This window comes from Xenopus laevis, chromosome 5L (genome assembly GCF_017654675.1).
Source record: "Xenopus laevis strain J_2021 chromosome 5L, Xenopus_laevis_v10.1, whole genome shotgun sequence".
NCBI classification, from domain to species: Eukaryota; Metazoa; Chordata; class Amphibia; order Anura; family Pipidae; genus Xenopus; species Xenopus laevis.
The window spans coordinates 61,945,019-62,089,197 of NC_054379.1; the positions used below are offsets into that span (position 1 = coordinate 61,945,019).

The 144,179-nt window shown below is 41.5% G+C and overlaps 1 protein-coding gene across 1 annotated transcript; it reads left to right on the top strand.

Moving 5' to 3' along the window:
* The first annotated feature begins 1,030 nt into the window (after positions 1 to 1,030).
* Positions 1,031 to 95,787, top strand: slc35f3.L (solute carrier family 35 member F3 L homeolog). The gene is made up of 7 exons (XM_041562820.1): positions 1,031 to 1,371; positions 12,107 to 12,425; positions 41,623 to 41,842; positions 68,731 to 68,856; positions 73,733 to 73,925; positions 83,034 to 83,123; positions 95,422 to 95,787. The coding sequence occupies exons 1-7, from the start codon at positions 1,179 to 1,181 to the stop codon at positions 95,649 to 95,651; spliced, it is 1,371 nt and encodes a 456-aa protein (XP_041418754.1). The 5' UTR covers positions 1,031 to 1,178; the 3' UTR covers positions 95,652 to 95,787.
* Positions 95,788 to 144,179: the final 48,392 nt, after the last annotated feature.

Sequence of the window (144,179 nt, forward strand, 5' to 3'; positions counted from 1 at the left end):
TACTAAGGGTCGAATATCGAGGGTTAATCGACCAGCAATATTTTTTTAAAAAAACTTTTATGGGGCCCTGGCGCCAATACTTATAGGGGGGAGCCTGACCACCAATGATTTTTTTTAACTTGGAGGGAGGCCCTGACCACCAATGTTTTTTTAAAAAACTTTTATGTGGAACCCTGGCCGCTAATTTTTTTTTTTTAATTATAAGGGGGCCCTGACCACAAATGTTTTTTATAACTTATGAGTGAGGGGGATTACCATTTTTAGTGCTGATGTGGACTTTTTACTGTGGTGTGGGAGGGATCTGGGGTAGGACTTGGGGGCGGGATCTGGGGTGGGCGGGGACCAGGGGGCCCAGAAAATTTTGCTGTACAGGGCCCTGTGTTTTCTGATGGCGGCCCTGACTGAATTAGTTCACATGCCCATGAATGTGCAGTCGCAATCTATGAAGGTTTCAGAAAAGCTGGGTTTTTTAGGAACCATAAATGCTCAATATCATAGATTCAGGCAAGTTATTGAAGGATGTTGCATGGATAATACACAGAAGTTGCATGGATACACATTGCTTTTTTGCATGTACTGACCATGTGCCCTCAGCCTAAAAGTTTCAATGGTTTTTTTTGGTTTCTTACCTTAGGAATGTGCATGGCTTTTACATACAATTTTATATTTAACTATTTATTCTTTTGTGAAAAAACATTAATTTAAAAAAAAAGTATTTAACACTAAATAAAAATGTGATAATAAACAATGTCTGTTTTTGCCACAGAAAAGTAAAGAAAAAAATGTCATACAAACTATAATCACTAAATCAGGATTTTGTTCTATATTTCACATTGGAAATCTGTGGGTCGACATGAAATAGCATGTTTGGAAATGAAAGTTATTCTGGCAAATTTTGCAGAGCCCGTGATGTTTACCTTTGCACCAACATCCATGCATGGCAGGCAGACAATTCAGGGAAGCTGCAGACACTGTAGATGGAGAGGCAGGCAATGAGTGAGTTGATGGGAGGAGAAAATATAGTAATTGGCTGCTGCAGAGACAGACAAGATGAAGCAACCAGAAAAAGTGAGCAAGGCACAGCATTAAAAACCATGTAGTGTGAGGGAGGGGGTGGGAAAAACTGCAGCAACCAGCAGTAATTAGCCGTATAGCTCCTGTGAGTCGACAGTCTCACAATGAAGAAACATTCTGCAAGGGTGGCCCCTCTCAGTGCTTGTAACAGTCCGGTTCTTACCCTCACCAGAGTGGAAGGTAATTCTTGTATCCGCAGCGACTGCGAAAATGGGAAGGTGGGGACAAGATTACCCTGTGGGACATCTGCAGTCAGATCAACATCTAATTCTTGGATACTTGGGGGTGCTGAACTTGGTATGTTTGGAACACTTGAACAATAGAACTAAAAATATATATTTCCATATTATTACTAAATAGACTATGGGTCACAAATTCCATGCAGTTTACTCTTTATTTGTAGTAATACTAGTTTACAGTTGTACAAGTGCCATATATTCAGTTTTTATTCTCTGCTTGTTTGATCATGTCTCGCTGAGCATAATATCAGATGGATGCCACTTTCAAGTTTGAGTTAATGCACTGCTGATGTTTTATGGATGTTAATTATCTTATGTCATGGTTACTTCATTAAATTCATTCCTCTAAAAATTCAGTTTCGGTTATCCAAGCTTGTCTGTATCGGCATTTATGTGCTACTGTGGCAGGGATGTCATGCTCCACTAGAAGGTCAATTTCAATTACTAGTAATTCTAAGACATACATATGAGTTTCTGTAAGAAATGTATTATAATATTTTTTTTAAATGTACTTTTTTTTTAAAATGAAGACCCATAATTTCAGGCATTAAAATTACCCCAGTTTCCAACCACACTCCAAAAACATACGGAAACAGGAAGGTTATGGGATCTGTAGGTGCCTCCTAGCCATATTGGGTATCAAACAGTTCAGAAAGACCCATGGCATTTAAGTTTTGGATGTACCTAAGGAGATGTGGGGTGTTAAGGGCAAACACTGAAGCAATGTTCATTAATGTCATAAAAACCAATAACTTTAGCAAAGCTTTTTAGTTTGGTTCGGGAGAGAAAAGGGTTGCCTTAACTATTCTGGATTTCTCTGTAGCTGTACATTTTAATATATTGTAAGAGAAGCACTGGGAAACAAGTTGATGTGTGTGTATGTTTCCCCCAGATTTCTGTCATATGTGTGGTATCTTCAGCAAATGTCAGTTTTGCAATGGGGAAAAATAAAGGGGGTAATGTAATAAAACAAATAAATACATTTGAAAATAAAAATTTGCATGCCGCAATGTAATATTCTTCATTAGGCTTCTACTGCATTGTGAGTCTTAATTGCACATTGCAAAACTTTAACACCTGCTTGAAGGTGGCGTAAACTTTTGAAGCAAATGGAACAACTTTTTCATTAAAGGATATTTATTGCCAATAGATTAGTCACAATAGTGCAAGCTATAACACTATATTTATTCTGCAGAATGCTTTACCATACCTGAGTAAACAGCTCTGGAAGCTCTCTCTGTTTGTTTAGGATAGCAGCTGCCATATTGGCTTGGTCTGATATCACTTCCTGCCTGAGTCTCTCCTTTCTCACTCAAAGCTCTGGGCTCAGATTACAGCAGGGAGGAGGGATAGGGGAGGGGGATAGGGAGAGAGGAGCAAACTGAGCAAGCTCAAGCCCTAGCACTGGAGTTTTAAGATGAAAACAGGAAGTCTGATACAGAAGCCCATGTGTAAACAATAAAAGGGGTGAAATGCTGTGTATCTTTTGACAGAGGACTCAGAGAAGCATTACTTTGAGGGTTTACTGCTTTATTTATATAGACCTTTCTGATAAAGTATTATGTTTTGGGTAGCCGAGGATGAGTAGAGTATAACAGTGCTTTATTAGCAGGCTCTCATACAGCCATTACACAACAGTAACTTTCACTTTCACTTTTAAGCTGTCAGAAAGTATGCACAGTAAAAGTCTTGAGCACAGTGACATCTACAGGCCATTTGTATAAACACCACATAAAGCTTACTTAATTTTAGCCTTTCCTTCTCCTTTAAGAAGTTTTTTTTTACATACACTGCACACTATCGCAAACTATTAAAATTCACATTTGCTATCCTACTGTAGTGTGAGGGGCAAAGTGTTAGCAAAGGTAAAATTGTTTGCTTTGAGAACATTTACTCGCATTGCGAAAAAATTGCAAATGATTTTTGCAACCAAATATTACATTCCCCCCAAAGTGTTTTATTGTATGTCTGTTCAGCTAAAGTAAAAGCTGGTTGCTTTTACTTTGTCTGGAGTCAATGGACAAAAGTAGGTTCGTAGTCCGTAGGCCACTCCAGGTGAATTTAGTCCCCAGGCAGGTACTATAGCTGCATGGTGATAAGGCTGCAGCTTTGCAGTGGTTGGCTCCCTAAGGAAAGGAGCTAGGTTTCAGATGGAGAAAACTGTGGTGAAAGTAGGAGTTACTGGTTTGTGAGATCTTACTGCCTTGTAAGTTTGAAACTCAGTTGTGCATTTACTTTGTAAGGGATTGGGGCACAAGACCCTTGTCCTGGATTAGTAAGGGAAACAATTGTGTATTAGTTACAGCCTGACAGGCTTAGGTTTTTTTTGTTTTCTGTATTTTGCTTTTTCTGTTTGGAAAAAGCCTCCAAATAAACTGGCCAAAGACCGGTTATACTCAATTGAACTGTCTCCAGGCACATACCTCTTCTGCCTTTCTAAATATGAACCTGCATCAGTGAGATTTGAGCAGTGGGGGAGGTGGCTTATGACAGCTTGCCTTGGGAAGTCTCATCTATTGGCCCAGCACTGCTTGAAATATAAATAATATATAGTATTTCATGGTAAACTAAAAGTACTCCTGGAAGTGCCTAAAGAGAGACAAAATGTTCTGAAAGGTGTCTGGCACTAAAAGGGTTAAAGGGGGTGTTCACCTTTGAGTTAATTTTTAGTATGCTGTAGAGCAGTTATCCCAAACCAGTGGATCAGGAGCAACATGTTGCTGTCTGACACCTTGGGTGTTGCTCCCAGTGACCTCAAAGCAGGTGCTTATTTTTGAATTCCAAGCTTGGGGGCAACTCTTAGTTGCATAAAACCAGGTGTGCTGTCAAGTAGAGTAGAGTAGATGCTCATGCTCCTCAGCAATCAAGGAGCATGAGTATCCTTGGCAGCAACCCAACACCTCTCTTCAGGACCAAAAACCCTCCAATGTATGAGATATTGAATGTTACCTCTATATCTGTGGGCATCAACAATCTCCTGGACCTCAAACTCCTGGTACCAATCAACCAGGACCAAGGAAGGGGACTGACAGCAAGAAGAAAAGGCATTGCTGACCTGGTTTAAAGAGGGGGTCGGAATTATTCATGCTGGGAGGAAGCTCGAGCTTGACAAAAACTGGGTTAATAACCTCCTTGATTTTAAATGGGCCTATGAATCGAGGACCCAATTTAGGAGATGGTGTCTCCAGGAACAAAAGGAGGAGAAGGTCTGCAACGCTTGTTAGCTGCCTTCTTTTGATGAGCTGAAACCTTCACCTGGGCCTGGTGAGCAGTGCATAAGAAATTCACTGGCACACAGGAGTTGCAATAGCAGGGCAAGCCCTTGCAGTTAATTAGTGCAGTGGTGCAACGTTTCAGGGACACACCCTTTTGTCAAGCATAGTGCGGACGTAGTGCAGACATCATATAAAAGGTTTTCAATTAACATAATTAACATATAGTTAACAATTGATGCAGTGAAATTTTTTTTTTCAAAGTTCAAAGAAATCCATGGCAAATAGTTCAATTAAGATGGTACTTAGAAAATCCTTGAAGAGAGTTTGTGTAGTGTAATATTTTTGGAACAAAAGTGAAACAAAGTACCTTAAAAACCAATATAGCAACAAATAAGTTTCAAAGTATCAATTACTTAGAAATAAGCTAACCCTGCAGTTTCAGGGAGGTGGGATGGAAACATTTCCTGTCCCTGAAGGGAAATAAAACAGACATGATTATCTGAAAGGAAAGGAAATACCGTAACATTTGCTAAGCATAATATATTATTTCATAGAAAGCAGGACATATTGTACTCATTAAAACCCTGGTCTGGTCTGCAACAGCCCTCTGTAAAAGGTGTATTTTATTATCCTGGCCTTGTTTGCTTATAACCTTTTCCAGGACTTGCCAGCAGAGTTTGCGTGGACTGGCCTGCTGGCTTGCGTTGACCTCTCCTGGTCTTCCGACGCGTTTTGGTTGGCCTTTGCCTATAAAAGGTACGGCAGCTCCTTGTGAAGAGGAAGGTGATTCTTGCCCCCCATCTGAAGAATCCGCCGATCCCCTGTCTGATGAGAGCGCAGAAGGAGCCCAATACTTCAGAGATTGCCGCCTTGCGTCCTTCCATGTATAGACATCTCCTCTGCTGTAATCCAGGGTGTCGCGTGTAAATTTGCACAGCTTCATCTGCAGAAGATCCTCCTGCATACTCTCCATTCTCACCTCCAGATCGCGCATAAGTGCCCCATCCATCTCTGGAATGGCCCTGTATTCCTCCTCCACTGTTTGCAACTGCTGCTTCAGTTCCCGTGTTCCCGACTGCAGTTGTATGGTGAGTGTAATTAAATCGAGGCTGCAGCGGTTCAGTATGCCACGCCATTTTGTGAGGAATCCCTGATTGTCTTTGAACAGGGTCAGTTGGCCCCGAGGTATGCACTGTGCTTATGCATACTCTGCCAACGAGGACATATGCATTGCCCATGACAGTTCTCGTTTCCTTAATTGTTCAATTTTCGTAGAGTCTCTGTTCCGCTTTTATTCACACTGGTAGGTAGGCTGTGAGCCACGTTCAGAATTTTCTTCCTTTCAGTTTCCGTAAAACTAAATGTGTCCGCTCGACGATCTGTGCTGGCAGCAATATTTGCAAACGACATAGCGCAGGTGATGTGGTTGTAAGGTGCTGCGACAGTGTCAGTTCCAATTGAATTTGGAGAAGTCGCACAGCTCACAAAACCCAACAAATTATTTTTCCTGGTGCCCAGTGACAGAGGAATCGGCCACCTCTCGTCCAAGGTCAGAAGGAATTCACTGGCACACAGGAGTTGCAATAGCAGGGCAAGCCCTTGCGGTTTATTAGTGCAGTGGTGCAACGTTTCGGGGACAAGCCCTTTTGTCAAGCATAGTCTGGACGTAGTGCAAACATCATATAAATTGTGTTCAATTAACATAATTAACATATAATTAATAATTGATGCAGTGAAAAACTATTTTTTCAAAGTTCAAAGAAATCCATAACAAATAGTCCAATTAAGATTAGGGATGCACCGAATCCAGGATTTGGTTCGGGATTCGGCCAGGATCCGGCCTTTTTCAGCAGGATTCGGATTCGGCCGAATCCTTCAGCCCGGCCGAACGGAATCCAAATCCTAATTTGCATATGCAAATTAGGGACGGGGAGGGAAATCTCATGACTTTTTGTCACAAAACAAGGAAGTAAAAATGTTTTTTCCGTCACACCCCTAATTTGCATATGCAAATTAGGATTCAGATTCGGTTCAGTATTCGCCCGAATCTTTCACAAAGGATTCGGGGGTTTGGCCGAAGGATTCCGACCATAGATACAAAAAAAAGGAGAACAACCTACCGCCTCATGTCTTAGGTTGTTATGGGCAAATTCAGCCAAGGGAAAAAGCTCAACGAAATTATCATGGTTCTGAGAGATAAAAAAGCGAAGAAACTGTTACAGAATTTGATTAGTTCTCTCTGTTTGACCATTGCTCTGTGGATGATAAGATGATTAAAAATTAAGCCCAATTCCCAATCATTTACAAAAAGCACACCAAAATGGGGAAACAAAATCCACTCCTCAGTCAGATACAATAGAAGAGGAGAAACCATGGAGTAAAAAAAAGTCTTTAATAAAAACCTTTGCCAGAACCTTTGCAGAAGGGTTTCTCTCTAGGGGAATGAAGTGAGCCATTTTGGAAAACCGATCCACCTCCACAAAAAAAGTGGAGCAATCTGCAGACTTGGGTAAATCAACAATGAAGTCCATTGAAATGTCAGTCCAGGGTGCACTTGGAATAGGTAATGTCTGCCAAGAGACCACAGGGAAGAGAGCGCAGAATCATCTGTAGGCACAAATGGAGCATGCAGCAGCAAACTGAGAAATGCCCTTCTTGAGGGATGGCCACCAAAAAGAATCTATAAAATTCCCTGCAATTTTGGAAGAATGCCCCCATGAAAGAACCTGAGGAATGGCTTCCTGAGGAATAAACGTCTTACTGGGAAGGCATGCCGGAAGCACTTCGGGAATAGGGTGGACCAAGGTCACTGGAGCCACCACTAGTTCAGGAGGGATAATAGGGCAGTGAGGGACTGTGGCAACTACCCCTTGAGACACTGATTGGGCTAAAGCATCAGCTTTGACATTCTTAGACACAGGTCTATAGGAAATAATAAAGTCTAATCTTGAAAAAAAAGTGTCCATCTACAGTAGCTTGTTGTGGAGTTAACCTTTTTAGATATACTCCAAGTTCTTATGATTTGTAATAATGGTGATTGGATCAATGGCCCCCTCCAGTAGATGACAACATTCCTCCAAAGCCATCTTTATGGCCAGTAGTTCTCAATTGCCAACATCATAGTTTCTTTCCGCAGGGGAAAATTTCAGAGAAAAGAAAGCACAGGGATGGAGTGGACCTTGGAAATTGATACGTTGAGATAAAATGGCACCCACTCCAGAATCTGAGGCGTCCACTTCAAAGGTTAATGGTCGAGAGGTCTCAGGGTAAATCAACACCGGAGTTGAGGCAAAAGCCACATTCAAAGACTCAAAAGCCTTTTGAACCTCAGGGATCCAAGAAGAATTGGCATCCTTACGAGTGTCTGAAGTGATAGGAGCTACAATTTGAGTGAAACCTTGAATGAACCTCCGATAAAAATTTGCAAACCCAAGGAAACATTAAATGGCTTTTAACCCAACAGGTGGAGGCCATTCTGTGACTGCAGAGACTTTTTCAGGATCCATCTCAAAACAAGAAGATGAAATTATATACCCTAAGAAGGGCATCCTGGACTTATGAAATGCACACTTCTTTAATATTGCATAAAGATTATTTACTCTGAGGCATTGCAAGGCTGTTTTAACTTGAATAATATGTTGAGAAAGAGAGAAGGAGAATACCAAAATATCATCAAGGTATACCACCACAGAAGATTGTAACATATCACGAAAAATGTAATTTATGAAGTATTGAAAAACTGGGCATTGCATAATCCAAAGGACATAACGAGGTATCCATAGTGGCCATCCCAGGTGTTAAAGGCAGTCTTCCACTTTTTGCCACCTGGCGGAGGTGAATCAGGTTATACGAACCTCAAAGGTCAAGTTTGGAAAAAATCTCAATCTGTGAAATAATTCTGGGATTAAAGAAAGAGGATAGCGGTTTTTAATAGTGATTTTATTTAACCCCTGGTAGTTGATGCATGGCCTAAATCGGCCATTTTTCTTCTGAATGAAAAAAACCCCGCTCCAGCAGGAGATGAATACTTTCTAATGAAACCTTTAGAAAGATTTTCCTGAATGTATTCTTGCATATTTGAGTTTCAGGAATGGATAGCATATAGGTTCTCCCTCTAGGTGGCATATTATCAGGAATGAGGTCAATAGTGCAATCAAACGGTCTATGTGGAGGAAGTGTATCAGCATTTTTCTCTTTCTAGACATTGGAAAATTCATTATAATCTTTAGGAAGTAGAGAAGAAACTTGTGTGACTGACAAAACCCTCACTGGTCCATGGGAAACAGGGAGACAACTTTAGCAGCATGAAGAGCCCCAGTCTCCCAATCAATGGAGGGATTATGTTGTTTTAGCCATGAGAGGCCAAGAATAACTGGAGTATAAAAACAGTCAATAATCAGGAAGAGCATTTCTTCTGCATGTAGCCACCCTACTTGTAGGTGTAACGGCACGGTGGAGGAAGTTAACAGTCCTGGAGATACCGGTCTACCATCAAAAACTTTAGCAGAGAGAGGAGCCTCAAGAAGGATGGAGGGAAAGGAACACTTCTTGGCAAAAGAGGCACCAATGAAATTACCAGCAGTCCCAGAGTCCAGAAGCTCTTGACAGGGGACACATCTTTTGCTGTAGGATAGGGAAACAGGAAAGAAAATTCTAGAACATTGTTTATCTGGGAGTGGAGATTATTTGAAATGGGGGGAATCCCCACTCTTACCTAAGCGGAAGCATTTCCCTGGCGCAGCTCTTGAGAAGATGATCACTTTGACCACAATACAGGCAGAGACCGGAATTCCTTTGTCATGTCGAAGGAACTTTTGTTGTAGGCACAGTGGGAAGAACAACCCTCCGGACATGGGATTTCTGTGACACCCTCTCCCTTATCCAAGTGTCCACACATCCTTTAGGTTCTCATTAAGACATTGCCAGAAAGCTGCGACCAAAGTGTCTTTGTTCCAAGAGACCTCAGCAGCCAGAGTACGAAAGTCTATGGAGTATTCTGCAGCAGACATAATACCTTGAGACATCCTCATTAAATGAACAGAGGCATTTACTTTATGGCCAGGAGTGTCGAAAATTTAGAAGGTAGAAATAAATACTGAGGAATTGTAGACCATAGTATCATTACATTCCCATAAATATGAAGCCCATGCCAGAGCTTTCCCTTGTAACAAGGAAATGATATATGCCACCTTGGATTTTTCCAAAGGGAACCTCTGTGGAGCCATCTCAAACTGAATGAGGCACTGATTGAGGAACCCCCAACACACCTCTGGATCCGAAGAAAAATGAACCAGTGCTGACATCTTAGGTTCTGTGGAGGATGTCCCAGTCGAAGGAGGAGCTGCAGTCAGGATTGGAGGAGCAGGTGGATGACCCCCCTGAGCGCCTTGAAGTGCATCAAAGCAGGTCGAAAAGTGTTGAAGGATCTGAGCTAGATGATGCTGTTGTGCTTCTTGAATTTCCAAATGTTTAAGTAGTGATTCTAGAACATTTTCAAGTGATGTGAAAGGTGCGGCAGCCTGAGCAGGCTCCATTTTGGGCCAAAGCTAATCTGTTATGGTTAGTAGTGTAGAGAATCATGTAACTGCCAGGACCTGCACCTTAGGTGTAGCAGGAGACCCCTACTAACTCCGGTGTTCACCAACGCCATTTTGGAGCCCTGGACTTTCTGCTGCGGAGCTTTCTTGCTTGAGCTGAGTCAGTAATACTGAAAACCAGCTTGGGCTCAGCACTTCAGCACATTTGGTGACATCACGATGCACTGTGCGTTAATCTAGGCGTGAAGTGAGTGATATTGCGCATGCATGCCCGTTCAAACGTGCTGATGTGCGTCTCGTTCCGGACGTGCGTCCAAAGGAAGCCCGGGAAATGGTGTAACTAAAAATAAGTACAATAAGTGGTCTCTCAGGCTTCTTACAAGCATGTTTTCAGCATTAGTGACACATATTTTTTTCATTTTAGGGATGCACCAAATCTAGGTTTAGGCAAATGCTTTTTGAAGGATTTGGATGCAGCCAAGCACCCAAATCCTGTGTTGAGGGCCATTATTTACCACCAATTATCTTGGCCTATGTAGTGGAGGACTTTACAGTTTTACAGGCTGAGGTGTAAACAATACTGGGGCCAGTTAATCTCAGGTTAATCTCAGTACTGTTACCTTTTAAATCTTACACAAGTAAACAACAATGTCCAATAAATAACCCACCAGCACACCCTGGCCTCTTTTTTAAGCGATAGTCCGGTGCACAGTAGAAGGGAACAACACCCTCCAATATACTGCAAAGCAAAATTAACGGCACACAGGATACGATGCAAGCAGGGTGACCGTTACACTTTAATAAATACGCGGGGATCTCCCTGCTTGTGCCGGTAATTTTGCTTTGAAGCATTCACAGCAGCCATTTCATTTTCATGTGAGGGGCACACAAGGCAAGCCACCAGTTGGACAGCATTGATTTACAATATAGGCACTCAAGGGCCTATGCCTAGGGCAACAGCTTTAGTGGTCGGCCCTATATAGTAAATAAAAGTTTTCCTAAATTAAAAAAAAAAAAAAAAACCCCACCGCTGTATACTTTCTGACTAAATCCAGCAGCAGAGGGCTAGGAGGTAACTGGTTGACCCGTGGCAGACAGAAGAATTGATGTAATATGCACACACATGCACATTACGTCATTTTCATAATGTGCATGCGCCAATGCGGTGAACTGAGGTTCTGTGCCTAGAGCGCTACTGGACCAAAATACTGTACACAGCAGCGTAACTAGAGGGGGGCGGGCCCTGGCGCGGGACGTGCAGCTGGGCCCCGCCCCTCTCCGTACACCCAGAAACAGCTGCATTTACAGCCACATTTACCTAAAAACACAGTGGTGCGCGAGCTGCCGGTGGGCCCTGAGGGGGTGCGGGCCCTGGCCCAATCGCCCCCCCTGCTCCCCCGGTAGTTACGCCACTGACTGTACACCCTATGTTAAGTATAACAAGATCTGAACAATTCCTGTGACTCTAAAGCTCTTAACAACTGAAAGGGATATGTTTTTGTTCGCAAGTTATACAATTTTTTTAAAATGAAGGCCTTTTTAATTGTTATTTCGCATTGTAGGAGAAAACGCCATTTTATTCAGAGAGATCATGGTGACCCACTGTAAATACCATGGGCCCCATTTTAGGGCTAAGAATCCCTGCAGTAGGTGTTTCATGATATCTTTATTTATCATGTATATAAGAATTTATTTTACAGGTTAGAGCTTTTTTTGTTTTTAATAAAGGAATCTGGATAAAGACTATAATGAAGGAAAAATTGGGCCAGATTAACAAACCTTTAACTAGCACTTGCTGATGTTGATGCTTTAACTTTTCTTTATCAAGCCTAATAAATCAATTTGTGATATACAAATATAAAGTGAAAATGGAACAGGTGTGTTCGATATAAATTGCAGGAGCTGCAGCATCACCAAGCATGTTGGTAAAGGGATACTGTCATCACATAATTAAAAAAAGCCAAATATATTAACATTATGACATATTTCTACCTTTCAAATAAGAACATATGATTTCCTAACAGTTTTTTTTGTATAACAGATGATCATTCTCCATCTCCTGCTCCTACTGAAGCACAAATACAGGCTGCCATAGAAGCAAATGGACCATGTCATCAGTGCTTTGTGAAATATTCAGTTACACAGATAAAAAAGTGCTCTTGGGGAATTGCCATAATCCTGTGTGTTTGCTCGTCTTGGTCAGGGTCAACACAACTTGCAAAATCAACACTGAGCCGATTTGATGCACCATTTACTCTTACATGGTTTTCAACCAACTGGAACTTTTTCTTCTTCCCTATATATTATGTTGGATACATCCTAAAATCTAATGAAAAACAGTCTCCAAAGCAAAAATACCAGTAAGTTTTATACTCTTGTCTTTTTAACAGTACACAGTACTTTTAATTTTTAACAGACTAATGGTTCACCAAAGTTCTGAAAGTAACTGATGTTACTCATTTCAGGTACCTATCTCTGTATAAGTAGTATACAGGCATGGGATCTGTTATAGCAAAGCCAGTTTTTCTTAAATCTCTAAAATAGTGAAATGGTATTTTTCAGGCCTAATTAAGCAGAAATTCAGATTTTTTTCCATTAAGTAAATAGTTGGTGGCAAAATATTGTTATTGTTTTTTTCAGGATTTAAATATTTTTGTTGTTCTGTTCTCTGTTCCATGAAAAACCATTAATACAAAAAATTAGCAGCTGTTAAGAAGCTAAGCTTAGGGGTTGCATAGTTACATAGTTACATAATTAAATTGGGTTGAAAAAAGACAAAGTCCATCAAGTTCAACCCCTCCAAATGAAAACCCAGCAAACATACACACACCCCTCCCTACTTTTAATTAAATTCTATATACCCATAGCTATACTAACTATAGAGCTTAGTATCACAATAGCCTTTGATATTATGTCTGTCCAAAAAATCATCCAAGCCATTCTTAAAGGCATTAACTGCTAATCAGCCATCACAACATCACCCAGCAATCAGCCATCACAACATCACCCAGCAGTGCATTCCACAACCTCACTGTCCTGACTGTGAAGAACCCCCTACGTTGCTTCAAATGAAAGTTCTTTTCCCTTTTCCCTTGTCCTCTCCATGTCAGTACTCACCAGAATGTAGCAAGCTCCCTGAAACCATGGGACGGGAACCAATAAACATCAGACACAGGTTGGCAAATAACGTTTAATGCTTTTCAGAAGCACATCTAAGAACACTGGCGCCAAACTGAGCATTCCTGGCCAAAGAGATGTTAAGCTTATAATGCGAAAGGAAGGTCTTAGATGAGGACCAGGAAGCTCCCCTGCAAATGACCTCCAATGGAGTCCCCGTTTCAGCCTCCCATGAAGCTGCTTGCCCCCTGGCTGAGTGAGCCCGAACACCAACCGAATACTGAGGGGTTTTAGACAAATAAGCCTTCTTAATGATCAACTTTATCCAACTGGAAATGGCATTAGAAGAGGCTGCTTTACCCTTAATTCTTTCCTGCAGGAACAACAAACAGGTGGTCACAAGTTGATATCTGACGTGTGGCCTCACAATAGGATCTCATCATGGTTGCCACATGCAAGGTTTGAAGATCTTGGTTTTCCTCCCTCATCTGGAAAGGCTGGTAGAGAAAACTCATCTCTTAGATTGATAGGAGACACCACCTTGCAAACAATTACAATTAGACCGCACTTACTGATTTGGCCAATCTATCATCGGGTGCATGTCATGTGGCCTGTTCACAGGGGCTCCATTGTTGCATAAGATTCTCTCCCAATAGACAGCACTCCAGCTTTGATAAAACCGTCTTTATTGTATGTAGGACAGCGGCATGATAATACAACATTTCGAGTGGCACTTCCCTCTTTGTCATGCATAAAAAACACACATCATCACCTGACCTTAAACACCATGTGGCACAGTGCTCCCTGGTGTTATTACATGTCTACAAACAATATAATTAAGATTCCTCAAATTTCCATATGTATCCATATAACTTCCTGAGATACTTATCTTTAAATATATCCATCAAGTATCATGTCTAAAAGTCACTGGAGGTTATTGTAGTTACAGCCTGCTCCCAGGAAGGGAATACAATTGTCCATGTAATAACCTATAAACAAATAAGATCAACTTAACATTAAAAACTATTTTAATAAAAATGGGTTCAAATCATATTCAAGATTCAGTCCGTGTGGGGACAAAGTACCTAACCTCCTGATACATTGTCTGCCCTGCGCAATAGTTCCTAATCCCGATTTCCCCCACTTCTCCTTCTAGGGACTGTATCTAGTACTTGAAAGTGTAACTGACTAATAGCGTGACCACTTTCATAAAAATGTTTAGCAACAGGCTGGTTCAATTTGTTCCTAATCGCTGACTTGTGTTCGGTAAGTCTATCCCTCAAGCACTAAATAATTTTCCCCACATCTTTTCCCACACGGGCATTTAATACTGTACACCACATATGTGGATGCACAGGTAAAAAAGCCCTTAATGGGAATACGGGTGCCTTTTAAGGGATGATATACCCATTCTCCTTTCAATACATTACTACAGTGACTGCATCCACAGCATGGGAAAGTCCCATTTTTTGGAGTTTTTAGATGGGTTTGTACATACTTTAAGGATGGGCCCAAATCTGCCTTTACTAGTTTGGTTCCTATTGTTTCTGCCTTTGAATAGGACATCACTGGTGGGGATTTAAATGTAATTTTGTCTGGGAAACTCCTAGTTAGTAAGCTCCACTCCTTCCTTATTATTTTAGAGATCTCTTCACTCAACAAATTATATTGATTTACGAATGGTATCCTTTTTGGATTACAGTCTTTTTTGTTTTTATGTCCAGTGTTTGATTGCTCAATTTTCGTTTCCCTTTTGTTTCCCTCATGGCTGTACCTTTAATCTGTAAGAAAAACAGGGAATAAAAAATAACTCTTACCCAAAACCCATTTGCAGTAATGTTATCAAGAACTTTTTTTGTACCATCCTTATCAAGATGATAATGTGGGATGGAGGTGTAGAGGCTTTCTACATCCCGGGTGACCAAAATAGCATCAGGGGTTAGATCATCAATCATATTGATCTAATTAATAGTATCTCTGATATAAGATTTTGTGTTAAAGACATACTCCTTAAGTACCTTATCAAGGAATTTAGTCAAAGGACAGAACACTGAATTTACCCCAGCCAGAATCGGCCTCCCAGGGGGTTTGTCCAAATTCTTGTGGATCTTAGGGAGTATGTATAAAACAGGTGTAATTGGATTGGTCTGTATTAAATAGACCGCCAGTTTGTTATCAATAATCTCCAATTGCAAAGCATGAGCAACACAATCTTTAATAGCCCTCTTTATAGAAAAGAGGGGATTGGTGGTTAGCCTTTGATAAGTAGTAGTATCATTTAACATTTCAATTATTGTATTCATATAAAACTTCTTATCCATCACCACCACTACTCCCCCCTTATCTGCTGGTTTGATCACCATATCTTTATGGTTTTGTAAGGACAAAAGTGCCCGTCTTTCTTCCAATGAGATATTTTCTTTTGGTAATTTTATTTCACCCATTTTATATTTATTTTCAAGTATTAACATCTCATGTTTAACTCCCTGTATGTATGTTTCCACAACAGAATTAGTTTTAGAAGGCATATATGTGCTAGGATAATACAAACGCCAATCCTGTAGGAAAAAGTTGTTACAATAATCATCTGTTTCATTTTTAATGGACTCCCCATTATCATTCAATTCAGCCGATAGTCTTATTCTCCTAAAAATGGCCTCCACGTCTATATCAATTTGAAAAAAGTCAGGGAATATAGTTATGGCAAAACCCAGCTGTCAGGGGGGCCTATCGGCTCCCAGCGGACCTTGGAGGAAGGCCAGAGTTCAAAGTCCAACTCGAGGTACAATTTGGGGTAACGCAGAATCCAAATCCAGGCAAAAGGTCTTAAGGCAGGCAGAATAGGAGAGAAGTCAAAGTTCAAACAAGATCAAAAGTCCAAAAAGCAATGTAACATGAAATAACAAGCACCCAGGAACTCACCAAGCAATTCCTATACTTGGGCATTGAACCGGCATCCTGGGCATCTTCTTATTTGAATTTGGCGATGGTTCGCGACGTCATCACGCCTGCGTTACGATGCTGGCATCACTATGCTGGCGCCGCTACCCACGTGGAACTGATGGGTGCCGCCATCTTGGATTTTATGTCACCGGGGAAGGACACGCCGCCTGGCGCTCCTGACAGTACCCCCCCCCACGGGGGCCACTGGACCACCAAGTCTTGGCTTCTGGGGAAATTCATTGTAGAAAGCCTTCACCAAGCGTGCAGTGTGGAGCATGTACATCAGAGTGCTTTTCCCAAAACCCTTCAATTGGATTAGGAATTGAAGAGACCCTCTGGAGATTCTAGAGTCAAGGATCTTTTCTACTTCATACTCTTGTTGGCCATCCACGGCTAAAGAAGCGGGAGGAGATTGTTCCAAAGAGAAGCGATTGGGAATTCGCATCTCAGGGGGAAGCTGAAGCCACAGGATTAACAATCTCCACAATGGAGAATAGACCAACACATTAAGCGAATGTAGTGGACAACCACACCTTATCACCAACCTTGTATGGAGGAGAGGGCCTGCATTTCCAATCAGCAAAAGAACTAGTGCACAAGAGCACTCTTTTCCAAACTTGATTTGATCGTCTGCAGCAGGAAGTCTTGTGGGAAGGCCTGAGGGTGCTGTCCATACACAGTCATAAAACGGAGACCTTCCAGTAGAAGTGTGGCATGCATTATTTTGAGCAAATTCCGCCCACAGGAGGAGATCGGACCAGTCATCCTGACAAAGGGAAACATGATTCCTCAAGAATTGCTCCAAAGCTTGATTCACACGCTCCACTGTCCCATTGGTTTGAGGATGATAGGCAGAGGAGAACTGAAGAGTGATACCTAAAACTTTACATAAGGAGTGCCAGAACTTAGCTGTAAATTGAGATCCCCTGTCAGAGCCTATCTCAGCCGGGAAGCCATGCAACTGGAAAATAAATTGGATGAAAAGCTGAGATAGTTCCACCGCTGAGGGAAGTTTTTGCAAAGGGATGAAATGTGCCATCTTGCTGTAGCGGTCAATAACTACGCAGATCACAGTGTTCCCTCTTGAGCATGGAAGCTCTACAATGAAGTCCATTGCTAAGTGAGTCCATGGATGAAAGGGGATGGGCAGAGGTTGTAATAACCCACTAGGGCGAGTATGGCTAGCCTTGGAAGTACAGGCAGCAACAAAGTCCTTGACGTCTTTACGGATAGTCGGCCACCAGACTAGGCGTCGTAACAGCTCAAGAGTCTTTTCAGGACCAGGATGTCCAGCTTGCTCAGAACAATGAGTCTATTGTAGGATGGGCAGGTGAAGCTCAGAGGGTACAAATGTCATCCCAATGGTGGTATCCGAAAGGAGCGGAAGACTGGCCAGCCAAGATCTGTTCAACTAATTGATGGAATAGAGATGCAATAATTTTGGCAGGGGGAATAATTGGTTCTTGTCTTTCAGGAAAATGATCCACCGGAGTGAAACTTCGGGATAGGGAATTAGCTTTCCGATTCTTGGAACCAGGGCGATAGGTCAAAATGAAGTAAAAAGGAAAAAAGAAGGGTGCTCACCTTGCCTGTCGGGGATTCAACCTCTTGAGAGATTGTATGAACTCTAAGTAGATAGTGACCGGGATCGAAGATCCTTAAAGAAGGTGACACCACTCCTTGAAAGCAAGCTTTACTGCCAAGAGTTCAAGATTCCCCAAGTCGTAATTCTGCTCTGCAGGAGAGAATTTTTTGGAGAAGTAAGCACAAGGATGTAATTTCCCATCAGCAGGATGTCTTTGGGACAAGATAGCGCTGGCTCCAACTACAGAAGCATCCACCTCAATGAAAAAGGGTAACACCGGATCTGGATGTCAGAGGACAGAGGCAGAGGTGAAAGCATCCTTCAGGGACTGAAATGCTTCTACAGCTGAAGGGGGCCATGATTTGGGTTTTCCCCCTTTTCGGATGAGAGCAAGGATAGGAGCAATGTGAGAGGAGAACCCCTTGATGAACTGCCGTTAGTAATTTGCCTTGGTGCTCAAAGGAAGGGGCCACTCCTGGATCACTGACACTTTAGCAGGATCCATCTTGAAACCCTCTGGGGAGATGATATAGCCAAGAAAAGGGATGTTGGCCACTTTGAAGACACATTTCTCAATATTGGCAAAGAGGGAGTTCTTCCTCAAATGAGAGAGTACCTCCTTCACCTGGGAGCGTTGACTTTTCAAGTCCTTGGAGAAGATGGTACACGACCTCGAATCTCCCTAAAAGAATCTGGAAGATGTCGTTCACGAACTCCTGGAAGATGACGGGGGCATTGCAGAGGCCAAAGGGCATTACGAGGTATTCATAGTGCCCATCCCGAGTGTTGAATGCTGTCTTCCATTCATCCCCTTCACAAATGCGGATAAGGTTATAAGCCCCACGTAGATCCAACTTAGTGAAGATTTTAGCCCCTTTCAGTTCGTCAAATAGTTCAGTGATCAGAGGCAAAGGGTATCGATTCTTAACTGTAATTTTGTTAAATCCATGATAATCTATGCAAGGGCGCATACCTCCTTCCTTCTTCTCCACGAAGAAGAAGCCAGCCCCTGCCGGAGAGGTAGAAGGACAAATAAATCCCCGCTGGAGATTCTCCTGGATGTATTCTTTCATAGTGGAGGTTTCCGCAGGAGAGAGGGGATAAGTGCGACCCCTAGGGGGCATAGTTCCAGGAAGGAGATCGTCATATTGACGGTGAGGAGGGAGGAATTCTGCAGACCTTTTACAGAAAACATCAGCGTATTCCTTGTAGAAAGAAGACAAGGCTTTCAGATCTGTCAAAGAGATAGTCACCCAGTGAAGAGGCGTAGCAATGTTGTTGACAGAATGGACTCCAACGAGAGATCTGACTGGAAGACCAATCAATGGAGGGGTTATGTAGGCGAAGCCAGGGTAAACCTAAGATGACAGGAACAGAAGGGCAGGAAATAATCAGGAACGACAACTTTTCTTTATGTAATGTCCCAACCTGCACAGGCAATTCCCCTGTCATCATGGAGATAATCTCAGACGTTAGTGGCCTGTCGTCAATTGCTGTCACCCGTAGGGGAGTACAATGGATACAGAGGAACATCCATATACTTGGCAAAAAGAGCATCCATAAAGTTTCCTGCAGCCCCGGAATCAAGGAAGGCAGAGCCAATGATCGTCTTAGTGGCTGAAAGAATCTGTAACAGCAGAAGAAACCTGTGAGAATTTTCATGGGATTTCGGAGTATGTCTTCCCAGGTTTACCTTGAAGAGGACCCTTAGGCTTCACAGGGCAGGAGTTGGCAAAATGTGACTGATTGCCACAATACAGACATAGTTCTGCAAACGCCTCCAAAGCTTCCCCTGCTCAGAGAGACTTGCCCTTCTAACCTGCATGGGTTCCTCTGGAGGAATAACAGAAGGCTGCTGGGGTGATGGAGGTAACAGGGGTCCTTGGAAGCGTGGTGCCAGCGTGGGTTGAAATTTCTTACTGCGCTGTTTGACAGCTTGATGCTCTCTAAGACAAGTGTCCACCTTGATGGCGAGAGCGATCAAATCCTCCAGCAGATCATGAAGTTCCCTGGAGACAAGGTCATCTTTAAGTCGAGTCGACAGGTCTTGATAGAACACAGCCTTGTATGCCTCGTCATTCCAAAAGGTCTCTGCCATTAAAGTTCTAAAGTCAATAACATACTCACTAGCACTGTGGTTTCCCTGACGAATTTACAGGAGCCGAGAAGAGGCATTAGCGACCCGACCCGGGGCATCAAACACAGTTCGGAAAGCCTGGAGGAACGCTTTGACATCAAAGGACAAAGGAGAATTTTTCTCCCAGAGAGATGTTGCCCACTCAAGCGGTTTGCCCTCCAGATAAGACATGAGAACCTTGGCACATTCACTGGAGTACTGCGAGGGTTGAAACTCGAATTGGATCTGGCACTGCGCAGGGAAACCTCTGCAGGTTTTTTTTTAACCTCACCAGGGAGGACTAGACTTCTGGGGGGTGCGGCTTGGAACTGGTCAGGAAGGGGGTCTCTGGAAAAAATATATCAGAGAATAACCATCAAGCACCCAGAGCCCTTTTAGGTAACTACAAAAAAACAGGCACCCTCTTGAGTTCGCTAAACTAAAGATCTACCTGAGGGAGGCAGAGGTGGCAGAGAGTGGGCGTGAAGCAGCCTGCACAGACGTCAAATCAAAACAAAGGTGCACCAAGAAGGAAAAGAACCAAAAGACTCCTGCTGGAGTGTAAGTGACAGCTTTATTTATTTGGTGGGAAGGTTCTTCTGATGGGGCATGAGGGGAGGTGCCAGTCCCGGTGAGTAATGACATGGAGAGGAAAAGGGAAAAAAGCTGATGCTATGAGGCAGAATATTAAATACTAATGCTAGTTACATAGTTAAATCGGGTTGAAAAAAGACAAAGTCCATCAAGTTCAACCCTTCCAAATGAAAACCCAGCATCCATACATACACCCCTCCATACTTTTACATAAATTATATATACCCATATCTATACTAATTATAAAGTTTAGTATCACAATAGCCTTTGATATTATGTCTGTCCAAGAAATCATACAAGCCACTCTTAAAGGCATTAACAGAATCAGCCATCACAACATCACCCGGCAGTGCATTACACAACCTCACTGTTCTCACTGTGAAGAACCACTTACATTGCTTTAAATGAAAGTTCTTTTCTTCTAGTCTGAAGGGGTGGCCTCTGGTGCAGTGATCCTCTTTATGGGTAAAAAGGTCCCCTGCTATTTGTCTATAATGTCCTCTAATGTACTTGTAAAGTGTAATCATGTCCCCTCGCAAGCGCCTTTTTCCAGAGAAAACAACCACAACCTCGACAGTCTACCCTCAGTCTTCCAGTCTTCCATCCTTATAACCAGTTTAGTCTGCACTCTCTCCAGCTCATTTATATCCCTCTGAAGGACTGGAGTCCAAAACTGCATGGCATACTCCAGGTGAGGCCTTACCAGGGACCTATAAAGAGGCATAATTATGTTTTCATCCCTTGAGTTAATGCCCTTTTTTATGCAAGACAGAATTTTATTTGCTTTAGTAGCCACTGAATGACACTGCCCAGAATTATCTACAAAAACCCCTAGATCCTTATTATTTTAGGAAACTCACAACACACTGCAATTTAGTGTATAACTGGCATTTATATAATTTTTGCCAAAGTGCATAACCTTGCATGTATCAATATTGAACATCATTTTCCAGTTTGCTGCCCAGTTTCCCAACAAATCACTCTGCAAAGTGGCAGCATCCTGCATGGAACCTACAGCTCTGCACAATTTAGTATCATCTGCAAAAATAATAGCAGTACTTTCAATGCCCACCTCCAGGTCATTAATAAACAGTGTTGTTACTCCACTAACAACACTGGTCCAATTACAAAATGTTCTATTTACCACACTCTTTGTAGTCTATCTTTTAGCCAGTTCTCTATCCAGGTACCAATACTATGTTCCAGGCCAGGCCGTAATGTAACCAATAACCTTCTGTGTGGCACTGTATCAAATGCTTTAGCAAAGTCTAAGTAAAGCACATCCACTGCCATCACAGAATCGAGGTCCCCGCTTACCTTCTCATAAAAAGAAATTAAGTTAGTCTGGCAAGATCTATTACACATAAAACCATGCTGGCACAAACTCATAGTATTATGAAGTCCATTATCTTATCCCTTATTAAACCTTTGAAAAGTTTTCCTACCACTGAAATCAGACTAACTGGCCTATAGTTTTGAGGCTGAGAACGGGATCCATTTTTGAATAGCGGCACCACATTAGCAATTTGCCAGTCTCTCTGCACCATGCCAGACCTCAATAAATCCTGAAAAATTAAATAAAGAGGCTTGGCAATTACAGAGCTAAGCTCACTAAGTTCCCTGGGATGAATACCATCTGGTTCCGGACCTTTGTTTATCTTAACATGTTCTAGTCTCTTTTGAATTTCCTCATGTGTGAACTATGCTTTATTAGTTGTATTACTAGAATTGGGACTAAGAGGGAAACCTTCATTAACTGGTTCCTAATTTGTGTAGACAGATGAAAAATATTTTCAGAATCTGAGCTTTTGTTTTTTAGCTTTCATCAACCAGCTGACCCCCTCTGATATCAAAGGTCCCACCCCTTCCTGCTTCATTTCTTTACTATTAACATATTTAAAAAAATATTTTGGATTCTTTTTACTGCTTGCTGCAATATCCTTTTCCATATCAATTTTAGCTTGCAATTTTTGCATGATTTATTGGCCTCCTTGTACCTTATAAAAGATTTGGCTGTCCCAGCTAACTTGAAAGCCTTTAAAGCACATCTTTTCTTACCCACCTCAACACCAACACTTCTATTGAACCAAAAAGGTTTTGCTTTGCAACAACATTCTTTGCTTACAAGGGGAATATACTGACATGTATATTTATTAAGCAGCATTTTAAAGACTTCCCATTTTTGTTCTGTGTTTAATCCTGTGAAAATCATTTCCCACTTTATATGTTGCAGAGATGCCCTTATACTGTCAAAGTTTGCACATCTGAAGTATAGTCTTTTAGTTACTCTGTTATAGAATTGCCTCTGCAACAGAATCTCAAAGGAGACCATGTTATGATCACTATGCTCACCCACACAAATGCTAGAGATGAGTTCAGTATTATTAATTATTACAAGATCCAAAAGAGAGTTATTCCTAGTAGGTTCTTGAACGAGCTGGAATAAAAAGTTGTCATTCAGCATATTTACAAACCTGCTAGCTTTTTCTGTCTTGGCAACCCCATTAGCCCAGTCAATGTCTGGATAACTGAAGTCCCCCATAGTAATAACTTGACCTAGTTGTGAAGTCGCTTCTATTTGTAAGAGTAGCTGGGCTTCATACTCATCACTTATACGAGGTGGTTTATAGCATTCAACAATGATAATTTTCTTTGTAACCTTGGCCCAGTCAAAATCTCTACCCAGAGGGATTCCACTCCCTCACCAGTACCAACAATGGTTATTTCTTTAGTGCATGGCTTTAATTCAGGCTTTACATACAAACACACTCCTCCACCTTTTTTAATCCCTCCGTCCCTCATAAAAAGGCTGTAACCATTTAAATTCACAGTCCAGTCACATGTTTCATCCCACCAGGTCTCAGTGATACCAATTATATCATCATTTTTAGAGCATGCAATTAATTTTAGGTCTCCCGCATACAGAAGAGGTTACTAATTTTACTTTTGAAATTTGCATTACTTAGTGGAGAATTATATGTTAAGTTAGTATTTGTCCTTAAGTTTTCCTTGTAACAGAGGGACCTCCTTAGCTGGTAAACTGTATGCTCCCTCACTCCTCCCCCATGACCCCTTACTAATCCCACTGCCCCGTCTACCCTAGCTTCCCCATAATTCTTTATTTCCCCCCCACTGCCTAGTTTAAACACTCCTTCAACCTCTTAGCTATTATTTCCCCTAGCACAGTGGACTTCCTTCCATTGAGGTACAATCAGTCATGACTGTATAGGTTGTACCACAAGGAAAAATCAGCCCAGTGCTCTAGGAACCCAAACCCTTCCTTCCTACACCAAGACTTGAGCCACACATTTAGCTCCCTAAGCTCCCACTGTCTTCCTAAACTTGCAAGTGGCACGGGCAAAATTTTAGAAAAAAACAATTAGTTGCATTGATTTCTGTGCTACCATGTAGTAACTATTTGTATTAATTACTATCAGCCTTATGCTGTGACATTTATATTCTAAGTGTACTGTATATTTTGAGTCGGTCCCTAAGCTCAGTAACTGACATCAGCACAGATCATGTGCAGCAAATCAGCAAAAGAGGAGACAGGAAGCTACTGGGGCATATTTTTGGGAACATATCTGCTAAAGGGCTGTGGTTGCCTTGGGCTGGTACAAAAACCTAAAGTATAATTTACAACATTTCTAGCCTACTTCTTTAGTTAAGCTTTAGTTTTTCTTTAAAGCTATCTAATGTATCAGCCAGTATGACTGATTCAGGGAGAGAATTTCACATCTTCACAGCTCTCACTATAAAAAACCCCTTCCGAACATTTAGCTGGAACCTTCTTTCTTCTAATCAGAATGGGTGCAGAGCTGGAAGAACCTACTGGTAAATAAAGTATTAGTGAGGTTATTGTACAATCCCCTTATATATGTATACATAGTTATCATATCAACCCTTAAGCGCCTCTTCTCCAGCGTGAACAACTCCAACTTGGCCAGTCTTTCCTCTTAGCTAAGATTTTCCATATCTTTAACCAGCTCAGTTGCCATTCTCTGGACCCTCTCTAATTCAATAATGTCTTGTTTGAGCGCTCTGAGAGATCAAAGCTGTATGGCATATTCTAGATAGGACCTTACCAGTGCTCTGTACAGTGGAAGAATAACCCCTTCCTCCTGTGAATCTATGCCCCTTTTAATACAGCTGAAGACCTTGTTTGCCCTTGAAGCTGCTGATTGCTTGCTATAGCCAAGTTTATTATCTACAAGAACTCCAAGGTCCTTTTCCATTATGGATTTGCCTAGTGCAGTCCCATTTAGGGTATACTTGCATATTTTTACACCCCAGGTGCATGACTTTATGTTTATCAACATTGAATCATATCTGCCATTTAGCCACCCATATTGCCAGTTTGTCAAGATCCTGCTGCAAGGATGCCGCATACTGGATGAAATTAATTCGGCTGCATAGTTTTGTATCATCTGCAAACACTGATATATTACTTAAAATACCTTCCTCTAAGTCATTAATGAATAAGTTAAATAAAGGTGGACGCAATACAGAGCCCTGAGGGACCCCACTAAGAATCTTATTCCAAGTAGATAATGGACCATTAACAACCACCCTCTGTACCCAATCCTGTAGCCAGTTTCCTATCCATATGCAAACAACTTCATTCAGCCCAACAAACCTTAAGGAGGCCATACACGGGCCGATAAAAGCTGCCGACAGACCGAGTCAGCAACTTATTGGCCCGTGTATGGGGCCCTCCGACTGGCTTCCCCGATCGATATCTGTCCGAAAGTCAGGCAGATGTCGATCGGACGGGACTATAAATCCCGTTGGATCGCACCCGCATCTGTTCGTTGATGCGATTCCGAGATCCGACCGCCCGTTAGCCATCATTAGGATCCGATCGTTGGGCCCTAAGGCCCACGATCGGATGAGCCCGATATTGCCCACCTCAAGGTGGGCATATTGGGGAGAGATCCACTCGTTTGGTGACATTGCCAAACGAGCGGATCTCTCCATATATGGCCACCTTTAGTTAGTGGGGCGCTGTATCAAACGCTTTGGCAAAATCCAATGTACTGCTCCCCCGCTGACCAGTATTTTACTTACCTTACAAATTTGTCTGACATGACCTATTCTTCATAAAGTCCAACCAATGTAGTGTGGATTTGCACACCCTCCTTTACGATAGAAAAAGATCTGCCTGGTGCACGTCAGTGGAGGCTCGGCAACCTCCCAATATAGCAATGTAGAAAAACCTCACACCACTCAGGTCCGCATGAAAATTTCAGTGATTTATTGAAGCGGAGTGCCATGCATTGCACTCCACTTCAATAAATCACTGAAATTTTCATGCAGACCTGAGTGCCGTGAGGTTTTTCTACATTGCTATTCTTCATAAAGCCAATGCTGATTGCTGCTCAAAATGCCATTCAGTAGGACAAAATTTTGAATGTGATCCCTTAACAAGCCTTCAAATAATGTGCCAACCACGGATGTCAAATTTACTGGCCTATAATTGCTAGTCTTAGATTGTAATCCCTTTTTAAATATAGGAATGACAAAAGCTTTCCTCCAATCCATAGGTATCATACCAGATGAAAGTGAGTCTGAGAAAACCAGAAATAGAGGCCGGTCTAAAACTGCACTACGCTCTCTTAGAACCAGTGGGTGTATTCCATCTGGCCCTGGTGACTTGTTTACATTAATTTTTAGTAAAGCTTTATGAACCATATCCTGAGTCAGCCACTGACTTGATTGAGCTGAGCCATCAGTGCAACTATGAGGTGGTTCTGGGAACTCTGACTGCTCTATTGTATACACTGAAGAAAATAACTGATTTAGCACATTTGTATTTTCTGTATCTGTTACAACCATACTAGTATCATTATTTAAAGGAACAACACTCTCATCCCACATCTTTTTTACAATTAATATACTTAAAAACCTTTTGGGGGTTAGTCTTTGCCTCACAGATTGCTGTTTTACAACATTTACTATAGTGTTTATATACATTGAATGCAGCTTCTGTCCCCACAGACTTGTAGTTTTCTTATCTTTATTTCTATATTAAGCCACTTAATATAGAAATAAAGAAATAAAGGGCGGTTCTTTGTGCTTCTACATTTACTACTTAAGTAAATACATTCATAACAGTAATGATTGAATATACTTTTAAATGCCAACCATTGCTGTTCTGTGTTTTTAGCAGAAAACATAACACCCCAATCTATGCTCTAAATGGCAGCCCTTAAGGCGCTAAAATTAGCTTTTCTGAATTTCAAGGTTTTTGTTGCTCCAGTGTATATGTGTTTTTTTTGCACCAGACATTAAATGAGATCACATTATGGTCACTATTACTCAGGGGTTCAATTACTTGCACATTTACTATATGTTCTGGGCCATCAGAGATCTGGTTGGCTTCTGTGCCATTAAATTGTCATGCAACAAGTTTATAAACTTGTTACCATTAACTGTCCTGACAGAACTGTTTCTCCAGTCAATATCTGAGTAATTAAAATCCCCCATAATCATTACTTTCCCCAAGCTAGCATCCTTCTTCTATTTGCATCAGGAGCTTAGCATCCTCCTCTTCACTTACATTAGGGGGTATATAGCATACTCCTACAATTAATTTGCTGGACTCTTTACAATCAGTGAAGAGCTCTACCAGTAAGGTGACAGCTCCCTCATTTTCTAACATCACCTTCTCCTTTATATTAGCTTTTAAATCCTGCCTAACAAACAGACATGCCCCTCTTCTTTTCTTTTGCCTCTGTTCCTCCGAAACAAAGTATAGTTGCTGATATTAACTGCCCATTCATTGTTTCAGCAACATCAATCACATCATACTTCCACTCCAGCGCCAGCACCTCCAACTCTCCCATTTTACCAGTAAGAATCCTTGCATTTGAAAACATACATTCTATACTGGAACCAGTGTGAGCATTTTGTAAATACATGTGGTACTCCCTGTCCTTAACCAACCCTGTCTTTCCTTCTTTGCACTCCCCACTCTGCCATGTTTCTGATGCGGCGCAGCGCCTAGCGAGGCACGCCGTGACTGAAGAGGGAGAGAGAGGCAGCTCCTTACCTGGCCCCCCGTGCGTCGCCGCATAAACGTCATCGCTTTGCGCCATCCCTTATTAGTTGTGCGCGCGAGTGTGCAACCTCTTGCCTGCCTGCCTCCCTCCCCTATGCAACGAGCGTTACGTGAGTAAGATTGGGGGACAGCAGCATCAAGCTGTTTTCTCCTTATAAATCTTCTCCATTTCTTCACTTACAGTAACTACTGCCAATTTTGAACGGCTGTCCACCCTGATTGTGGCCAATACCCACTATAATGGCTGATGCATTTTTACAGCAACTAAAGGCCAAAGTGGCAGCTGAAGGGGTTGATTGGCTAGAGGAGTTTATTACCCCTAGGCAGCAGCCACCTATAAGATCAGGGAGAAAGGGGACTAAAGTGGTTAACACTCGACCAGCCCGCCGCTCCCGTCCACCTACTAGATTAAGTCCCAGCCCACCCAGGGCTAGGCAAGGGCCCCTTTCTACCTCTGCTCTCGAGGCTGCACTCCCTCCCCTTCCCACAGTTATCAGTGATACCACAGCTCAAGCCGCCTCAGCGGTATCGGCTGGGAGCCACACAGTGACCGATATCATACATCAGGTCAGTGGTACGGCTGCTTCTACTAGTCGTACCGATAAAAGGGGTACTCATTCACCAATGCCAAGGACTCTCATCTGGTCCTGTTTATCGGGAATCTGAGTTGGATATTGCAGTTTTTTCATCCAGCTCAGAAAAGGGTGAACTTCCCCTTTTTGATGCGCCTCAAGCCAATTCCGGGATACACAGTTCTGTTCAACCCTCTACTGCTGTGCCTACAGAGAGCGCAATGGCAGCATTTCCCGTTTTATAGGGGCAAATTTGTCCTTTCCCCCCAGTTCCTGCTCCGCCTTCTCTGTCTAGCAGGGGTCACAGGTGGCCGCATAGGGATTCACAGAGATTCACAGGGATTCTGATACCCGGAGCTCTGGTCGGCGCAGCTGCCACCAGACTGCCGGGAAAAAGTCCCGCAAGGCTGTATGGCATAGAGGTGCTACCAGCCGCAGACACAGCAGTTCTGAGTCTTCATGGTCAGAGTCTGCAGTTACAGGCTCAAACTCATCACAGACTGCTTCCTCTTCTGGCAGTTCTACACATCACCATCGTCCCTCCAGTCGTTCCAAGAAGAGAACTTCACGGGACAGGACTACAGACGCCCAACTTGGGGCCTCTTCAGCCATCGCTGCCGCAACATTGCCAGATTCCTCTATGGCTACACAAGTTTATGGTGAGTCATCCTGTTTAGGTGCATGGGGTAAACCCCCAGCCAATTCCGAAATACTGCTGACCTTATGTTCCATTATGGGTAAGCTTGAAGGTACACAAGGTCAAACTACACCTAATAACAAGGTGGTGTTACCTTCCCCTTTCTTTATCCCTTTCATATATAACGCACCCCAACCTTTGCTAACAATCTAAAATCAGCAGTTGACAACCCAGATATAGTGGCATCAAAATTTAAAAAGGAGGTTGAATTAGGTAGAATAGCCGGCCCCTTAGATTCCCTGCCCATCCCTAACTTGAGAATTTCACCACTGGGTGTTGTACCCAAGAACTGGGTAAATACCGTCTTATTCATCACCTCTCTTACCCCAAAGGTGACTCTGTCAATGATGGTATCAGTAAGGAGGCAGCAGCAGTGACTTATGTCTCCTTTGACAGGGCTGTCACAATGGTTAGAAAAGCAGGTCCAGGTTCCCTATTAGAAAAGTCTTATATTGAGTCCGCTTTCAGGCTCTTTCCGGTGCTCTTTCCGGTTTTCACTTGTTGGGTTGTCAATTTGAGGGTTACATGTATTACGATATGTGCCTCCCAATGGGATGCTCGATATCATGCAAATCAAGTATTTGGTTCTTTCCTTGAGTGGGTTATAATTCCATAATACATTACTTGGATGATTTTCTTTTTGTAGGGCCACCCTCCTCCCGCACGTGCAAATTGCTTATAGATACATTCAAATTCTTTATGCGCAAATTTGGGGTACCCATTGCGAATGAAAAAACTGAAGTTCCCACAACCACGCTGTCCTTTTTGGGAATCGAGATATACACAAAAAGGATGGTTTTTAGGCTGCCGCAATCCAAACTCACTGACTTGTTGGAAAATATTTATGGGGCAATGCAGGCCAAGAAAGTTACATTACAACAAATGCAGTCCCTCATAGGCCTTTTGAATTTTGCTTGTCGTGTGATGCCGATGGGTCGGGCTTTTAACAGACAGCTGTCACTGGCCACAAAAGGTATAAAGAAGTCACACCATTTTGACAAGGCAGATGAGAGAGGACTTACTGGTATGGCACTCTTTCCTTCAGGAGTATAATGGACACACTTGCATGTGAGAGGAGAAAGTGTCTAACAATGAGTTAGCCCTTTACACGGATGCATCTGGAGCCATAGGTTTTGGTGCCATACTGTATATGGAAACAAATGGTGCGCAGGCGGCTGGCCCGAAGGGTGGGCACAACTTGGACTTTGCAAAAACCTTACACTGCTGGAACTCTTCCCCATTGTAGTGGCCATTGAACTCTGGGGGCAGTACATGACCAACCATACAATTTGTTTCTGGACAGACAATCTTAGCGTGGTTTTTTGTAAAATAAACTAACCTCTGCTTCCCTTCCAGTTCTTGCCCTGCTCCGGCACTTTGTGTTAAGGTGCCTTGAACATAATATTTGGTTTCAGGCTCAACATGTACAGTACCAGGTAAATGCAATACAGCTGCAGATTCTCTTTCTAGTTCGCAGTGGCAAAAGTTCCGGCAGCTAGTTCCTAGAGCGGACAAGAAGGTTTGCCGTGACTGAAGAGGGAGAGAGAGGCAGCACCTTACCTGGCCCCCCGTGCATCGGCGCAATGACGTCATCGCATGGCGCCGTCCCTTAGTAGTTGTGCGCGCGAGTGCGCAACCTCTTTGGCTGCCTGCCTCCTTCCCCTATGCAACGAGCGTTACGTGGGTAAGATTGGGGGACAGCAGCATACCACCCACCCACCCCTTTTTTTGTTTTTGTTTCATTTAGAAATGCTAAGCAGTTCTGTTACTTTGTTAATGTATGTTTTGGTTTTACTATTCTGCAAAGAAATTGTCACAGCAAAAAATTTTGATCCTTGCCTTAGCACTTTATGGAAAAAGAATTGTTCTCACATGCCCATTGCTCTTGCAATGGCCGGCATTGGTGTTCTTTGAGTTGAATAAAGGGTTAAGTCGGTTTAAGAAATATGTGTTTATAAAGGTACAAGGATCTTTATATAAAACATGATTAATAAAAGCTGTGTCCGACCTTCATCCACAAGTTAGCCTCCGAATTTTTATTTGGGCAATTCATTTTTAAAGAGGGGGGATTGTTGTTCTTCCCTGCAGTCACCCTGACTCCCATGGTGCTCTGAGAATTCAAAGCTGTCCTCCCCAGCATCTGCACTCCCTACCCTTCAATCCACTACTTCCCCTCTTGACTGTAACAAACTTGTCTCCCTCATTATCCTCCACTGCCCCTTCTCCAATTCCCCCTTCACTGACCCATGCCAGTGTTAACTCTGTGAGCCTTCTTTCCTCCCCTTCGTTTGCCCCTGCCCTCAGTGCTGACAAGACACTCACTGAGTGATACCAGCAAACCTACTTGAACTCATATTTACACTGGTACTTACTGTCTACAAAGTGCAATTCCTCAAAAAACAGCCTTTTCAGGTTTAAAAGCCTTTAGGTTTTTAACACCTACTAAACACTTAATTCACATGCAACACTCACTGTGCAGTCACAAACTTATTGAGGTATCAAACCCAGTTAAGAGATCGGATACAAGAAAAATATTTCACTATGTAAGTAGCATTAAAAAGTTGTGGCAATCACCTTTATAAGAAATCATGATGAATTAAATGTAATGCAAATACAAAAATATGTAATACGTCTCCAACCATATAACATTTAGATGAATATTAAGGAGTACAAGATTTGAGAATAAAAAATATGGAGGGTCATTTACCTTACAGAACATAGTATGTAAATTGCAGAAAAAAGGCCACAATAGGCAGTTTTTTTTGCACTTCTGCCCTTCTTGCACTGCTGTAGGTCCCTGCACTACGTGTTGCTTGCTCCACGAATACATTTCTGACTATGTTAGTCATAGCTGTATTGGTAAGGGGAAGCGAGTAGGCTTTCCTCCTCCAACCCCTACATGCAGTTTATTCTGACGCTGCTGACCTGCACCCCCTGACACTGCTCTCTGTAGCAGCTCCTGTAGATCCTGTTTTCTTTTATGTGCAGATATCAAGAAAGTACTTAGAAATCATGGGGCCTCATATTATTAATTGAACAAGGGGCCCCAAATAATAGCTCACAAGTCACCTGGGCAGACTGAGAGGAGGGCCCTGCCACCAATTAAAATGGGGACCCATTGAAAAAATGCCCCTTTCGTACATGCTTTAATGCTGCCCATTATCAACAGAAATCCCCTGCCCACTCCCCACAAGGCCCGTCTCTGTCTTGACCCAACAATCACCCCATTCTATCTCAATGGCCCCTCCCTTTGCATAGGAGCCTTTGACTGCAATTCCCCCTATACTGCCTTAATGGTGGCCCTGATAAGTGGCATACAAAGTATATTAAAATTAACACACCTTTGATCCTATATAAAAATTCTAGACAGGCCTACTGTAGTTAACCACTCAGTAGAGTATATATAGTGAATAATGTACCCCCTCTTGTAAAATATAAGGATATTATAAGTTACCGAGGAGTTTCATGACCATATAAAAACACGAGGCCGAAGGCCGAGTGTTTTTATACAGGTCATGGAACTCCGAGGTAACTTATAATATCCTCATATTTTACAACTGGGGGTACTTTATTTATTATAATACACAAATTTTAGTGAGTCATGTGACAGAAATTACATCACTACTCACCGTTTATAACTGATGACATCACTACTCACCGTTTATAAGGATATAATTTACAAGATATTCATGGCTTTTGTGTATTATATAATGAATAAAGTACCCCCTCTTGTAAAATAGAAGGATATTACAAGTTACAGAGGAGTTTCATGACCATATAAAAACACGAGGCTGAAGGCCGAGTGTTTTTATACAGGTCATGGAACTCCGAGGTAACTTCTAATATCCTCATATTTTACAACTGGGGGTACTTTATTTATTATAATACACAAATTTCAATGAGTCATGTGACTGAAATGACATCAAAACTCACCGTTTATAACTGATGACATCAAAACTCACCGTTTATAAGGATATAATTTACAAGATATTCATTGCTTTTGTGTATTATAGGGGGTTATGTAGTAATAGGCACTATATATGCCCAGGAGCAGTAACCCATAGTAACTAGTAAGAAGGTTGAATTTACTGGTTTACTGAATTTACATAGATCCTTTAGGCTGCTATGGGTTACTGCTCCTGGGCAAACTTAGTGCCTTTTATTGCATATGGGGAATTGTGTCCACAATTATTTTTTTTCCCTTCTGATAGCTAGGATATTTTAGTAAAAATTTGCTTGGGCAAATTATCATCACTTTAAATTGTGGAGAAAAAGATGCAAACGAAAAATTCACGAATGTTCACATTGGTCCTTTTATTTTCACTTAACCTGTAAAATCTTGGCTGTCTTGAACAATAAACTTGCTTGGATGCTGAACTTATTCTTTCTTCACCAGTAAACCCCCGATTCTCTAAAGAATCGTTAATGAAAGAATGGTAACAACAGTGAGGCAGCAAAATGTGATGGGTGCTGATTCACTCTGCATCCCCAGGCAGCAACTGGCGACGCTAATTTGTGGGGATGTAGAGTGAATCTGTGCCTATTGCTTGTTATTACCTATCTGCTATTAGAATTCTTAAATTTTGAGTTTATTGGTAGTAAAGTGTTACTGAAAAATTTCTTTATAAACAACATTTTTTGTGAAAATGTTCTCCTGTCCTTGAATGAGTTCTCCCTGGTGAGCTTTACTTAAAATCTTGACTTTAACATCAGATGAACGCTGCACTCTTGAAAATGCAACATAAAGTTGACCATGACCAAACACAGGCTCAGATAGGTAAATGCCGACTTTATCCAATGTTTGTCCTTGTGATTTGTTGATTGTCATGGCAAATGCAGCCTTAATGGGGAATTGTCGTCGTTTAAGTTTAAAAGGTAATTCCTGGTCAGAACTGGTAAGGTCAATTCTGGAAATCAAAACAGTATCACCGGCTATGGGATCCTGTAAGCACTTCTGCCTTGATAACATTTTGTCTCATGCTCTTCACAACCAACCGTGTACCGTTACATAAACCTTGCTTAGTGTTAAGGTTTCTTAACAGCATGACTATTGTTCCTACTTTGAGTATAAAATTGTGTTGTGGTAATCCAGCAGGGTTGATAGTGTTTAAATATTCTAATGGGAAATTAAGTTTCTCACTTTCGTCTTCAGAATCAATACAGTCAGTACTGAGAAAGACACAGCTTTGTCCAGGAAGTAATGCAATCACTTGGTTGTTTATCATGTCAACATCAATATTTTTTGGAGATAATATAGCCCGTTTTGCTAAAAATGGTATCTGGTCTAATGATATTTCTTTACCAAAAATTTCTGTGACCAAATCTTCACAAATAAATTCTTTTGGGATTTGAATAATATCTGGGTGAAGTTCAAAGTCATTGGTAAGCTTTCCATTTCCAAGTAGCAATAACCAATTGTTATATTGGGGGTCTGCACAGCGCATGTTTTCTACCAAGATTACTTTCTCAAAGTAATGCCAATTTTCAGCATATTTCAAACTTGACTGAACAATAGCGGAACGCATGGCATGCGGAACAATAGCTAAGCATTGTCGAAAATCACCTCCTAATAAAAGTAATTTTCCTCCAAATGGAATATCATTATCCATTAATTCTCTCAGAAGTTTATCAATGGTATTGAGTAAATGACTGGATGCCATAGTACATTCATCTAAAATCAATAGTTTTGCAAGTCGTATCTCATTTGCACTGTCACTGTCCATTTTCATATTTGAAACAGATGTTTCTGTGATTGGAACTGGAAGTTTGAATAAGGAGTGACATGTCCGTCCATCTATTAACAAATTTGCCGCTATTCCTGTGGTGGCTGATGCCAAAAAGGAGAGATTCTTTGCACGGAAAAAATGTATAAGTGTTTCATAAAGGTATGTCTTTCCGCTTCCCCCTGGGCCATCAAGAAAGTAGCATTTAGGCATTGTTCTATTGTCTTCTGCAGCAATAATAATTTTATTAAATGCGGTGGATTGTAAAGCGTTCAAGCTTGAAATCATTCTTTGTGCAATATCCTGCTCTTCTTGAATATTTATTGGCAGCAAATTCAACTGAGGTAACGTATTTGGAAAATTTGGCAAATTGAAGTTCCCCAAAGTAAATCCAAGGAGCATGAGAACAAACTGAATTTCTTTAAGTGCATAGGCTTTACAGCTGATGCAAGGATCATCCTTTCCATGCAGTTTGTGGCATATATCCTCTATCATTCCATCCTTGTTTGTATTCCACAGATTCAGTGGATCAGCTGGAGATGAAAATGCACAGATGTAAGCAAAAAGCTGACTAACTTGACATGGCATTGAAAAAAAAAAGATACTGCATCTTCTATAGTTTTCTGCCAAATTGTATCATCCAACAAATATCCTTTCTCTTTTGCTGCTTCCTGAAATGTCTTGGACACTTTGACAGCATTTCCAATATGCACAGTTCTAATGTCGTTAAATGACCTAACTCCAGCTTCATGTTGAAGAAGTAATCTTAGGTAATACCTTTCCTGCTCTTTAATACTCACAGTATACATTCGGCCTATGACCTTATCACTACCGTGCTGCCTCTTTTTCCAGAAAGTACCATTGTCAACCCAGACGTAGTGTATTGGAATTTCCCAATACTTCCACTGCCGAGCATCTGGATCCTCTTGATTGAGCTTAAACCATGCTGTTAGTTTTGTGTCTCTTATACTTGCTCTCTCTGCTGCTTGAACTTCATTGCCAACTTGGAAGCAGACATGCTGTTCTTGTTCCAAATGAACTGGCAATCGATAAATTGTATGGCTCTGTTCATACATTGGAAAGCAAAATAATCTCCAGATGGCTTCTGGAGCACTGACATACCGTGAATCCACATACATTTGAGTTTCATCGTAATTGTTACTTTCGGACACTGAAACATTAGCACAATCGTGTCCCTTATAAACATATTTGAATAAATATTTTACGCTTTTTACTGTTGCACAGATTTCAACATTGATATGGCAGTTGTATCGTAAGCACAAATAAGGATTATATGGTACCACCCAGCTATTGTCAATAGGACGACCCGGTACAACTTCCAGTTCATTTGTCTGTCTTCTCATATACTTAGGATATCCATTCACGTTTCCAAGTGTAACGTCTTGGAACTGTTTAGGGAAGCCCTTTGAACATTTACCATTCAACATACATGGAGATTTTGGATTGACATTGCCACATGGTGTATGGATCATATTTTTGGTAACAATTTCAAAGAGACGTGGAGAAATATTATGGTCTGGTATTTCAGCTTTCACAATGTTATTGATGTTATCTTCAGTGCGAATTTTTGAATTATCATGTAGGATTAGTAAAATATGGGCGTGTGGCAAACCCCTCTTCTGAAATTCTATAACATGGACAATTGCTTTAACAGTCCCAAATATAGAGTTTTTGGTGATGTCTTCTAGCAAATTATTCAGTTTCATTCTAAAAACTCTTGCAACTAAATCAGGACGATGTTGCACTTTTTGCCACGGCATAAGATTATTTGTAATTTCTTTCCATTTTGGATTGCAAGTCATAGTGATAAATAGATCCGGTTTTCCAAACTTTCTAACAATAGCCATTGCATCTTGGTAATGCTGCTGCATATTACGTGGGCTACCTTGAAAGCTTGATGGTAAAATAACAGCTTTTCCTGCAGGTTGATCTACCACATCTGCATCACGATTTATGTACTCCATCAGTGACTTGTAGTTATCGGCTCTCAATGCAGATTGGTTGTTTTTAATCCATTGGAGATCATTTGATTCAGCACGAACATATACGTCAACTATGTACTGTTGAGTTAGTTTTCCAGCATTGAGTAATGGATTAAAGTCATCTCTTACAGAAAGTCTGTAGGAGAAATACTCTTTCATTGACACACGTGATCTTTTTTGTGCTTGGTTTTTTTTATATCTGGAAATTCCAGTACTCCATCCCTCCTGGCCAGTTGGAAACAGAATTGGGTATGTTAAGGTATCAAGTTTTGGAAAACAAATGTCTACACGTTGGAATTTAGGCTGGTTGGTTCCATCTGTCCGCAAATGCATGACAATATCGCGGTGAAATGGAGGCTCACCATCTTTACTTTGAAACACAATAGCTACTTCATTAATAGTGGGAACATTGTATCGTCTTTGATCCTGATCTTTATCTTTTATTAACACCAAGGCTATTTTAGTTGGTGCTACACCTTCTGCCTCTGCTTTCGCATTGGCTTCTTTTCAACCTCATGTAGCATTTGTATTGATTTTGCTAATGGGTGATTGTTTATGACTTCAGCTACATTTCTCATTATCATCTCTGTGCATTGTTTGTTTTCAGGAAGGTTCATTCGTTGATAAACTGCGTCATCTGGATCTAACACGTAAATTTGAGCAAATTTACGGACGTCATTTTTTTCCGGGTGCAATGTTCCAATCCGATGTAATATTTGTCCACACACACGAAAGCAGTATGGGCCATTGCCCGGAGGTGGCTTGATATTTGCCCCAGTAGATGCAAAAGCAAAGGAACTATTGTATGATCTTATGCACTCCATAAAGCTTTTGCTTTCAGGTACCTCATTAGTCAAAAGCTTCCGTAAATATTGAGGATATTTGTCCAAAGGAGGGAGGTTTACTTGACCTTTTTGACAACAACGTGTAAACTCGTCTGCTGTTTTGCCCCTTTTTTCTTCCATGAAATTAAGTGAATGAGTGCAGATGACATTCATTAATCCCAAGAAATTTTCCTGAACAGTGGACTCATTATTGAATGCATTCTTAGCTAACTCACGGAATTGTTCTGCGACTGTCCGTTGTTTCTCTCTTTGTCTTTTTCTTATTTTGGATGGTGACTCTCTTAAACCTTGTAAACGTTCTTGTAACATTTCTGCTTTTTCCTCCAAATATCTTTGAGATGCACGATTGCGCAAGCCTTCCAAACGTTTTTCCCGGTTTTTGGTGGTCTCATTTGCACGTCTATCCATTTTTTTTTCTTTTTCTTTTTGGAGGCGTGCCTCTTTTGCGTCTGGTGTTTCTGTAGCGCATTTTAGACGCCTTTGCACATTGTATTCATCATATTCTTGAACTCTTTTTCGTAGCCTTTCCTCTTTTGCTTCTGGTGTTTCAGTAGCGCGTCGTAGACGTTTTTGCGCATTGTTGTATTTATATTCTTGAGCTCTTCGTTTTAGGAGCCTTTCCTGTTTTGCTTTTGGTGTCTCTGTAATGCGTTGAATGCGCTTTTGTTCATGTTCTTGATCGTTTCAGTTCTTCTGTAGCTGTGTCATTTTTTTGACAAAGTTTTCTTGCAGGATACATAATTTAAGTTAATTGCAACGTTGAGTAAAAATGCACACAGTGAGCTAGCGAAGTGTATTAGAGTGGTGACAGAGGCAGTGGAGTAGCTGCCGGCACTGGTGAAAGAGGCAGTGGAGTAGCTGCCGGCACTGGTGACAGAGGCAGTGGAGTAGCTGCCGGTACTGGTGACAGAGGCAGACAGTTTATTAACTGGTGTGACAGAGGCAGTGGAGTAGCTGCTGGCAGTGGTTGTGCTAGTTTAGTAGCTGTATCTCCAAATGGTGCCCCTGATGGCTTCAGCAGAGAGATGTAGTGAGGAACAACACACCGTATGAACAGTCTTGAGGAGATTTAACTGAGGAGAAAGGGCGCAATGGCGCATACAGACGTTTAGTAGCTGTATCCCCAAATGGTGCCCCTGATGGCTTCAGCAGAGAGATGTAGTGAGGAACAACACACTGTATGAACAGTCTTGAGGAGATTTAACTGAGGAGAAAGGGCGCAATGGAATATACAGACGTTCAGTGGGCGGATTAGTTTGCTTTGACCCTTGTGACCTGAATGGTGCGTGTTGATTGGGCAGCGCGGTGCCACCCACGCAGGTACGCAAACCGGTTCCCCTCCTAGAGTGACGCTAGCACCGCCATTAGACAAACTTGCAAAGGAGTAGCAAGATGGCCGACGCTTATACAGACTTTAGTGGGCGGATGACAAACTCGCAGAGGAGTAGCAAGATGGCCGACGCTTATACAGACTTTAGTGGGCGGATTTGGCAGTGGGCGGATGACAAAGTCGCAGAGGAGTAGCAAGATGGCCGACGCTTATACAGACTTTCGTGCAGGTACGCAACCGGTTCCCCTAGTGTGACGGTGAGCGCATCTGCCTCCCTAGATCCTAACCTTCCAGCGGTCGCCGCCTGAGTGAGCAGGAAAGAAGAGGCGGCGGGAGGCAGAAGGAGACGGTGAGCGCATCTGCCTCCCTAGATCCTAACCTTCCAGCGCATCTGCCTCCCCGATCCTAACCTGTTCTGATCCTAACCTTCCAGCACATCTGCTAATCGAAGGCCGCATCTATGTCTTTCGGCTGAAGTTGCGCGCGCATCTCATAGATCCTAACCGAAGTTGCGTACGCATCTGCCTCCCCGCCACTCGGGACATAGATAGGCCTTCGATTAGTATATAGGATAACTTTGTCATTCCAAACTCTTTACCGACTTTTCTTTGGTCTTTGGGCTTTCATTAATATTATTTTTAAGCATTGAAGACCAAAACTGTGCTATATATTCTAAATAGGAACTTGCTAGAATAACCCTCTCCTCCTGTGAATCTGAATCCCTTATAATACAAGACAATACCTTGCAGGCTTTTTCTGCTGCTCACTGGCATTGCTTGTTATAGCTAAGTTTATTATCTACAAGTACCAGTAGGCCTTCTCCACCTAGCAGAGCCGGGCCAAGGTAGTTTGGCTCCCTAGGCAAGGACTTCAATCAGGCCCCCCCCATTCTGTAGGACCATTTCCCACCCAATCACTTACAATTTTTTTTTAAGAAAGAAACACATTAATTAAACTTTTCTTTTATATAAATATGTTATGTTAATAAACAAAAATAAAGTACACTGTACTTTACTGGACCTGTGCCAGCCAGCAGCACCCAAAATATTGCCCCCAATCTGTACCTGTTATGTTGTGCCAAACAGTTCCAATACCAGTCACCAGCCAGCCAGTTAGTCAGTCAGGACTCAGAAGAGCAAAGAATGCCGCCCAGACCGGTTATGCCACACCCGCACACTGCCTGGGCTCTCTCCGACTCACCAGGCCAGGTCACCACACAGACGTCACCACGCCTGCCGGCGCACCACTTACTACAGGCACATGGATTCGCAATTGCGCATTTGTTTACGTGCGCTCTGAAGAAGCCAGATCCAGCCAGCCAGGGCAAGTAAGAGGGTCGGGGAGGTGGGAAGCAGAAAGGAACTCTGCTGGGGGCCTGGGGCAGGAGAATGAAGGAACAGTACAAGCAGTTCAATTTCAAAATTAAAGAAATAAAAAAAAAAATCTTTCTTTTCAAAATTTAGCCCCCCTATGACTGCGCCCTAGGCGGGCGCCTACTCTGCCTACCCCTAGTTCCGGCCCTGCCACCTAGGATTTACATATATTTGCCCCATTAACAGTAAAGGATGGCTTGCATATTTTTAAATCCCAAATGCATAACCAGGGCTGGATTTCAGTGGTGGGCGCCCCTAGGCCCGCACCTCTCTAGCAAGAGCAGGCACACCAGAGAACTGGTGAGCTGCGCATCCCCAGTGCTCCTCAGCAAGCGGCTGGGCAGCATGCCACCCTTACCAACTTGCCCCCCTGGGCTCGGGCCTTTGTGGCCTTGCCACATATCCTAATATCCTAATATTTATCAACAATGGATCTCATTTACCACTTTGCTGCTCAGACTGCTAGTTTGTCCAGACCCCCCAGCAATGATACCACATCTTGGACTTGATTAATTTGCTTAGTTTTGTGCCAGTGTCAAACACAGATACAAACACAGATGACCCTCCCCAAGTAATCAAAGAACAAGAAAAAGTGGACCCAATTCAGAACCTTGAGACACCCCACTACATCAAGTAAAGAATGTACTTTGGCAAGTATCTGTCAGCTTCTGGCACACCAAACTTTTGGGGCGCAGGAAATTTCTACGACAGTACTGACAGAGAAACTATTTAACTTTATAGAACAGCATCTGGTAAAAGAGAAGCCAAATTGGTCAAGGATCATCTGACAGGAAACACAATCCAAAGTAGGGATGCACCGAATCCAGGATTCGGTTTGGAATTCAGCCAAGATTCAGACAAATGTGCCTGGCCGATTCCAAGTGCCAGGCTGAATCAAAGTGCCTGGCTGAACAGAATCCAAAAAAATGTGGCTTTTTGTCACACAAACAGTCAAAAAAAATGTTTCACTCTTTTTTTTTACTCTCTTTCCCCTCTCATCTCCCTAATTTACAAATGCAAATTAGTGTTCAGATTCAGTTCGATATTCAGCAAAATCTGATGCAAAGAATCCAGGATTCAGTTTGGAATTCGGCCAGGATTCGGCAGAATCCAAGTGCCTGGCTCAATCCAAGTGCCTGGCTGAACCAAATCCAAAAAATCGTGTGGCTTTTTGTCACACAAACAGTCAAAAATGTTTTACTCTTTTTTTATTCTCTTTCCCTAATTTACAAATGCAAATTAGTGTTCAGCCGAATCTTTCACAAATTCACACATTGTTTCTGAAAATGTATGCACTTGCACAGACTAAAAATTAAAAACATGAGGCCAGAGAATGATGGGACCATGATGGGACATGCATAAATATGCAGAGCTTCTGTATGGTCCTGTCAGTGAAGGCACAATAGAAAAGAATGGGCTCTGTTAACACATGCATTCCTCTATGGTGGAAATCAGCCACAATACAGAAAAGCACTAAACTGGAACTTGTATATTAGAAAAAAAATGTAAATGTCTACTTTAAATTACGAGACTAGTAGTATTCATAAAGGAGCTCCATGACCTGTTTTAAATAGTTTTGCTTTTTTCCATTTATTTTAGGGAATGCTGCAGATTTTTTGGAGACAATGGACTCACCCTAAAGGCATTTCTTACAAAGGCAGCACCATTTGGTGTTCTTTGGACACTGACAAATTATCTTTATTTACACGCTATAAAAAAAATAAGCACAACTGATGTTTCTGCCTTGTTCTGCTGCAATAAAGCCTTTGTATTTTTACTTTCCTGGATTATCCTGCGGGACAAGTTCATGGGTGTTAGGGTAAGTGTTGGATTATGTTTGTATGTATTTAACCTATTTTATCTGTACTAACAATGCTTTGAAGTTATTTTAAAAATACCTTCTTTTCAGAGTAGAGATGAAACAGTACAGTATCATTATACACTGAATCCAATTAACAGTACAATAAACATTTGAAAGAATAGAAAGAATTGGTAGGGTGGGTAAGAGGATAAGTGGGAAGATGAGCACTGGGCTACTTACTTCTGAGACCAGGACTGCCTTAAGGATGGGTATATTAATAGAACATGTTTATACAACTAAACACAACTAGGATAAACTGCCTTCCCTGTAAATACAAAGGCAAAACCAGAAAGAGGGTGATTTGAAGAAATAGCAACATTTTGACATTCCCAAATCTCTTCTGGGCTCTTGAGGAGAACAAGGCCTCTGGCCTCAGCACCTACCCAACATTATCTATTTATTAATTTAATAGTAGTAAATCAACTTGACAGGTGGGTACAAGTCACATCTGTTTGAGAAATATGCAGTGTAATATTTCTGGAAGATCTCGTGTCTGTACAAGTTTTGTCAATCTTTTATTTATCAATATTCAATTGATTGAAGAAAAATTTGACTATCATTCATTTAGCTGCTGTAAATACAGTATGAGTTGGAAAATATTTTGCTTAACAGGACCTCTTCTGTATCTCAGTTTCACCTAAGTAACTGAGTAGACTAGAGCATATACCCTACACTAATAAAAGAAAAAAGATTTCACGCTGAACTCAAATCCAAATGGAGGAAGCTTTCAGTAGTGTAGAATCCTCAGCTTCATATACACCAACCAAACTCCCATAATGTGTCACTGATGGTATATGTTGTGTGCTAAAAATTATTTCCCAAGTATCCGTATAGTGTGTGAAATGTGAAATGTGAGTCTGCAATTTAACACAGCCAGGTAAAATGATGCAACCGAGGTTCCCAGAGATGAAATGATTTATTGAGATTATCCAGCCCAGAGACAACAAATGATACAGATGTATTTCAAAATGTGCCCACATGTTATACTTCCTTCCTTCCTCTCTTCCTCTTCTTATTCTCTTAGATGCTCTTTTTACCAATGTCAACTGTATAAACAGTTCCTGTTTGAAATGTAAAATAGCCTCTCCAGATGGTTTCTCTGGGTATTTCGTTGTCACCCATCTGTTAGCATATCAGTTAGGAAACAAGGGATCCTATCTTACTACAGGATGGTGATGGTATTTTTAGTAGTACCATTATGACCTCGTGTAAGACAAAAAACTCAGTAAAGGAAAACCTTTAGTAAAAGTCAGGCAATTTATTCATACAGAATACAACATAACAGTTTTGTCTGGGTAAGCTGTTGGAGTAACACACAGAATGTCACCCAAGGACTCACCAAAGACACACCTCTTGGTCCAAGCATTATATAGCTTTCAGAAGGCATTTACAGTAATTGTGACAAGGGGTACACGGAAATACCATACATGGTCTGGCAAGGAGACTTACTGGCATATATATTTATACATTCCTGTAAGATGTGCAGTTTTGCAACATAAGAGTTTTCTGGTTCCAACTGTCCACAGCCTCGTAAATGTCTGTTGGCTAAACATAGCCATTGTGGTACTGCCAGCTATTGAGCAACACTTCTGCAAAAGGGCATAAGAGACATGCTGACACTCTGGAATCTAAGTAACAGAGTGGAGATCATTTATTTGTATGGCCTAGTATAAGTTATATGAGTGACCATTGTCACATTGATGCAAAAAAGCTTAGCAGCAAGCTATTAACATTGGTTTATAAAACAAACAGGGAAAACAAACATACATATAAACTGGAGTCACCTGCAGGAAAAAATGATGTTATACTTTTCTCTGAAATTTAGAACAGGCTTACAATTGAGTGGAAAGGGAGAAAATAGGTTTGAAGTTGCAGATGGACAACACCTAGATGTTTGTAGGGCTCCTGTTTTTCATCTGACAATTCAAACGGACAGGAAAGTGATCCTCATTTCACACTCTAAAGAATTTCCTTCAGAAAATCTAGTTTTCCGTATTTCTGGCCTGCTAGGTCGCCCCATAAACAGGAAACGCAGAAAAACTCCTAAACAGCAAGCAGACTCTGAGATAGAGCCACAAATTCTCTCATGCACACTTTACACAGATTACAGTTACACTAAAGTTATTCACGCACTCAGCTAGGCAAACATTCAACATTCATGGATCCTTTTGCACTCATCAAACAACATACACGTGTAATTTCTTTTCCCAGTCCTCTCCATGTCAATACGTTCCGGGATAGGTCCCTCCCTCTCCTAATTGTAGAACCCATCCATTAATTAATTAATAAATGCTTACCCCCAGCACACCTCGGCGTCTTTTTTTGGGTTCTTGTACTCTCTCCATAGCTCCTTACAGGAGCTCGTTGTTTGTTTTTTCCATGGGTGTACCGCGGGGCTGTTGTGGAACGTCCCAGAGACGGAGTTTTTTGGCCTCTTCATCTGCCTTTTCTCCGACAGCATGACCTCTTGTTTGTATGAAGAGGTTCAGGTAAGCTGTGGTCTCCCTGTTTCCCCCAGCCTTATCCGTCTCAAGATGACGTCCGGCAGCGTGTAGGTTCCCACACCAAGCGGAACCTCTTTGGGGAACAGGGGGGGTGGCGGCAGGTATGGCACTTTCGCTAGGTGCATCGTTTCCCTCTGGGGGGGAGGGGAGAGGGAGACGGACTCGGAGCATCCGCTTTCTTAGACGCCACCGGATCTATGCGGGTCACAATGGACTCTTCCGGCCACGTGCGATCAGACGCAGAGCCTCTTCCTTCCCTCCGGTTGGGTGTTTCACTGCGGGAAGCTGGGATTGGACCCTCGCTCGGGAGGCGGGGTCGACCAGACCTTTTTAGGGAGACAGGAAGTAGGGGCCGCTGTAACCTCCAGTCTGGCGATCTAGGACGCTGCTCCTACTTCAAAATTACTGTCTCCTGGTAGGTAGGGGAACATTTGTCAGGGGACTGGGCTAGGAGCCTGTTTATGCATTCAGGGTGCATTTTGCCTTTTTATTTTGGCAGGTTGCCCAGTTCCTGGTTTGTTCCAGCCGCCATCCCCAGAAAGTCTACACCCCTGTGTAATCTAGAGAAAGACAAATGTCTAAGGGGGGATGCTTGTAAGCAGTTCCCAAGACTTTTAATTCTCTTTTCTCTTTCTCTCTCTGTTTTTATTCTGGCAGTGCTATGAGGCCTTCCAGATCCAGAGAAAGATCCAAAGAACAATCTATCCCCAGAGAGGAGAATGTTCAAACTACACAAGCTCAATGCTTGGGATGTTTGGAGACACCTCTTCCGGATAAGAAATTATGCCAAGCATGCCTGAATGCTGCGGCAGGGCAGTCAACTAGTGTCAACACAGATATCCTCGCCTGGATTAAGGAGACTGTGGCTAAGGAAGTGCAGACGGCATCCAAGGATTTGGGAGGACCCCCTGGGGTCTCTATTGTTCCGGAAGAGGAAGGGGAGTTATGGACTAGCTCAGTGCTGGAGTCAGATACCGAGCAAGAGGAGGAGGCTCAGCTTTTTACCTTTGATTTTGCTCTTGTACAGCCTTTGATAAGGGCAATAAGATCTTCCCTAGCTCTGCAGCAAGAGGAGCAGGCAACCACTTCCTCCTTTCTTCCGAAGGCTAAAAGCCCTGTACAATTCTTCCCACTACATCAGGAAGTGTTGGACTTGTTCAAAACCGAATTGGAATTGTTGTCCAAAAGGAGTTCTACTCAAGCACGGTTCAGTAAGATTTATCCATTTAGAGAGGAAGAGATTAAGGATATATCTACTCTCCCCAAGGTGGACGCTCCAGTTCTTAATCTGTCTAAAAATACCGTGTTGCCCATAGAAGACCAAGCAAAATTGAAGCATTCTATGGACAAACGACTTGAAGCAGATCTAAAAAGAGCTTTCTTAGGTGCAGGCAAGTCCCTTAAGCCAGCCATGGCAAGCTTATCAGTAGTCAAGGCACTGGAAGTCTTGCTGTCAAACATAGATTCGGCTCTGAGAGAGGGTCATGATAGGACTGAAATCATAGATGGCCTAAAAGAACTCAAGCTGGGTTCATCATTCCTTATGAATGCCCTTGTGGATCAGATTCATCTTGCCTCTAGATCTTTGGCTTTGTCCGTCTCGGCTAGACGAGCTCTGTGGCTCAGGTCCTGGGAAGCTGATGCAGCCTCCAAGTTTTCCCTGTGTTCCTTACCCTTCCAGGGTCAGACTCTGTTCGGAAAAAAATTGGAGGACCTGATTTCAAAAGCCTCAGGAGGTAAGAGCCAGCTGATGCCTCAGAAAAGAAAGAGAAGATATCCCAGTAAACAGTCGGCCAGGGGCAGAGTTCAATTAATTCAAGATCAGGCAACTGGAGAGGGGGACAATCAGAATTCTTTAGGGTCGCAAGAGGCAAGCCCTCAAGCAATCCCTGGAAGCAGTTCTGAAGGTGGTGCTTCCCCAGGGGCAAACAGTAGGGGCAAGATTGACACTGTTTTGGACCGCCTGGGAAAAGTTGATAGAAGACAAGTGAATCCTGAGCATCATTCGAGAGGGCTACCGGTTGGCGTTCAAACATCTGCCTCTACCGTCTTTTCGACCTTCACCCCTGCCATTGTGCCCATGGCCCAGGCATGTCTATCAAATTTGAGGACGCAAGGGGTTATCTCTCAGGTTCCAAGAGAGGAATAGGGTCAAGGGAATTATTTGTCCTTTTTCATAGTACGGAAACAGTCGGGTGCCTGGCGTCCAATACTGGATCTAAACAGCGTCAATCTGGCCTTAAGAGTCCAGAGGTTCAGAATGTAATCCATAGATTCAGTCAGAGGAGCAATTGCACCAGGAGAATGGATGTGGTCCCTGGACATCAGAGACGCTTATCATCATGTTCCTATCTACAAGGAAGATCAAAGATTCCTCAGATTCAAGGTAGACAAGTGTCATTTTCAATTCAGGTGCCTGCCCTTCGGCCTCTCCACAGGGCCGAGGGTATTCTCGAAGGTCATGGTCACTCTCATAGCTCAACTGCGTTGGCAGTTGAAAAATTGAACAAAGCCGTAGATTTCCTCAGCAGGTATGCAGTTGGGAGACACAATTGGAGTCTGAATCAGGTGATCTTCCAGACTCTAGTTCGGATTTGGGGGCAACTGGTCATAGACCTCATGGCCTCATCCAGCAACTCCAAATGTCCCCTCTTCTTCTCAAGGGAACAGGATCCAAGGGCACTAGCAGTGGATGCTCTGTCCCAGTAATGGAATCACCGTTTGTACTACATCTTTCCTCCTCTTCCTCTGATTCAGACAGTAATTCAGAAGATCAAGCAGGACCAAGCAGAGGTAGTATGCATTGCTCCATCTTGGCCGAGGAGACCTTGGTTCACGGACCTGGTACAGCTCTCAACAGATCAACCATGGAAACTCCCGATCTCAGGAGATCTACTAGTCCAGGCACCTTTTGTGCATCCACATCCGGGTTCGCTGGCACTCATGGCTTGGTGGTTGAGCGGCAGACCTTAGAGTCCCAGGGACTTTCCCAGAATGTCATTCAAACTCTATTAAGATCCAGAAAGACTTCGATAAATTCTCTATATTCAAGAATTTGGGACACTTTTACGAAAAGTCGAAGGACATCTCAAGCTTTGCCGATTTCAGTCTCCGAAGTCTTAGAATTTCTACAGACAGGGATAGAAAATAATCTATCTGTCAGTACTCTGAGAACTCAGGTATCAGCAATTTCAGCAGTCTCAGGAGTGAAATGGTCACAACATGCCCTGGTTTCTCAATTTTTTAAGGCAGCAATCAGGATCTTGCCTGCTAGAAGACCAACATGTCCTTCTTGGGATCTCCCTAGAGTTCTCAAAATGTTGAGCTCTCTTCCTTTCGATGCAATGGATTCTCTCTCACTATGGCTATTGACGGTTAAGTCAGTCTTTCTAGTGGCCATTACGTCAACAAAGAGAGTGGGAGAATTACAGGCTCTCAGTTTTTCCCAAGATAGTCCTACATTCGTACCAGATCGGGTAGTTTTAAGGTTCATTCCAGACTTCAAACCCAAGGTGGTCTCACCTTTCCATCTCACTTATGTGCTGGTCTTACCAGCCTTCCCGGAGGAATCAAATTCACCAAATCTACAAGCCCTAGATGTGGCGGAGAATATTAGAATATATAGAATATAAGAACCATCCCCATCAGAAAGTCGGATAGACTCTTTATTATCCCGGCTGGCTCTAGGAAAGGAAATTCAGCCTCATCAAGATCAATTTCCCAGAGGATAAGGTGGATAATTAGAAGAGCATATTCCTCCGCGGACCATCCGGAACCATCAGAACTAAGGGCTCACTTAACCAGGGGACACGTAGCTTCATGGGCGGCAAAAGCAGGGGTTCCCTTAGATGTGATCTGCCGAGCAGCATCTTGGTCTACTCCATGCACCTTCATCTCTCACTATAAACTGGATGTGAGAGCCTCAGAATATTTGCTTTTTGGATCTAAAGTCCTTAAAACCGCTTCCTATAGGAATTAAATATTTTTGCAGCAGATTGTCTGAGTATCTTATTTTCTCTCCCACCCTGGGACACTAAACTTGCTACGTCCCGGAACGTATTGACATGGAGAGGACTGGGAAAAAGGGAAAATTCTATCATACTTACCGTAATTTTCCTTTTCCGGTCCTCTCCATGTCAAGGTTTTCCCTACCCGGTATGTCTTGGATATGTTATGAACTTGTAACTAGACGCCGAGGTGTGCTGGGGGTAAGCATTTATTAATTAATTAATGGGTAGGTTCTACAATTAGGAGAGGGAGGGACCTATCCCGGAACGTATTGACATGGAGAGGACCAGAAAAGGAAAATTACGGTAAGTATGATAGAATTTTCCCTTATTTCAATGTTTTAGTCTACACTTCATGATAAGGAATAAGAGACGTACAAAATATAATGGCAGATAATTTCAGCTGATTAACACAACAATAAGCAGTAAGAATAGACTAGAATAGAAAATTTATGCTCACCTCATAAGAGCTTTTCCGCACGTGTATCATCCATCCGTGAGTAAAGCTTCACGGGAAAAACCTTCCTGGAGTAGAGAGCTCCATGGGTAGACTCCAGTTGCCTGTAGTGGCTGGAGTACTCAACTTCTCAACTTGCCTGAAAATATGAATGGGAAAAGACTGGACCACAGTCGGTCGGTCAAAATATGATGGTATTTTTAGTAGTACCATTTTGACCTTGTGTAAGACAAAACTCAGTAAAGGAAAACCTTTAGTAATAGTCAGGCAATTTATTCATACAGAATACAACATAACAGTTTTGTCTGGGTAAGCTGTTGGAGTAACACACAGAATGTCACCCAAGGACTCACCAAAGACACACCTCTTGGTCCAAGCGTTATATAGCTTTCAGAAGGCATTTACAGTAATTGTGACAAGGGGTACACGGAAATACCATACATGGTCTGGCGAGGAGACTTACTGGCATATACATATATACATTCCTGTAAGATGTGCAGTTTTGCAACATAAGAGTTTTCTGGTTCCAACTGTCCAAAGCCTCGTAAACGTCTGTTGGCTAAACATAGCCATTGTGGTACAGCCAGCTATTGAGCAACACTTCTGCAAAAGGGCATAAGAGACATGCTGACACTATGCTAACACTCTGGAATCTAAGTAACAGAGGGGAGATCATTTATTTGTATGGCCTATGTAGGGATTAGCCCAGCAACGGGATAACGGTGACTCCCTGGATGAGTACACCGATTAAATCAGGCACAGTAGAACAATGGGTTTGGTGAAACACACGTGTGGATTTTTATTTAAACAGCCCTATGCAAACCATTTAGAGCTGTACAAAACGGAAAAGGGTTAAAAATAAAACAAAACAGCAAAATAAACCCTTGCCAGCTTGGCAGCTAACTATACATTCAGGCTTCCCTGACTATCAGACTGGAAACAACCTTGCGTTGCTCTGGTCTCTACGTTAGCAACAGCAGTCTTCACCACACACAAAAGAAAGGTTTGTATTTCACCCAAAACCCCAAAAGTTTGCTTACCAAAAAAAATAAGTCTTTCACAGAACTCCCCAGCCTGATATCTCCCGTCAGAACTGGTTCCAGGGTGGAGCGAAAACCTAAGCAGGCTGGGAATTCTTAAAGCAACCTGGATCAGCAGATTCGATTCTGCTGAGCTCGTTAACTGGTCTGTGAGCTGCATTACCAGAAACTGAGAGCAAACTGCTCAAACCTTGGACAGACATACACATCATCCTGCACAAATCCACAAACTTTTACTGACCTGTTGTCACATACCCCCCCCTCTTGTTTCGACCCAGAGGTTGGAACACAGGCCACTAGGTACGAATGAACCCGAGATAAAGCATCTACATTAGCCATTTTAGACCCAGGACGGTGTTTAACTGTAAAACTAAATTCTTGTAAGGCTAGGAACCACCGGTTAATCTTACTGTTGGTCTCTTTGTTTTTGGCCATCCATTTTAAGGGAGCATGATCGGTAATTAAATCAAAATGTTTCCCTAACAAATAGTACCTCAGAGAGTCTAAGGCCCATTTTATCGCTAAGCATTCTTTTTCAATTGTTGCATAATTTTTCTCATGTTCATTCAACTTCCGGCTAAGGAAAACTATGGGATGTTCCTCCCCATTCTGCACTTGGGACAATACCGCCCCTAATCCTACATTCGAGGCATCAGTTTGTACCACAAACTCTCGGGAAAAATCAGGAGAATATAGCACTGGCTGGTCACATAGAGCCTGTTTTAAGGTTTCAAATGATTTTTCCGCCTCTGGGGACCATTTAATCATGACTGAATTTTTACCTTTGGTCAAATCTGAGAGGGGAGCCGCTAAGGTGGCAAAGTGAGGAATAAAACGACGGTAATAGCCAGCAATCCCCAAGAAAGCTCAAACCTGTTTTTTGTTATTAGGGCGAGGCCAATTCTGGATAGCTTCAACTTTATTGATTTGAGGTTTTATCACCCCCCTTCCAATGGTATATCCCAAATATTTGGCCTCTTCAAGGCCGATAGCACACTTCTTAGGATTGGCTTTGAAATTGGCCTCCCGCAAAGCATTCAACACTGCTTGTACTCTTGGCAGATGAGTTGCCCAATCAGCACTATGGATAATGACATCATCCAAGTAGGCCGCAGCATATTTTTGATGTTGCCAAAGGATTTTATCCATTGCCCTCTGAAACGTAGCAGGAGCATTTTGTAACCCAAATGGCATCATCCGATAGTGGAACGCCCCATCTGGAGTTACAAAATCCGTTTTCTCCTTGGCTCCTTCAGAGAGAGGTATCTGCCAGTACCCTTTGGTCAGATCTAGCGTAGTCATATAACGGGCAGATCCCAGGCGGTCGATCAATTCATCGATACGAGGCATGGGATAGGTATCAAATTTGGTGATGGTGTTTACCTTTCGGAAGTCGTTGCAAAAACGCCTACTTCCATCTGGCTTGGAAACCAGCACAATTGGACTGGACCAGTCACTATTGGATTCCTCTATTACTCCAAGCTCTAACATTTTGTTAACTTCTTCAGTTATCGCGTTCCGTCTAGATTCCGGAATACGATAAGGTTTCAGTTTAACCTTTTCCCCAGGTTGGGTTACAATGTCATGTTTTGTAACAGTTGTCTGCCCAGTAAATTCTGAAAAGATATCTTTATTCCTCAACAAGAGATCTTTGACTTCCTGTTGCTGAGCTTTTGACAAAGTATCTGCTATTTTTATTTCAGAGATCAAACATTCATACTGAGTGGGAACCAGGTTAGTGTTTGCAGTCAAGGATTCTCTCTCTTTCCAAGGTTTCAGCAAATTGATATGGTAGATTTGCTCTGGTTTCCGTTTTCCTGGCTGACTAACCTTGTAAGTTACCTCACTGACTTTCTCCATTATTTCATAGGGACCTTGCCATTGGGCTAAGAATTTGCTTTCTACAGTGGGAACCAATACCAACACCCGATCACCAGGTGAAAACGTACGAACCTGGGCCCCACGATTATAAATTCTTTGCTGAGCCAACTGTGCTTGCGCCAAATGTTCCCTTACCATGGGCATTACCTGGGCAAGTCTGTCTTGCATCTGGGAGACATGTTCAATGACACTTCTATGAGGCGTACATTCACTTTCCCAAGTTTCTTTAGCGATGTCTAACAGCCCCCTAGGGTGTCTACCGTACAACAGTTCAAAAGGGGAGAATCCCGTGGAGGATTGTGGGACCTCTCTGATAGCAAACATCAGATAAGGAATAAGGAAATCCCAGTTTTTCCCATCTCTATCCACCACTTTCCTCAGCATCTGCTTTAAAGTTTTATTAAATCTCTCCACTAAGCCGTCTGTTTGAGGGTGATATACTGAGGTGCGTAACTGTTTTACCTTAAGGAATTTACAAAGCTCTTTAGTTACCCGGGACATGAAAGGAGTACCTTGGTCTGTAAGGACTTCCTTGGGAATGCCCACCCGACTGTACACCTGGAGCAATTCTTTGGCTATGGTTTTGGCTGAGGAATTGCGGAGAGGTATGGCTTCTGGATAACGGGTGGCATAGTCCATAATTACCAGTATATACTGATGCCCTCTAGTGGACTTTAGTAAAGGACCAACCAAATCCATAGCAATCCTCTCAAAAGGCACCTCAATGATAGGTAGTGGAACCAAGGGACTGCGAAAATGTGGCCTAGGGGCAGACATTTGGCAAACAGGACAGGAAGCACAATAGGTTTCTACTTCTTTAGCTATTCCCGGCCAGTAGAACCTCTGTATAATTCTCTCTCTGGTTTTTTCTGTTCCCAAGTGTCCTCCCAACAAATGCCCATGGGCTAACTCCAATACCAGCTTCCGGTATGTTTTAGGCACCACTAACTGTTCAATTATTTCTTCCTCCCTTTTGGACACCCGGTATAACAGGTCCCTTTCCATTATAAAGTAGGGAATAGCAACCCTCTCACCTGGGTTAACAGACACCCCATCTACTTCTACCACATTCTCTCGGGCTCTTATCAGAGTAGGATCTTTTAACTGTTCTGTGGCAAAATTTTCCCGATGTACTTCTAAATCAGGGAAATCAAGAGCGGGTTGAACATCCTCTGCAGATGCCACCTCTTCCCCTGGCTCTATTGTTTCCCCCGCTAATACGGTTAGGGGGAACTCTGGAGAGTCCTCACTCTCAGAGGAATCCCCAGGAACACTTTCCTGCGCAGAGAAAACAGATTGGTGATCAGGACAATCCCACAGCTCCCAAAACTTAGGAAAATCCCTTCCCACAATAGCTTCATGTGGTAAATTGGTAACCACACCCACCTGATGGCATAGGTTACCAAGGGAGGTTTTAAACAACACAGTTGCCATGGGATATTCTTTAGTATCCCCATGCACACAAACGACAGCTACTCTCCTACCAATGAGAGACTCTGGGGACACAAGCTGGGGTTTTACCAATGTCACCAGACTTCCTGAATCGAGTAACACCACAGCCTTTTTACCATTCACATAAAGATTACATAAATGTTTTTCAGTTCCCTGCAGGGCGGTACAGACGACTGTTGCATATATGGATTGCCGTCTGTCTCTAACAAAGTCACATTGCATAGGTTCTGTTACCACAGGACAGTTTGCGGCAATATGTCCTTCTTCTCTGCAGCGATAGCAAACAATCCTTTTAGTTATCTCCTGTGAATTTGGCCGTCCAGAACCCTCACGCCATACAGGAGAATAAGTTCCCACATTACCTCTGGCTTTACCTTTTTCACTCTCTCCACCCCCATCCCTTGGTACAATCTTACTAGAATTTGGGGACGGTCTGGTCTTGGAGTGGAAAGTCCGTGAATCTTTAAGCGATGCCGTTAGATTCTCTGCAGCCAAAAACCTTTCAACAAGATCCACCAATTTATCAGCTGTGGCTGGATCTCCATGGCTCACCCACTTTTGGAGGGCGACAGGCAGGGATCTCAAGTACTTGTCCATGACGACTCGTTCCACAATCTGGGGTGCTGACAAAGTTTCTGGTTGTAACCACCTTCTGGTCAAATGTATCAGGTCATACATCTGCGATCGGGGCGGTTTCCCCCCCTGATAAGTCCAGTTATACACTCGCTGAGCTCGAACAGGTAAGGTTACGCCTAGCCGTGCAAGTATTTCAGCTTTTAAGTGTTCATAGTCTCTGGCTTCCATAGGTTCCAGATCAAAGTAAGCTTTCTGGGGCTCGCCAGTTAACAAAGGGGCCAGCAGTCCAGCCCACTGTTCCTTTGGCCAGCACTCCCTCTCAGCAGTTCTTTCAAATGTTGTCAGAAACACCTCAGAATCATCATCTGCAGTCATCTTGGGTAACAACCTGCTTACCCTGTATGATGGTGTACTGCTGGGACTACCTTCTGCTGTAGCCTGCTGTCTCAGTGGGAGTTGTTTCACAATGGCCTCAATCTGCTGTTGATGGCGCTGCTCCTGCTGTAACATTAGCTCTCTGTGGCGGGCTTCCGCTTCTGCCTGGGCTTGTTGTTGTACAGCCATACTCTGCTGAAACTGCTGCTGCGCCTCTTGCTGACGAACCTCTGTTCGCTGCACAGCCAGGTGTATCTGTTCATTTGCCTTTTGTTGATTTGCATTCGCCAACACCAGCTGCCTCAATAATTCCTCCATACTGGCTATTTCCACACAGAAATGCCCGCATCCTCCACCATATGTAGGAATTAGCCCAGCAACGGGATAATGGTGACTCCCTGGATGAGTACACCGATTAAACAGGCACAGTAGAACAATGGGTTTGGTGAAACACACGTGTGGATTTTTATTTAAACAGCCCTATGCAAACCATTTAGAGCTGTACAAAACGGAAAAGGGTTAAAAATAAAACAAAACAGCAAAATAAACCCTTGCCAGCTTGGCAGCTAACTATACATTCAGGCTTCCCTGACTATCAGACCGGAAACAACCTTGCGTTGCTCTGGTCTCTACGTTAGCAACAGCAGTCTTCACCACACACAAAAGAAAGGTTTGTATTTCACCCAAAACCCCAAAAGTTTGCTTACCAAAAAAAATAAGTCTTTCACAGAACTCCCCAGCCTGATATCTCCCGTCAGAACTGGTTCCAGGGTGGAGCGAAAACCTAAGCAGGCTGGGAATTCTTAAAGCAACCTGGATCAGCAGATTCGATTCTGCTGAGCTCGTTAACTGGTCTGTGAGCTGCATTACCAGAAACTGAGAGCAAACTGCTCAAACCTTGGACAGACATACACATCATCCTGCACAAATCCACAAACTTTTACTGACCTGTTGTCACACCTAGTATAAGTTATATGAGTGACCATTGTCCACAGTTGACCATTAGCCCTTATAGTCCATCCTGCCTTGGGCCCTATAGCATTATGGTGTCATAGAGGGCGGGGTAATAGATATTGACCCTCTGACACTAGCCATTCGTCCATCATAGGAAATAGACCGTTCCAGATATAAAAGACATACAATATATAAACAATGGGTAATCCTTTGAAGTAGGCAGGAACTAGAGTTTGGGTCATAAAAACTCAGAACGTCTCCTACCTAACTAAGGATTATTACAATCCTTTGACATGGTCAAGAACTAAATGAATTTATACAGTTGTCTATTCCCCTGTATTCCCTCACTTGCTAAAAAGCCACCCAACCCCTTCTTAAAGCTATCTAATGTATCAGCCAGTACAACTGATTCAGGGAGAGAATTACACATCTTCACAGCTCTCACTGTAAAAAAACCCTTCCGAATATTTAGGCTAAATCTCTTTTCTTCTAAACGGAATGGGTGGCCTTGTGTCAGCTGGAAAGACCTACTGGTAAATAAAGCATTAGAGAGATTATTATATGATCCCCTAAGACATAGAGGAGGGGCAGGCAATATTTGATTGACAGCTGAGATTTTTAAATGAGCTTACAACAGCTATGAATGCTTTAATAAAAAATAGAAATTGGATTTCATGTTTAATTTGAAAAGTACTATTATTATACAGCTTTTTCTGTCTGGGTGACAGGTCCACTTTAAAACATCCCTTGTCCTACGCTGCTGTCCACAGTTCTATATAATCTTAACCCACAAACCATTTCCAACAACTATTTGTAAGATTCTATCTATATCTTCTGTATTCAGGTTATACTGTATGTCTCTCTAACCCTTTGTAACTCACAGAACCATTTCATAAATCTATTAATGTCATACCGCGGTACCTGCCAATCTCTCTAACAATAGCATCCATCTCCTGAGGCTTTAATTGCTTTACCTCAGCTGTACCTCACCTGCATGTTTAATACAGTTGTAGTGACAACAGGGGCTGCTGGGAAACTAGATGATTGATCCAATTCAATACATGGATAAATGTGTTTGTGTTCTTGAAATTTGGAAATATTCTTTTGACAAAACTGATCAATTTTTCAATAACTTTATCAAAAGCAATATTTACTGCATGTTTATGTTTCTCCAGCTCCTTCTATATACCCTGTATTTTCACAGATAATTCATCACTGTAGACCGGTCACACAGATTGGCCTTAACCTTAACTCAGAAATCTTTTCATTTGACTGTTTCAGCTAAGTTTCATATCTGTCAGCCTTTTCCGTAATATTGTTATCCTTTTGTTTCATATCTGTCAACAGGATAATAATCCCTGAAGGACCATTCCTTTTTTTTGAGTCCTTAGTTTTCTTATCAAAAACAGTCAGCTTCAACATTATTCATTAAATCCCATGAATCTTTACATTGCTATGGGATTTCATATGGTCCTTCATGGTTTTTAATATAATTTACTAACCACATGCTGAGATTTTCTCCCTTATTGCTTTTATCAAAAATTGAAGCCATTGTATAGAAAAAAGTGCTGACAAGAAGTAAATAAAAAAACAATGTTCTTACCAATACTTGAGGTTCACAGTCACCAGTGTCCAGACCACAGTCCTAGGGTTCCAACCTTCAGCGCCTTACTGAAGGCTCTTGGGTCATTAATCCTCAATGCTTCTTTTGGTCACTTGTCACGGCACCAAAAAAAATCTGGGTCACGACACCAAAATGTTGTGTAATTTTAGAGATGTATCCGTATAGTGTATGAAATGTAGATTCTGCAATTTTACACAGCTAGGTAAAAGGATGCAACAGAGGTTCCCAGAGATTAAACGATTTATTGAGATTATCCAGCCCAGAGACAGTTAATGATGCAGAGGTCTTACAAAATGTGCCCACATGATGTATTATATAGGGTATAGTCTACAAAAGAGGTTTTCCCTATGCCCTTTATCTCTCTCTTCCTTCTTTCCTTCCCTTCTCTCTCTTACCTTAAAATCAGCTATGATTTTTCAGGGTATGTTGTTGTTAGACCACCCACCAGTTAGGCATCACAGCATCCTAGATGGACCTTATTTTGCATTTAATTAGACTACAGGATGGGTAATCCTTTAAAGTAGGCAGAAACTAGAGTTTGGGTCATAAAAACTCAGGGCATCTACTACCTAACTGGGGGTTAATTACAATCCTTTTAAGTAGGCAGGAACTAAGAAATGTGTATTCATATATATACGTAGGTCTACATATTACTACAATTTTGACACAAAATTACAGCACACAATATTGGGCTGTATAAATATATTTAATTCTATGCTTCAAAATAATAAGATTTTAGTACCCACTTTGTCCAAATTACCTAAGCTTGTGTGCAATGTCAAGGTATCCTATACTTCCTATAACATAGTGACATAGTAAGTTAGGTTGAAAAAAGACATATGTCCATCAAGTTCAACCTTTCAACTATTTTAACCTGCCTAACTGCTAGTTGATCCAGAGGAAGGCAAAAAAAAACCAATTTGAAGCCTCTCCAATTTGCTTCAGAGGGGTAAATTTATCAAAGAGTGAAGTTCCGCCACTAGAGTGAAATTCCGCAGCTCACAATTCATTTCTATGGGATTTTGAAAGGCATATTTATCAATGGGTCAAACTGAAAGTTCACCCTTTGATAAATACGCCTTTAAAAATCACATAGAAATGAATGGAAAGTGGTGGAATTTCACTCTAGTGGCGGAACTTCACTATTAACTTCACTATTTGATAAATATACCCCAGAGGGTGAAAAAAATCCCAAAATGGCAATCGGACTAGTCCCTGGACCATCTTGTACTATGAGCTATCTTCCATAACCCTGTATTCCCTCACTTGCTAAAAAGCCATCAAACTCCTTCTTAAAGCTATCTAATGTAACAGCCTGTATGACTGATTCAGGGAGAGAATTCCACATCTTCACAGCTCTCACTGTAAAAAGAAAACCCCTTCTGAATATTTAGGTGGAACCTCCTTTCTTCTAATCGGAATGGATGGCCTTGTGTCCCTGAGGGACCCTACTAAGAACCTTACTCCAAGTAGAGAATGTATCATTAACAACCACCCTCTATACCCAATCCTGTAGCCAATGTCCTATCCATGTGCAAACGCCTTCATTAAGCCCAACAGACCACTGTGTGGACACAGTATCAAACGCTTTGGCAAAATCCAAACAGATCACATCTACTGCTCCCCCATTTTAAACGCATCACTAAATCTTGTGAGGCATTTAAAATCGAAAACTGCCAGCAACAGTATGAATCGAATGTGCCCAATTATACCATAAAAGTAATGTGTTTTTTCATCTATGCCACCTTAGTCAAAACGTGCCCTGCCGCAGTATGTTGGCCCATGGCCCTGAACTCCTGTCTTCCTGTATAATTTGCCATTAAACTTATGTTTAAGCTACTTTACTTCTTTTAATATAAAAGTAACCTTAGGTCTGAGCCTTTGTGGCCTTATAGCAGATACAGACCCGATAACTTTTTATTCCCAGAATAATTTACATGATACTGGGCAATCCGTTGTTAGTGGAGAAGGGGGCTTTTGAAGAAAGTAAAAGTATGCACTTCACACATGACTTTGTGGATTTGTTCAAAAATAGCCAGAAAAGCCAGAACCTTAATCTGCCGTACAACCGTTCTTTTCGGTTTACCGCATGGACAGAACAATGGAGTCGGGGGAAAAAAAGAGGCAGTGGAGTGTATCTGATGGTGAACAGCTAGTGCGACAGCGTGAGCATTTCTCCACTCGCACTCCTGCTCACCCAATCTGGAACTTTTGATCATAAAATGTTCTTCCTCTGGAATTCACCTCGATCATAGCATGTGCTGTTTACGTTCCGCCTCACATGGACTCGGACATTGCCTTATGTGATCTACATGAGGCTCTCACACAGCATCAAACACTTTGCCAGAACGCCAAGCTTATTGTTATGGGAGATTTTAATAGAGTAAATCTCAAACGCACATTTCATAACCTTCACCAGCACATTAACTGCTACTCTCCATTTAAGGATTTTTACAAAGCACAGTCTCTGCCGGCATTTGGAAAATCGGACCACGCTGCCATTTTCCTTATGCCTGTTTAAAAACAAAGGCTAAAGCAGGAAGCACCAGTCACGAGGGAGGTTGCACGATGGACAGGGCAATCAGGATGCGCTGGATGACGCAGACTGGGACATATTTCGGAGCAGCTCTGATGACATTGACATGTTTACGGAAGTTGTTGTGGGTTTTATTGGGAAACTAGTGGATGATACAGTGGAAAGAACTATCATCCGAACGTTTCCAAATCAGAAGCCGTGGGTGGGAAAAACATCCACGATGCTCTGAGATCGCGCACCGCTGCCTACAAATCAGGTCTCTGGTTACATGGACCCAGGCCCGAACTGACCATCTGTTTATTCGGGCATTTGCTGAGGGGCCACTCTGTATTTTCGTAAAGTGGGCCGCTCCTGATCTATAATGTTTATTACAAACTGCCTGTGGGCTCTAGGACCACTCCTCCGTCCCAGCTCCCACTGTGGCTCCGCCCCTTCCACTCGTCTCTGTTCTCATGCTGTGCTGTGTGCAGGCCTACCTGCCTGCCATCAAGGGGAACAAGGAAGATAGTCTTGGGCCAGGCAGGATTTAGGCTCAAAGGGGGGCCTGCTGTGCTGCTCTTTCAGGATTAGCCGGCCCCCGTTACGAGCGTGGACATCACTGATGCCGAAGACGGAAGTACAGGAAATGATGTGGTAAGAAGGGGACTAAATCACCAGCAGTCACTGTGCTTCTCAGGAATCTCTCGCCTGCACTCTGTCTCTGTGCACTGTGAGTCTGTGAGTCTTTGTTTCTCTCTCTGCCTCTCTTTCTCTGTCCCTCTGTCTCTCGCTGCACTCTCTCTTTCTCTCTCTCTCTTGCTGCACTCTTTCTTTCTCTCACTGCACTCTGCCTCTCTCTGTGAGTCTCTGTCTCTCTTTCTCACTGCACTCTCTTTTTCTCTCACTGCACTCTGTCTCTCTCTGCACTGTCTCTCTTTGTGAGTCTCTGTCTCTCTCTGCACTCTGTCTCTCTCTCACTGCACTCTGCCTCTCTGTGTGAGTCTCTGTCTCTCTGTGTGAGTCTCTGTCTCTCTCTGCACTCTCTCTGCACTCTCACTGCACTCTGTCTCTCTCTGTGAGTCTTTGTCTCTCTCTGCACTCTGTCTCTCTCCCTGCACTCTGTCTCTCTCTGCACTCTGTCTCTCTCTCTCTACTCTGTCTTTTTCTCTCTCTGCACTCTGTTGCTCTCTGCACTCTCTCTCACTGCACTCTGCTTCTTTCTGCACTCTGTCTCTCTCTGTGAGTCCCTCTCTTTCTATAGTCTCTATCTGTCCACCAATTAAGTTTTTTTTTAACTTTTATGGGGGGGCCCTAGCCCCCTAACCACCAATTGTTTTTTTTAACTTGTATGGGGGTCCCTGGTAACCAATGGGTTTTTAGTGTTTGTTTTATCTCCCATGTTTGTGTGGCTTTTTTTACTGTGGTGTTGGGTCTGGCACTGTCATCTAGATTATGTAGGTACCCAGCAGAATGAAATGTAAAAAAGAACATGTGGCTACATGGGGGATTTTTTTTATGAATAAACAGTAGCAAGTGAGAAACGTTTTCACTTGAAATCCATTAATTCATTCTGGAATACCTTTACAGCACACCTGATCACCAGGGTTATCTTAATTAGTGTTACCAATGTGGGCTGCTTTGATTTTTTTTTTTGCCAGGGCTGCTTTTTACCCCCAGTCCGGCCCTGCATGGACCAATACAAGGCTGCATCTTACAAGGTGTGCAGTGTGGTTAAAAAGGAGCTATGGGAAAAAACTAGAGTCACAGCTACAACAGTGTGACTCTAGGAGCCTATGGAAAGGACTGCGGACAATAACAGACTACAAACAACCACCCTCTTCAATGATGAATGCTGACGCTTGACTTAGCACGTTTTATGCTTGCTTCCACGCTGCAGCAAATAACACAACAAACAGCTGCACGCGCACGGAGTGCTCCAGTGAAGTTAGCGCTTTTATCATTGAAGAAGATAACGCTTTTATCATTACAGAGCATGCCGTGAGGAATGCTTTCAGGAGGGTGAACACCAGGAAGGCAGCAGGTCCACACACAATCCCAGGTCGAGTCTTGAGAGCATGCGCTGACCAGCTAGCACCAGTGTTCACAGAGATGTTCAACCTCTCCCTGGCCCAAGCAATGGTTCCCATGTGCTTCAAGCAGCACATCATTCTTCCTGTTCCAAAGAAGCAACAGCCTGCTTGTCTTAATGATTACCGCCCAGTAGCACTGACTTCAGTAGTGATGAAGTGTTTTGAGCGACTGGTCAGAGATTTCATCACTTCCTCACTTCCTGCCACCATTGACCCACTACAGTTTGCATACAGGACTAATCGTTCCACGGACGATGCCATATCACACCTGCTACACACATCCCTGAGTCACCTGGACACTGGCAGAGGGAATTATGTTAGGATGCTGTTCATAGACTACATCAGTGGCGCACCTGGGTGTTCACATCACACAGGACCTGTCATGGTCCTGTCACATCAACACCCTGGTGAAGGAAGCCCGTCAGCGTCTCTTCTTCCCCAGAAGACTTAGAGACTTCCATCTGCCTCTGAGGGTACTTAAGAATTTTTACTCATGCACCATCGAGAGCATCCTGATGGGTAATATCTGCATCTGGTATGGCAACGGCACCAAGCAGGACAGACAAGCTCTTCAAAGAGTGGTGTGTTCGGCCGAACGCATCATTCGCTTTGAGCTTCCTGACCTGCTATCTGTCGACACCAAGCAGTGCAGGACCAAAGCCAGGAAGATTATGAAAGACCTCTCCCATCCCAACAATGGACTCTTCTCACTGCTGAGGTCAGGGAAGCACTTCCACTCCATAAGGCCAAAACAGAGAGAATGAGGAGTAGTGATGGGCAAATTTATTCGCCAGGCATGAATTCCCATGTTTCGCCGCTGGCGAATAAATTCGCTAAACACTTGCAAAAATTCACCGGCAAATCGAAAAAACGGGCGCCGGCGTCCAAAAAAGAGATGCCGGCGTCCATAAAACAGGCAGATTTACTCTCAGTCTCCTCACCTCACAGTTGAGCGCAGACAAAGCCATTCGCTGTCACTGCCATTCACTCGCCTGGGGTTGCATTACACGCTGCACCACTCAGCCAGACTCATGATTTACTCTGTGGGATTCTACCAGCACTTCACTGAATGGTCGATTCGGATGCTGCTGGCTGCTCGGGCGCCGAAACTTTGTTCCAGGCTTTTAGCGAATCTCCGAGCAACCCTTTAGCCCTGCTGTGCCCCCTTTGCTCGTCTGAATCACTTTGCCACATTGCATGGGATTTTTCTGCCCCTAAAGGATTACTGAAGTAGCAGACACAAGTCTTTGGTGGTTGGTTGCTAGGCTTAGCTTGGCGTGAATTCCCCCTGACTTCTTTACAGGGATTAATGCACTTCAGAGTGTTTGTGTAACTAGTGCCAGCATATTGCACTGCTGACTGAGGAAAGTGGAGTTGTTTTTGTACTGAGCCACAATTTGTGCCTTCCAGTATGATGGGGAAGGGCATGGAAACTTCCAGCTGTGGAGTGGGACTGGGGTGCATCCTGCAGTTGTTCTTTATACCTGCACTTGCCATACTGAGCGCCGGCAGCACCTTGGCAGCTCAAGGTAAGTGACAATACACACACAACCTTGTGGCCTATGATCAGTGCCCTCTATAACATAAATGGCTTTAACATACTATCATACCCATGCTGACAGATGGCATGGATAACCTGTATCTGGATCTACCAATCTGATGTTCCGCTTCCCCTTCTGATGGCATTCCGTTGGCAGGAATGTAAAAGAAATTAAGGGGGTCGCTGTTGCAGTGCTTAGAGTACAGAGCAGGGAATTCAGCTGCTATAACTGTAGTGGAATATAAAGCAGGACGATTGGATATGCCCACTGGCATCCCACTCTCTAACACTGCACTGCCTGCTTCCAACCTGCAAGTCTGACCGCTGTGATCGGGGATGTAAGTTGGTTGCACGATTTGTTGTGCAAAATAAAATAATTTTAACTGCTTATGCCATGTTAATGGTGTGGGTATCAAAAAAAGGGGGGGGGATCAGCACCAGTGGCAACAGAAATTAGGAACTATTATGGTGTAATACGTTAGATTATATGGGCACCACCCAGTGTTCAAAGGGATTATTACAAGGGTGCCTGCTTTTCACCTTTGAAAAATCACAACAAAATGCAAATTAGGGTTTTACACTTGTGTGGTGAGTATATGTTCCTGTATGACTATGAAGATTTTCATTCATCCAGGTCATGGTATATCTAGTATAGGTCAATCTAAAAAACAACTGGACTTGCTGAGTAATCAATGAAGACGTTTCACTACTCATCGGAGCAGCTTCTTCAGTTCAACTGACTGGTGTGGGAAGTTTTCGTCATATAAACTCTTCCACTAATCCATTTACAATGGCACATTGTAACTCTTCAAAGAGGTGACATCTGAAGAAATTCACAGAGGTGTTGATTCTGTGTAGTTGTGATAGGATTATCCAATGTGTCATGCAACTCCTAGATACAGGTGTTACTTGTGAGAGTTGCATGAATGGATGTGTGAAGTGTTCTGAATCCGCCGGGGTACAGATGTTAGAACAGCATTGTATGTAGCAGACAGGTGGTGTCGAAGGCCCCTGCCTCTGTTCAGAGATGGTCTCTCCACCTTGACATGAATCGCCTCTTTCACGCCTCATTCAAACCAGCGGTCTTCTTTTTTTTTGTAACTTAAATTTTATTTTTCATCAAAGATTTTTGATTTTCTCAGATTCACTGTCATCTGGTATGGTGCCTATGGATTGGAGAAAAGCTGATGTTATTCCAATATTTAAAAAGGGATTACGATCTCAGCCTGGCAATTAAAAAATCACAACAAAATGCAAATTAGGGTTTTACACTTGTGTGGTGAGTATATGTTCCTGTATGACTATGAAGATTTTCATTCATCCAGGTCATGGTATATCTAGTATAGGTCAATCTAAAAAACAACTGGACTTGCTGAGTAATCAATGAAGACGTTTCACTACTCATCGGAGCAGCTTCTTCAGTTCAACTGACTGGTGTGGGAAGTTTTCGTCATATAAACTCTTCCACTAATCCATTTACAATGGCACATTGTAACTCTTCAAAGAGGTGACATCTGAAGAAATTCACAGAGGTGTTGATTCTGTGTAGTTGTGATAGGATTATCCAATGTGTCATGCAACTCCTAGATACAGGTGTTACTTGTGAGAGTTGCATGAATGGATGTGTGAAGTGTTCTGAATCCGCCGGGGTACAGATGTTAGAACAGCATTGTATGTAGCAGACAGGTGGTGTCGAAGGCCCCTGCCTCTGTTCAGAGATGGTCTCTCCACCTTGACATGAATCGCCTCTTTCACGCCTCATTCAAACCAGCGGTCTTCTTTTTTTTTGTAACTTAAATTTTATTTTTCATCAAAGATTTTTGATTTTCTCAGATTCACTGTCATCTGGTATGGTGCCTATGGATTGGAGAAAAGCTGATGTTATTCCAATATTTAAAAAGGGATTACGATCTCAGCCTGGCAATTAAAAAATCACAACAAAATGCAAATTAGGGTTTTACACTTGTGTGGTGAGTATATGTTCCTGTATGACTATGAAGATTTTCATTCATCCAGGTCATGGTATATCTAGTATAGGTCAATCTAAAAAACAACTGGACTTGCTGAGTAATCAATGAAGACGTTTCACTACTCATCGGAGCAGCTTCTTCAGTTCAACTGACTGGTGTGGGAAGTTTTCGTCATATAAACTCTTCCACTAATCCATTTACAATGGCACATTGTAACTCTTCAAAGAGGTGATATCTGAAGAAATTCACAGAGGTGTTGATTCTGTGTAGTTGTGATAGGATTATCCAATGTGTCATGCAACTCCTAGATACAGGTGTTACTTGTGAGAGTGTGTGAAGTGTTCTGAATCCGCCGGGGTACAGATGTTAGAACAGCATTGTATGTAGCAGACAGGTGGTGTCGAAGGCCCCTGCCTCTGTTCAGAGATGGTCTCTCCACCTTGACATGAATCGCCTCTTTCACGCCTCATTCAAACCAGCGGTCTTCTTTTTTTTTGTAACTTAAATTTTATTTTTCATCAAAGATTTTTGATTTTCTCAGATTCACTGTCATCTGGTATGGTGTCTATGGATTGGAGAAAAGATGATGTTATTCCAATATTTAAAAAGGGATTACGATCTCAGCCTGGCAATTATAGGCCAGTAAGCTTGACATCTGTGGTGGGCAAATTATTTGAAGGCTTGTTAAGGGATCACATTCAAAATTTTGTCCTAATGAATGGCATTATGAGCAACAATCAGCATGGCTTTATGAAGGATAGGTCATGTCAGACGAATTTGATTGCATTTTATGATGTGGTAAGTAAGATTCTGGATAGTGGGGGGGCAGTAGATGTGATCTATTTGGATTTTGCCAAAGCGTTTGATACTGTGCCCCACAAACGACTGCTTTCTAAACTAAGGTCTGTTGGGCTTAATGAAGTCGTTTGCACATGGATAGGAAACTGGCTACAGGATCGGGTACAGAGGGTGGTTGTTAATGGGACATTCTCTACTTGGAGTAAGGTTCTTAGTGGGGTCCCCCAGGGCTCAGTATTGGGTCCACTTTTATTTAACTTGTTCATTAATGACTTAGGGGAGGGTGTTGTAAGTAATGTATCAGTGTTTGCAGATGACACAAAATTATCCAGCCCAATTAATTCCATCCAGGATGTGGCATCCTTGCAACAGGATCTTGACAAACTGGCAATCTGGGCAGCTAAGTGGCAAATGAGATTCAATGTTGATAAATGTAAAGTCATGCACCTGGGATGTAAAAATATCCAAGCCACTTATACCCTTAATGGGACTGCACTAGGCAAATCCATTATGGAAAAGGACTTTGGAGTCCTTGTAGATGAGAAACTTGGCTGTAGCAAGCAATGCCAGTCAGCAGCATCAAGGGCAAATAAGGTCTTGAGCTGTATTAAAAGGGGCATAGAGTCACGGGAGGAGGGGGTCATTCTTCCACTGTATAGAGCACTTGTAAGGCCCCATCTAGAATATGCCGTACAGTTTTGGTCTCCATCACTCAAACAGGACATTATTGTATTAGAGAGGGTACAGAGAAGGGCAACTAAGCTGGTAAAAGGTATTGAAAATCTTAGCTATGAGGAAAGACTGGCCAAATTGGGGATGTTCACGCTAGAGAAGAGGCGCTTAAGGGGTGATATGATGACTATGTATAAATATATAAGGGGATCATATAACAATCTCTCTAATGCTTTATTTACCAGTAGGTCTTTCCAGCTGACACGAGGTCACCCATTCCGATTAGAAGAAAAGAGGTTCCGCCTAAATATTCGGAAGGGGTTTTTTACAGTGAGAGCTGTGAAGATGTGGAATTCTCTCCCTGAATCAGTTGTACAGGCTGATACATTAGATAGCTTTAAGAAGGGGTTGGATGGCTTTTTAGCAAGTAAGGGAATACAGGGTTATGGGAAATAGCTCATAGTCCAAGTTGATCCAGGGACTAGTCCGATTGCCATTTTGGAGTCAGGAAGGAATTTTTCCCCCTCTAAGGCAAATTGGAGAGGCTTCAGATGGGTTTTTTGCCTTCCTCTGGATCAACTGGCAGATAGGTAGTTAATAAACAAAAAAAAAAAAAGGTTGAACTCGATGGACATGTGTCTTTTTTCAACCTTACTTACTATGTTACTATGAAAGATACAGCAATAACATGTCTGATACAATTCTGGCACAGACCATTGAAAAAATGATATGAGCTTCAAATAACATGTTGGGGTCCAGTGCATACATGCATGATACGTGTTATACATGTTACATCGTACATTTAACAATGAGTATTGAAACATGTATATAAAGTCAAACATCATGAGCAGCGGTCTTCTTTATCCAAGATTTGGACCTTGCTATCTTCAAAGCAGTGTCCCTTGTCTTTTAAGTGTAGAAAGACAGCTGAGTTTTGCCCTGTAGAGTTCTCCCTCCTGTGCTGAGCCATTCGATTGGAGAGCAGTTGTTTTGTCTCCCCAATGTATAGATCTGTGCATTCCTCGCTACACTGGACTCCGTATACAGCATTGCTTTGTTTTTCTTTTGGTGTTTGATCCTTTGGGTGTACCGGAACACTTCACACATCCATTCATGCAACTCTCACAAGTAACACCTGTATCTAAAAGTTGCATGACACATTGGATAATCCTATCACAACTACACAGAATCAACACCTCTGTGAATTTCTTCAGATGTCACCTCTTTGAAGAGTTACAATGTGCCATTGTAAATGGATTAGTGGAAGAGTTTATATGCCGAAAACTTCCCACACCAGTCAGTTTAACTGAAGAAGCTGCTGGATGAGTAGTGAAACGTCTTCATTGATTACTCAGCAAGTCCAGTTGTTTTTTAGATTGACCTATACTAGATATAAGTTCCAGTTTAATCTCAGGAGAACAACTCCACCAAATGGCCAAAGTGCCTACTTACAAACCATTAATTTGGTATAGCGTGTAGTATGGATCCTCACATAGGTCTCCCAACAACTGCACACTGACTTCAACGTGAAAGCAAAATCCCAAATAGTGTAATACTATTTTATTAAAAATATTTCTTATTAAAACAATTGCACTTAAATTGCATTCTTTGAATCAGTTGCATATAATCCAAAACTGGGCGCTGTGTTGCTCCAAGTGGTGATCCTTCCAGGTCTTTCTTTCAGTCCACCTCATGGAGTTTCCTGCAGCCCTGTGCGACGTCTTCCTCGCCTAGAGCGTTTCGCTGGTGTGTCAGCTTCCTCAGAGGCTTGCCTCTGAAACCCTAATTTGTATTTTGGTGTGATTTTTCAAAGGTGAAAAGCAGGCACACTTGTAAAAATCCCTTTGAACACTGGGTGGTACCCATATAATCGAATTTATTACACCATATTAGTTCCTAATTTCTGTTGCCACAGGTGCTGATCCCCCCCCCCTTTTTTTACTTGGATATTTCTTGAACAGAGGTGAGACTGTAAGGAGATCGGCAAGAAATAAGGACCTTAAGGACCGACATTCCTAAGTTTTTTTGGTTATTAATGGTGTGGGTGCTAATTTACACAAAGGAACTTGGTTTGATTCTCCCATAATAAGTTATGGAGCTGCACCATTTCTTTTTTATGTTCTCCTTTTGATTTGGAATGAATTACTATATTCCAGGGAAGGGCCTGGGGCCTGGAAACCTGGACCATTATTTGAATGTGTTGAGTGTTTTTGGCAATATCATTTATATAGAGTAGCAGAGTGTATCGTTGCTTTGATGAAGTCTTCTGTTAAGAGCTGTATAGATATGTAGCTAATATAGGAAGTTTAACAGTGAACAGTAATGCAAAGTTAGAAAACATTATCCTTTTTACAGGCTAATTCTCGTTGTCTTTCTTTGTTTCCATTATAGATTGTAGCCGCTATTTTTGCTATTGCAGGAATTGTGATGATCACTTATGCAGATGGATTTCACAGTCATTCAGTCATAGGAATTGCATTGGTGGTGGGATCTGCATCTATGTCTGCACTTTACAAGGTACCTTATATGCTGTAATAATAAAAAATATATTAGGAATGCTGTTACACTCCTCAATAATGCTTTTGTGAAAGCAGATATGTAGAAATGCATACTGTCTACTATTAAAAAATCACATACTCGTGTTTTAACAAAGTTACACACCTTTAACAGGAAGTGTTGCCAAATACTACACTACAACAAACACCAGACCTTAGTATAGCAGCATTGTAAATAAAGTAATGCTATGTTTTCAAAATTTTCTACAGTAGCTTTCTATCTTCTGATATCTTAAGCTCTCTGCAAAATAAACTAAACTTTAAAGACTGCAGCTGAGGCAGTAAAGGGGTTAGTTTACACAGAGCTCTATTTAAAAAGGTAAGTAGTAAAGATGAAAATAATGACTCACTAGGTTCTTTAAAATAGAAAACAAACACAGAATTTTTTAATTAAAAGAACAGAAAATATATTTTTAACACAAGTCCAGCTAGAATTGAACAAAGATGTCTATAAACTACTAAATCTTTAAACAGTATTTCTCGTGTCCGTCATTTAATGAGCTCAGTAGAGGCAGTTAGGAGACAAATATGTATTTTTTAAGCCAGGCCTTTATTATCCAGGGATGCAGCATTAGCTGCCACCTGACATAAAGGCTTGATTTTTGTGAACAACTGTAATGTCTCCCTCTACTCAGACTGTAGCAAGCAAAGGGCAACTTATATAAACATTAAAATAATACCCCAGTAAAGAGCAGCTAGCAGTTTTGAACTATGGCCTTTGTTTTCATGGCCGCACCCAACGAACGACACGCAGTATCCTAATAAAAGCTTAAACCAGGGCTTTTGCCAAGTAACATAAAGCCACTGCAATTTAACTAATTTAACTACAGTTGAATCATCACAACAGAAAATAATTCTTCAGCCCACATAAGAGTTACACTTCCAGACACATCATTGTACCACAGGATAAGATAGCCATCTTCCAACTTACGACCAGTCAGTCAAAGTCAGATGGCAGAGGACTGCCGACAACTACTTGGACTGATGATGTCATCTTGGAAGTGATACCATAGTCATGAATCCATCTTTGCCCTCTACAGAGGTCCTTCTGTCAGGAAGATGAAAACACCAAGACACAGTTACTATGGTGGACACATCCACACATTTTCAATCAGGGCTACCTTTGGGCACTATACTCTTGGCTAGTCTTTAGCACAGGTGCCAGCCTATTAGGATAAGGGGCCTCTATGTGCAAGCAGATATGCCAAGGAAAATGGTCAGTAGACGACGTTCTGGGCACCAACACAATTTTCATGAATGGCAAACAAAGTGTGAATAATTTTGTCCCAACATTTTTAACAAACACTAATTCCTCCTTCTGCTCTATTCTATGCATTGAAGGAGCCCGTGCAAATTGGAGGCACACATCCTGGTAACCAATAAAAGCTTGTAAAGATATGAAATAAGGATTTATTTCAGATATACATATATATATAAATATAACAAGGGCTTTGGGTTATCATACTAATCGGGTGAATAGAAAGAGAAGAGGGGTCGGTGGGCCTGAAGGTGCCAAAAGTGTGGGGTATGGCAAAGCTTAGCCCCCGACAGTGATGTCACCATATGGAGCAGGAGGAGCCCAGGGCCGAGAGTTAGAGCTGTGTAATGATTGATGGACAGGAGTAAATGTGCTGTATAACTGTATGCCTCCTGCCCTTGACTTTGTCCAGGTTTAGGCCAAAAGTCAAGGGCAGGAGGCAGACAGAGAGTATCAGGAACAGACCAAAGGTCAGGACAGGCAGAGAACATGCAGAGTCGATAAATAAGCCGAGGTCAATAGGGATGTAGCGAACTGCCGATTTGGTGTTCGCGAACGCCGGCAAAAAATGCGAACGTTCGCGAACAGTTCGCGAACTTCGAACACCCGCTAAAATCGTTCGATTCGAACGATCGAAGGATTTTAATCGTTCGATCGAAGGATTTTCATTCGAATCGAACGATCGAAGCCATTCGATCGAATGATTTTCATTCGATCGAATGCTTACAATCGTTCGAACGAATGGAAATCGTTCGTTTTTTAGCGGTCGAAGGAATTCGAATGGTCGAATGGTCGAACGATCGAATGCGAACTCAAAATGCGAACGTTCCCAAACGTTCGTGAACATTCGGTGGACGCGAACGGTCGAAGTTCGCGCGAACTAGTTTGCGGGCGAACAGTTCGCTACATCCCTAGAGGTCAATACCGGGAGATCAAAAATCAGAGGGACCAAATAGGAACAGAACAGGAACAAGACAAGATTACCAGAACAGGTACAGGATCAGGAGCAGAAAACAGCATCAGGAACTAGAACAGCAACAGGGACAGAAACCAGATTGTCACAACACAAAGCTCGGAAGGCCAATAATCCAGCATGGGGGTATCTGGGAATAAGGCTTAAACAGCCCTCAAACAAACAATTGCCCGCAGCTGAATAGAGGATATGGACTAGCGAAAACTGACAGAAGCAGAAGCAGCAAAACAAAAGGCGTCCTGTCAGAGCCAGGCTGCCACCATACTACCTCCTGTGACTCAAGCAGGAGGTACAGTGCCTGGAATGTAACAGGTCCCTGGTTCGAAACCAGGGAGTTGCTGGGAGCAGGAGGAAGTGGTACAGAAAGAATAGTAAGATAAGGATGTCTACTAAAAGTGTTCCTGCAAAGTTCTGGTGAGACTGCAGAGATGGAGACCAGAGGTGCCCCAGTGAGAGAAGGATTACTGCACAGTGTAAACATCAGCATACAGAGGCTTCAATTCTCCAGGGGTTTGTCCAGCAGAGAGTCTACAATGAGATCAGCCAGAGGTACATCTGGGCAGGCATGTTTGCTGAGAAGCTCACAGGAAAGGACCTGAGCCTGCTGGTGTGTCGTATGATGCACTAGATCACCTGGATGCTCAATGCTGCCGCGTCATAAGAACTGCTGGCTTGGACTGGTGTGTATACGGTGAAGGCAGACTGCTCTGGCTTGGGTGGGGGTGCTAGCCCACAGGCTTTAGAAGGTCCACTTGGGCCAATTGGAGGCATACATCAAGGAGGAGACCAGACCAGATGGGAGGCTGTATGTAGGACTAGTAAGTGGATAGCATTGGAGTGTGAGCTCACTCATTTACAATGGGCAAAGCATGTTTTTAGCAAAAATTCTACAAAATGACAATTTGCAGGGACATCTGCAATTTACTAAAAGGCGAAGAAGACACTAGCTAGTGAAAAAGCTCAGTGCAAGAGAAGTTTTGTGCCATTTTGCCAGGCGAATGTTCACCCAGGCCAATGATCATTGATCCGCAAATTTCTCAAAATGCGAACTTTCTAATACTTTACCCTTTTCGACAAAGTCTATTTCAGCAAGTTCTACCTGGCGAATTGATAAGATGAAGCTACATCCTCAACATTAATGTGTCAGTGACATCATATCCCGTTTTCCAAGTCATAAAAAGACAAACACCATGTTTTTTCATATTTTAATGTGTATGTTTACAAGTAGTAACTGTTAAATATATGTTATTTACACTTTTTTTAACCATTTGAAGCTCATGCGTATTCTTGGCCGTAGTCGGTGAAAGGAAGGGACAGATTTTGGCTATATTGCGTAAGAAAAAGTGATACGTTTTGACAGTGGTGTTAATATGATCAGAGAAGGAGAGAGGAGTCAAAGATTACCCCCAGACAGTGTGCTGAGTTGACAGGATTAATGATCATGCCATCAATAGAGATAGTAAATAGGGGAGTAGGACCAGGCTCAGGTGGATGGATGATTAGTTCAGTTTTTGTTAGGTTGAGTTTGAGGAGGCACTGGTTCATCCAATTTGAGATAGAGGGGAGGCAGTTAGAGATTTGAGCCTCTGTCTCAGCTGTTAATGAAGGGGTGGATAAATATATTTGGGTATCATCAGCATACAGATGATAATTATGAACAGATGAGATCTCCCAAAGACAGACTGTACAGGGAGAACAACAGCGGGCCAAGCACAGAGCCCTGTGGCACCCCCAAATTAAGTGGAACTGCAGATGAGGTTTTGCTATCATAGGAGACAGTGAATGGTCGGTTAGAAAGGTAAGAATAGAGCCAAGATGCAGCCTGGTTACGGATGCCAAGTGAATACAGAATCTGCATCAGGAGAAGTTGTCAACTGTATCAAATGCAGATGATAAGTCAAGGAGGAGAAGGATGGAGAAGTGACCTTTGGCTTTGGCAACCTGAAGATCGTTTGTAACTCTGCACAAAGCAGTCTCAGTAGAGTGACCAGACCGGAAACCAGATTGAGGGTCCAGCAGATCATGGGTGTGTAGAAAGTTAGTAATACGTGAGAACACAATATGCTCTAGGAGTTTAGAGGCAAGTGGTGGAGACAGGATATAGTTAGTTAACCAAAAATTTAATAAAGGCTGCAATGAGTGGATGTCTAAAAAATGAAAATGTTTTAAAGTAATACAAATATAATGCCGTGTTGCCCTGCCCTGCTAAAAATGCTGTGTTTGCTTCAGAAACACTACTTTTGTTTATATAAATAAGCTGCGGTGTAGCAATCAGGGCAGCCATACAAAGCAGAAAAGGCTCAGGTTACACAGCTGATCGCAGATAAGCTCTGTAGAACTCTGTATCTGTTATCCACTATTTAACCTGTGCCATATAGCCTTTTTTCAATTTCCTCCATTGCTACACAGCAGCTTGTTTATATGAACTTTGGACTATAGTAATGTTTCTAAAGCAAACAGGTCGGTTTTGCCAGTGCAGGGCAACACTACATGATATTCGCTTTAGAACATTTTTTTATAACTACAGTATTTAATATATCATATTACTGTGAGAGTGTCGACTTAAATGTAATCCATTTATTCATAGTCTCCTTGTGTTTCTTGCAGGTATTGTTTAAGCTTATTCTCGGTGGTGCTAGTTTTGGTGAAGCAGCCTTATTTTTATCAGTTTTGGCCATATTTAATGTTTTATTTATCACCTGCATCCCTATAATCCTTTACTTCACAAAAGTGGAATACTGGAGTACTTTTGAAAAAATCCCCTGGTGCAGCCTTTGCGGATTCTCTGTTCTTCAACTAAGTAAGTCAAATATTAAAATAATATTAAATCTGTATAACTATATGCTGTCCAGTGCTGTATTTGATATTAAATTGAGAACTTACCCCCTTATTCACAGCCTAGGTTAACCAGCTGTCCAAGGGCAGCAGTTTAACATTAGTGAGGGTTAAATCCAGAGCGTAACCTGATTAAATGGAAAATTTCTGGGCAGCCCATTACATTATTCAAACTGACACTAGACACAAATCAAAAATTTTGGAGCTGTTACAAATTTAATTATCTTTATTTATTGGGCATTTTTAGTGGCTCTTTGTCATTATAAAATATTTCAATTTTGTTATCCCACCATGCGAGGTTTCGTTTTATGTTGATCTGGCTATTTATTAATACTTATTATCCTTAGATAATATAATTATCTTGCTTATCTTGCTTATCTTGCTTATCTTGCTTATCTTTATAAAATTATTATATACTTTTGAGTTGTAAGCTGCATGACATAGGCATATATAAAAAAACATATCTATCCTATTGGTAATATCTTTTTATATTTTTCCTGATTATATATTTTTATGCATGTTTGTAATTTACCTTCTAAGCTGTCTTCCCATAGAGACAGCTGTTCAGCTCAGTCTTCATCCTTAACTGTTGAGACACATAAACCTGCATACTTTTGGCCTACTCACAGTGTGGAAACTATACAAAGAACATTAGAGCAGTAGAGAAAATGTATCTTATCTTACAACTGGTCTAATCAGTGATATTATAACTGGCTAACAACATAATGCAAACAAGTGTTATTCTCATAGAGAGACTACCATTCTTCATGATAATATTTTGATGGCATTTGAAAAATAACAAATGAAACTTCTGAGCGAAGAAGGCTTAGACTAAGCAGTAAACATATCAACCAAAGTAAAATAAACGCTTGCAACATCAAATGGACTGTGACAAAAAAAAAAAAAGATGTGCAATAATACAACAACATATTAGAGGCAACATGTCCAGAAGACCTCATTCTATCGCTTAGACTGTTTAATATTCACTTTTATACAAAAAAAAACTATTTTAAAAAGCATCACCCACAGAGAAAACAATTGAGTTTGACACAGCAGGCCTATAGGAGGGTACTACTCCCAATCAGGGCCACCATAAGGAATCACAGGGCCCAATACTACTAAGTTATCAGAGCCCATCCCACAAAATAGGTCCCAATTAGTAACTAATTGGTCTCCTGGGCAGGGCCGGAACCAGGGGTAGGCAGGCCTGGCACCCCCCAGCTTTGCGCCCTAGGCACTTGCCTAGGGCGCAAAGCTGGGGGGTGCCAGGCAGGCGCCTTCTCTGCTTCTCCTACCCCCTTGTCCAGGCCCTGCTCGCCTCAGTTTTTCGTTCATGTGCAGTTTTTCGCCAATGCGCACGCAGTTTTTCACGCATGCACGCCTGTGGGCCACTATGACCGGCCAGGCTGCCTCGGGCGCCTGGCCAGGTTGGCTGGCGCTGCTCCTGGGCCTCTGGGCAGAGGGCCTTTCCAACAAGTAGAATGGGCCACCAATTAAATAAAATGACAAATAGCCATATCCTCAAGTCATGCTCATCATATTAAAATCGCACCTACAAAAAGACTAAAAAAAGATTACCTCATGATTAAATAGCCTCCTGACAATGAAACAGACATACTAAAAACTTAAAATATTTAAAAAAATAAAGATCTTTGATCTTTTATCTATTTATCTAAATGCAAATGGTGCAACATTCCAGGCTACTTAACATTTTGTTCTTTTCATACTATATCTTAACATGTGCTGCATCAACATTATTGGATATCTTAATAGATACCCTTGTTTTTGTTATTATAACCTATATATTGTAAATATATATATAAATATAAATATATATATATATATATATATATATATATATATATATATATATCTCAATGGTTTTCAGACCAGCACTCCCTTTTATGTAAAACAAATAATCTTTTATTATCATATCCAACGTTTCAATCCCTATTGGGACCTTTTTCAAGGATGATACAAAATGTGATAAAACCAAACATTAAACATTGATATGTGTGAATATATAAATATTCAATAAATACTTTTTAAAGATGTCTGTGTCAGTGTCCAAGTAAATAATCACATGAATAAATTATAAAGCAACATTACATCCACAAGGGGTCCCCAGTGTGCTTTAAAAAGTTTGTGTTACAGTGTTCATAACATCCAATTGTTACAAATCCTAAAAGGGAAACAAAAAACAAGAAACAAAGTAGTATCAATTAAAAAGACAATCTGTTACAACCACATAAGTACTCTTAGAGTCATCTTTCTGTGTACTAGAAAATATTAATATCTATTTCTTTTTCTTTTAGTTAACCAAACAAGTAAATATTGCACTTTCCCACTATATATGATCATATTAGAAAACAGCTCAGATTGACCTGCCCATTCATGCCATTCGGACTCATACAGTTTAGCTCCAAAAATCCAAAAAGCTTCTCTCTGCAATAGCTTTTTTTCTGTGTCACCACCCCTGGGATGTGCTCTGATGTGTTCAATTGGCATGCATCTGAAGGATGAAGCATCATGTCTGGCCTCAGCCCAATGTTTGGCAACTGGCTGTTGGGCTATGTCCTGTTTCCCCTCAATCTTTGTCCTTTCAGGATCTAACGCAGCCCTAATGCTCGACCGATGCATGCCAATTCTCTCCTTCAATTGCCTTACTGTTTTTCCACTATAAAGCAATCCACAGGGGCATTTTATAAGGTACACTACCATAGTAGTTTCACAGTTCATCCGCTGTCTAACCGCATATCTCTTACCCGTATGTGGGTGATTGAAGTGAGTACCTAGGATTAGTGTGCCACACATTACACATCCCTTACATCTGAATTTTAATTGATACTACTTTGTTTCTTGTTTCTCTTTTAGGATTTGTAACAATTGGATGTTATGAACATTGTAACACAAACTTTTTAAAGCACATGTAATGTTGTTTTATAATTTATTCATGTGATTATTTACTTGGACACTGACACAGACATCTTTAAAAAGTATTTATTGAATATTTATATTTTTATAACACATATCAAGATGTTGGTTACATCATTTGCACATATTTTTAAAAAAATGTTTTTTACATTTGAAATGTTTAAGGATTTGGTGTGGAGCCAATTAACCAATTAAGGGCAGATTGAACACATGGACACGGATTAGTTTGGTATGAAGCACATGGTTATTTAATGTTTGGTTTTATCACATTTTGTATCATCCTTGAAAAAGGTCCCAACAGGGAGGATGGATAATGATGCAACAATAAAAGATTATTTGTTTTACATAAAAGGGAGTGCTGGTCTGAAAACCATTGATGTATACCGTGCACCCCTGCTTCTATTAAGATTGACCTTGAAGTGCGGATACTCGTCTGGAAGATATATATATATATATATATATATATATATATATACATATATATATATATAACCTGACTATGAAGATTTTCATTCATCCAGGTCATGGTATATCTCGTATAGGTAATTCTAAAAACAACTGGACTTTCTGAGTAATCAATGAAGAAGTTTCACTACTCATCCGAGCAGCTTCTTCAGTTCAACTGACTGGTTTGGGAAGTTCTCTATCTTCTATATCTTCATCTGTACCATCCCACTACCACCTCCTTATTTCGCACATTTTTTTAATATAATTTTTAAATACAAGGTGATAATCTTTTTGATTTGCTCCCTCTGCATATGGAGCCTCAATATAACCAACAAAATGGCAAAAATTCTATGTTCGCTACATAACAGGTTCTATACCCTATCTGCAAAACAAAGAGTGTTTAGTAGAGTAACAAACAGAAGTGGCAATTCCAAGTGGATTTCATATATCACACTTTAGATGCAAAAAGGGGAATACATCTTGATTGTGGAGAGAGATCTAAACTTTGGATCCCCTGCTTGATTCATCGAGTGGTAAAACCAATGTGTCATATATAGCTACAGTATAAAACATTAAAATGGACCTTGCTGAATACTCAGCTAGGCCCCTTTAAAGTTGTATATCCAAATATGCATATTTTCACAAATTCTCTGGTACTACAGCCATGTTTGACTTCCATGTTTGTCATGTGCTCACTTGTCTGGTCAGAACAATTAATCCTTATGGGAGGACCCTGATTGCCTGAATGAAATATAAAAAATACCAGTATTTATAAAAGTACATATAAACTATAATATGCACCCAGTGGTAGAAGAAGTGCTGCAATGACTGGTTCCAGTATACAAAATTAATAAAAGAAAGTATCTATGGGAAACAGCCAGGTCTTTAGAAGTTGTGTATAAACCGGATACAGCAATGTTTATTTCATATAAATAACTAAATACAGGGATACTCCCTGCACAGAACTGGATCCTTGACAAAGAATGGAGGGCCACTCGAAACATGCATTATGCTGCTGTCCTAATAAGCAATAAAGACGGTTTTAATCAAACAGGAGTGCTGTCTACTGGATGAAAATTTGTATATCTTGATGGGGCCCTTGTGAACAGGCTACAGGACGTGCACCCAACCACAAACGTGGGCAGAAAACACAAGTCAGGTCTAATCTGTGCTGTGTGCAGAATTGGATTCCAGTCAGAGTGGGAAATATTTGGCAGTGCTAAAGACAAACAAGAGCAACCTATACCCAATATATCTAATGGTGGTAATCTAATTCATATTACCTGTGAAATTGCAAATGCAATGTATAGTTACAATAGTGATTTATATAATCTCCCCAACTCAGAGACTGGAGTCAACCCTTCTGAGAATAGGGATAGATTAAAAGAATATACAGAGAAGACAGTGCTCTTAAGACTAACTATGAAGGTTCTGGAGGTCTAATTTACAGAAAATGTATTATGGGCAATAGAATCCTTCCCTATGCAAAAGCCGAGGACCTGAGAGTTTTTTGGGTCAAACAAAAACATAGGGACAAATTCCCTAAGCGGTGCAAATTCGCTAGTGACCACTTTGCCCACTTCGCCAGGTGTAAATTCGGCAGGACAACGCAAATTCCCTAAAAATGCAAAGTTGTGTCCAGGGCGCCAAACGCTGGCTTCACCAAGCAAAGCAAATTTACGCTAGCGTTGGCTAATTTGCGGGAAGTGAAAGTTGAATGAACGTATATGTTGCAGCAAATACATTACATTACAGAAGGCTAGGGAACCTTAATAAAATAAAATAAAGTTGTTATAATTCCCTACATATGAGCCCAGTGTATAGTTTATGTGCCATATGTTAGGAAATGTAGGGGGAACCTGGATACCCCAAAAAAAAATGTACGGTCTTTTGCAGGCTATCACCCTGAAAAAAGGAAAAGATGCCAGCGATTTTTGCAATAAAAAATTGAGACGCAAGAGGTAGCGTACTGTGAAATCCTCATTTTAGTGAATTTGCGTAGTTATGTCCGTTCGCCAGAGCGAAAATTAGGCTGGAGTGGAGTGCAAAGCAACGATATCAAAGTGACGCCTGTGCCGTTAGGGAATCAATGTAGTTACGAAATTACGTCATGCTGGTGAATTCTCACCAGTTCCCAGTGCTTTTCATAAATTACTGTGATTCAGGGGCCTTATACTGTATACAATATGTGCCAGACCCAGCAATGCAATAGGTAGCCTATCTAATGTCAATATCAATACAAACTGCAAAAACAGGTTTAACTGTTAAACAGTAGTTTTAACAAGTATTATACAGACTGGGTCACAGAAGTCAACTGAATTAAAATATGTGAGGAACTGATGTACTTTTATTTAGACATAGATCCATTGGATCGTGTTTTTAGATTTTGATTTCGCAAAGTAAATAAAAAAAAGTTAATGCAGCAATGCCCAATAAGTTTTGTCATAATAGACTTCTGCAGTTTTCTCTTCTGCTCACATACATGCTTGTTGCTCACACATTTACTTCAGTTCGCACATACACATGTTTCTGTCCCTGATGAATTCTATTAATGAAACGTGTTGGGCATTGGTGCATTGGTTTATCACTACAATCTTGCAAGTGCAATTTTATATGTTTATGCGTCCCCACCGCCCACTAGACCACCAGGGTAAGCCATTATCATTACACTAAGTTCCAAAAGGTAGTGCTACCTGGGGTATAAGAGCTCTTGGAAAGGGACATTCCATTTGAAAAGAACTGTGTGTCATTAAAGGAGAAGGAAAGGCTAAAACAAACATGCTGCTCTGAGTCCTCTATCAAAAGAAACACCACATTTCTTTCCTTCTATTGTGTACACAAGGGCTTCTGTATCAGACTTCCTGTTTTCAGCTTAAACCTCCAGGGCTAGGGTTTGAGCATGCTCAGTTTGCTCCTCTCTCCCTCCATGCTGTAATCTGAGCTCAGAGCTATAAGTGAGCAGGAAGTGATGTCACAGCAAGCTAAATATGGCAGCTGCTATGCTAAACAAACAGAGAGCTTCTAGGGCTGTTTACTTACTTACTGTTTACCTACTAGTGAGTTAGGTAGGTCCCACATGTCCCCAGTGCAGGAGTGCATTGTGTATTAGATTGCCCAAGTTCTTTCACTACTGTTTTACATAAAGATATAATTGTTTCATCTGCATTTTTCCTAGTGGAACCCCCGTAGGTGTGTTCCTCAGTGTTCTCTAGAAAATTGCACTGTAAATCCCAATTCCCAGTGCTTTTCATACGCAAAAGGGACTCAGGGCCCTGGATTGCCAAGGGTTAATTGCCATTTAAAGAGACAGTAACCAAATTAGGGTTATGTGTCATATTTTCATATACATCATATTTGCAATGTTTTGTCTTTTAAAAATATACCATTTTGAAATGATATACTGTACATTATTATATAGCTTTACTACAGATTCACAGATTCTTGTCCCCTTTGATAGATGGAACTGCTATAATCTCTACTTAACAAGGCATATACCATGTGTAAGCTTGCAGGATCCACAACAGACACATTCTTCACATTAAAGTGATACTGACATGTTCCTATAAAAATAGGAATGTGTCGATATCAGTGAAAAGAAGCTGCATGCAAACTAATAATTCAAATGAATATGCTAGTGCATTTATTAAAAAAAGAAAAACAGGGTTTTTTGTTTTACTCAAAGTAATGCTGTTAAGCAGAGAGGTATATGAACTTTTATATTTTGATCACAGGTAAACAAGTTAGGGACCACCATATCAACTTTATGATCATAACGTTGTAACAAAAAAACCCTGTTTTTCTTTTTTAAATACATGCACTTGCATATTCATTGAATTATTGTACTTAAATATGTTTTTATATGGCCTTAGGAGTGCACCCACAACCCTTCTTTTTTGTACTACAAATGTGGCAGCCCCCTTATAGAGCAGCATGGGGGATCAGATAGGTAATGTAAAAGCAAAAAAATTTTAAGGCAAAATTATATAGTGGTGTCACTGGGTCTCATTTATAAACACTGGGCTAATTTGCACCTGGCCAGTAACCTATGGCAACCAATCAAATGTTTGCGTTCATTGTTCAACCACCAGCTGCCTGTAAAAAGCCAGTCACTGATTGGTTGCTATGGGTAACTGCCCAGGTGCACATTTGCCCAGTATTTACTAATGACCCCCAGTATCTCTTTAGTGTCCAGTTCTTTTTGTGCAATGAATGCTTTGCTATTAATGTAACTCACAAAAGGAACCTTGGAAATTTTGCCAGGTTCGAGGTGGTGATTATTTCAAGGTTAATTTGTGATGTGTGCACAAGGTTATTATTCAAATTTTTTACTTCTTTTTTGTGCTCTCGCATTAGATACACATTAAGAAGCTATTAACTGTGTATAATCCATTAGGCTAAAGAAGCGTCAGGCCTAAGATATCCAGCTATCTCTGAAGGAGAATTATAGTATTCAGTTTATATCCTTGATAGGTGCGAGTAATTGGTTATATATTGGTATGCATGCCTCCCAGCCGCATTATGGGACCTGTGTATGCCCCGTTTGCTGGCGATTATGCGCATGCGCTGTGGCCATGGGGGGACCACATGGCCTAGGGGCGCCTGCTTGAGGAATCAGGCCCTGTAAATATTCATATAGAAGACTTGTGTCTTTCTTTTCTATGTATACAGATACTGCATTTGATATAAAACCTGAAACCTTGCTATGCCAGATTAGCACTTCCTTACTTTTGATGTAAAAGGACATGTTTCTCTTGATCTTTTTGTGTCAAACACCATTTTATGGAAATACATTGATGTTTACTGTAATTAATTATTTTTTTCAAAGGTATGACCATATGAATTATCAGTATGTGCACTTAAATATTATCAAGTAGGCACAAGTCACATGACTTGGGGCAGCTGGGAAATTGACAATATGTCTAGCCCCATGTCAGATTTCAAATTTGAATATCAAACAATCTGTTTGCTCTTTTAAGAAATGTATTTCAATGCAGGATTCTGCTGGAGTAGCACTATTAACTGAAGCATTTTGAAAAAAACATGTTTTCTGATGACAGGATCCCTTTAAGCAGCATTTTATTCCATTTGTCTTCTTTTTTAACCCTGTAAAAAGTCTTTCCCACAACCCAATAATTATGCATTTCCATTCACAAATGATTCTTGTTTGCTTTATTTCTTTGGATTGACAGTAGATGTTATGAAAATAGTCATCGCTTATTAATTTTTCTTCAGTGTTTTAGCTGTCAATCCATATTTGTCAGGAGAAAAAACTGTGATATACTGTAATCGCTTATTCATTTTTCTTCATTGTTTTAGCTGTCAATCCATATTTGTCAGGAGAAAAAACAGTGATATACTGTTAAAAGCAAAATGTATCAATTAATAGTTGGGTTAAGCTGAAATTAGTTAACTGCAAAACTTTTCCATGTTTAATAACCTGTAACCAATAAGATATTTACAAACAGGTGATCAGTAAATGCTTATAGGTTTCTCTGTACTGATGCAAAATTTCATTACACCACACCATATTTGTACATGTGTTTCTTTATATATTTGCATATCTAAAAATTCACACAAATATTTTTTCTAGTGTGTATATGTATGTACAGTACATGTGTACATAATTCGAAAACCCCACCATTATTGAACATTTATTACATTATAGTGCTTACTGTGCTTTTTTTCCCTCTAGCATTTAATATTTTGGTAAATTTTGGAATTGCTATCACATATCCTACTTTGATATCATGTGGAATTGTCCTGAGTGTACCTGTTAATGCTGGTAAGAAAATATTTCTCTTGCTTTGTTTACATTAGAGAATGTTACACAATACAGGTACTGTATGGGAGCTGTTATCCAGAATGCTCAGGATCTGGGGTTTTCTGGATAATGCATCTTTTCTTAATTTGGATCCATATCTTATGTCTACTAGAAAATAATGTAAACAATAAAAAACCCAATAGGCCCATTTTGCTTCAAGTAAGGATTAATTATATCGTGGTTTTGATCACGTACAAGGTACTGTTTTATTATTACAGAGAAAAAGGAAATCACTTGTAAATGTCTGGATTATATGTATAACATGGAGTCTATAGGAGACAGTCTTTCCGTAATTTGGAACTATCTGGTTTCGGATAACAGATCCCATACCTGTACAGTGAAATGCAATTTTATTATGTCACTGAAGATGTTACTGAGATGTGCCCTTGCACTTTGACCCCTCGCCTTTTCCTTGCCTCAGGCACATATAATTGTTAAAAAACATGGGATATCCCAGCCCCCTATTAACAGGACATTGTTCTCTTCACTACTCTCTGTTGTTCTGTTGTTCCCCTTGTACTTTCATTTGGCCTTAAATACCACCTGTATGGCAATGACAAACGCAGATCACGGACTGCTTAGTAGCTATCTTCCTGGATGAACCAACGCCACCTCAAGCTTAACTTGGCCAAGACTGGTCTTTCCACCCAAACCGAGCACTTCTCTTCCTTTCACCATTACTATTGATGACATGACCATTAACTCGGTTAACTCTGCACACTGCTTGGGGGTCATCTTTGACCAGTCCCTCTCCTTCTCTAATCATATTAATAATACTGCCAAAACATGTCGCTTCTTCCTCTGCAATATCGCCAAGATACGCTCATTTCTTTCACAAACAACAGCCAAAACACCATTTCTTATCCCGTTTAGACTATTGCAGTCTCATATTAACCGGTCTTTCTTTCTCCAATCAATCTTTAACTCTGCTACAAGGATCTTTTTGCTCTCTCCTAAAAGAGAACCTATTCAACCCCAACTAAAATCCTTAGCATGGCTGCCTATTAAGCAAAGGTTAGCACATATTAAACCCTTCTACTAACATTTAAAGCCTTTCACTCCTCTGCTCCTCACTACATTTCTTCTCTTGTCTCACTGTATGTTCCTGGCCGTCTCCTCCGCTCCTCTAAGAGCCACATTCTCTTCACACCATCCACATCCACTGCCACCTCTCATCTCAAACCCTTCTTCTTACCTCTCGAATTCCAACCCTGAATTTCTTCTTAAGGAATCCTCTCTCAATTCCTTCAATAAAAAACGAAGAGTCTACCTTTTGGATCACCAAAACATTAGCCTAGTCCTGTGCATACTGACTATGCCTTACCTTGTACACTTTTTCATCTCCAATTTGTGCCTGTTTGTTAGCCTCCCATCCACTTTTAGACTGTAAGTTCTATGGGGCAGGGACCTCCTTCCAACTATGTCTCTTACCACATTGCACTTGAGCTCTTTCTCCTGATATGATTACCGTGTATATTTATTATGTGATTTGTAGGGATGCACCGAATCCAGGATTTGGTTCAGGATTCGGCCTTTTTCAGCAGGATTCGGATACGGCCGAATCCTTCTGCCTGGCCGGAGCGAATCTGAATTTGCATATGCAAATTAGGGGCGGAGAGGGAAATCATGTGACTTTTTGTCACAAAACAAGGAAGTAAAAAATGTTTTCCCCTTCCCACCCCTAATTTGCATATGCAATTTAGGATTCGGTTCAGTATTCAGCCGAATCCTTCGCGAAAGATTCGGGGGTTCGGCCGAATCCAAAATAGTGCATCCCTAGTGATTTGTAATATGTTTTGGGCAACCAAGCCCCTACTCATTTTGGTTTGCGTGACCTAATGAATGCAAATACAGAATTAGACATCTCCAAAGATGCGCATATAAAAATTGACCCTAATTGCCATTGTCATATACTGAACACAACCTACTCATTTTGGTTTGCGTGATCTAATGAATGCAAATACAGAATTAGACATCTCCAAAAAGATGTACATATAAACATTGACCCTAATTGCCATTGTCATATAGTGAACACAACAGAGATCCTGACTGCAAGTACTGGTCAAGGGTTGAAGGGTCTGACCTGCCGAACATTTGCGAAAAAATTGCTAAAAGCATTGAAGTCTACAATTTTTTTTTTTTTATGTGCAACAGATTTTTTCACTCATTGAAGTCTATTGGTGGGTTTTTTTCACATCGAAACCTGGCGAAAAATGTTGCTCATCAGTATTCATAAACCAACCCTCCATCGAAAGAGGGGGGATGGAATACCCCTTTAATTCAAATGGTCACAGTATAACACCTTGTTCAGTTAGGTGCAATGTATAAATCAATTCAATTGCTGTGGTTCCTTTTATCATATACAGTCAAGCTAGGGTACCACCATGGTTTTGTTGCATCATTAGGGGCACTTGCTCATGATTCAACAAAAAAAGTAGGAAGGACGCAATTAATAGAGGGGCTATATGGAAGTTCAGTAGCATGTTAGGACACACTTGTGGCTATGTTTGTAAATTAACCCTTTCTTAAAGTTTTAGAGTACCCAGTGTAGTGCTTTCAAATTTTGTTATGCTATATGCACTGTAAATAAGTACAATTTTTATTAATAATGTTTAACAAGTAAAAACGTGACTCAGATAAGACTTAATGAGATTATATCTGGCTACTAGCATCGGGGTGTCCACTAAATTAGCAAATATGAAAACAAGAACCACAAGGGACTATAACTCCACAATGCAAGTGTCAGAAACGATCTAAAGATAATACAGATAGATACACATTGGAATAAAATAAAAAGCAATTTTTATTCACCACCATGCCATAATAATCACATAGAATTAAAACCATTTAAAAACTAAGCAGCGCTGCATATGAAGCTGAAGGGATCCCTTCTCACAACCCCAAAGGCTGATTGTATTAATCAGATATGGGAAAAGTTAGCATGCTATTGTGTAAAAAAACTTGGTAATCCGTTAATGTTGGAGGGTAAAGAAGCTTTGGAACAATAGATACAAAATTGTAATTATAGATTCCTTGAGTTAGTTGTATTCAATTGAGTGAACCCATATTGATCCTGATAGGGAAAAATTCTTAAAAACAAAACAGCATGTGTTCATTCCCCAATATCATATAATATGAAAATAAAGGGATTGCAAAATGCCCATGGCCCGATATTTGGTTCAAAATTAGCTTCAATATTGAGGGTTATTGCTTTCTATTCGTGCTGGAGTCTGTATAGTGCTAAGAGTGTGCTGGCTGCACCTGTGATGCACAATAGTGACTAATCAGTCCAAATGGTCTCCATTAGCGATATAACTATCGCAACACATACTTCCAATTACTTACAGCCGGTTCACAAATGATGTGTCCTCAGCGCCGCTATCTGTAGCGGACATGTGACAGTCAAATGAAATAAAGTTTATACCGACCGTTTATTGGGTAGCACTCGCAGGTGATTGCAAAAGTGAATTGAATTAGCCGCATGGCATCTCTGCCACAGTCCTCCACTAGCACGCTAGAATGCCGTCCAGAAGAGCCGCCATACAGCGAATGCTGCACTGCACCTTCGAGGTGCAGTGCAACATTCGGGCTCTTCTGGACGGCATTCTAGCGTGCTAGTGGAGGACTGTGGCAGAGATGCCATGCGGCTAATTCAATTCACTTAGCACTATACAAACTCCAGCACGAATAAAAAAGCAATAACCCTCAATATTGAAGCTAATTTTGAACAAAATATCGGCCCGTGGGCATTTTGCAATCCCTTTATTTTCATATTATATGATATTGGGGAATGAACACATGCTGTTTTGTTTCTAAGTTTTGGAATTTTTCCCTATCAGGATCAATATGGGTTCACTCAATTGAATACAACTAACTCAAGGAATCTATAATTACAATTTTGTATCTATTGTTCCAAAGCTTCTTTACCCTCCAACATTAACGGATTACCAAGTTTTTTACACAATAGCATGCTAACTTTTCCCATATCTGATTAATACAATCAGCCTTTGGGGTTGTGAGAAGGGATCCCTTCAGCTTCATATGCAGCGCTGCTTAGTTTTTAAATGGTTTTAATTCTATGTAATTGTTATGGCATGGTGGTGAATAAAAATTGCTTTTTATTTTATTCCAATGTGTATCTATCTGTATTATCTTTAGATCGTTTCTGACACTTGCATTGTGGAGTTAAAGTCCCTTGTGGTTCTTGTTTTCAATGTTTAACAAGTGTTATTCAGCAAAACTGCTTGCAGTTTAAAAGTGACATCAAAAATAGATAGCAGCACTCCCATATCCAAATAAAACTCCCATATCCGAATTACATCTGGCACAGCAACGTTTCGGACCTCCTGGTCCTTTTTCAAGCTGACAAAGTATAAAACTGCAAAATGTAACTCCCTTAAATACCCACGTTAACAATGCCCCCTAGTGGTTATGACTACTACAATGTATCAAAATAGTGTGTTTGAAGCATTGTGACAACAATTTGTAACATAATACACTTACTTCATTCAATACAATATTAAAGTTCACTTATTTGTAACATAAAGACTAACTTAGCTTTTGTTGCTTCAATAGTATCTAGTAGTCACTAGAAGATAAGCAAAGTAATGTATCATATTAAAATCAGTTTAAAATGCCATATTTATAACAGAGGATATAGTTCATATTCCTTATTCAAACCACCGGGCTTCAGGGTACCAAGCTTTCTAATCCAATTTGCCTCACATTTTAACAGTTGTTTAACCCTGTCACCTCCTCTCCTAGGTCTGTTGTAAAATTTGGAACCGCAGTTGGGAAATAGAGCGTCCCGCCTCTACAAAGTGACATGCTACAGGATTTTGTTGTACCTTTCTCTTTATATCAGATTCATGTTCTCCTATTCTTTCTTTAGCCTGTCTAGTAGTTTGACCGATGTACATCAGGCTGTATGGACACTTTATTGCATAGACTACAAATGTTGACAGGCATGTGTGGTACCCTTTGATCTTAAATGTAGTACCCTATGTGGGTGATATATTGTTACATAGTTAGTTACATAGTTAAATTGAGTTGAAAAAAGACAAAGTCCATCAAGTTCAACCCCTCCAAATGAAAACCCAGCATCCATACACACACCCCTCTCTACACACCCCTCTCTACTTTTAATTAAATTCTATATACCCATACCTATACTAACTATAGAGCTTAGTATCACAATAGCCTTTGATATTATGTCTGTCCAAAAAATGATCCAAGCCATTCTTAAAGGCATTAACTGAATCAACCATCACAACATCACCCGGCAGTGCATTCCACAACCTCACTGTCCTGGCTGTGAAGAAACCCCTACGTTGCTTCAAATGAAATTTATTTTCTTCTAGTCTAAAGGGGTGGCCTCTGGTACGGTGATCCACTTTATGGGTAAAAAGGTCCCCTGCTATTTTTCTATAATGTCCTCTAATGTACTTGTAAAGTGTAATCATGTCCCCTCGCAAGCGCCTTTTTTTCAGAGAAAACAACCCCAACCTTGACAGTCTACCCTCATAATTTAAGTCTTCCGTCCCTCTAACAAATTTAGTTGCACGTCTCTGCACTCTCTCCAGCTCATTTATATCCCTCTTAAGGACTGGAGTCCAAAACTGCACTGCATACTCCAGAAGAGGCCTTAGCAGGGACCTATAAAGAGGCATAATTATGTTTTCATCCCTTGAGTTAATGCCCTTTTTTATGCAAGACAGAACTTGATTTGCTTTAGCAGCCACAGAATGACACTGCCCAGAATTAGACAACGTGTTATCTACAAAGACCCCTAGATCCTTTTCATTTAAGGAAACTCCCAACACACTGCCATTTAGTATATAACTTGCATTTATATTATTTTTGCCAAAGTGCATAACCTTGCATTTATCAGCATTGAACCTCATTTTCCAGTTTGCTGCCCAGTTTTCCAGTTTAGACAAATCACTCTGCAAAGTGGCAGCATCCTGCATGTAACCTATAGTTCTGCACAATTTAGAATCATTTGCAAAAATAGAAACAGTACTTTCAATGCGCACCTCCAGGTCATTAATAAACAAATTGAAAAGCAAGGGACCTAGTACAGAGCCCTGCGGTACTCCACTTACAACACTGGTCCAATTAGAAAATGTTCCATTTACCACCACTCTTTGTAGTCTATCTTTTAGCCAGTTCTCTATCAAGGTACAAATACTATGTTCCAGACCAACATTCCTTAATTTAACCAGTAACCTTTTGTGTGGCACTGTATCAAATGCTTTAGCAAAGTCTAAGTAAATCACATCCACTGCCATCCCAGAATCGAGGTCTCTACTTACATTCTCATAAAAAGAAATTAAGTTAGTCTGGCAGGATCTATTACGCATAAAACCATGCTGGCACAAACTCATAGTATTATGATTTGCTATGAAGTCCAGTATCTTATCCTTTATTAACCCTTCGAAAAGCTTTCCTACCACTGACGTCAAATTGACTGGCCTATAGTTTTGAGGCTGAGAACGGGATCTTTTTTTGAATAGAGGCACCACATTAGCAATTCGCCAGTCTCTCGGGAACCATGCCAGATCTCAGATATTGTATCACCCTTAATGCAACTATTGCAATGCTTACAAGCAAGGCATGGATAGGTACCATTCCTTGTACCACAGAGTGTACCCTGTCTCAACATCTTTCCTGCTCCAAAATCTGCTCGCACTAGTTTATCCCTAAGGGATTGTGCCCTCTTAAATGACAATAAAGGTGGGTTTTGAAAAACAGGTATCCCTTGGCAAGCAACTTTTAAGATGTCCCAATGCTTATTAATTATTTTTCCAACATCTTTAGACAGAACATTATAACAGGTTACAAAAGCTAATATATCTCCTTTTTTGGTATTTTCATTACCATCTGGGACATTATTTCCCCTTTATATCTCTCTAATGCCTTCTTGGGATAGCCCCTAGCAGTTAGTTTATCTTCCATTTCATCCAGCCTATTTTCTAAAGCACTATTTTCAGATACTATCCTCTTAACACATGCAAACTGAGATTTTGGTACAGATCTTTTTACATGGGCTGGATGAAATGAAGAATACAACAACAGAGTGTTTTTATCCGTGGGCTTTACATACAAATCAGTTGCTAGTTTGCCATCATTTTTATAAACCCACATATCAAGAAAATTAATCCTTTGTAAATCAACATGTGACGAAAATTTTAAAGAGCTTGAATATTCATTCAGCTCAATAAAAAATGCATCAAGGGTCATATGTGGCCCCTCCCAGAGCATACACTTACAGTGTTGTAAAAACTTTTGACAAAGATATTCGCATAAGTCCCATTTGACCCCATTGCTCATAAAATTTATCCTGAAACTTAAAGTAATTTTCCCCAGAATTATTCTAAGAAGCATGATAACTAACCGTTTTTGTGCCTCATCCCAACATGGATCATTATGTAGACACTGTTCAACTGCCTCTATTCCACCCATATGGGGGATGTTGGTATACAGACTTTCAATGTCTAATGTAACCAGATATATCTCGTCACTAATTGGACCCAGTTGTTTTAATTTACTGAGAAAATTGGAAGTATCTAAAATAAAGGATTTCTGTTTCTCCACATGTGGGTGCAATACCTTATCCAGGAAAACCACAATCGGGTTAAATACCGATTGTACCCCTGCAACAATTGGACGTCCTGGAGGGTGTTCAGGATTTTTATGAATTTTGGGCAGGGTGTACAATACAGGAGTAACCGAATTGGGTTGTTTCAGAAATACTGCCAGTTTTGTATCAATAACTTTATTATCTATGGCTTCTTGTAAAATCGTGCTTATCAATGCCTGTATTTTAGGTAATGGATCCGTGGGAAGCAAAGCAAAGCTTTTTTTCTCAATGCAGGTGGGAAGCTCTTTTTGTATACGCTCCATTAGAGCCAGCTCGAGATCCCCATCGCTCTACAAAGCTTTCATCATCTTGGAACATAGTAGGTCGTAAATGGGAACGCAGGCCACGTGGAATTCGTTTCAACTTGTAGTATTCTGCTAAAGTCTTTAAATGCAAATCTAATGTAATAAAACTTTACATTCCTTTTCCCACTCTCTGTATAAATTAATGGCATCTAGTTGGGATAAAAAGTCTCTTTGTATAGAGACTGCAGTTAAAATCTTTGCTGCCTCCAATTCAGTATAGGCATATGTACTAGTTTTTTGAGACATCTTATAGCCTTTATTAAATGCACGGATATGGTGAAATCTAGAGCATATAGACAGTTATCCAGCATTCAAATTACGACCTACTATGTTCCAAGATGATGAAAGCTTTGTAGAGCGATGGGAATCTATCTTAAACAAATGCTTATTGGATCTCGAGCTGGCTCTAATGGAGCGTATACAAAAAGAGCTTCCCACCTGCATTGAGAAAAAAAAGCTGTGCTGGAACAAGAGCTGCGGAACACTGAGGCAGCGTAGAAGTTTGAGGTCGGACGGAGTAAATTGCAGAGCTCATTACGCCAATGCCAGGATGAGGTAGAGATGCGGAAACGCCAGAAGTTCCAACGTGATGGCACTGATTATGAGATCGGCAGAGTGTACCGATGGGCGCATACAGAAAATCCACCAGGCATTGGACAGGTAACCTCAGGGGCAATACGCGTGGAAAAAAGAGCCCAGAAATATGGCGAAAACAGCAAGGGGGTCAGACACGGACTCCTCAACAACCTCACTGGATTTTTTAGGTGGCTCGCAAGACGACAGCCAGGCAGAAGGAGAGGCAGCAGGAAACATAGGAGCAAAGGGCAAATCAGACCGGCCACAGAGGGAACGGAAACGCCCTGCTCGTTGGTGGTAAATATTTCTTCATGTACTCTAACTACTGATAAACAAAAAATATTGCAAAGGGGGCTATCATTTTGCCCTGACTCAAGCCCGGATTTTTTTGGGCTACATTTTGAACTGACACGGTTCTTTAGAACCATTAAACTAAAAGCACATTTTGGGACAATGGAAAATTTAAAGGACATGTCAGGTAATATACAGTATATGAAAATATGTTTACGTTACCCATGTTTGATCTGCATTTAAAGAGTGATTTTACACCTGATAAATCAAGTAAGGGAGTTGATACATATATAAATATGGTCAAGGAGGATATTAAAAAACTAGAAGATATGTATAGATTAAGGAAGATTGAAAATAACACACCTAATCTTACTAAACCAGAAAAAATGGCCCTTAAAAATTTACAAGAGCGAAAGGATATAATGATTAAACCCACTGACAAGGGTGGAGCGGTGGTCGTTATGGATAGGACATTCTATGTACAAAGTATTAAGACTATGTTAGCAGATACCAATACATATACTTTGCTTCCCACGGATCCATTACCTAAAATACAGGCATTGATAAGCACGATTTTAGAAGAAGCCATAGATAATAAAGTTATTGATACAAAACTGGCAGTATTTCTAAAACAAGCCAATCCGGTTACTCCTGTATTGTACACCCTGCCCAAAATTCATAAAAATCCTGAACACCCTCCAGGACGTCCAATTGTGGCAGGGGTACAATCGGTATTTAACCCGATTGTGGTTTTCCTGGATAAGGTATTGCACCCATATGTGGAGAAACAGAAATCCTTTATTTTAGATACTTCCAATTTTCTCAGTAAATTAAAACAACTGGGTCCAATTAGTGACGAGATATATCTGGTTACAAAGACATTGAAAGTCTGTATACCAACATCCCCCATATGGGTGGAATAGAGGCAGTTGAACAGTGTCTACATAATGATCCATGTTGGGATGGGGCACAAAAACGGTTAGTTATCATGCTTCTTAGAATAATTCTGGGGAAAATTACTTTATGTTTCAGGATGAATTTTATGAGCAATGCTGTGGCACAGCAATGGGGTCAAATGTGGCCCCTACTTATGCGAATATCTTTGTCAATAGTTTTGAAGAAACATATGTGTATCGAAATTTGAAGTTTTTACAACACTGTTAGTGTTGGTTTCGCTACATTGATGATGTCTTTATGCTCTGGGAGGGGCTACATATTTTTATTGAGCTGAATGAATATTCAAGCTCTTTAAAATTTACGTCACATGTTGCTTTACAAAGGATTAATTTTCTGGAGGTGTGGGTTTATAAAAATAATGGCAAACTAGCAACTGATTTGTATGTAAAGCCCACGGATAAAAATACTCTCTTGTTGTATTCTTCATTTCATCCAGCCCATGTAAAAAGATCTGTACCAAAATCTCAGTTTGCACGTGTTAAGAAGATAGTATCTGAAAATAGTGCTTTAGAAAATAGGCTGGATGAAATGGAAGATAAACTAACTGCTAGGCGCTATCCCAAGAAGGCATTAGAGAGATACAGTATAAAGGGGAAATAATGTCCCAGATGGTAAAGAAAATACCAAAAAAAGGAGATAGATTAGCTTTTGTAAGCTATTATAATGTTCTGTCTAAAGATTTTGGAAAAATAATTAATAGGGATTGGGACATCTTAAAAGTTGCTTGCCAAGGGATACCTGTTTTTCAAAACCAACCTTTATTGTCATTTAAAAGGCCACAATCCCTTAGGGATAAACTAGTGCGAGCAGATGTTGGAGCAGGGAAGATTTTGAGACAGGGTACACTCTGTGGTACAAGGAATGGTACCTATCCATGCCTTGCTTGTAAGCATTGCAATAGTTGCATTAAGGGTGATACTATATATCACCCGCATAAGGGTACTATATTTAAGATCAAAGGGTACCACACATGCCTGTCAACATTTGTAGTCTATGCAATAAAGTGTCCATGCGGCCTGATGTACATCGGTCAAACTACTAGACAGGCTAAAGAAAGAATAGGAGAACATAAATCTGATATAAAGAGAAAGGTACAACAAAATCCTGTAGCATGTCACTTTGTAGAGGCGGGACACTCTGCGGTTCCAAATTTTACAACAGGTTCCCAGACCTAGGAGAGGAGGTGACAGGGTTAAACAACTATTAAAATATGAGGCAAATTGGATTAGAAAGCTTGGTACCCTGATGCCCGGTGGTTTGAATAAGGAATATGAACTATGTCCTCTGTTATAAATATGGCATTTTAAACTTTTTCAACTAATTTTAATATGATACTTTACTTTGCTTATCTTCTAGTGACTACTAGATACTATTGAAGCAACAAAAGCTAAGTTAGTCTTTATGTTACAAATAAGTGAACTTTAATATTGTATTAAATGAAGTAAGCGTATTTTGTTACAAATTGTTGTTACAATGCTTCAAACACAATATTTTGATACATTGTATTAGTCATAACCACTAGGGGGCATTGTTAATGTGGGTATTTAAGGAAGTTACATTTTGCAGTTTTATACTTTGTCAGCTTGAAAAAGGACCAGGAGGTCCGAAACGTTGCTGTGCCAGATGTAATTCTGAAATAAAGGCGGTTTTATTTGGATATGGGAGTACTGCTATCTATTTTTGATGTCGTTTGAAGGATGTGAAGGTGAACACATTAATTGGCGTGCACCCCTTAAAGTAAGCCTTTACAGATTTGAATGCTGGATAACTGTCTATTTGCAATTTAAAAGTACAAAATGCACAACTGTCTATAGCAGTCCAAAAATAATAAATAATAAAAGTAATGCAATGAATAATATACATTTTGCTGCATTAACAATGCAATGGTCATGCATATAATACAAATATTCAGACATAATACTGGATGGCAAGGACACAGCAGCTATTGAGTTAGCACATGTTTGCCAATTAAAAAATAATGTACTGTATGCCTTTGCAGTATATGAGTTTGCCAAAATGTCCTTTGGAAGTGCACAATCTGCCTGGGGGTGGCACATAAGGAACCCCGCTTCTGCCCCCTATCCGTCCCATAATTTGTGCATTTTTCTTGTGAGCAAGTTGGAGAGCACTGGGCACAATGGAGCTCCATACTTAACTGTCCTATGGCAGGCGGTAAAACCAGGACTGCTTTGCGGATACCGGAACTCCACCTTGTGCCAAATTTTTTATATTTGGCCCAAGGTGCAGAACGCAGTCGTACCCTGGACTCCCCCTGGGATATCAGTAAATTACTCCCAATATGTTCATCTGCAGTTGCATCTAGGAATATAAATAATGGATAAATGCAGTGTGAGAATAGTCCATTGTGTGAATTCTTTGGAGAGTCCCTACCTAATTTTGTATATTTTTGTGTAACTGAAGCAAAGAAATGTTTTTTCAGTAACTTTACATATTAGGACTCATCAGTGTATTCTTTTCTTTAAAATAGTTGTGGATCATTACTCCAGTGAAATTGTCTTCAACAGTGTCCGGGTTATTGCCTTAGCTATTATTGGACTAGGATTCTTTTTACTCTTATTACCAGAAGATTGGGATGTTTGGATTATAAAACTTCTTACACGTCTAAAAGTGAGGAAGAAAGAAGAATCATCTGAAGGAAATAATAGCACTGTAGTTCAATTCAGACTCTACAGAACTAGACCATCATTCACACATTAAGAATTATATTTTATATATCATTTAATATGTGTATGTATTAAAATCACCACATGTAAATTTCTGTAAAGATTTTTTTTTAACCATGTGAGGTATGTAAAAAAATAGTAAGTACATTATTATTATTATTTATTATTATTAACATGTATTTATATAGCACCAACATATTGCATAGCACTGTAAAATAAATGTGATTATACAACTAAATCACATGAATTATATACATAGAACATATGGAGTTACATACATCACAATCAATACAGGTACAAAAGGTGAGGAAAGGCCCTATGCATAGGCATACACTCTAAAGGGAGGGGAGTAAAACACAAGGTGTGGGAGTGGGCAAGATCAAATTAAGTGGGTGTTACGTTTGGTAGTTAAGCAGAGTGAGGGTAGGCTTCTAGGAAGAAGTGCGTTTTAAGAGATTTCTTGAAAGCAGAAATGTTGGGAGAAAGTCGGACAGACCGTGGGAGAGAGTTCCAGAGGAGGGGTGCAGCCCTTGCAAAGTCTTGAATGCGGGCATGTGAGGAGGCAATGAGAGAAAAGTTGAGTAGCAGGTCAGTAGAGGAGCATAGTAAGCGTTGAGTGAGTATATAGAGATGAGTTCAGAAATGTAGGGTGGGGCAGAGTTATGAAGTGCTTTGAAAGTCAGTGTCATTAATTTGAATTTGATTCTGAAAGGTAACGGAAGCCAGTGCAGGGATTGACAGAATGGCGAGGAAGAGCGGTTGCTTAGGTATATGAGCCTCGCAGCAGTGTTCATTATGGGCTGGAGAGGTGACAGTCTCTTGAGGGGAAGGCCAATTAAAAGAGAGTTACAGTAGTCTAGACGTGATATGATGAGAGAGTGAATAAGAATTTTGGCAGCATCTTGGGTGATAAATGATCGTATTTTGGATATTTTCCTTAGGTGGAATTGACATGATTTAATAAGTGACTGGATATGAGGAGTGAATGACAGAGCAGAATCTAGGATAAACCCAAGGTCCCGGGCCTGGGGAGAGGGGGTGATAGTGGAATTGTTAACTATACTTCAGGGATGTTACTGGTGTTAGTTGGAGGAAAGAGAACCATTTCAGTTTTAGAGAGGTTCAATTTAAGGTAGCGTTGCGACATCCAGGTAGAGATAGCGGACAGGCAGGAGGAGACGCAAGTTAGGAGTTCTGGGTTGAGATCAGGAGAGGAGAGATAGATCTGAGTATCATCAGCATAGAGGTGGTAGAGGAAACCATACTTTTGATTAATTTGCAGAGGGAGGAAGTATAGAGGGAGAATAGTAATGGTCCCAGGACAGAGCCTTGAGGAACTCCAACAAAGAGAGGTAGGGGAGAAGATGATACTCCATTGTAGGAGACACTGAAGGAACGATTGGTAATTTAAGAAGAGAACCAGGACAGGGCTGTGTCACGAAGGCCAATCGAATGGAGGGACTGGAGGAGGAGAGGGTGATCTACAGTGTCAAATGCGGCTGAGAGATCAAGCATCATTAGTAGTTAGAAATAATTGTTGGCTTTAGCGGTTAAAAGGTCATTAGTTAGTCGAGTCAGGGCAGTTTCCGTGGAGTGTTGTGGCGAAAGATTAAATAGGTGAGTTAAGGCTTTGATTAGACAAGGATTGGTATTGCGGAGAAGTTTTGAGGGAATTGGATCAAGCAGGCAGGTGGTAAGGTGAGAAGAGGCCAAAAGCTTTGAGACTTCCTCATCAGTGACAGGGGTGAAGGAGCACAGGAGAGACTGGGGAGTGTGGAGGGAGGGTGGTGGAAGTCTAGGAGGGTTGAGTAGTGTAATGTCCCTTCTGATAGTGTCAATTTTGTTTTTGAAGTGCTCAGCAATATCTTGAGCAGAGACAGATGTGCATGGAGGGGGTGTAAAAGTTGTGCTGGTTTTTTAGAAAGGGAGTTAATGAGTGAAGTAAAGTATGTTTGTTTGGCTTGGAAGAGGCTGGTGTTATAGGAGCGCAGGCCAGATTTGTAGCTCCAAAAGTCTGATTCTGAACGTGATTTGCGCTGGCGACGCTCAATTGCACGTGAATGTCTTTGGAGCGCTTTTGTATGAGCAGTATGCCAAGGTTGAAGTGGTTTGGGTCTAGAACGTTTAGTTTTTATAGGAGCAAGCTCATTTAGGGCAGTGGTGAGAGTATTATAGTAGACAGAGGTAGCCACATTAGGACATGAGATGGCTGAGATATTAGAGTGAAGAGAGTCAAAGGAAGAAGAGAGATGTGACACATCTACAGCTTGCAAGTCACGGTAAGTATGTGTTTGGGGAATAGCATGGGGTGAGGAGGGAGTTAGTGAGAGTTGAAATGTGAGCATATTGTGATCAGAGAGGGGAAATGGTGAGTTAGTAAAATTGGTGGTTGAACAGAGTCTGGTAAATATAAGATCCAGAGCATTACCATTGGAGTGAGAGGGGGAGTCTGAGCATGTTACATGTTTACATTTACATACTATATGATTAACTTTCAGATGTAAAGGTTAAATTTTTAAGTAAACAGCAAGCTACAATTTAAATTATTGTTAATTTATGTAAAAACTGTAATAAAGAACATCTTAAGAAAATGTTGCTTACTGTTATTATATGTTAGTCTATTAATAAATAATATAAGTTTTACGGGAGACATATTGTGTCATACTCATATTTTAGTAATATATTCCCCTTTCTTAAAAATGTATAAAACTACTATATAAAAAAAGTTTATAAAAACAGTTTACCTACTAAAAAAACTATTATACTAGAGCCACAGAGAGATCCTTTCTCCTCAACGTGTCCGAGGCCAAACTGGAGAGTATTTGGCATTTTTTACTGACAGTGGAGTCAGCCTATAGTGATTCACATCTATATAAATCTCTGCACAGGATGGAGGAGCCTTTTTAAAATATTGCCACTAAGGTGTGGTGCAACAGAATATTTAAGGGACATCTTCAGAAAGGGGAAACAAAACAAAGGGGAAAATGGATGATTTATGCAAGGGCAAAGGGAAGCCTGGGATTAAGGAAGAGGAAAGAATCTGGTAGCACAATTGTTAAAAAAATAAGTGGGAGCAACATAAGAAGCAAAAAAAGAAGAAATGCGGTAACAAGGGGAAAAAATAGAGAGAGCTCTATATTTTGTTGATCCACATCTATAATAATCTGAGGCTTATCTGACTGTATAGTGTCTCTTAATGAATACATATAAAATACAGTTTATTACTATTGAAACCCATATATGGGCACTATGTATAGACATTAAGTACATCGTGCATGTGGGCTGCTTCGTTTTTTTGCTGCGGTGGGCTGATTTAAACTTTCAGTCTGGCCCTGCTCAGTCTAATGCACATGGCTAAGCAAAATGCCTGGAGTAACTGGTTAATTACCTTATATAAAGCATTGCTTGCACATCATTTTGTATCTAAGTTTGCACCATTTTAAAAATTAAAATGTTAACATTATCCTTCTTTCCTCTGAGAGCCATTGTGCCATTCTTTCCCGTGAATGCCATACATAACTTCTGACAGCTGCTGCTGTGCTGTTTACAAGGAATGTTCGGCTCCCTGCTTCTCTGCCTGGAAGAATAAAACCTGCAGCTGTCTGTTTCTCATCAAAACTTCTGCTGAAAGGCTTCAGAGCTGAACATTCCTTGTAAGCAGCTGACGGCTTGCCAAGCCTATCCAATTCATAGACAAGCTTTAAGTCCTGCCCACCCTTTCCTCTATAAAGGAATTCCTCCAAGTGCCGCCAACCTCTGGATGAATACTTTCAGAGACAAGAAGGGGAAGTCAAGGAAAGGGGCAGTATTTAAGTGGTTTTACAGTTTTGCTTTTTTCGCTTTTTTTCGCTTTGTCTCCCCCTTACCCTTTGAATTTTCCCTTCCTATAATCAGTTCTTCTTTTCTTCACTTGCACTTCATTTTGCTTTCCATTATCTTGCCCAGTTCTCCATGGAGAATTGCCACTTTCCTTTACTTCTGCCTTTATCTACTGATCTTCCCATTTACTTCTTGCCACTTATAAGTTTTTTTAAACTTTTTAAACACCTATGTGCATAACAAGTGGTCCTGTTATACTGCATACTTTTGTGGGCTGTGACTCATGCTGCTGTAATGCAGTACTGGGTACTGCTGTTTACTTGAACAATATTACTTGAGAAAGATTTATGACATTCTATTGGAATTCAATAGTGCACTCTGTACTGTCCTTCTTGTCAGACCTACATTCTACCCACTCAACTTCATGCTTTCTCCCCACAATCAAACTCTTGTATCCCTACTGTTCTAATCTTTTCATCACCGTCCTTCCAATATAATCTGCTCTCCCCTGGCTCCACCTTCTGCATATTTACATAGTTAGATCAGGTCGTAAAAAGACAAAGTACATCAAGTTCAACCCCTTTAAATAAAACCCAGCATCCATACACACACCCTCACATAAATAATATACACACATATCTTTACTAACTATAGAATTTAGTATCACAATAGCCTTTGATATTATAAAGTAAATAGAAAACATGATGCGGACCACATCAGAACTCACCCGACCGTTTGTGTCTTCTCTGTTGCAGCCCCTGCGAGACGCTGGCTACTTCATGTCAGTACAATCTTTATGCACATATTTCCTCCAGCCAATAGGGCGCTAGTCCAGAGATCGATATACAGACACAATCCTTATATTTCAATGACAGCTTTATGAAAAGCAAACACAGTGGTAAATTAAGCGTGTGGAGGCTGTGCTGTAGCTGACTTATATCTATCTCTGGACTAGCGCCCTATTCGCGGGAGGAAATATGTGCCTTTGATATGTCTGTCCAAAAAATCATCCAAGCCACTCTTAAACCATTAACAGAATCAGCCATCACAACATCAACCGGCAGTGCATTCCACAACCTCACTGTCCCCACTGTGAAGAACCAACTAAATAGCTTGAAAGTTTGGTTTGTGGTGATGGGTAAAAAGGTCAACTGCTATTTGTCTATAATGTCTTCTAATATACTTCTAATGTGTAATCATGTCCCCTCACAAGTGTCTTTTTTCCTCAGAAAACAACCCCATCCTTGACAGTGTAAAACTTCCATCCTTCTAACCAGTTTGGTTGCACACCTCTGCACTCTCTCAAGATCATTTATATCCATCTTAAGGACTGGAGCCCAAAACTGTACTGCATACTCTAGTTGAGGCCTTACCAGGGACCTATAAAGAGGCATAATTATGTTTTCATCCCTTGAGTTTATGCCCTTTTTTATACAAGACAGAACTTTATTTGCTTTAGTGGCCACAGAATAACACTGCCCAGAATTACAAAACCCCTTGATGCTTCTCTGTTAAGGAAAATCCCAACCCGCTGCCATTCAGTGTGTAACTTGCATTTATATTATTTTCGACAAAGTATATAACCTAGCATTTATCAACATTGAACATCATTTTCCAGTTTGCTGCCCAGTTTTTCAATTTAGTCAAATCCCAAAAATCACAAATCCCTCTATAGTTCTGCACAATTTAGTATCATAAGCAAAAATAACAAAAAAAAAAAAACCAAATACAAAAAGTATTGTAGAAGTGATACCTATGTTGGCTAACAATAAAAATGCATTGCAAGCTTTCAGAGCACCAAGGCCCCTTTTTCAGGCAAAATACAAATGAAAGCTAGAAAGGCACTGCATATATACAGTTAAATTAGTCAGTTCTCTATCCAGGTACAAATACTACGTCCCAGACCAACATTTAACCAGTAACCTTCTTTAGTCTGGCAATATCTATTACGCATAAAACCATGCTGGCACAAACTCAAAGTATTATGATTTTCTAGTCCAGTATCATATCCTTTATTAACCGATAGAAAAGCTTTCCTACCATTGATGTCAGACTAACTGGTCTAAAGTTTTGAGGCTGAGAACGGGATCCCTTTTTGAATAGCGGCACCACATCAGCAATTCACCAGTCTCTCAGCACCATGCCTGAATCCTGTAAAATTAAGTAAAGAGTTAAGGCAATCACAGAGCTAAGCTTGCTAAGTACCCTGGGATGAATACCATCCGGCCCAGACCTTTATTTATCTTAACATGTTCAAGTCTCTTTTGACTATCCTCATGTGTGAACCGTGCATTATTAGTTGTATTACTAGAATGAAGACTATTAAGAAGGTGGCACTTGGTTAAAGACTGGGCAAACAATGCCTGCAAGGGCAACGTATACAGTAGTGGATACGGAATATATTATTGCTGCTGTAAAAACATCACTCAGGTGATGTTTACGGACACGGAATTATTATTGTTATTTAGACAGAATGTGAAAAAGCTCACACAGCTAGGTGGCACTTGCATACCTCCCAACTGTCCCTCTTTTGACCACTCAACCCCCTGTCCCTCTTTTGTACTGGAAAGTCCCTCTTTTCTCTGAACTGAACAGCCAGAAAAAAAACAGTTTCTAACTTAATTAGCTTTTGGCAGAGAGCTCAGAACAGCTAACAGGTGCAAATAAGATACTTTGTAACAATTTTGACTCTGGTTGGTGCTGGTAGTGGTGAACTACTAGGAGGAGCAGCACACAAGTCCCTCTTTTCTCTGAACTGAACAGCCAGAAAAAAAACAGTTTCTAACTTAATTAGCTTTTGGCAGAGAGCTCAGAACAGCTAACAGGTGCAAATAAGATACTTTGTAACAATTTTTATGAATGATACCGTCAAGTGAGCAAATAATAGTTTTTAATTACTAGTTGCTTGTCACCTCCAGGATGTTCGTCCTGTTGGTGGCAATATTTCTGTAGTGGTGTGTTTAGCAGTCACCGTGCTTGTGCGCACGTGCACGGTCAGGCAGAGGTAATTCAATGTACAGTGAAGTGAACCAAAAAACACTGATTCTGCAGTGTGGGCCCAGTTTTGGTCTACTTTATTGATCACCTGCGGTGACCATAAAAGATGCGATTTTGCCACTGTTGCAGAACCCTGAAAAATTAGGCATGTGTACTTTCCTGAAAAATTATGTTTTTTTTGTCGCAGCCACTGAAGCACAGAGGCCAGAAAAAATATGCCATATAAATGCTGAAAATATTAATTTTTTTTTGTCGCAGCCACTGAAGCACAGAGGCCAGAAAAAAGATGCCATATAAATGCTAAAAATATAATTTTTTTTTGTCGCAGCCACTGAAGCACAGAGGCCAGAAAAAATATGCCATATAAATGCTAAAAATATAATTTTTTTTTGTCGCAGCCACTGAAGCACAGAGGCCAGAAAAACTCAGGATTTACCTGTCCAAAAAGTTTTGATTAAAATGAAACCAGTAGGGTTTGCACCCTAGTTTGTAACGGTGGCGGAGGGAGGAGGACGCTAAAGGACAGCTGTGTGTGGAGTCATGCGGCGTGCAGAGAAGGACAGCTGCATGGGGAGTCAGAACAAGTCTTCCGGCGTGCAGTAACCCTCCGAGATCCATGCCTCGTTCATTTTAATAAAGGTCAGGTAATCCACACTTTTGTGACCTAGGCGAGTTCTCTTCTCAGTTACAATCCCTCCTGCTGCACTGAAGGTCCTTTCTGAGAGGACATTTGAGGCGGGGCAAGACAAGAGGTTCATGGCAAATTGTGACAGCTCTGGCCACAGATCAAGCCTGCGCACCCAGTAGTCCAGGGGTTCATCGCTCCTCAGAGTGTCGATATCTGCAGTTAATGCCAGGTAGTCCGATACCTGCCGGTCGAGGCGTTCTTTGAGGGTGGATCCAGAAGGGTTCTGGGGCTGCCTTGGACTGAAAAACCTTTGCATGTCTGACGTTACAGAGTGGCCAAAGTGCATTGTCCTTGCAGGTGCGCTCGTGGCAGGATTATTGGCACCTCTGCCCCTGGAATGTTGATGAGTTCCTGAAGTGACATCACCCTTAAAAGCATTGTACAACATGTTTTGCAGGCTGGTTTGTAAATGCAGCATCCTTTCGGACTTGTGGTACGTTGGTAACATTTCTGCCACTTTATGCTTGTACCGAGGGTCTAGTAGCGTTGCGACCCAGTACAGGTCCTTCTCCTTAAGCCTCTTGATACGGGGGTCCTTCAACAGGCATGACAGCATGAAAGACCCCATTCTCACAAGGTTGGATGCAGAGGTATCCATCTCCGCTTCCTCGTTATCAAGGACTATATCATCCACGGTCTCCTCCCCCCAGCCACGTACAAGACCAGGGGTCCCCAAAAGGTCACCACAAGCCCCCTGGGAAGCCTGCTCCTGTTGGTCCTCCTCCTCCACAAAGCCACCTTCCTCCTCTGACTCCACTTCTGACACCTCTCCCTGCGTTGCAGCAGGTGCCTGGGCTCGTTCTGGTGATTCCGACCAGAAATCGTGCGCTTCCTGCTCCTCGTCACGCTGGTCTACAGCCTCATCTGTCACTCGTCGCACGGCACGCTCCAGGAAGAAAGCAAAGGGTATTAGGTCGCTGATGGTGCCTTCGGTGCGACTGACCATGTTTGTAACCTCTTCAAAAGGGCGCATGAGCCTGCAGGCATCGCGCATAAGCACCCAGTAACGGGGGAAAAAAATTCCCAGCTCTGCAGATCCATTCCTACCACCCAGTTCAAACAGGTATTCATTGACAGCTCTTTGTTGTTGCAGCAGACGTTCAAACATGAGGAGCATTGAATTCCAGCGAGTCTGGCTGTCGCAAATTAAACGCCTGACTGGCATGTTGTACCGCTGCTGAATGTCAGCAAGGCGTGCCATGGCTGTGTAGGAACGTCTGAAATGGGCCGACACCTTCCTGGACTGCCTGAGAATGTCCTGGAATCCTGGGTACTTCGAGACAAAACGTTGGACTATTAAATTCAGAACATGTGCCATGCAGGGCACATGTGTTAAATTGCCCAGTCTCAGTGCTGCCAACAGATTGCTTCCGTTGTCACACACCACTTTTCCGATCTTCAGTTGGTGTGGGGTCAGCCACCGATCGGCCTGTGACTGCAGAGATGACAGGAGTACAGATCCGGTATGGTTTCTGCTTTCCAGGCACGTCATCCCCAAGACAGCATGACAACGGCGTACCTGGCACGTCGAATAGCCTAGGGGGAGCTGGGGGTGCACAGGTGTGGAGGAGGAGGACCCAGCAGCAGAGGAGGAGGAAGCAGAGGAAGAAGACGAGGTAGAGAGCGAAGGAGGAGTAGAGGTGGTGGCAGAACCGCGTGCAATCCGTGGCGGTGACACCAACTCCACTGTTGTTGTTGAGCCACGCATTCCCTGCTTCCCAGCCATAAGCAAGTTCACCCAGTGGGCAGTGTAGGTGACATACCTGCCCTGACCATGCTTGGAGGACCATGCGTCAGTAGTTATATGGACCTTTGCCCCAACACTAAGTGACAGAGATGCGGTGACTTGGCTCTGCACATGGTGGTACAGGTGTGGTATTCCCTTCTTGGAAAAAAAATTGCGGCTGGGTACCTTCCACTGCGGTGTCCCAATTGCTACAAATTTGCGGAAGGCCTCAGAGTCCACCAGCTGGTATGGTAAAAGCTGGCGGGCTAAGAGTGCAGACAAGCCAGCTGTCAGACGCCGGGCAAGGGGGTGACTCGCAGACATTAGCTTCTTACGCTCAAACATGGCCCTCACAGAAACTTGGCTGGGGGCAGATGACTGGGAACTGGTGGTCAAGGTGGAAGGCGGAGTGGAGGGTGGTTCAGATGGGTCAAGGACAGCAGAGGTAGAGCAGTAAGATGCTGGACCAGAAGGAGGGTGGCTTTTAGTTTGTCTGCTGCCTTTGAGGTGTTGCTCCCATAGTGCTTTGTGCTTGCCGTTCATGTGCCTTCGCATAGAAGTTGTACCTATGTGGGTGTTGGGCTTCCCAAGACTCAGTTTCTGACTGCACTCATTGCAAATTACAACGCTTTTGTCAGAGGCACACACATTAAAAAAATCCCACACTGCTGAGCTTTTTGAAGCTGGCAATCTGGCGGTAACAGTAGAAGTTGGCGGCAATGGCGGGTGCGTTGGCCGGCTGACCACAGGTGCCGATACATGTTGTTGCCCTTCTGTTCCCTGCGAGCTGTCCTCCCTGCTTCTTCTAAGTCTTATTCTCCTCCTGCCTCTCTGACTCTCCGTCTCTCCATCTGAACTATCCTCCTCTTGCTCTCTTCTACTGGGCACCCACAAAACATCAATCTCCTCATCATCATTCTCCTCAGATGCATCAATTTCTTCTAACAGCTCACAGAAGGAAGCAGCAGCGGGGACCTCCTCATCACTCATTATGTCCATCCCTGTTGTGTTGTCTGCCAGAATTATATCTGGTGTAACGTCCTCATCTCCTTCATCTTCTTCTGCCAATAATGGTTGCGCATCACTCAGTTCAAGAAACTCATGTGTAAATAACTCCTCTGACTCCAGTGAAGAAGGGGCGCCGGTGGTGGAGGAAGTGTTACGTGGGGTGCCCATAGCAGAGGAGGATGAGGATGTTGTGGCAAAGTTAGAAACGGTAGAGGATGGGGTGTGCTGTGTAAGCCAGTCAACTACCTCTTCAGCATTTTGGGAGTTCAGGGTAATTGCCTTTGTAAAACTGGGCAATTTCCTAGGGCCACAGGATAGCATAGCAGCACGGCCCCTAGTGCCTCTGCGTGGCGGCCTGCCTTTGCCTGGCATTTTTTTTAAAACAACAACTCAGGTGATGTTTCTGGAGACGGTATTATTATTGATATTTAGACAGAATGTGAAAAAGCTCACACAGCTAGGTGGCAGTTGTTTGAAGAACACACTGGGCAAACAATGCCTGCAAGGTCAACGTATACACTACAGCAGTGGATACGGAATATATTATTGCTGCTTGGAAAACGTCACTCAGGTGGTGTTTCTGGAGACGGTATTATTATTGATATTTAGACAGAATGTGAAAAAGCTCACACAGCTAGGCGGCAGTTGTTTGAAGAACACACTGGGCAAACAATGCCTGCAAGGTCAACGTATACACTACAGCAGTGGATACGGAATATATTATTGCTGCTTGGAAAACGTCACTCAGGTGGTGTTTCTGGAGACGGTATTATTATTGATATTTAGACAGAATGTGAAAAAGCTCACACAGCTAGGCGGCAGTTGTTTGAAGAACACACTGGGCAAACAATGCCTGCAAGGTCAACGTATACACTACAGCAGTGGATACGGAATATATTATTGCTGCTTGGAAAACGTCACTCAGGTGGTGTTTCTGGAGACGGTATTATTATTGATATTTAGACAGAATGTGAACAAGCTCACACAGCTAGGTGGCAGTTGTTTGAAGAACACACTGGGCAAACAATGCCTGCAAGGTCAACGTATACACTACAGCAGTGGATATGGAATATATTATTGCTGCTTGGAAAACGTCACTCAGGTGGTGTTTCTGGAGACGGTATTATTATTGATATTTAGACAGAATGTGAACAAGCTCACACAGCTAGGTGGCAGTTGTTTGAAGAACACACTGGGCAAACAATGCCTGCAAGTGCACTACTATTGGTGCACTACTATGAAGAACAGCAAACAGCACTGGACACGTTAAAGAACAGTAAGATAAGTAAAATAAAAAAATATATATATATGTATATTAAAAAAAATTACTCTGGTTTGTGCTGAACTACTAGGAGCAGCACACCAGTCCCACTCCCCAACACAGCTAGACTAATAGCACTGGGCTCTTATAGTAGCAAAGTAAAAAAACAAAAAAGAAAATAAAAGCAGTCCTTACAAGGACTATTGGGTTACAGGCAGCAGTCAGCAGATGAGAGATCAGCAGCCCACAGCAGCTACATACAGAGCACTGCAGTAGAAGGTAGATTACTAGCCAGCAAAGCTACCTAACCTAAAATGTCCCTCAAATCCCTGCAGAGTTCTGTCCCTACAATACAGAGCAGTATCAAGTAGATTACTAGCCAGCAAAGTTACTATCAACTGTCCCTCAAATCACTCAACAGCTCTCTCCCTACACTAGCTCTTCCAAGCACACACAGGCAGAATGAAAAAACGCTGCAGGGCTTCAGTTTATATATGGAAGGGGAGTGGTCCAGGGGGTGTGGGGGTGGTCCAGGAGGGAGAGCTTCCTAATTGGCTGCCATGTATCTGCTGGTCTGGGGTGAGAGGTCAAAAATAAGCGCCAGCTAAGGCGAACCCAAATTGGCGAACGTCGCGCGACGTTCGCGAACATTCGGCAGACGCGAACAGTCGATGTTCGCGCGAATTAGTTCGCGGGCGAACAGTCCGCGACATCCCTAGTCCTCCACTACTCCACACACCAAGCAGAAACGGGGGCCTAGCAGCAGCTGCAGCAAAGGCGGAGATCTCATGGGTGTGTGGAAGAGCTTTTTCGAGCCTCAACAGGCAGCAGCAGGCCCAGTCAGCACCCAAAGCCACCACCAGCAGCGGGTGGAGCATATGGTGGCTGACTACATGGGGTCAGCGTGCAGGATGCCATTCGCCCTGATGATGACCCTATGCATTTTTGGGTACCGAGGCCAGAACTGGCAAAGTACAGTATGCTCTGGAGGTGCTGGCTTACCCCACTGCCAGTGTCCTGTCAGAGCGTGTCTTCAGTGCCGCAGGTGGGGTGGTCACTGAGAAGCGGACACAGCTATCCACTGGCATTGTGGATATGCTGACATTCATAAAAATGAATGAGGCCTGGATAAGCGGGGATATCCAAGTGCCCATTGCAGACAGCAGAGACTAGCCTCCTCTCTCCATTGCTGCCCATACTCTCCTCCTCAGTAATATTGGCTATTCCCCATCTGTCTGCACCTGCTGCCCTTGCTGCTGCTGCTGCTGTAGCCTGCTACTAGCCCTAATAGTACTGCTATGTTGCTGCATTGTCAGCAAATTTTTTTTTCTGGTGGGGGCCTATTAAGGCTCCTACTGCTGTCGCTGACACAACAGCTGCATTGTCAGCAATTTTTTTTCTGGTGGGGGCCTATCAAAGCTCCTACTGCTATCGCAGATACTATTTCTGCATTATCAGCAATTTTTTTTTGTAGTTGATGCTTACACGGCTTCTAAAAATGTTGCTTCTAATATTGCCGCTTAGTCCGCTAATTTCTTCTGGTTGAGGCATAACATGGCTTCTAAAAATGTTGCTTCTAATATTGCCGCTTAGTCGGTCTCATTTCTTCTGGTTGAGGCCTAACATGGCTTCTAAAAATGTTGCTTCTAATATTGCCGCTTAGTCGGTCTCATTTCTTCTGGTTGAGGCCTAACATGGCTTCTAAAAATGTTGCTTCTAATATTGCCGCTTAGTCAGCTAATTTCTTCTGGTTGAGGTCTACCTCATTTAATTCTTCTGGTTCTAATACAGTTGATTCCAATACTACTGCTGCTGCTGTTTTTGGCAAATGTCTTCTGTTTGAGGCCTGCCTCATTTAATTCTTCTGGTTCTAATACAGTTGATTCCAATACTACTGCTGCTGTTGCTACTACTGCCTAATTATTTGGCAAATGTCTTCTGTTTGTGGCCTGCCTCCTTTAATTATTTTGGTTCTAATAAAGTTGATTTCAATGCTTCTGCTTGGTTGGCAAATGTAGTCACGCTATTACCCCTGAAACGACTGCTGCCAAAAGTCCTGCTGCCTCAGTCATCAATCATGCAAATAACAAATTAACAATCTCTTCAACTCTACAACTAATGCTAGTGTAGAGTTTGCATTATGTGAAACGTGCAACTAAAAAAATTAATGCATTTTAGGGACACTCAATTCAATAGCAGATTCATCAATTTATTTGCCTCTTAGTTGTCTAATTTCTTCTGGATGGGGTCTGCCAAGGCTCCTAAAAATGATGTGGCTTCCAATAATGCCGCATTTTCTGGTTAATTGTTTCTGGTTGAGGCCTACCTCTTCTAAGTGTAATTTTAATTCTACGTTGATGCTACTACTGCCATAAGGTTGTCTAATTTCTTCTGGAATGGGTCTGCCAAGGCTCCTAAAAATTATGTGGCTTCCAATAATGGAACACCTTTTCTGGTTAATTTTTTCTTCTTAATTTTTTCTGGTTGGGGTCTACCTCTTATAATTTTAATTCTATGTGAATGCTACTACTGCTATAAGGTTGTCTAATTTCTTCTGGTTGGGGTCTGCCAAAGCTCTGAAAAATTTGAGTGTCATACTCGACACACGAACGTCACAATGGACGGGCGTGCGTCAAAAATGGTCGTCACCGATATACAGATGAAGCCACTTGGATTTGTGAGTTAAATGCGTCATGACTCATGGTTAATTGAAGAAACTGGGTTATCTAAAGTCATCTTAACTCATTTAATGCATTTAACCTTTTCATTAGCATACCAAAGCACCATTGTTCACAATGGTGAATGCTTTAATTAGATGGGATGTTGTGACACAGTTTTCTGTGTTAAATGAGATAAATGGGATATCTGTGTTTAGTTATTCTGTGTCAAACAGACAAACCAAAGTGGCTGCATCTGTAAATAGCCAATGCCCTGCCCTTACACTTGTAGGAGTGCAATACTTTCAAAACATGACAGGACCTGGGATGATGAACGAGGAGCAGTTGAGGTACCTCATCAAGTACCTGCACCGGGAGGGATACGACAAAATCCCTCCCAGGACAATAGGAGTGTCACGGAGTGACTGGGGCGCAGGCTACGCAGGCAGTTAGGGGTGCGCCTAACTCTGCGAGTGCTCCAGAGAATCTGGAGCAATTTAAAGAGGCGCCACACCGAGTTGGTGGAAGAACTGCGCATGAAGGTGGAAGGTAGAGTTATTTAAAAAGAAAACATCTTAAAATGATTTGCTATTTTACAGCAAAAATATATTGAAGTGAATACTTTAATAACAGTTGACTTTGTCATAATTGCAGACAAGTTAGATAACAAGTAAATGAGCTGTCAAATGGAGATTATTTAAACAGATTATAATAGATTTATTTAAACGAAATACATGGGTTTCCCTTCTTAACTACAATAAAGCCACATGATTCCTATTTATTTTGGTATTTTGGAGCAAATGTGTGTTTGTTTAGGCCTGTGGCAAGGCTAATAATCATTTTACTTCACATAAAGGTAGATTTATTTAAAAGGAATAAATAGGTTTCCTTTCTTAACTACAATAAAGCCACTTGAGTCCTATTTATTTTTCTATTTTTGAGCAAAAGTGTGTTTAGGTGAATACTGTCATATAACTGCAGAAAACAAGTAAATCAAATGGAGATTATCTGCTGCAAAAATAATTATATTAATGGTGTTGTCCGCCCCATACCTGCCAATGCCATCCTCATCGATGTTAATTTTCCTGTAGTTACAACATCACACCTTATCCTGTATAATTCATACTGTACAGGACCTGGTACAGCAATTGCTGTGTTACTCAAACTGAAATTCATTCATTGCCAGCTGAGTGGATCCAGGATGACAATGATGCAGCACCACCACCTGACCAGGCAGCACCAGCAGTAGTGCCCCCACCTGACCAGGCAGCACCACCAGCTGACCAGGCAGCACCAGCAGCAGTGCCCCCACCTGACCATGCAGCACCACCACCTGGCCGTGCAGCACCAGCAGCAGTGCCCCCACCTGACCGGCAGCACCACCACCTGACCGGCAGCACCACCACCTAACCAGGGGCTCAGTGTGGGCACTCAGACTGGTAATGCCTTTTATGACCACACTGAGCTCCTGATCACCCTGGTTCACCAGGTGAATGCCATCAGGCAGGAGCTTCTGGAGGTCAGAGACATGGCCAGTCTCTGCAGAGGGACAATGCTCCTCCTCCTTCTCCACTATAATTTTATTATATGTTATAGTTATCTGGTGGCCTAGCACCATTGTGTTATTTTGTACATTAAAAAAGTTTTTTATACCTCTATATTTGGAGTTCATTTTTCATTTAACTAAACTAATACTCAGATGGTACTTGAAATTGTTTGGATTCTAATAACACGTTGACTATTCTTAATCGGAGTCATTAACATTACATTACATAGTATTTCAGAATCATTACATACAGATGCAGCCACTTTGGTTTGTCTGTTTGACACAGAATAACTAAACACAGATATCCCATTTATCTCATTTAACACAGAAAACTGCGTCACAACATCCCATCTAATTAAAGCATTCACCATTGTTCACAATGGTGCTTTGGTATGCTAATGAAAAGGTTAAATGCATTAAATGAGTTAAGATGACTTTAGATAACGCAGTTTCTTCAATTAACCATGAGTCATGACGCATTTATCTCACAAATCCAAGTGGCTTCATCTGTAGTTAAATTGGGTTGAAAAAAGACAAAGTCCATCAAGTTCAACCCCTCCAAATGAAAACCCAGCATCCATACACCCCCCCTACTTTTAATTAAATTCTATATACCCATACCTATACTAACTATAGAGCTTAGTATCACAATAGCCTTTGATATTATGTCTGTCCAAAAAATCATCCAAGCCATTCTTAAAGGCATTAACTGAATCAGCAATCACAACATCACCAGGCAGTACATTCCACAATCTCACTGTCCTGACTGTGGAGAACCCCCTACGTTGCTTCAAATGAAAGTTCTTTTCTTCTAGTCTAAAGGGGTGGCCTCTGGTACGGTGATCCACTTTATGGGTAAAAAGGTCCCCTGCTATTTGTCTATAATGTCCTCTAATGTACTTGTAAAGTGTAATCATGTCCCCTCGCAAGCGCCTTTTTTCCAGAGAAAACAACCCCAACCTTGACAGTCTACCCTCATAATTTAAGTCTTCCGTCCCTCTAACCAATTTAGTTGCATGTCTCTGCACTCTCTCCAGCTCATTTATATCCCTCTTAAGGACTGGAGTCCAAAACTGCACTGCATACTGCAGATGAGGCCTTACCAGGGACCTATAAAGAGGCATAATTATCATAGGCGGATTTTCATTAAGGCTTGGGGAGGCTAAGCCTCCCCAAAACTGATTGATCATGCAGAAAAAGTTTGCTGGCACTTGAGTTCACAAGATAAGCCTGCTAAAAACATATCCCCCTCCTCATCAAAGACGATGCTTTTGACTGTCATAAAACACTGGGGCAGAGACAGTAAACAGCAGCCGAGGTATGTGATTGATTACTGGTGTACTGTCACATATCACCTCGCTAGAGCTGGGAACACGCTGTGAGAAGAAGCTAGATGCACCAACATAGACTGGCGGAGCTGTGACTAGGCTAACCCTGCGTTTGTAACAGGCATCAATCCAGATGTAGATGTCCAAATGGGTTGGTGGAATACTTACACTTTCTGCTGTAAGCTCACGAGCCTATTGGCTGAGCTATGCTTATCAGTTGTGCGGGAAATTCAAAGGAGCAGAGCAAGGAGGCGCGCAATCATCAGAGCAGAACGAAAAAAATCTTCAGCAATAAAGACCTTGCATAATTAACATTCCACGCTGCAGAAACTTGGATGGGTCACGCAGGTTAGGAGAGGAGTATGCGAGCTGGAATGTATGTGTCCCGCTTCAACTTGAATGATCAGAACTGTTTCTTTGCATTCACCATCATCAAGCAAAAAATCACCTTATTCTACATCTGAAGTAAAGACTCAACTAAGGTCATGGAGCTCAGGGAAGGAAAACAGCTAACTAAGAAGGTACAGAGGGTGTTAAACTTTTCTCATGCATGATTGGCATCTGTCTTTTGTGGAATGCCTGGAATATCACTGTACTATACTGCTGGGGTGCAGGTACACCAACACATAGGGTCAGACTGGTCCGGTACCCTAATTTGCCAAGCTCCAAAAAAATTGATTATCGGTGCCTGCTGGCGTTCACGCATATGTTTGGGGGGCCCCGGAAGTTCAGATCCCAGTGGGCCCCCCTGCTCCAGGCTGGCCCTGTTAACACTTAAATGCAATTGGCGTGGGTAATTTAACTACATCAATGTTTCAGGGTGACTTCTTGATGATATCCTTATCATTTACAGTAAGGGACACATTATCCCTTATTATACATGAGTGATACTCAGAGTTCCCTGTATAACTCAGCCTGCAGCCTTGTGCCTTTATATGGTCACAGAACAACCCCTCAGTGACTTCTAATATCCTTATCATTTACAGTAGGGGGTACTTTATCCCTTATAATGCAAGAGTGATACTCAGAGTTCCCTGTATAACTCAGCCTGCAGCCTTGTGCCTTTATATGGTCACATAACAACCCCTCAGTGAACTCTAATATCCTTATCATTTACAGTAGGGGGTACATTATCCCTTATAATACATGAGTGATACTCAGAGTTCCCTGTATAACTCAACCTGCAGCCTTGTGCCTTTATATGGTCACAGAAACCCTCAGTGACTTCTAATATCCTTATAAATTACTGTACGGCGTACATTATCCCTTATAATACATGGCCACACTGCATAGAACCCTCATTGACTACTCATGATTAGATTATAACTAATGCATAAATAAAATTGGCAGAATATAGTTTCATGGGCATCCTCCATATTGGTGTATTTTATTTACTAAGGAAGCAAGTAAATGATGACACAATAGTGTACTTATTGTGTCAGCACTGACTTTTCACTGTATAATGTGCTTGAGGTTGCAGTGGATCTGCTTCGGTTGCAAGTAAATACTGCTGCTGCTGCTGCTTACTGTATTGTTCTTGACGTATAGGACCCACTACCATTTTCAAATCATATGATTGTGATGTCATTAACCATTTCTGTCTTGGTATATTGTGATAGAAATGACAATGACAGTGTACATCCTGGCAGTGAGTGATACTAAAACATACTTCATGTCCACTATATGGTTACTTTACTTTTCAGCAGTCATGTTGGAAATGTAGTAACTGGTGCAAAATTTGCTTAAGATCTCGTAACCAATGCATAACAACCAGCCAAGTATTGGTCTACTGCAATATAATCTTCTAAGTCTTGCAAAAAATGCTGTCCTAGTGCTATGGTTCTCTTTAAACCTTGTTAAATAAACAGTAAACATTTGTGGGGTTTACTGTATATTTTGCTGCTGCGCACGTAGCCTCCCCAAGCAAAAAAATCACCCTCCGCCTATGATAATTATGTTTTCATCCCTTGAGTTAATGCCCTTTTTTATGCAAGACAGAACTTTATTTGCTTTATTTGCTTTAGTAGCCACAGAATGACACTGCCCAGAATTAGACAACGTGTTATCTACAAAGTCCCCTAGATCCTTCTCATTTAAGGAAACTCCCAACACACTGACATTTATATTAACTTGCATTTATATTATTTTTGCCAAAGTGCATAACCTTGCATTTATCAACATTGAACCTCATTTTCTAGTTTGCTGCCCAGTTTTCCAGTTTAGACAAATCACTCTGCAAATTGGCAGCATCCTGCATGGAACCTATAGTTCTGCACAATTTAGTATCATCTGCAAAAATAGAAACAGCACTCAATGCCCACCTCCAGGTCATTAATAAACAATTTGAAAAGCAAGAGACCTAGTACAGAGCCCTGCGGTACTCCACTAACAACACTGGTCCAATTAGAAAATGTTCCTTTTACCACCACTCTTTGTAGTCTATCTTTTAGCCAGTTCTCTATCCAGGTACAAATACTATGTTCCAGGCCAACATTCCTTAATTTAACCAGTACCTTTTGTGTGGCACTGTATCAAATGCTTTAGCAAAGTCTAAGTAAATTACAATTACATGATGTAAATATAAGGTTCATTCACATAAATATATCCAGAATAACTATCTGTTCAGATTTATTAGTTGTAATTGTGTTAGTAATCTACTAGTAGATACATAAAGTACAGATGGTACTTTTGGGTTAAACAGCAATAAAGAGTATTAGTAGATACCATTACCAGCTGACCAGAGGTAATGTAAAAAAATCACAAACGTTAAAAGTTTAAGAAACCTACAACTTTTGAAAAGATAGGAATCCTCTAACAATGCAGGGCATGTGTGTTGCAGTATACTAAGGGAAACACGCATGTGAATTGGTCTTCTCATTGACTCCAATGCAATTCAGCACATTCAGACACAAAGCAAAAGATGCCATATTAATTTATCATCACAGACTACAAAGCTTGAAACTAAGGAAAAATGTTTTATTCGTAGCAAAAAAGGTGACACAAACAAAACACCCATAGAAGATGGGTTTCATCAAATTGCACTGCGCTTCAAAAAATAACGTTGTGCGGCAAAACACAAATACACGCTCGCGACAAATTATTTCCTTGTTTCACAAATTTTTCGCCATTTTGTGGGAAATTCGCAATTTATTTGGTGAAGTGAAACGCCACAGATTAGCCCATCACTACACTGGACTTATCCCACCAGACATCGCAATCAGACTAACATCTGCCACCAGTCATAACAGTAAAGCAACATGATTGGTAATACCAATCTACAAAGAAGATACTTCAAGTCCTACTAAACATGCCTTTGAATTCATAGACCTAGAAATTCCAAATCTTACTCTCACACAAGAGACTGTCACAATCCCAGTTTCTTCAGGAGACTTCATCTTCAGCAGACATTAAAATGTCAATGGAAAAACATCCAACACCTTTCCAATTTGTTGTGGAACCAATGGAGAAAGGAATACATTAACTATTCTTCAGACTCAGAACTAGTGCCAAGAGGCAAGGTTTTACGAACAAGCAGGTGAACTATGGGACATGTTACAAGATCTATATACAGTGATGGCAGGGAGCTACAAAAGATTGTAGTAAAGGTAGCCAAATGTGACACTACCTGGCTTTCTACATATCTTGTTACAGGTCCCTGAAGTACAGGAATCGCCATATTTATGGACTTTATTTATTTAATATTTAGTCATTGTGAAATCTAAAGCTTTCAGGGACGGAATGTTATGTTACACACAACTTGTCTTTATATTATTGTTCTTGTTGTGTGCTGCATCTTTCTCTATTTGTCCTTTACCTATCCCTGTGGTCTAGGAAGCTTCTATGACCCTTAATCCCCCTCCCCTCTTCAACAGTTCCCAGTTTACAGTTAGCAGCCATCTTAGGTGCTCTTCAACTGACTATCCAACCCTGGTTAAGAAAATATTCTCTGACCTACTGGTCTGATTAATGTATGGAAAGTTTCATAAGTTTTGCAATAAACTTCAGCAAGATCTACATACTTGTGTCAGTCCAGTTGAGTTCAACTCATCTGCTCATAACAGTGAGTTGTGTCCTGTAAAGGTCCTGGCCCAGATCTAAGGGAACCATCACTAAGGACAGTGGGTTGAACCAGAACAGTTCATGTACCATAAGCAGCTGTCACAGAGGAAGGCGATGTTGGCATGCTCCCCATTGGCTCCACATTAGCTCGGCCAGTTATCCTGTCACTGCCTCTCTATGTAAATGGCTTCCTTCCCAGAATCCAATTTCCAGCTATACCCCCTGTGTAAGGAGATCTGTGTGTCCTCTGCCCCCATCTCCTCCACCAGCTCTTCCTCGTCCTCCTCCCAGGTGTCCAACAGCAGCAATAGTGCTGGCAGTGCAGGAGGAGGAGGTAGATGCATGTTCTCCCGTGTCTGCATGCCTTCTGTCACCAGTGTCTGGAGGGGCACCAGAGCCCCGGGGATTCTCCAGCCACGCTGCCCAGTCTGCAACCACAAGTTGCTCATCTCCAGGGCCGGAATGGAAATGCTGCCCTCCTCTACCTTCCTGCTCCTCAGCAACATGTTGGACGCTGTGGTGGGCATAGCCGACGAGCTTAAAGAAGGCATCCAGAAAAGTGGGTCTGTCTTTCCTGTAGACCAAGCAGAACTCCCTGCATTTGTGATTCCCCCTAGTGGCCATCAGGACTATTAGTGGAACACTGCACTTCTTGACTAATTGCTGGAAGACCTCTTGATCCAAAGACCATTCCCCGGGAATCAATCTTCTCTCTGATCAATTGATCCTCCCACTTATTGTTGATCCCCATTATATGGGGAAGAGGAACACTTGCAAGATGACTTGCACAGTGGCGCCTTGAGGAGGAGGCCGTAGGAAGAACACGAATCTGAGCACTGTCGGTTCAAATCAGCCCCTTCTCTCAGTTCCCTTGCTCCTGTGCTGCTGCTGCTTAGAGTGGTCCGACCAATTGCTAGTTCATGCCACCGTGCCTCAGAGCTGTGCCTGTCCCACTTCACATGAGGTAGTAGCTAGTGCAAGCTGATCCCCAGGGGAGCCGTGAGGGCAGACAGCAGCCCCCCATGCTCCTCAGTACGCTCCCTTGTTGCTCTTCCCAGCACATGCTCCTTTACATGCTGTCAGTAGAATATGGGAGATAGCCAGGGAGGAGAAATTGAGCGCCGCACGATGGATCATCAATGTGTTGCCTTTTCTGAAGTTATTTCTTAATAAAGGCTTTGCGATTTTAAAGTTTAATTTGTCTTGGTGATTTTTTCGATGTATACTAATGAATTTGATGTTACTGGTCCTTTAATGTCTGCATCAGGAATTGGTATCTTAGGAATAAAAAATGGTAAGGTTCTAAGGCATATTTTATCGGGAAAGAAGACAATATATGGCTCTGAGGAACCCAGAACTTGGAACTCAATTCTTCTGGCTGTGAAGTGATTGCAGTAAGAAAAAAGGTTTTGAGTGTTAGCAACTTTAATGATACTTCTTCTAAAGGCTCAAACAGAGCTGAACACAATTTGTTGAGTAGCAAGTTAAGGTCCCACAGAGGCATAAATGATTTGACATGTGGCCTCATCTTTGAAGTAGCGCTCAGGAATCTTTTCACCATAAGTTCCAATGACAATTTGATGTTTAGATGAGCAGATAAAGCAGAAACTTGCATTTGTAAAATGTGTATCTGAATAGGTGACAAACCAGTTCAAATATAAACTCCAGGCTCTCTTGTAAGATAAGGAGGTGGATTTTTTCTTGCACGTAGTACAATTTCTACTACTTTGATAGACAAACCTTGCTCTAACAATGCAGCGCATTCAAAATCCAACCAGTTAAAATCAGTCTGCGTAGGTCTGGGTACTCCATTCTTTCTGGGTGATCAGACTCTTCTTCAATAGCAGCCTCAGACACTTCCCCTGAGATAGATGTAACAGTTCTGGATACCAGGACCTCCTGGGCTAACTTGAAATGATAATCACTCTTGCCCAATCCTGTTTAACCTTCCTGATAACTCTCTGTTCCAAAGGCACTGGATGAAATATACATGCCAGGTGGAACCTCCTATTGATAAAGAAGGCATCCAGAAAAGTGGGTCTGTCTTTCCTGTAGACCAAGCAGAACTCCCTGCATTTGTGATTCCCCCTAGTGGCCATCAGGACTATTAGTGGAACACTGCACTTCTTGACTAATTGCTGGAAGACCTCTTGATCCAAAGACCATTCCCCGGGAATCAATCTTCTCTCTGATCAATTGATCCTCCCACTTATTGTTGATCCCCATTATATGGATTGCTGCAATCTGACTTAGGTTCTTCTGTGCCCAGTGCATGATATTTGCACACAACCTAGCCAATCATCTGGACCTCATTCCCCTTTGATGATTGATGTTGTCCAACTGGAAGAGCCTTGAACTGTATGTGCTTGAGCCTTTTTTAAATTGCCACTCTTAAAAACTTCTTAAAACAGCTTTTTGGATGCACTGACACATGTAAATATGCATTCTTTAGGTCTAATGTTACCATTAGATTATTATTGTTTAAGATACTTAAGGCTGACCTGATAGTGTCTATCCAAAACTTTCTCTTCTTGATAAATCTGTTCAGATACCTTAGATCTATGATTAGCCTCACCTTGCCACCAGACTTGGGAACTAGGAACATTGTCTAATACACACATGAACCTTGTTCTAGATGAGGAACTTCTTCCAACTTATCTTTCTGAAGAATTGTTTGCACTGTTTTGTGAAAAAAAAATTCTTGCTGGGTGGAAACCAGAATCCTTTCTTTGGATCTGCAACAAAACTTTATCAGATATCCTCTTATTGTATTTAGAATGATAGTAGTCCTTGACCACTGTGGGCCTTCCCCCAACCTTGCTCTGTTGGGACCTGGCATCAGTAATCCATCTTTCTTTCTTTGTCTCTTTGCCCTTGGTTCTCTGACTGCCATCTCTGTCAGAGCTTGAAGGTCTTGGCCATTTGTATTCTCTGACATAATCTCTGTTTCTAAAAGAGTATCTTGAACACTTAGCCCTTGGAGAATTTCTTCTTAATCTTTACAGAAAATTAGACCTTTTGGAAGCTCTAGGTTTATCGTGTGGTAATGTCTTTGACTTGCCTCCCTGCAGGCTCTCTACTAACGAGTTGAACTTAGAACCAAACAGTGTCCCTGGTCCAAATGGCATAGAACACAGACTGTTCTTAGAGGACAAATCGGGCTTCCAAACTTTCATCCCACAGATGAAAGGGCCATAAGTCTCCCGGATAGCTTCACAGACTCTACTGCAGTGTCACAGAAGTCAGTTACCAAAAATATGTACTTCAAGGAGTCTAACAAATCATATCTTGATAGTCTAGTGTCAATGACTTCTGCTAAGTTGTTCAACCAACTCTTCAATGTTCTGGACACAGAAACCGATGCAACCAATGGCTTTCATAATTCAGCTGCTTCCACATAATTCCTTCTTAATGCTGTTTCTGCTCTTCTATCCATTGGGTCTCTGAGCCACAAAGTCGTTCTTTTCAACATTCTAGCAATTGGTATGTCTACTTTCAGAAGGTTCTTTCCATGTAGCCACCTCCTGCTTGTTTAAAGTTAATATCTGTTTGAATCTTTTTGAAATGTCACGTCTCTTAGCTGGATCCTTCCATTCATTTTATTAATTCCTTAAAGGGGACCTGTCATCCTAAGAAATAATTTCAAATTCTTTTCTATCATGTTAGTTGAGCAAAATAAACTTTACTTACACTGTATTTATTATTTAAATTTTGTTTCCTTCTGTCTTGGAATTATACAATCACAGCAAGCAGGCAGCAGCCATTTTGTGGACACAGTTATTAAGGGAAATTGTGTATCACCCCAAAATCTTGTGTATGCACCAGAATGGGGACCTAATGTCCATGTGCAGTGCCCTACACAACTATAGAGCCTGAGGAGGGAAGGGGGAATGTGAGGAGTGCAGTGACATGTAGGAAGTGCTGAATGGAAAGTGAAAGTAATTGACTGCCCCTCCTCTATGCCACGGGCATAGAGGCGGGGCAGGTAATATTTGATTGACAGTTTAGATATTTAAACACCTTTATAACAGGTATGGATGTTTTAATGAAAAATTTTTTTGGGGTTTCATATTTAATTTGCAAAGGACTTTCATTATGCAGCTTTTTATGTGTAGGTGACAGGTCCACTTTAATCACTGGATTAATAGGGAAAGTGTCAGAAGTCTGCTGTGAAAAAAAGAAAAGAGTGTCTTATTACCCTAATCCTCCATTACTTTATTCACAGCTTTAATCATCTTATGAATCTCCTTAGCCTCAGGCTGAAGAGGATGACAACTCTGAGTCTCCAGACACTTGATCAATTATAATCAAATTGTCTCTATTCTCTGATGATGAAGGCATAACAGATTGCTTTATTTCCTCAAAGTCTGTGACATCATGTTCTTAAACCAATCTATGAAGTGTTCTGATTGTTGCACCTGCTGCAAATTGCTGCAAATAAATACCGACCGCATCTTCCTGGTCCTTGCTTTCTGGTCCACACGTAGACGAAGGTGACGTCACACAAGCATGACTTCCCTCGCTTGCTCTGCACAGAACTGCTACACAGTCAAGCCGTGCTTGTTACCAGCTCCTGCGGTCCTCAAAAAAACCCTTTCTCAGCCTCCTACCAGAAGGACCTTAGCAGCATGCAGCATCGCTAAACGATCCTCAGCCAAAGAACTCCAATTCCCCCAGGGTCTCACACTCAAATGTCATATGTACATCAAATCCCAAATGATCAGGATCTTCATCTGTTCTTCACTAACAAGTCCACAGATAGGACAGGAAAAGAGCATGTTGAAGGAGGGGCTAAATTGAGGGTTTTAATTAATTTTTATGCTACCTGTCCTATCAAGAGGTAAGGGAAGTTAACCCTTTGTGTGCTGCCTTTTAGGATGGAACGGAAATAAAATAAAGAGTAAGTGGTCTATTTATTAAAGGCCAAGGGTTTTTTCTCTAAAAATTGGAGTTTTTTCTCTAAAAATTGGAGTTTTTTCTCTAAAAATTGGAGTTTTTTCACTAAAACTTTTAGAGATGTATCATGCCCCAAAGCAGCAAAAAATCCTAATCTGAAAATTCTCCAGCTAAAACCTGTTAAATTCACGTAAAAGTCAATGGCATGAGCTGGTTTCTGCTCAAAAACTCCATAAATTTTTGATTTTTTCTACATTAATTATTAGTAAATTTGTGGATGGGACTTAGGTTGAGTTCGTTTCTGGTAGAATATGAGAAAAGAAGAAGTTTTAGTAAACAACCCCCAAAATGTCACAATATAAAACTGATTAGTAATGACATCTGATTTTCATTACATGACAGCTCTGAAACCATTACAGTTAGCATCAGAGTTGAATAATTAGTCCTGTAGCATCAGCTTCTATATATATATATATATATATATATATATATTTATATATATATATATATATATATATATATATATATATATATATATATATATATATATATATATATATATATATATATATAACCTGAATCAGACGCTTGCACTCTAAACCAGTCTTCCATGAACGTGGGTGCTGGGTCAAAGTATTTATGTAGAGTTCAAGAGGACCCGCACACCTTGGTTAGTGAACCAAAAATTTCTTTATTTTTCAAACTTGTGCATCCAACGTTTCGACCCACATTAGGGCCTTTATCAAGGACAAAATACAAGTGTGCCGGTGAGAATTTAAACCTGTGTAGCTCCTCCCAGTGTTACAAAGGCACCAATCATAAGGACATATAAATCCACATTACATATAATCAGCCATAGGTGAAGTAATTGTGCAATATCTTAGCTCACCATGTGATGTCGCTGTTGAGTGAAAAAAGTGGTTTTTCTTTTTCAGAATAAGTCCATTCAATAAAAAAACATCCATCTCTGTGCAACCTGTGAATTTACATACGTTACTTTGTTACTCTGTTATCTTGAAGCGACAGATACACTATATTACAATGTTAGCATCAATTATCTGTTTCAATAAAAGTTATACAAACTTACTATACATTGTGCTGTCATTTCTAAACTACCTTCGTTCATTGAATTATAAAAAGCAATTCAGGACCAACTGCCCGTTTAACCCATTTGGTGCTACACAATTCAATTCGTGTATCCAGTAAGCCTCCCGTTGGAGTAGTACTCTGTCAAAGTCCCCTCCTCTGGCCCTCACAGGGACATGCTCGATTGGCATGCATCTAAAGGCAGCCGGGCTATGTTTGGCCTCAGCCCAATGTTTAGCCACCAGCTGCTATGTGATATCTTGTTTTCTGCCTTTTTTATCCTTGTCTTCCCTGTCTGGGTTTAATGCCGCCCGTATGCTGGACCTATGCATCCCAATCCGCTCCTTGAGCTGCCTTATTGTTTTTCCACAATAAATGAGGCTACAGGGACACTTTATGATGTACACCACCATTGTGGTGGTGCACGTCATCCGGTGTTTGATGGCATATTTTTTACCTGTGTGCGGGTGTGTGAAACTGGTGCCTAGAATTAAGCTGCTGCACATGACACAACCGCTGCATTTGAACACACCAGGGCGCTGTGTAAGGAAGTGCTGTTTCTGGGGCTTCACATACTTATCAATAGGGTCTGAGGGACTCAATGTTTCTTTGAGATTTCTACCTCTCCTATTGCTGAATTTAGGATTTTTGGGCAATTTTTTATGTAAGCTCTCATCACTATGTACTAGTGGCCAATGCTTTTTCACACACTGCTGTACATGGCTTGTCGACGCCCCATACTGGCTCACATAATACATATCATTACCACCATCCTTGTTGTTTCTTGTGCCCATATTCTCAGATAACACTTCCTCCCGATTCAATGCTAGGGCCCATTCCTTTGTCTCCTGTATCAATTTGGGGGGATACCCTCTTTGCAGGAATTTTCGAGACATAATGACCAAATCATTTTCTCTTTTGCATGGGTCACTATCAATTCTGATCACTCTGAGCATCTGTGATTTGGGCAACGAATTCAGCAAGTGCTTAGGGTGATTACTATGATAGTGCACTATAGTGTTTCTATCGGTTGGTTTCACATAGATACAAGTATGTAACTTATCATTTTCCTTATAGACTTTCACATCAAGGAAGTCTATACAGTCTAAACCATATTTCAAGGTGAATTTCACTGGACTAGACAATGCATTAAGTTGATCGACAAACTCTTCCAGCTCAACAACCGGGCCCAACCATATGAAGAACACATCATCGATATAGCGCCTATAAAAGGCGCCATATCGTCTGAAAAGCGGATGTGACAAAATCTTATCATTTTCATATATGTGCATGTATGCGTTTGCATACGCTGGAGCCACCCTCGAGCCCATAGCGGTCCCTGTCCGCTGTATGTAAAATTGGTCCTCGAATTTAAAGTAATTATTATACAGAATGAATCTCAATAATGAAATCGTAAATTCAATCGGTGGTCCGTTATACAGTGCATTATTAATCAACAGATCACGTGTGGCCCCTATACCTGCCTCATGGGGGATGCAGGTATAGAGGCTCTGCACATCCATTGTCACCAGCACTACATCAGATAGGGGTAAATCTATGCTCTGTATGAGTTTCAAAAATTCGGTGGTATCCCTGAGATAGCTACCCATTTGCTGTATACAGGGTTGAAGAAATGAATCCACATATTCAGCTATGCCCTCATTAAGGGACCCATTAGATGATATTATGGGTCTCCCTGGTGGTCTAGACAAACTTTTATGAATTTTGGGCAACGTATAAATCACTGGCCTGACGGGGTATTTGGGTAAAAAATATTCAAACATACTTGTTGTAATCCAACCATTTTTAACAGCATTGTCCAGCATGTTTCCCAACTCCCCCCGGAATTTATCTGTAGGATCAAAAGTCAATTTGGCATAGCAACTTTCATCATTCAATTGCGATAGCACTTCATCCTTATAGTAGCTATAATCAAGCAATACAACAGCCCCTCCCTTATCGGCTTTCCGGATAATTATATCCCTATTACACTTTAGGGAGTGCATGGCCTCTCTCTCCGCTGTAGAAAGATTGCCTCGCCACTTACGTTTAGCCCGATACCAAGCAGTCATGTCCAGATTAAGCATGCGGTTGAAAGTTTTAATGGATGGGTTATTACAGACAGGGTCATACATGCTTTTGGTTTTAAATCTATTGGGGACGCGTTCCATGCTGCTCACAGCACCTTCTGCTCCTGCTCCCAGTTCTTGTACTACATCCCCCATTTTATGCCCAAATTGATCCTTAAGGCACAACTGTCTCGAAAATTTATAGTTATCAATAGTATGTAGAAAGGGGGTGCCACTCACCATTGGAACAAATCCTAGGCCTCTCTGCAACAAAGATTCCTCAGCAGCTGTCAGTTGATGGGATGACAGGTTAAAGATTAGGCTTTCTTCTTCGCCTTGTCCTGCTGTCCTTGCGATCGCGTTTTCACAGGCCCTCCTCCCCTTGCCACGGCGGGTGGCCTTCCGGGATCCCTGCTTGCGTGTCTGCGATCTCCTAAAAAACGATCCGGCTGCGCTGTCTGCGTTGACTCCGGTGCGCTGACGTCTGCCTCACTGTCTGAAGTGCCGCTCGCTGTTCGGCGTCCTGGCGATCTCCTCGTGCGCCACTCAGATTTCCTCCTTCTCTGGTTCGTCGCTCCCCCTTGCTGCCACAGGTAGACGGAGCCTTCCTTATAATCCTGGCAGACCTTTAGACGCTTGGAACTCTTAAACGCCAGCAGTTCTGCCTTGTATCTGCTGGTCTGCTCCTCCAGTCGTACTACCCAATCGGTGTCACGGTCTGCTTCAAGGATCCCTCTATTTGCCGATTCGAAGCTGGACAAATCTCCTCTCACTGACCTCAGCTCTCGGCCGACTTCTTCCACCACCAGTAATATGAGGTCCAGGGAGCAGCGGTCCAGGATCTGAGTCCACTTCTTGCAGAACTCCGGATTGGCTTTCCCCAAGGTAGGCACGTTTTTAATTCTGAAGCCTCTGGGAATTCTTTTTTCTCTATAGTAGTCGGATAATGATACACCATGGAGGTGCAACTCTATCTCCTTTTTCTTTAAGCGCAGCAACTCGTGGTATGCCTCTTTAGCGCCCAATTTTCCAAAGGTATCTTCATATGTTTCTGGGAACAGAATTTTCTCCACATCCTCATCAGTAAAATTCTCTCGAGGTAGAACTGCAGAGTTCTGACTGCTGCCATCCATATCTTAGGAACAATCAATACAATCAATCTTGATAGCTGGGGTGCATTTAGCGTAAAACAAGGGAATTTCTTCTCTCAGTATACAACCTGAATCAGACGCTTGCACTCTAAACCAGTCTTCCATGAACGTGGGTGCTGGGTCAAAGTATTTATGTAGAGTTCAAGAGGACCCGCACACCTTGGTTAGTGAACCAAAAATTTCTTTATTTTTCAAACTTGTGCATCCAACGTTTCGACCCACATTAGGGCCTTTATCAAGGACAAAATACAAGTGTGCCGGTGAGAATTTAAACCTGTGTAGCTCCTCCCAGTGTTACAAAGGCACCAATCATAAGGACATATAAATCCACATTACATATAATCAGCCATAGGTGAAGTAATTGTGCAATATCTTAGCTCACCATGTGATGTCGCTGTTGAGTGAAAAAAGTGGTTTTTCTTTTTCAGAATAAGTCCATTCAATAAAAAAACATCCATCTCTGTGCAACCTGTGAATTTACATACGTTACTTTATTACTTTAAATTCGAGGACCAATTTTACATACAGCGGACAGGGACCGCTATGGGCTCGAGGGTGGCTCCAGCGTATGCAAACGCATACATGCACATATATGAAAATGATAAGATTTTGTCACATCCGCTTTTCAGACGATATGGCGCCTTTTATAGGCGCTATATCGATGATGTGTTCTTCATATGGTTGGGCCCGGTTGTTGAGCTGGAAGAGTTTGTCGATCAACTTAATGCATTGTCTAGTCCAGTGAAATTCACCTTGAAATATGGTTTAGACTGTATAGACTTCCTTGATGTGAAAGTCTATAAGGAAAATGATAAGTTACATACTTGTATCTATGTGAAACCAACCGATAGAAACACTATAGTGCACTATCATAGTAATCACCCTAAGCACTTGCTGAATTCGTTGCCCAAATCACAGATGCTCAGAGTGATCAGAATTGATAGTGACCCATGCAAAAGAGAAAATGATTTGGTCATTATGTCTCGAAAATTCCTGCAAAGAGGGTATCCCCCCAAATTGATACAGGAGACAAAGGAATGGGCCCTAGCATTGAATCGGGAGGAAGTGTTATCTGAGAATATGGGCACAAGAAACAACAAGGATGGTGGTAATGATATGTATTATGTGAGCCAGTATGGGGCGTCGACAAGCCATGTACAGCAGTGTGTGAAAAAGCATTGGCCACTAGTACATAGTGATGAGAGCTTACATAAAAAATTGCCCAAAAATCCTAAATTCAGCAATAGGAGAGGTAGAAATCTCAAAGAAACATTGAGTCCCTCAGACCCTATTGATAAGTATGTGAAGCCCCAGAAACAGCACTTCCTTACACAGCGCCCTGGTGTGTTCAAATGCAGCGGTTGTGTCATGTGCAGCAGCTTAATTCTAGGCACCAGTTTCACACACCCGCACACAGGTAAAAAATATGCCATCAAACACCGGATGACGTGCACCACCACAATGGTGGTGTACATCATAAAGTGTCCCTGTAGCCTCATTTATTGTGGAAAAACAATAAGGCAGCTCAAGGAGCGGATTGGGATGCATAGGTCCAGCATACGGGCGGCATTAAACCCAGACAGGGAAGACAAGGATAAAAAAGGCAGAAAACAAGATATCACACAGCAGCTGGTGGCTAAACATTGGGCTGAGGCCAAACATAGCCCGGCTGCCTTTAGATGCATGCCAATCGAGCATGTCCCTGTGAGGGCCAGAGGAGGGGACTTTGACAGAGTACTACTCCAACGGGAGGCTTACTGGATACACGAATTGAATTGTGTAGCACCAAATGGGTTAAACGGGCAGTTGGTCCTGAATTGCTTTTTATAATTCAATGAACGAAGGTAGTTTAGAAATGACAGCACAATGTATAGTAAGTTTGTATAACTTTTATTGAAACAGATAATTGATGCTAACATTGTAATAAAGTGTATCTGTCGCTTCAAGATAACAGAGTAACAAAGTAACGTATGTAAATTCACAGGTTGCACAGAGATGGATGTTTTTTTATTGAATGGACTTATTCTGAAAAAGAAAAACCACTTTTTTCACTCAACAGCGACATCACATGGTGAGCTAAGATATTGCACAATTACTTCACCTATGGCTGATTATATGTAATGTGGATTTATATGTCCTTATGATTGGTGCCTTTGTAACACTGGGAGGAGCTACACAGGTTTAAATTCTCACCGGCACACTTGTATTTTGTCCTTGATAAAGGCCCTAATGTGGGTCGAAACGTTGGATGCACAAGTTTGAAAAATAAAGAAATTTTTGGTTCACTAACCAAGGTGTGCGGGTCCTCTTGAACTCTATATATATATATATATATATATATATATATTACGACCATTTAAATACAACATTTATGGGGGCTCGTCCGGGATACGACCATTTAAATACATTTATGGGGTCTTCATTCTGGTCCTGTGGTTCTGATTGTCACAAGAGGATTGATTGTCTCAGCTCTTGGTTAGCATGTTTCTTTTTAAAACTCAAGATAGAGTGGTACCACAAGGTTTGCAACCCAGTGGTGATAACATTAGTCTTAGGAATCATTTATCTCAAAGTACTGTTTCGCCAGGCAGCACAGAAGCTTTTATAACCCGTATCTTGATAACTTTTCCTTTTGTAACTCATTGTCTTGTTATATATTATATGAATAAGTGGCAGGCCATTTATAGATAATAGATAAACGAAAATTGCGGACAGTCTGGTTACTGTATCCCAATGATGAATATTGAAGTTTAATAAATAAAAAAGGGAAGGATTTACAAGTAAATGATGGATTTAGTAATCCTTTCCCTATCATTAACTGTAAGGTCAGCTACAATTTACAGTATTCTTATATAGAAAGACTGCTGGTTCAGTTAAAGAAATTGTAGACATTCAGCTGTACTCCTTCAGCACAATATCAACAAATTGACAGCTGAAAGTGTATGATCATGTCATTTAAATAGGAAGAGAACTAATGAGAAATGTGTTGTTACACAAAAAAGTGATCACTGAAAAACATCCACTGATGCAACTAACAGGGTTAATCCAACTGACTCTGAAGTATCTATTGCACCAGTGTTACAGTATTTCAATATAATCAAAAGGTATTGGTGGGTTTCAACAATCTGAATGCTGCAACTAGCCCCACTTTTCCTTGTGAATTTTCAACATATAGCAATGTATATGTAAGAATAATAAGAGCAGCACATATATATGTATATATATAGTGAATAAAGTACCCCCTCTTGTAAATGAGGATATAAGGATATTATAAGTTACCAAGGAGTTTCATGACCATATAAAAACACGAGGCTGAAGGCCGAATGTTTTTAAACAGGTCATGGGACTCCGAGATAACTTCTAATATCCTCATATTTTGCAACAGGGGGTACTTTATTTATTATAATACACAAGTTTCAGTAAGTCATGTGACAGAAATGACATCAGAACTCACCGTTTATAACTGATGACATCAGAACTCACAGTTTATAAGGATATAATTTACAAGATATTCATGGCTTTTAATTACACCAAAATTGTAAATGTAGTTGTAGCGCTATAGTAAATTGTGTGTTATTTACACCACTATTGAGCGCCACTCCCACTAAATGTGCACCGGATGAGACCTGTAATCTTAGGGAGTGAGCCCTCGCAAAGGTGTGGAGGCAGGGTGTAGTGCAACTGTAACTGTATTCAGGGTTTAATAATTGGGCGCCAGTGGTTCTTATAACTTAAACATGAACTGGTTTATTGAACATACACAATCCTCAGTGGAGTATACAATAGAGCATGACAGGATTTAGCATCACATTGAATAGGCAATACTCACAGCACCATATGGTCAGTAATAGTCCCCACAAGCAAGAGGACAAGCTCAGCAGCAATAAAGGTACACCCAGCTTTCAGCCTTTTCCCTAAGTGGAACCTGAGGGGAATCTATCTACCCTGTTCCTATACACTTAGTCCCTACTTCTGGGCTATTAGTACCCGGGATCTTAATCCCTCTGACTCTCCTCGTCGGAGCCTTGAGCTGCTCAGCTATATAACCTGTCTGTCTGTTACTCCTAGAGTAACCTATAATGGTGAGTAGCCTATTCTTACTAGACCTGATCTGTCTAGGTTCCATAGAGCTCTGCCTGCCTGTTCAGGTCAGAGCTAACACAAGATGGACGACTGAAAGCATGGCTTCAGAGCCTTTTATATCCCAGCACAGTGCCATCTGCTGGTCACTGTTAGAAGTAGCAGGGGCCTAGCTTAGAGCAGAAAAGAGCAAACAGTACCCCTCCCAACTGTATTTTAGGACCCATTTAGGTGTCCATAACATTGAGGGACTGCCTGCACAAAATACTAGGGGTGGCTATTTTACACATCCCTACATTCTCCCCCTGGTGAATTCCTTACGTCCCGGCAAGGAACATATTCAAATAACAAAGCACCAAAATACATTGCAACATTACACATGTATTATATTCACTATAGGGTTAACTTCCCCTCCAGTAGCCTCTTCATAGGCCTACTAGGGAACCATGGTTAACCTGAAAAGAAAGCAGTTTAGGCATATCATGCTAGAAGCCCATTATGAAAAATAAGCAGTTTAGGCACATCTTGCTAGAAACCATTTTGAGAAATCTATCTCTATCATAGAACAGTGGTCTAAGTCTTCTCACTAGTGGAGACTTAGTACATTCATATCAAACACTTTACCAAAAAGTGATACTTAGCCATTACCTTATAACCTCTTCGGGGTAACTCTCCTGAGTAACCCAGGTACAATGGCATATCTGAAAGAAACAGCATCATAGAAAAACAATTTCTTTTACTGTCACTTAACTGTGCATTTATTAGCTCCACATTGCATACTAATAGTGCAATATCATAACATTCCTCACATTTTGTATAACCATTTCTTGAGTACTGTCCAGGTACCCTGAGCAATGAAAATCTGTAAGAGAAGGCACAGGTTATACATATTGCATTGCAAATAATTTATCATTCCAGTCCATGTAATAATTCAAACCCACAGTCCTCTTTTATATGCACTTAGGAGGGTAAAGGGAAGTGGAATGAACCTACCAACGAGTAGGTATTAACTGGAAGGTTATCGGTTTGTTGGAATTAACTCCAACTGGAGTAAATAAAGAAGAATCCTTCCCAGGACAAAGTCAGTCACTGAAAGGGGACAGGCAATAGACAGTTCCAATGAACTGAAACTTCACTCCCAGTGGAGTAGGATCAAAAAGAAAACAATTCCTTCAAATCATATGAAGGAAACGGGCCTTGGTGTCCTCATATGGTATATAATATTTGGGATGGGGTTTCTCCACCCATTGTTCATCACCATCGTAAACATCCAGGGAGAAATACTTAGTGGGATTGTATTTCCCGCAGCTTTTCACAGCATTCTTTAAAATGGTGCGCCCATACCACTACTCCTTCTCAATGGACCTCAGGTACTCCCAATCCTGCTGGCGCTTCACCGCATCTGGGTTGGTAAGGCAGCTATCGTGCATCTTTTCCTTTTGCACAATCTCATCAATGCACCCTGGAGACTGATCTGAAGACATTTGGATATGCTCGTCCAGGCAGAACCCAGAAATTCTTTTCCTCCTCTGGGCCTATCTTAGGAGGTGCCTTGAAGCTGCTAGGCATTGTCATGATAGGAGCAGGTTCCTCTTCTGGCTCTATGGGCTTTTCCTCATACTCCTCCCATCCTGGAACCTTCTCTGAACCAGGGCTCTCTTTGGGTTTCGGAATATTAGCCACCAAGTCTTTTTCTCCAAATAGAGAGATCTTTACCCAGGTACGGTGGTATAACTCAGACACGTGAGTGCTCTCCCCTGGCTCACTAGGGGTTAAGTGCACTTCCACCTTGGGGTGCACAGACCTCACTGGTTCACTCACCGCTGTCCTCCGACACTCACACCGAATTTGCTTGGCACTCTCGGACACTGACTTCCAATCTTCCTCATCACTCATGAGAGGGGTCAGCTCCTTTTCTATCAGGTCCTACGTGAGTGGTGGATCTCTGAAGGTTGGAGTCACCGGCACAACAGGTCCTAATCGACCAAATGAAAGCTTGCCCCATTCCATTTCAGAGTCTTTCATGTGGACTGAAGAAGGCTCAGGAAGAACAGTATAAATGGTCACTGTTAAATCTCCAGATGCGCTAACGTCATTAACCAACACTTTGCGGGGTGTTGGATCGGCTTTGTAACTGTCTGTTTTTACAACATTCAAATCTGCGGCTACTATCTCCTTCACCGAAGCAGACAAAGGGTCACTTACCCCCACAGGGATGGCTGCCTCCTCTGAGACTACAACTCCCATAGGTGCCCAATATTTCTCACCAGCACCGAAAGTTCCGTGAGCTGCTGACACTTTCTTGGGCAACAGGTTTTCCTCATCCGAGGTAACTGGAGCTGAATCATCATGGGGAATTGCCTCTGCATTCACCCCCAACTCCTGCAGCACTCTGCCCATAGACTCCCCTTTGCTTAATAGCGGGAGTATTTGACACGCAGGGGCAACAACAGCTTGTTGGGCTCCACCGTCTCCATCCGGAGGAATCGGTACAGCCACTAGGGGAAGGGCATCTGATAATGACACTAACACATCAGCGTCACAACACTCAATCGCCAACTTTGGCGGTAGCAAGTTCATCACAGCAACGGTGGGAGATGATATATCACTTTCGGGTGTGATATCAATAGGCAGGGGAACCTCTTTGATTTCTGGCGGGCCTTCACTGTGCGGGACAATCAGGACACTCTCGGGTGCTGGGGTCGCAGCCGCTGACACCCCTGGGGTACTCTCTATCTCATGGTACACTAGTGCCCGGGTTCCACTCACCACGCCTTCCACGGTTTCTCGCTCCAAGGGAAACTGGTCAGCACGGTGGAAAGGCCCCATCCACAGTTGCACTCCACATTGCGAACATTCTTGCTCGGGGTTCTCCAAAGTGTCCGGTGTCTCCATATCACACCGACCGCAAAACAGAATCATCGGACCTCGCGTACTGGAAACAAAAGTCCCTTGCCAGACATAATGCTCCTCTGGCTCGGCAAGAACAGGCAAACCAATTGCATCCTCCATCGCCTTTAACACGGCAGGCTCTGCAGCCAACTCCGCCATCTTCTCCGGAGACACGTCCATCTTCAACGTAGTCGCCACTACCCTCAAAATGGCGGACGTGATCTCACTCAGGTCAGGGCGTTCCTTTGCGGCTCTCGCGGTATCTTTGAGTGCAGGTTTTGCGCCAACAGCCACTTCTCTGGACACTCCCCCTGGTGGAACACTTTCAGCAGGGAAATGTTCATGCAATGTATTTATAGCCACAAATAGCCTCCATCCCAGAGCAATTTATCACATTCAGTGTACACAACTCAGTCTCTGTTGGAGGTAGATTCTCCACACGACCCTCATCTCTCTTGTCAGCTAAGGAGGGGGGAATCACAGTAACAGAAATGCTCTCCTCGTGTAATAATGCTACGGGGCCCTCTGGCTCACATGGTAGCTCCGCAACTGGGACCCCAGATTCGTTCAGGCAGTCCTTGAGGTTTAGGTAATCTGTTAACCCTGTACTGGCCAATTCTGGAGTACAGGCAATCGCCACTTCAGCGCTCTCTTCCTTCACAGGGGGCTGAACTGGCAGTTTAGCATAAACACATGCACACCCCTCTATCATCCCCACAGGGTAGATCCTAGGTGGTCCCTCATCATCATCGGGGAGGTCATTATCCACCTGCCATAGTAACCGGACACAGTCCCGAACTTCAGACTGAGCTTGAGCTATGAATCTGTATCCGTCAAACCTTGGAAACAGACTTAAGAGGCAAGCGGCCAAATATCTTGGGGCCCTTGGGTGAACCTCATCTAGGACCACGGCTCGCCTAGGATCAACACCCTCCATCACGGCCCATTTATACACTTCCTCAGAAGTTATCACACCGGGGAGGGTTGAAAAAGGTTGGCTGACGACTTCACTATCAGCGGCCTGACATTTGTCCGCTATGGTTGTCCTTGCTTAGGATAGATGAGAGGGCAACCCTCGGGTGGCAGACCCCAGGGATGAATTCTACATGGTCTGGGGCGGTCGCTGAACTCACAGGGCACCCTATAAAGCATACTAGAATATCCTTTCACTCTGGAAGGTTTTATTGCAACTTGTAGAAAATCATTTCCTAGGCCAAATGCTAACCATCGTAGGTTAACATACATTGCGTTGTGCCCTATAGGGACCCAGTCCACAACCACAGCCTGAGAAGGGTCAATCTGTTCCCTTATGGCCCATTCCAAAACTTCCTCAGGGGTCATCATAAGAAACAACAATGCAGGATCAACGCTAGGTGCTTCTTCCCATACTTTCCCAGCTTGTCGGGTTGGTCCCCATTCGACCATTGGGTTACCAAAAACAATAGGGCATCCCTGTCGTCGAACTCTTACTGGGCAAACAATAGCAGTGCCCGTGAATTCCGGTATCTCTATGGAGGACTTATAGTATAGTACAGAGTAACCGGGAATTTCCGAGGGTTCTAAATCAAACAGAGGATTGAGAACAAAAAGGGGAAAGGACCGCTACTTCTCACCGCATTCCTAACCAGGTGCTCAGTCAAGCAGGGTCCCCACTGCCAACTTCCAATGACTCAAAACAGGTAGACGGCACTTCTCGAATAGGTTTTATTGGAGTTGCTGCTGTGAAACCTAACGCGTTTCGGGAGTAAATCCCTTAATCATAGGTCCTATTAATAATTAAGGGATTTACTCCCGAAACGCGTTAGGTTTCACAGCAGCAACCCCAATAAAACCTATTCCAGAAGTGCTGTCTACCTGTTTTGATTCTAAATCAAACAATCTACACCCCATTAATTTAGAGTAGCGGTGCAACTCTTCAGTCACCCCGTGGTGATCATAATCCTCAGGCACCATATCCACTGCTAATGCTCGCTTTGGATCGATGCCTTGGTCAGTAGCCCAGGCTGCCACCTGCTGATACTGTATTATAGTCATTTTCAATATCACTGCTCAATTACTCTTTGTGCCAGAATACTTTCGGCGGGAGGAAAGAACCACAGAATTCTCCCGCTGCTAGTCTGGCCTTTTTCCTATTGAGTCCGCACCTGCAGCGCCTGTCACACTAGGCTGCAGTGCGGTGTTACAGTTTAACCCCTTGAGCCCCATGTTGGGCGCCAAAATGTAGCGCTATAGTAAATTGTGTGTTATTTACACCACTATTGAGCTCCACTCCCACTAAATGTGCACCGGATGAGACCTGTAATCTTAGGGAGTGAGCCCTCGCAAAGGTGTGGAGGCAGGGTGTAGTGCAACTGTAACTGTATTCAGGGTTTAATAATTGGGCGCCAGTGGTTCTTATAACTTAAACATGAACTGGTTTATTGAACATACACAATCCTCAGTGGAGTATACAATAGAGCATGACAGGATTTAGCATCACATTGAATAGGCAATACTCACAGCACCATATGATCAGTAATAGTCCCCACAAGCAAGAGGAAAAGCTCAGCAGCAATAAAGGTACACCCAGCTTTCAGCCTTTTCCCTAAGTGGAACCTGAGGGGAATCTATCTACCCTGTTCCTATACACTTAGTCCCTACTTCTGGGTTATTAGTACCCGGGATCTTAATCCCTCTGACTCTCCTCGTCGGAGACTTGAGCTGCTCCGCTATATAACCTGTCTGTCTGTTACTCCTAGAGTAACCTATAATGGTGAGTAGCCTATTCTTACTAGACCTGACCTGTCTAGGTTCCACAGAGCTCTGCCTGCCTGTTCAGGTCAGAGCTAACACAAGATGGACGACTGAAAGCATGGCTTTAGAGCCTTTTATATCCCAGCACAGTGCCATCTGCTGGTCACTGTTAGAAGTAGCAGGGGCCTAGCTTAGAGCAGAAAAGAGCAAACAGTACCCCTCCCAACTGTATTTTAGGACCCATTTAGGTGTCCATAACATTGAGGGACTGCCTGCACAAAATACTAGGGGTGGCTATTTTACACATCCCTACATAGTAATGTAAACATCTTGTTTTGTTTTGACAATGGAGGTTAGGTTTAAAGTAGAAAAAGCTATTCTGGGTTCTATGATCTTTGAAAAAGGCGGTAAATTAATTAAATTAAATAATTTATACACCTCTTTTTATATCAGCGTTAGGGATCTAGCATTATGTTCATTTGATTTATTGAATGGAAACCATCAGCACTGTTGTGAATTTTTCTAATGTATGTTTTATTTTTGGTGTTTAAAGTTTCAGACCAGAGAACCAGATCTGTTTGAGTAAAATTTCATGTTTTTAGTAATATTAGTTTGCATTTAAAATTTAGATGCACTATAATTACTTTTTGTAATTTTTCTCTTCTCTTTTCTTAGTAGAAGATATGACAACAATGACATAGATTGATTAGTAGATCAGTTTGTCTCTTTAACAGCTGTTCAACTTCGAGGACACAGATATCTTTGGCAGTCTGCAGGAGAGATTGGACATCTCTAAGTTTATGTCATGCTTGTTTCCATCTTCTTATTCTTTCTGTGTTTTTTTTACTTTCTGTTGTTTAATTAATATTCCTATTAATATATATAGTTTCTTTTGTATATAACAATAGAGGTTCTGCCTAAATATTCGGAAGGGGTTTTTTACAGTGAGAGCTGTGAAGATGTGGAATTCTCTTCCTGAATCAGTTGTGCAGGCTGATACATTAGATAGCTTTAAGAAGGGGTCAGATAGCTTTTTAGCAAGTGAGAGAATACAGGATTATGGGAGATAGCTCATAGTACAAGTTGATCCAGGGACTAGTCCGATTGCCATTTTGGAGTCAGGAAGGAATTTTTTCCCCCTCTGAGGCAAATTGGTGAGGCTTCAGATGGGTTTTTTTTTTTTGCTTTCCTCTGGATCAACTAGCAGTTAGTCAGATATAAAAAAAAAAAGTTGAACTTGATGGACGTGTGTCTTTTTTCAACCTTACTTACTATGTTACTTTGTAACATCACTAATCTTATTTTTCTGTATATGTCTCACTTCTAATACTTTTTATTTTATTTTTTTCACTCTACTGTCGTGTCTAACATTACTAACTACTATGACATCAATAATGCTTTTATTAACTGATAACTAACATGCATGAATCACAGTATCCTTACTATCTAAACACTTTCAAAAAACATTTGGGATATTTTAACATAAGTATTCCAATATAATAACACTGTACTATGGTTCTTATTCTTTCTGTGTTTGTTTTTACTTTCTATTGTTTAATTATTATTCCCTTAAATAGTTACTTTTATATATCTTTCATATCACTAAACTTATTTTTCTCTATATGTCTCACCTCTAATACTTTCTATTTTATTTTTGTCACTCTACTGTCGACATTACTAACTTCTCTAATATCAATAATGCATTACTTTTTTTATTAACTGATAACTAACATGTACCATGTTTGGTACATGACTTCTAGAACATGTGGAATTAACTTGTATATTAATGTCAGTGTACCATCACTTGGCATTAATTACCCCTTTAAAATATTTATTGATATTGTTTGTTGTAATTCCATCTCTAAATACCCTTGCACAAGTCAACAGCATATATAAATTTCATCAGTATATATATATATATAATCTTTATATATATCCTTATAAACGGCGCGTTCTGACATCAGAACGTGCCTTTATAGCTTAATGCGTCAGCAGTTGTCACAGCCACACTCTCCCTAAAGCTTTTCCTCCTGCCTGTCTGCCTCACTTCCCCACTTCCACCTTCACTCTGTGCGCTCGCTCGCGCCTCCTATTAAGGTCGTGCTGCCTTTCCTACCTCTCCGTTCTCCTTTTGTCTACCACCCTCTGCTGCTTGCTCCCTCAGTGTCTCTCTTCCTCTTCTGTTCCCCCTCGGTGACAGGGTGTGGGAGGGGCAGAGGGAGGAGGAGTGGAAGAGGAAGACCGAGGCAGGCGAAGCAAGATCTTGCTTCATCTGCCTCGGTCTTCCTCTTCCGCTCCTCCTCCCTCTGCCCCATCCACACCCTGTCACCTTTCACTCCTGTTTCTTCAGTGCTCCAATCCTCCATGTAACTTCAATATTGCTCCATCTGCCTCTCTCTACTGCTCCCCCTCCTTCTTCGGTCACACTCCATCTGCCCCTCCCTCACCCTGTTACTCTTCGTCTTGATCCGTTTGCTGCTCCCACCCTCCAGCTTCAAACTTCAGTCTCACTGCGTCTATCCCTCCCACTCACGTCCCTCTTGTGCCATCAATCTCCTCTCTGTTTATCTCACTCAGTTCATCGCTGGTGTTGCCCACCCCACTGCATTTTACACCCTTCGTGCCTTTCCCCTTCTGCCACTTTTTAGCTTAAAACAATATGACTGCAACTGCAACCATGCGGTCAGGATGCCACAGAACTTAGGTTAAAGGAGAAGAATCACACATGGGGAGTACAGGGAGACAATAAAAAAATTAAAAACACTGTAGATTATAATGGATAATGTACCCCTACAGAAATGTATAAAGATATTAATAGTCACCTCGGACTTATGTGACCTGTATAAAAGCACTCGGCCTGTGGCCTTGTGCTATTATATGGTCACATAACTCATGGGTAACATAATATCTTTAGAAATTACAGTAGGGGATACATTATCCACTATATATACTATTTATTGTGATTACTTTAAATATGATGATGATGATGATGATGAACGTTTTACAACATACGGCTTTTGTTTACATCAATATATTGTATCTAATTATATTTTATTTATAAAAGTTTTAATGGAAAGGGTTAATTGACCACTAGTAATTGTGAAATACAAGCAGACCAATATAAGGGTAGTGTTAACAACTTCTTCTAGTCATACAAAAATATTATAGTAAAAACAACTTTACTCAGCAATTAATTATGTGTAACTTTCCATGTTTATATTTGTGTATATGTGTGCATGCTATAAATTTTTACAAAAAAAAAAAATGAGACAGACTATATATAAATTATATGATAAATGTTATGTTATATAAATATTTATTTTTGTATTTTCAGTAGCATTTATACCATGGTTATACACACCAGTCATCATTCTGTTTTAATATAAAATATTTATTTATTTGTGTACTTATATGTTCTACATCTTTGTTTCTTTGTAGATAACACCAGCTTTACTTACTTTCTTCTTTTCTTGGCTGAATCTTTTTGACTGGCACATGGGCATGTTTCTTCAACAGTTGAATACTCAGTTGCTGTAAAATGGCTACATATGAGAACTATATCAGTGGTGAGGCACACAGACAAAAGCATTCATTACTCCAACTATGCATCTTTTTTGGATTTCTCCATCTTCATTATTGAAATGCCTTATATATATATATTTTTATATATATATATATATATATATATATATATATATATATATATATATATATATATATATAGATAGATAGATAGATAGATAGATATACACATACTGTGAACTGGAGCACAGTGTGAAGGGAGATATATTTCCCCTAGGTTCAGGTCTTACTCCCATTTGTACAGCAGTTCTGAGTGGGTTAATTCCCCTAGAAAGTCTCACCTGGGGAATAATTAGCAGGCTAGATCTGCTAGCTGCTAGAGAGGGCTGGGGCTCAGAGAGGAAGATTGAGACACACTTAAGAGAGCTGGGTGTAGCCATTGAAAGTGGCTGTTTATTTTTCCCAAAGGGAAAGGACTTTGTAAAGGTACTGTTACTCTGGGGAGTTGTACTGTTTGTGTTTGACTGGGAATCCCAGTAGGGGACCGGTAGTAGAGTGGGAAATTACCCTGTGTATTAGTTAGAGCCCAAGTGTGGCAAGGATTATTTCTGTTTTATCTTGTTTTATGCTGATTTGCTCACAGAATCTTTATATGTGAACAATAAATGGACTTTGCCCTGTTCAAGACCTGTCTGTTCGTCCTGCTCACAATACATAGATATTACTGTGTTGATGCGTCCACTGTTATTGTAGCATTTAGTATTTGTCTGGTAGAAACACATTTTTTCCCCCTATTTAATATATATTTTTTGTTTTCAGCCCACAATGCTAGCTTAAAGCAATACTGTCATGGGAAAACATGTTTTTTTCAAAACGCATCAGTTAATAGTGCTTCTCTAGCAGACTTCTGCACTGAAATCCAATTCTCAGAGAAAACAGATTTTTTTTTATATTCAGTTTTGAAATCTGACAAGGGGCTAGACATATTGTCAGTTTTCCAGCTGCCCCAGTCATGTGACTTGTGCCTGCACTTTAGGATGGAACTACTTTCTGGCAGGCTGTTATTCCTCCTACTTAATGTAACTCAATCAGTCTCCGTGGGACTTGGCTATTGAGTGTTGTTTTTACATCTACCACGGAGCTGCTATCTGGTTACCTTCCCATTGTTCTGTTGTTATGCTGCTGGGGGAGGGGGGCTGACATCACTTCAACTTGCAGTACAGCAGTAAAGAGTGACTAAAGTTTATAAGAGCACAAACCACATGACTGGGGACAGCTGGGAAACAGACAATATGTCTAGCCCCATGTCAGATTTCAAAATTGTATATAACAAAATCTGTTTGCTCTTTTGAAAGATGGGTTTCAGTGCACAATTCTGCTGGAGCAGCACTATTAACTGGTGCATTTTTTAAAAAAAACATGTTTACCCATGACAGTATCCCTTTAAGGATTTTGCCCATATTAGAAGAAAAAAAGTGGGAAAATGGGGGAAAAAATGGGGGGAAAAAATGGGGAAATATCAGGGTTTTAGATTTAAGCCATATAAATGGTTATTATCAAAGAACAAAGATTATAGAATATGACACTGGTACAGAATTGCTGTGTTGTAGAAGAAGTTAAAGGTCATTCTGTTATTAGGGTTGTAGAATGTTTGCACAGAGCAAGAAATATATCTGTTGTCCCAAGTCACAAGTATTCTTAGTGCAAGGTTAAGAAAGACACATATAGGGGGTTATTTATCAAAGTCTGAATTTATCTCAATGTTCTCTGCTACAAACTCCGATCAAATCCGCTCTGAAAATCTAATTTTTTTTTGTGATTTGTGCATTCTAGTAAATAACCCCCATAGGTTCAGAAACCACAGCACCGATACCATCCTGGACACTGTGCTTATTTGGCTATTGTACTGAGACTGTGAGTCTGTCCCTAAGATGATTTCCATCTTAGGGACAGACTCACAGTCTCAGTACATTAACACAGTTATGCTAAAACAAGAATGATGGTTGGATGTCACTGGATCAACCCCATGGAAGAAGAAATGGTCAAATTGTAACATGTTGTATTGTGAGAATGTTCCCTCCACATCCTCATGAGCTTTCAGGATGTATGAGCTATTATTTAATACTCTGTATTATATTACTCTTGGCGGCACATTTATCAATGGTTGATTTTCGAGGGTTAATAAACCCTCGAATTCGACCCTCGAATTTAAATCCTACGAATTCGAATATCGAATTCGAAGGATTTAGCGCAAATCCTTCGATCGATCTAAGTAAAAATCGAAAGAACGATTTTAATAAACCCTCGAATTTAAATCCTATGAATTCGAATATTGAAGTCCATCAAGTTCAACCCCTCCAAATGAAAACCCAGCATCCATACACACACCCCTCAATACTTTTAATTAAATTCTATATACCCATACCTATACTAACTATAGAGCTTAGTGTCACAATACCCTTTGATATTATGTCTGTCCAAAAAGTCATCCAAGCCATTCTTAAAGGCATTAACTGAATCAGCCATCACAACATCACCCGGCAGTGCATTCCACAACCTGACTGTCCTGACTGTGAAGAACCCCCTATGTTGCTTCAAATGAAAGTTCTATTCTTCTAGTCTAAAGGGGTGGCCTCTGGTACGGTGATCCACTTCATGGGTAAAAAGGTCCCCTGCTATTTGTCTATAATGTCCTCTAATGTACTTGTAAAGTGTAATCATGTCCCTTCGTAAGCGCCTTTTTTCCAGAGAAAACAACCCCAACCTTGACAGTCTACCCTCATAATTTAAAGGGATACTGTCATGGGAAAAAACATTTTTTTCAAAATAAATCAGTTAATAGTGCTGCTCAAGCAGAATTCTGCACTGAAATCAATTTCTCAAAAGAGCAAACAGATTTTTTTATATTCAATTTTGAAATCTGACATGGGGCTAGACATATTGTCAATTTCCCAGCTGCCCCTGGTCATGTGACTTGTGCCTGCACTTTAGGAGAGAAATGCTTTCTGGCAGGCTGCTGTTTTCCCTTCTCAATGTAACTGAATGTGTCTCAGTGGGACATGGGTTTTTACTATTGAGTGTATTTCTTAGATCTACCAGGCAGCTGTTATCTTGTGTTAGGGAGCTGCTATCTGGTTACCTTCCCATTGTTCTTTTGTTTGGCTGCTGGGGGGAAAAAGGGAGGGGGTGATATCACTCCAACTTGCAGTACAGCAGTAAAGAGTGATTGAAGTTTATCAGAGCACAAGTCACATGACTTGGGGCAGCTGGGAAATTGACAATATGTCTAGCGCAATGTCAGATTTCAAAATTGAATATAAAAAATCTCTTTGCTCTTTTGAGAAATGGATTTCAGTGCAGAATTCTCCTGGAGCAGCACTATTAACTGATTCATTTTGAAAAAAATGTTTTTTCCCATGACAGTATCCCTTTAAGTCTTCCGTCCCTCTAACCAATTTAGTTGCACGTCTCTGCACTCTCTCCAGCTCATTTATATCCCTCTTAAGGACTGGAGTCCAAAACTGCACTGCATACTCCAGATGAGGCCTTACCAGGGACCTATAAAGAGGCATAATTATGTTTTCATCCCTTGAGTTAATGCCCTTTTTTATGCAAGACAGAACTTTATTTGCTTTAGCAGCCACAGAATGACACTGCCCAGAATTAGACCACGTGTTATCTACAAAGACCCCTAGATCCTTCTCATTTAAGGAAACTCCCAACACACTGCCATTTAGTGTATAACTTGCATTTATATTATTTTTGCCAAAGTGCATAACCTTGCATTTATCAACACTGAACCTCATTTTCCAGTTTGCTGCCCAGTTTTCCAGTTTAGACAAATCACTCTGCAAAGTGGCAGCATCCTGCATGGAACCTATAGTTCTGCACAATTTAGTATCATCTGCAAAAATAGAAACAGTACTTTCAATGCCCACCTCCAGGTCATTAATAAACAAGTTGAAAAGCAAGGGACCTAGTACAGAGCCCTGCGGTACTCCACTAACAACACTGGTCCAATTAGAAAATGTTCCATTTACCACCACATCTTTTAGCCAGTTCTCTATCCAGGTACAAATACTATGTTCCAGGACAACATTCCTTAATTTAACCAGTAACCTTTTGTGAGGCACTGTATCAAATGCTTAGCAAAGTCTAAGTAAATCACATCCACTGCCATCCCAGAATCGAGGTCTCTACTTACATTCTCATAAAAAGAAATTAAGTTAGTCTGGCAAGATCTATTACGCATAAAAACCATGCTGGCACAAACTCATAGTATTATGATTTGCTATGAAGTCCAGTTTCTTATCCTTTATTAACTGTTCGAAATGCTTTCCTACCACTGACATCAGACTAACCGGCCTATAGTTTTGAGGCTGAGAACGGGATGATTTTTTTAATAGAGGCACCACATTAGCAATTCGCCAGTCTCTCGGCACTATGCCAGATCTCAATGAATCCTAAAAAATTAAGTAAAGAGGTTTGGCAATCACAGAGCTAAGCTCGCTAATTACCCTGGGATGAATACCATCTGGCCCTGGACCTTTGTTAATCTTAACATGTTCTAGTCTCTTTTGAATTTCTTCATGTGTGAACCATGCATCATTAGTTGTATTACTAGAATTGGGACTGTTAAGAAGGAAACCTTCACTTACTGGTTCCTCATTTGTGTAGACAGATGAAAAATATGAGTTCAGAATCTGCACTTTTATTTTGTTTTCATCAACCAGCTGACCCCCCTCTGATAGTAAGGGTCCCACCCCTTCCTGCTTCATTTTATTACTATTAACATATTTAAAAAAATATTTTGGATTTTTTTTACTGCTTGCTGCAATATCCTTTTCTATATTGATTTTAGCTTGCCTTATAGCTTCTTTGCATGATTTATTGGCCTCCTTGTACCTTATAAATGTTTCGGCTGTACCAGCTAACTTGAAAGCCTTAAAAGCACGTCTTTTCTTACCCACCTCAACACCAACGCTTCTATTGAACCAAAAAGGTTTTGCTTTGCATCGACGTTCCTTGCTTACAAGTGGAATAT

Excerpts from the sequence above, each read along its gene's own strand:
- slc35f3.L (XM_041562820.1), top strand. The coding sequence starts at position 1,179 with ATGAAGAAACATTCTGCAAGGGTGGCCCCTCTCAGTGCTTGTAACAGT. Across the intron at positions 12,426-41,622 it reads TCTCCAAAGCAAAAATACCA|GGAATGCTGCAGATTTTTTG; the intron begins GTAAGTTTTATA and ends CATTTATTTTAG. Across the intron at positions 41,843-68,730 it reads ACAAGTTCATGGGTGTTAGG|ATTGTAGCCGCTATTTTTGC; the intron begins GTAAGTGTTGGA and ends TTTCCATTATAG.